General features: G+C 36.0%; 1 long non-coding RNA gene across 1 annotated transcript; it reads left to right on the plus strand.

Annotated features, from left to right (window-relative positions):
• The first annotated feature begins 5,145 nt into the window (after nucleotides 1-5,145).
• On the plus strand, nucleotides 5,146-60,970 carry LOC127494353 (uncharacterized). The gene is made up of 4 exons (XR_007924852.1): nucleotides 5,146-5,458; nucleotides 56,438-56,550; nucleotides 57,009-57,130; nucleotides 60,670-60,970. It is a non-coding gene; the product is annotated as an uncharacterized LOC127494353 (long non-coding RNA).
• Nucleotides 60,971-144,179: the final 83,209 nt, after the last annotated feature.

Raw genomic sequence — 144,179 nt, forward strand, 5'->3', positions numbered from 1 at the left:
ACAGATTCCATTCACAAACAACCAGAGTCCAGTCTGTGAACACGGGAAATCTCGCAAAATCTTTCGCATCAAACATGACTTTAGATTAAACAAACATGGAGGACGACCGGCAAGAAGAAATAGTGCTTATAGTGTATGGACTCCCTTTTCTGGAAAATTTGCGGAGAAAAAAACAAAGGGATAATGTTTAGATTAAGTCATGGAGACTGTGAACATGGACTTTACATGTGCGAGCTGGAGGTGAGTCTTCCATCAGCTCACACCAGGGGCGAGGCCAGAAATGTTCAAGGAGTTGAGTCTTCATAAAACAGGGTCTATTAATTATGTCAGTATAAACATTATAAAATAATGTTTAGATTTTTGTAACTGTAAACACTGAGAAACTGTTTGTACTTACCTTTACATGTCCTTCTGCAATATTAGTCTGAGATGACGAAACTCATCATAATCAAGTGTCTCTGTCAGTTCGCGTTAAAGGAATTGCCTGGTTTCATTACTAGCCTTGGTTTCTTGTAGCAGGACAATTGGGATATCCAATTTAGGCTTTTTAAAGTATTAACTGATTGATATTGGCTTTGCCATTTTCAAATTTAACTCCACAAACCCACTATTACAAGATTTACAACCTTACGTCCTAAAAATAACATTGTGGACGACACTATCGGAAAGTGACTGACCATGGAAACTTGCATTTAATCATTCTTTTAACTAAATAAAAGTTATAGTCTGATAAAATGTTTATTATATTTATTGTTCATTAAATTATGTCATCTATTTGGAAAATTACCAACTTTTGATTGGGTGGGTACACCCATTGCTTTGTCACTGGTTTCCACACAATTGGATCTCACATTTATTTATTTATTTATTTTTTCGTAATTCCATTTTCTCATCTATTTTTTTTTTTTTTTTTTTTGCATCACACTGCCTTCCTTGCTTTTTTCCCTTAAATTACCCTGATGTACTGTAGTTGCTCAAAGCATATTAAGAAACCTGTACAAGATAATGGTTTCCCTGTTTAAAGCATCTTTTTTTATGTGTGGGAAAATGCCTCTCACATCTGTTTTACTGGCTATGTACTGGGCAAAACGTGCAGTTCACTATAGTAACCTCATTCAATGTGTATGTGTACCTTGTGCTACGAGTATACAACTGAGGTGAGAAAGGTCAAAACAATCCTCTTTTCCACAACTCTTTTCAACAAGTTGACTTAGCCCAAGGAATCAGGTTTTACAATATATGTTCCATCTCAATCCTGTTGAGGATCTCTTAGTTTTCAAGTGTTATTTTTGGTCCAAAATTACCAGGTAGTCCTCTAGATGCAATCTAAAATTAATTTACTACCCCTGTGCTTTACATAGTGTCCTCCAGACATGTGCATATTTCAGCAGGGCAAAGTCGAAGGTGACTGGTATGATTTTTACTACCTTGATAAATTTTGCTCATATGGTGCGACATATCTAAAGCACCCACGCAGAGCCTGGCATGACTTTTATGATCATTTGCTGCCCCTGAAGTGATTAATGACATGAGTCATATAAACCTGGCATTGTTTTTAATTGTACATCCATTAAAGTTCTGTTTTAAAGGATTAGTTTAACAAAAAATGAAAACTCTGCAATCATTTACTCTCTGTCATGTCATTCCAAACCTGTATGTCTTTCATTTAAAGGGGGGTATCACACACAGTTTCTGCCAATCTCATGTTAATCTTAAGTACCTATAGAGTAGTATTGCATCCTTCATATCGCCGAAAAGTCTTTAGTTTTATCATATTTATAAAAGATACATACGCTGTACCTAGTCTTTCCGAAAACAGCCGAGTGCCTGGAGGCGTGCCGTGTGAGCGGAGCTAAAGAGTGACGAGCTGTCACAAACACGCGCAGCTTTTGCGTAGAGATCGGCTGCAAGCTATCAATGGTCTGCTAAACAAATATATTTAAACACACGCAATACACCATCGCGCTATCCATGGATAACTTTTGAATCACTATAATGAATATAGCGTATAGTGAATGATGAATAATGAATTTATGAATTCACTACGTTCGTATTGTTTACACTATATGCACTTAGGCGCCTATTGCCAACAAAACAGACATTTGAAGCAGTTTTACTCACCACCTGCGGTTCCGACTCATGACCGGGATCATTACCGCTGTGACCGCTCCATCTTTCAGTTTCAAACGATCTGTAAATCCAGCGTAGAACTGGGCTTTGTTTATGAAACCATAAGCACCGATCCCGAGGGCTTGAACAGCCACGGAAAAACACGAGATATTCTCCATTCATTTTAACCAATAAAAACACGATTGCAACTATCAGTTTCTATGGTTATTTTAATAACAAATGTCGAGAGCGCATCAATGTAATGCGTGAGAACAAAACTCTCAGCTCCACTTAACGTTGGGTTCTTTGGGAAGCAAGGTTATCTTTCCCTCACAACCAAAAACACACTTCTTTGGTGACATTGTTGATTTCGTGAAGTTCTGTGACCTGTGCAGCGCTGCCGACGACTTCCGTAAAGCCGAACGTGCATTGATGGGCGTGTTCTTGCTTCCCCCCTCCCCTTCCTCCCCTCCCCCCCTCCCCTTCCTCCCCTCCCCCCCCTCCCCTTCCTCCCCCTCCTCCCCTCCCCCTTAACACAAATGCTAAACTTTTGAATAGTATCACTATTGTGCATATTATGAAAGCAAGCTTAAATCTTGATTATCCATGCAAGCTGTTCTTGGTGTATTCATGAGAGAAGTAGCAATGTCATATTTGTGAAAGAATTATTCTTTTGAATCAGATCTTTTTTAACAATGGATTGATCCAGCTTACAAAACCAGTCTGAATGATTTGTTTGCGATTCAGACAGATGTGGTTCTTGAGTGGTTCTTGAGTGCATCCAAATGCATCCATCCGTCGTAAAAAAAATAGCTAGTTATTTTAGTTTTTTAAAGTTTTAAATATGGATGGATGCATTTTTTGGGCTTCAAAATCATGCCCCTATCAAAAGATCAAGAGTACATTAAAAGAAAAAATCCTTAAGTTATGTTAAACTAACTAAATAAATGGAGGTGAGTAAATTTTAACAAAATATTAATTCCTGGACAAACTGTTCCTTTAAATGGATGGTTCACCCAAAAATATCTTGAAAATAAAAATCTCTCTTTTTCTTTCTCCATACAATGTCAGTCAAACCAAAACTATTTGGTTATTAACATTCTTTAAAACATCTTCTTTAAATTATAGAATTCAGGAATGAATTTTGAGTGAACTATCTCTTTAAAAAAAAAAAAAAAAAAAAAGGTCTCAAGACAAAAGGTATTTAAGATGCAGTATACACCACTGAAATTCATTTACGGCATGCTGTTCCCTTTCCAAGCCCATAATCAATTCAATTTTCCTGATCCCAAGTCTTTCTTCCTATGTGTCCCTTGTTGGACACCTTAATATTATTCAGATCTTGCTGCAGACACCTCATAGACAATATGAAAGTCAATGATATTTTGGGGAGGAAATGATTACAATTAAAACTCAACAGAAAGAAGGGAAAGATAATGATGGCTGAAATAAAAGTTATCTTTCCCAATTACTCCAGGCTTCCTTATCAAGGATAATATGACCAGCAAGCTCTCTAGAATGCTGATGAGATTGTGGCACTTTTCTTGGCTCCCCTTGCCATGTCCTTTTAGTGTTTGACAAACATGTAAACAAAGCTTGTACAGTGGCTGTCAAGAGTCCTGCAAATGCAAGCTTGATTGTTGGTTTAATCAACACAAACTCAAAAATCTAAAAATGGATGCATCATTATTTGTGTTTTGTATTTCAGTAGCACTACATTGGAGTGTTCCTTCCATGATTGACTGACTCCCATGTAACATGTAAATGACCTGCAACATTTACTTAAATTTGTATAATTCTTCTCATGGTGTGACATATTTGTTTAAAAACATCATTGCTTCTGGAACTCTCATGCAAATATAGTCTGTGTTTATCTTAAAGGGATAGCTCACCCAAAAATAAAATTCTGTTATCATTTACTCATCTTCATGTCTAACAAAACATGTATGTTTTTTTCTTTTTGTGTGGAACATGCACAAAAAGAGTTATTTATAGTAGAAAGTCCACACTGCTGTTTTCCATACAACTTAAATGAAAGGAAACCATGGTTGTCTATTAATTTCAGCAAAAATTGCAAGTAAAGATTTGCAGTTAACTTAATTTCGGATTGTTTCTCACAGAGAACTATTATATGTCTCCATAAAAGAAGGCATACCATAATTTAAAAAAAAAAAAAAAAAAAAACATTTTTAGGGTAGGAGATTTTTTTTTTTCTACATACATCATTAATGCACTCAATTCCAGTGACTTTGGGAGCAACATCTTTAGCACTATTGAGAAGCTGAAGTCAGCAGTGATGTCATGAAAATCCATCCATTTTAGCGGATTTTAGCCATCCATTTTCCATTTTAGTCTCATTTGAGAGACTTAAGTTTTGAATGCTTGTATCTCCTAAATGCGAATTTTGTCATTGTTTTGGAACACACCAGCTTATTCATAACCAATTCATACCAAAAAGCTAAAAAACTTAAATTTTGATTTCAGGGTGACTTTAACTTAGGCAACTTATTTCTAACTGTTAGTGTTTTGATGTCTTTACCTGCAGTCTTCGCTCTCAACCGATAATATCCATTTGCAGGTTTAGTTTCAGTGAATTATCAGGTAAATATCCACTTTATCCATCATTCATTCTTTCTAATGTGTAGGCCTACTACTAGAAAGTAACTGATTTAGCGAGAAACCACTCCACACAATTCGGCTCACGTGAGTGAACTGTAAATGAATCGCAAACCAATTTAACCTTTTTAACAGATTCATTCATTCAGAACTGACTCAAAGCATGAATCAATCACGAAACGACATCGCTGGTCCTGACAGAAAACAGAGCTAGGCCTACACTCTGACATATTCAGTAAATTAACCGAGTGAAGGATTCGTCTGAGTAGTAATTCAAACAGGTTGAGCTCGTGAGATTAAACATTAAAAGATCCGACAGGTGATGTGAATCATTTGTTAATGAAGCGAACTGTGCAGTTTGCGGTGTGTTTATTCACTAAAAAGAATCGTCTCACTCTCATAAGATTCATTCATTCGTGAATTAAACGGCACTGGTGTGCTTTTGAATCCACTTTTGAATCACTGCAGTACACAGTCTTTTTTATCTTTTCACACTAAGTTGTTCACAAAAAGGACTGAACAGCTGCGCAGGAACACAAAGCGCAAAACTGAGTGAACATGAACAACTCGTCCAAAGCGTAGATATTAATGCGCATGTGCAAGATTTTCTAGACGCGTCTGGAAAATTACCTCAGTAAAATGTTATATATCTACCGACGTCGCTATATGGACTATTTTGTTTTATTTTTTTAGAAGTGGAAGTCATACAGTACGGGTTTGGAACAACATAAAGGTAAGCAAGTGATGAAAGTATTTTCATTTTTACCTTAAACGTGCTATGATGGCTGTAATCATAAACATAACCAAAAATAAACCTCTACACTGTAAACACAGACCATCCTTAGGGCATGACTGTAAAAAATGATCTCTACCCTGAAATAGGAGGAGGGTAGACTACATGTATGTAAGAATTACATAAAAATGTTGGTGAGTACACAATTACGCCCCTCTGGCAAACAGGTCTTTTTTGGGCTTGCTGCTGATTATCACATTTATCTAGATGTCTGTGAGCACTGGGGGAAGCTAGTCCAGAAGTTTACTACCTGGCAACAACCTCTCATGGGACATCCCACACCTGCTGGGCCCCAGATGTGCTCCCTCATGTTTTTTAGGGTTCTGGCCTGCAGAGAAATCCCGCAGGGTTTTCCCATTACTGCTGAGAGAGAAAGAGAGCAGCAAAGAATATCTGCCAATATACACCCTGGGTAGTGTGCAGTGTAATGTCCATTGTGAGGTTATCTTAGTTGTTTTATTTATTAGTTGAGAGTAATTCACATCAGTGTTTATTATGGAACTGATTCATTATCGTGCTAGGGGTAATATATGGACTTTGCTTTCCGCACTGGTAAACATCAGTGACTGCCAAAAGGCTGAGTTGTAGTATTGAGCATACGGATTTAAGTAATCATTGAGAAAAAGGTCTCTAAAATGCAGAGATATAAACAGTAACGTACAGTATGCATAAAGGGCAGACCGCAGCTGGTTGTCACACATTTTTATCCCTGTGAATATTTCAAAAGGGTTGGTTAATTTTGGATTGTCAATTGCTGTATAGACACATACTGTATAGGGTCTTGAGTACAAGCATGTTATTGAACATTTCCACTAGGCCTATTTTTATTATTTATTATAATAAATATAAATATAATTTATCGTCCGATAGTGTTCTAATTGAAATAAATTGAGATGGCCACAATAATTGCACAGTTTGAATTTTAATTACATTTTGCCAAAGAGTATATGAAAAAACACTGTTATGAAGTAGTCAAAGGTTTTCCTTCAAATTAAATGTTTTTTAATATTATATTATATTATATTATATTATGTAAGCAATAAGGTATGAGAGGCTGTGCTGTGTCCCCTTCAGCTGTGACTTATTCACGATACAACACTAGCCTCGAGTACCTTATTGCTTTTAAAAAAACGATTACCACACAATCCAAATATTAAAGCCAAAAATATGTATCAATGCAACTTTCATGAAGTAAAGTTTCACTAAAAGCCTTCCTTCTGCCGGAAAAAAATAGTCCCTGACCGTGAACAGCAACAGAAGTTACATTATTACACCATTAGATGGCGGCAAAGACTGTCTTTATGAGTGTGTCAGTCAGTAGCGAAGACTTTTATATTGAAAAGACTGAACTGTTGTGAACACGGAACAAGACACAACTGACAAATGCTTTGACTAGCACTGTCAGTCATGGGAAAACTCCTTAACTGTTAAAAGGACAAGATAATACATCAGACATTTAAACAGATTTTTTTATTATGAACATAGGATTGACCTGAAGGAAAATGCTAAATCTGAATGAAATAAACTCGCTCAATCTATCTCTTTCTCACAATACTCTTCTACATAATATGGTAAGCTTCAATGAACTATATCAATTGAGAACATACAGTTCCTTAGCGGTCATAGCCTGGTTTTATTGTGAATCAGAATTGTGGATCAGAATCAAGGACAGGAACTAACCGTTTTATAAATTATATTATATTATATTATATTATATTATATTATTATAAGTAGCATTAATATGAATAATATGGGCCTATTTTATTATAATTTGCATTATATTCAATTCCAAGTAAAAAAAAAAAAAAAATGTATTAGGCTTAATAAACAACAGAATGAAATTGTTATCACAATTATAATATAACCCAAAAATAACAACCCAATAGCGGGCAACCGGGCATGTTGTCACACTATATGGGGTAAGTTGTCACAATGGAATTGATCCTCCATTAAACAGCATATTATATGCTTTTCAGGGAAATTTAAAAAGAAAAATTCACATCAGAAAATATATATATTTTTGTTTGTGTGTGTGTGTAAGTGTATGCGTGTATAGGGTTTGGTGTATAGGGTTTCATTCTTCATCTCTAACTTCAAATGCAAATTAGATATCATGTGTTAAAAATGACTGCTGTGATAGGCGTATGGATTCGGAGCCACTGCTATGCATCGTTGAATACAGATGGCCATACCACATATATGAAAACATTATGAAAACAAACCATCGAGGAAGCTCTGAATGTCATGTTTCATTTTATAATGGCACACCAGTTTGCAATGTGTTTTTGTGTGTGTCTAACAAGTATGTCATGCAGTGGTAAAAGTGGTAAGAGGTTAGCATCTGGACAGCAATGTGTTTAGGGGCCACTGAAAAAGTTAATGGTACATATTCAAAGGCTCATTAAATTTTGTCCTCTGTCCCTTTATGTATCAGTGACTAACACTCTACATGAACGGCCAAATATATATGCCATATTCTTGTTGTCTTTTTAATTTAAAAGGGAGCTTTCCATTTTTGCGGATCTTAAAACATTACAGTCCCTCCGAGCCATCTGACTCACATCTTGCTCTCTTCTGTTTTCAGTGCATATAATCTTCTATACTTGAATAACACAGACAGGTTCAGATAGACTGAGCCCAAGGTGAAATGATTTCTTAGGAGAATTTGGTGAAAATGGAGCAGTGTACTGATAACGATCAGAGGAATCGAATCGCTCGTCTGCGAAGCTTCCGTCTTGCATCTTCCGCTTGATGGGGACGGGCTCAAGTACGGTGACATGTGTTGGTGTCTGGCCCAATGTTTGCTCTATGGAGTTTCACAAGATGCTCAGAGAAACATCCAGGGCCTGTCATTTGCCGTGAATGTTGCCTACAGCGACCCAGAGGCTCTGCTTGTGTAAGACAGACATTCTGCCCAGAGGCCATTTTGCTTTCCTGGTATCCCCTCTCATTTTATCTCATTGCATGATCTGAAGTCTAATGCGTAATAAGTTGTTCTCTCAAGTTTTCTTAGTGTGAAGCTTTGTGCTTATAAGGGATGGTTTGTTTGATTCAAATTGTATTCTGTGAAGACAAAACAAAGTTCAGTTTCATCTTTGCACCACAGGCAACCCGCTGAAAGCTGCACACCTTTGAACGAACTAAATGTACAGTATAAACATCCACTGGAACAGATCAGTATGATAATATGTGTGTCATTCTTATATCAATGAACGTGATGGTTGCTCTTGCAAAACATGGTATGTGGTTGCTAGGGTGGTCTAAGTGGTTGTTTAACTGCCTAAATCAAAAGAATCCACTCCAAATTCAGCAAAAGTTTGGGTCAAGTCTATGGGATTTTTTCCACCAATTTTTAGTTTATAAAGGTAATAACACACTTCTCAGAAAAGGCAGCAGCTGTGCGCGCATAGTGGTGACAGAAAATAGTGGTAAGAAGTGGAGAAAAATGGGCAAAATCCACAGAATGAGAGAAAAATATCTTGTTGTGCCTTTGGATGTCAGAATCGGAATGCAAAAAAAAGTCTTCATTTTTATAGAATACCGTTATTGAAGATGCCCTTTGAAGCTAAACACAGACGTTTATGTTGCAAGTCACGGACTGGACAGAAGAAGCCTGCAATGATTAGTCTACTAGTAAAGCATGAATTTTGTTGTAAACCATAAGTATAATATTCACATATGCAGTTCATAGGGGACATGCATACATAGCAGTTACAGCATGAAATAACATTTAAACCTATAACATTTTACATAGATAACTTTTAAACATAGCCTATAACATTTTTATCTCACAATTCTGACTTTTTTTCTTGCATTTGCGTGTTTATATCTCCCAGTTCGGACTTTATAACTCGCAATTGTGAGTTTATATCACAATTCTGAGGGGAAAAAAGTCAGAATCGCGGGATATGAAGTTGCAATTCTTAGGAAAAAATACAGAATAACAAATATATCTCTCAATTATATTTTGCCTTCTAGAATTGTGAGATATAAACTTGGATTTGCAAGAAAAAAAGTCAGAATTGTGAACTTTTTTTTTTTTTTTGTTCTTTTATTCCGTGGCTTCCACAGACTGCTACTGCAGCACTGTAATTTTTTGCCACCAAGTCACAAAAAACGTCATCGCTGTTTGCAAACACAAAATAGGTCTATAATATTTGTTATTTCTAAGGAGGAGAAATAGATACAGTCAAGTGTTCATTTTAATGGCACAAACCGGCACAAATGAACGATACAAGTTGTTTTGTGTAAAATGGTGTAGAGAGTGCCTTCACAGCTCTTGAATTATATTTGTTATATCTGCAGAAGGAAAATAGTTACAGTGTTTGTTTTAAAGGCACAACCCGAGTACAAACAAATTGCACCGGTTTGGAGCGATTTGAATGACATGGGGTGGGGAGTGATGTCACACAACCAAAAAATTATGTTCAATATCTCAAACACCAAACCAGCATAAATGTTCATTTTTGCAGCACAAACAAATGGCATAGTTTTGGGGATTATTTCTTTTTATGGGGTGCCAACTTCACAGAGGTAGAGCTGCTTCTCAGACAGCGTACCAGTTGAGTTATCTTTTGCTGCTTCTTATCAAGCTTGAACGGACAATAACATGCAACATTATTTCAAAATGTCAGTTTTTGGTGAGTATCCTCGTAGACACAGTCTTAAATGAATTAAAAAGCCCTAAATGAACAAAGTGTTAAGAGAAAATCTGATGTGTGTCAGATCTACGTAATGTGCATCAGGTCTTACTGTAAGAGCAGCCTAATATACCTGCTGCCGTTTGTGTTATTAATGTTAATCAAAGAACAAAAGAGGAAAAAAGAATAACCCACTGCTCTTGACTAAATACCTGTAGTATATTTCTTACCTGCACTGTTTGACCAACTTGAAAACCTTAACAACCTTATTTATTAAAATATTCTTGGTATTTCAGATACACAAACTGTATCCGGTATGTAAACTTTTATTTCTTCTCCCTGGGCCACCCTGTCATCGGAAGGAAAGACTAAGAACATTAAACATATTCGGCACAATGATCTTTTTATTGCCTTTCTTAAAACACAGTATTATCGCATCAGCAAAATCCAGTATCAATCACCCTCTAATTTATATGTATTGATATATTGGTACATAAACCATTTTCAGTACATATCTATATTGAATAAAATGTCTTGAGTAATTTAAACTTGCATTTATTCTGTTTTGCAGTTGAAGTTGTGTCCCAGCCTATTTAATTAAGTATCTGAGGTCTGTGTTTTATTTTTAGATTGCACAGATTTATTCTGTATGCACATAAGGTATTAATTTTATTTTAGCAGGTCTTTAAAAAGGTCTTTAAAAGATTTAAAAAATGATTTTCAAAACCTCCACAGAAGCCCTGCTTTGGCTAAAATAATTTACTACTAACTCAGGAACTAGGACATCAGTCCACAGTCAGGAAGGCTCTTTATGCATACGGTCTGAAAATGGACTAAACAGTTTATAAATAGAAGAATTTCAGCACTGTTGATATTCAAACAGGAAGTGGATTTACCCTACAAAGAGCAACACAAGGGCACAAAGTTAAAGGAAAAAACTATGACAAAAAGTCTTTGGTGGCTGTTATGAATCTGCAGGAACCGCTTGCATGTGATAATGTCTGTGATTATGGCGCTCTGTGTGCACAGCCTTGTGTTGGAAACAAAGAATATAATGCATAGTAACTTCAAAAGCCTATCACGTCTGTGAAGCATGATTGAAGGAGTTGAAGAGTCTGGAGCTGCTGTGCTGGCTGGTTTGCAATTACTGAGTGACCAATGAATTCCAAGTCATGTGTCTGTGAGCTACAGTTCAAAAGAGCTCCTTGTCAAATAGTCAGAAAACCAACAATAGAAGAGTTTCCGCTAATTAACACAAAGTTTCACACAGCTTTGAACTATGAGGAAATTTAAGGAATAATTTACCTGTCATTATTCACTCACCCCATTCCAAACATATGCTGATATTTTCCTAAAGAAAAAACAATTTGAAGAATGTTCATGCTGCTCTTTACCATATAATTTGCATAGTGGGTAGGGCTGAAATGATTAGCCGATAATATTTTTGTTGTCGAATAGTCTTTTGATGACCTATTTGAAGGGCCTGCAATAACGCGGTTTGACCAGTGAGGCGCTGTAGCACAATACTGTAATGCAGTCCTCCTGGACCCAGTCCAATAGAAGAAGACATGGCGCTTCGGAGTGCAAACGAAACCGTAAAATGTGGGAAAGTTTAACATAACTACAAAAAAATAATGCTGTCTTGAAGGGCCACCAACTCTTACTCATTGAAACAAACACAACTGACACTGTTCTCACGCCACACGTCCATTTTCTAACGCAGTGAAAGATATATCGCAGAGCTAAGAGGACAGAGACAGCACACCGACAGATAAGACAGAGCAGGTTACTTAAAGTTTTGATATAAAACAAAGTTTCAGCTTTTAAATTCTGTCAATTCAAACAATACATGTGGTTTTGGCGCTCTTTAATGTGGCGTGACAGATCGCTGTAACACCTCAGGTCAAGTGGCACATTAACCTATTATCTCTTCCTCTTGACTTGAATGAGCATCAAAAAAGTATGTTGAAACATGTTGTATGTTGAAAAAAATACTTTAGAGAGGAAAATTTTTCAAAAAATATGCACAATATTACATATTCATATTTTTACTCTTATTAAAAAGTTATCATTACAATACCCAGACTTAATAAAAACGCAATGCCACTCATAGTTGGACTATTGATGACTTCTAAAAAATAACTGAATTGTATGACTTGTTGCAAATATGTCATTTTTAATCAAAGAAAGTTATTAGTGAATAACAATTTTCTTTTATATGTCTTCAGAAGTCTACAAGTTGTTTGGAATGACATGAGGTGTGGAAACTCTTGTATTGTCATGTTATGACAAGGAGCTCTTTTAAACTTTAGATGCCTTGACATTCCACTTGGTGAGAATAGCGAGTAACTACCTAAAAGTCACAATGTTAGTAACATTTTTTCAAAAGTGTGACATTAGCTCAATTGTACACTTTAAATAATGTACAGATTTTGCCTCTTTGTCGCCATCTCTGTTTGAAACCTGCAATTGCAGTTGTTTGCGGAATTTATAATTTTATAAGACAAAAGGTGACATGCTCGAAATTCCTGTAGAAACCCACCAGTACCACCCGAATTATAAAACATTATTACAAGCTAGGGCTGGACGATTAATCGAAAAGTAATCGAAACCGAAATTCAGAACCTCTAGCCGACGTAATTTTCCCATGTCGGTTATTTCGGTTTTTTAATCCTGTTAATACTTCCCACTTCAAAACATACTGGTGAACGCCGAGTCAACACACAGAGACGGTGCGCGAGCGGTGAGCCTTGTATCTTCACTAAACTTTGTCAGTTGTATGTGTTTTAAGGTTTGCCAGTTTGGACATTCAAGCGATTTAGACGATCAGATGTGTATTATTATATCAAGCTACAGTGCTCGCGCAGCTCCATTGTGGCACGAACACTCACAAAACGTGAAGATCGCGCGCACTGAGATGAGCAGAAACTAGTTGTCAGCGCCGTCCTGTGATTTATCGCTAAAGTAGCTTAGAAACTCAAAACTTATTATAGCATATATTTTTATACTTTTGAAGTAACTATTTACAACCCACAGCTTCACAATTAATAGAGAGACGTTATGACTAATTCACACACGCAATCGCTCTCTTTACGTACTGGTACTGTACTAATTTATCTTTATCTGATTTACAACGAGCAGAAATCTGTAAGAAATGTTACGAACCATAGATAAAATAACTGCTGAAAGTGAGCTGTTATGTCAGATCACTCTTTCAATAGGAAAAAATATCCCACCTTTAATAGTCAAGCATATTTACAGTACAGACCTTGTAAGTGGATTATGAGGTCAAAAAAAAAAAAAAAAACAACAACCCAGAAACAAAATAATAGTTCATTAATCGTAATCGAGGTAAAATGTTCAATTAATCGAGGTTTTGGTTTTAGGTCATAATCGACCAGCCCTATTACAAGCTTACCATTGTGAATCTGGCTAAGGTAAGGAGATAGTTTTGAACACTGGCTGGTTATGTACATGCTCAAAAATTTATTTTGGATAATTTTTAACCAAAAAAGGTTACGGACAGCAGCTTTAATTGGAATAGTTAAAAAATCATCACTCAGTATTTTCCCTAGAGGAACAATGAAATTGTAGATCATTTCTGACAGTCTTTATTTTTTTGTTTATTTTTAAATTAGTGCTTAATAGCAATACTGCTGTTTATCACCATGTTTTCAGTTCAGTAAATTTAGTTTAATTTTGTGCAAATTAGCTTAAAGTTTAATGCTGTCACCAAAGTTGAGATTTTCATAGCTCCTTTCCCAGTTAAATACTATGTTTGTAAACACATCATATATTCAGATTATACCACTTAACTAGATTCAGTGTAGGTCAAAAGTAGCTTGACTGTATTTGAACTGCTTTAAATTATTGCAGCTTAGAAACTGCTAGTTCCACAGTAGCTTCTGCAACACTCATTTGCTCTGTTATTCCAAAGGGAGGAGCAGCCGAATCAATGTGCAGTCTTTCTGTATCTTGTTAAGAACTTGAAGACCAAGCTTGCATCCGGTGAAGCATAGTCTTGAATGTGAATCACCTAGCTAATGACTCTTTAAGAAATCCATTGTATACACCCCACCTTGTCACACTCACTGCTTTTGCAACCTTTGATGGCTTTCACGTGTTATCTTGAAGAGTACTTGTGATTTTAAAAGCGAAATGTGGTTTTATGTCACCAAAAAAGTTAAAGGAAGCCATGCAGATGCATTGGGAGATGCTTGTACTAGTGTTCCAGTTGTCACTATCATTTCCTGCCTGCCACATACAGCCTTGGTGGTGGTTAAAACTGCCCCATGACCAGTTTTAAAATCACTGATCCCTGACACATTCCAATTCGGAATGAAGAGTCAGTCCCGATAACAGTCCCCCAGTGACATCTAACTAGTGCAGAAGTGAAGTAGTGCCACGAATGAGAAGCAATGAGCTGCTGTGGGCAGAGCTTTTTGCAAATGTCTTTGATGCATAATAATCTTTTCAATACCACAAGCTTCTGTGGAGGAGCATTTTGTAATCTGAATCTGAATACAGAACAGGCAGTTTGGCCTTTTTAATTGTAGTGATATATCTGAATTTAGAAGCACTGGTGCACGCCTTATTCATTTGGTGCCTTGGTACCCTAGAGCCACTTGAGTGTTTCATTAAATAAATCAGCGGAGCGGGATTCCTGTAGCCTCAGTTAATAAAGGAAAAGTCTAACATTGTCAGCTTTAGGATTTCAATGAATATATTTTACATATTGAACAAGCTATACAAAGATACATGTTTATGGCAAGTGCTGTGAAAAAGTTGACATTTTAAGAAAAAAAGATGTGCTTTCTGACGATTTCTACCATGAAAGCTTTTTTTCCTCTCTGTTCTTCTTCATAAATGAGCTCAAAAGGGGGTCGTAATTGTCAGAGCACAGCCCCTTTGGATCGTCTTATGATTTCATGCTTTGTTCAGTGGAAATTTGTTATGGCACTTGACCACCACCGAGGTTTCCAGCACATTCCTTTATACCACCATTTCCCCTCTGGGATTTGGCCTAGAGTGTGAGCCAACACATTTTTTAGTGGTTTAATTAACAAATCATCATGACTTCAATGGTGTTCAAAACATGGATGAATTTTTGCTCTGATGGTATATAAATACTACATGAATTTGATATGTATTCTCCCTGCATATGTGACATTCATCCTATGAAAGATTATAAAAAAAAAAAAACGTTGGGCAGTGAGGAATATCAGATGGTATCATGACAGCTTAAGTCAAGTGGGCTGTGAAAGACTGCCATCTCCAAGAATCTTCTCCCACTGGTAATCTTCCCATCTCGTCAGACTGCTGCTAAAGCCTCTTCATCCTTTTGTCATTCAGCATTACTTAAAACAGAATGAAATTTCCTTTATTTTTACCCAGACTGACACAAAGGCATGGTGCTTTTTTTTCAGTTTCCTGCTATCACATACATTTTGAAAATGGCTGCATTGGGGAAGTGATACTGACATAGTCAAGCTGTGCTAAACTACAGCATATAACCTCCTTAGGAGCCTTCTTAACAAACACTATCACGGCATACTCCCTAGATAGATCATTTTGTCCCACTTATTTAGTCTGGCGTAAAACAATTGGTCAGTGGGGCAGGAAACAGAGATTGATGTGGATACATTAAAGGATTGTAAAGATATTCTTAGGTTTATTTTAAAAATCCAGATTTTTATTTCATATTTTAGTATGTCAGCAGTCGACTCGTTCACTTGCTCACATTGATTTTGTGAAGCGCAGATGGTTTAGGAGACTATGCACCTCTCAAGGGCCTCCAGTGTTTATTATCCTGCATTACGATTGATTCTTAAAGGTGAAGGGTGAATTTTTCCCCAAACGAAATTGCAAAAATAATGACAGGCTTCACTAACACTCTCCTGTTTACCATTGTTTGGACAAACAGTTATATAAAATAAAATTAAAGTTTAGTATTACAAACAATGGATTAAGAATTTGATAGCACTGACAGTATTTATATTCATATGGAGATTGGTATTCAATATTCATGCAAAGCTCTTGGTGAATTTTTGAGAGGGCTTCATACATGTGACCCCTTTCTGGAGGTCTGAATTCTCACAGCATGCATCTAAATAATTGGAATTCTGTTTGTTGGTAAAAAAAAAAAAAAAAAAAGAAGAAGAAGATGATACTTGGTTAATTTCCCAGAAGTCATTGTAGGCTCTGTACAAAATCAGATCGAATTATGTGGGGCTTAAATAAAACATACATATTCTAATTCATTCCTGGTCCACAATAGGCTATCAGCAGCTACTTAATGTGTAGTGTAATTTTATTTTTTTTTCCAGTTTATATTGGTATTTCTTCGATCATTAAAGTTGCAAATGTTTACAATTTAATTTGGAACCGCAATAAAAAAAGTGTGGTTTCACTTTCATCCATCTTTCTACATCAGCATTCCATCTAAAAGTAATGCATTTCAAACATTAAACAGAAAAGTACTTTCTTCAAACGACTCAATGCTTACAGAACTATGCTTCATGCTGCCATTCTAATGGAGAATTTTACTTGAAACTTTTCAAAAAAAAAAAAAAAAAATAGAGGGAAAAAAAAGGCATGAAAGTGAAAGCTGTTTTGCTTCACAGGCTGCTGCTCTCGTGGGTTTACTGAGACATACGCATGCTGCTTTTTTGTCCGCTGAAATCTTGCGTGGGCCTCCATCATTATAGTTGACATGTGATGTGATGTAAAACAAGCAAATAATTTGCACCACTGTCTCTCTAGTTCGCAGAGAATCTGAGATTAAAGCGCATCCAGCTGGTGGATTCAGGAAAGCAACTTTCTTAATTGTTTGATTTTTAGAGAAGTGGGGCTTCTGGCTCAAGCTCAGTGTGTATTCGTGTGTGTGTGCACACGTGTGTGCGTTTGGGGCTGAAGTTGGAGGTGGATGTGGAGGGGGTGCGGAGGAGGTTGTTCTAAGGTGAAGAAACATACTAACAACAGATGGCATGCAAGGTTTGTGCATTTGACTCCCTTGATCTCTTGTCTAAAAGTTTGATTGGCTCATTATTTACTCTTCTTACTGCAGAGATGATCAAATGAGCTTTCTTGAATGTTTTATTGCATTTTGCTCATTATTGTCACATAGCCACAATCTTAAAAAGGGACAAAACAAATCATAGGCAGCCCATAGTCCGTGTTAGGAACATTATCAACAAGATTATGAAAAAAAAAAGATACTGTATGCTAGATGTATAATGTTGTCTGCCATAAACCCCATGAACTGTTTTTTTTGTCCATGTCTGTTATGCTAGTGCATTCCTAACCATTGACATTGAAGTTCACTTTTAGCACGTCTTTGGTCTCCATGAATTTCTCCGTTTTAACTTAGAGTCACTACCTTTTTTATGCCACATGTCCAGGTCCTGGACTTTTACATGGGCAATTCCCTTGGAGCAACCTATATGAGGTGCTTCGCTCAAGGGTACAATGGTGGCTCATGGCTATCCTTGAAGGTATCAGGTCAGGATCTTTCCAGGTAACAAACACTGAGCCTTGTCATACCGCCATGCTTATATGGAAATGTGCTCTCATTATTTGGATGCAATAGTTCCTACATGCATTTGCGTGCATGCATTTGACTAGGTTTTACAGAAAACTAAAAATGTCCACAACCAAAAACAGAAACAGCAAAGTCTACTCCGATCAGTCTGCAAAGATAGCCAAACAATAAAGCATATTGGACACGATTGCCAAACCTGAAAGAGAATGATAACCAGATCCTGGGCCTTTTTAATAATGCCTGGATAAAATGTCAATAGACATTAGGTAATTTCATCATGAATGCTTTTATTAAATTTGTGTAAAAGCCACTGTGGTTTCAATGCCAAGATTTTATATGAACAAAAGTCCTTGGGGAAACAGGATAATCTCATTTCTATCTTCACGTGTTAAAATCTTGCCTTTAGTCTCGCTGTCATTGACGCTGGTGTTTGTTAACTTTAGCTTTTAAAAACGTACATTACTTAATAGCAGTGTCTTTTGTTGGGAATGATGTATGTGTGAATCATACCAGGTATTATAATTTATATAAAATGTACATTTATATATTTTAAATATCACTAAATCTTATAAACTTATATTCATAAGAATGAAACACTCAGATATGATGTTGCTCAAGGTTGTGCTGTAAAAGTTCAACCTGCTTAACTTTAACCAGTGTCTGAATAAAATGCAGTTAAAGTTGAATGTCTTTGCCAATTTGTTCACTTCATTAATTAACTTCCATAATTTCACTTCATTAATTAATATGATTTATAAGATTATTGGAGAAAAAGGAAACTAATTTTTTTAAAAGCATATTTTTCCTGAATTATTACTGTAAAATCAAATAAAAACAAATTCATAGTTGCCATCTTAAAACCATAAAAATGCTAATCTGACACAATAAACAATGCTGTTCATTTTCATTACAGTAAAAATTATGGAATTTAATAAAAACAGGCTACATCTTAGCAATCACTTGAACGGAGGAAGAGTCATATTTGCTTATGCTCAAAACAACATTCATGTGATTATTGATCAACTTTAATTATAGGTTCCTTGGAGTCTTCCAGTGTGTTTACCACAACCACACTTAACCATAATATCAAACGTCACGGGGGAACCTTAAACACTTAAGTGTGATCATTTGTTTTCAGAGAGGAAGCTATTGTGCCTAAATGGCAGTGCCTTGTTTTCATGCCTATGATGGATGTGTGCACATCTGCTTCCACAGGTCCACTTCTCCCTACGTATCTCTAACACTTTTATATAGGCTCCAGTACAGCCATTTACTCTCCTTCTTGCAAGCTTTAAAGTGGATATTAAGCTTAAATATGAACTATTGTAGTACACTCTTAAAAATAAAGGTCCTTTATTGTCATCTATAATTTCATGAAGAACCTTTAAAGGTGCAGTAAGTGATTTCTGAGAAACACTGTTGAAAGTGGATCGGACCGAGCAGCACAACACACTTGTAGCCAATCAGCAGTAGGGGGTGTGTCCACTCATGATGGGGGAGGAGAGAGTGTGAGCAAGAGGGAGATTTGAAGAAAGACTGTAGAAAGAGAGATGGCTGAAAGACATTACAAAAGAGAAAAGGTCAAAGGAATATCACTGGAAAAAGAAGAGTTATGATCAGGCAAGAGCTTTAGGACCCGTCTTAATATTAGAAAAGCTTTCCAGCGCTGGGAAGACTTAAAGGCACAGCATGTTTTTTTCTGCCGCTAGGGGTCGCTAAACTCTTCAAAACAATAACAAAGGCGTAGATTGATGACGCAGTGAATGAGCGTGGAATCATGGAACTTGTCGTCATGCTGATGGATCTAATAATGTTTATGGCGAAGTAATGTTTATGGATGAGTTAATGCATTCATGTTTTTTAACGTGACTGTGGTATAAAGCAGGGCGTGGCCGAGAATCGCGGGTGCGATTGCTAATGAGAGACCGATATCAGTGCCACACACGAGTCCTGGGTGATATAAAGGAATGAGGACATTTCATTCTTCCAAACTGCTCGCAAGTGCTGAAATACTACTCATACAGGTTATTTGATTAATTAAAATTGTGAGGTAATGTTATTCTACGTATTAGTTTGTTGGCTGTATGAGACGAACAGTAAGCTAGATCAACATTAGAATATTATACTGATGATATTCTAATATTTCATCATGTTGAGCATAACACTGATTAGTCTTATGTAGCCTACATTTGCTTACCTTGTCTAATAATGTGCAAGAGCGGCGTCTATGTGAAGTCAAAGTTGTCCCAAAGCTCTCACCATCTTGGAAACGCTACGCCGATATTGATCCTCATTTTATTTTTCCTTTTTTTGCTGTTTCACAGAACCAAGATATGCTGTTGTTGTAATGTTAGCTATAGTAAAAGGACAATTTTGAGTGTTATTGTTTGTCTGGAGCTGGTGTGCTGCTGGAGACTAACAACCAACTCTTTCTTGTATATTCCCTTGTGTACTGTATGTTTATTTATTGTTCTTCCTTTGTCATTTGTTCGCCACCTTCCCTTTTTTTTTTTTCGCAAAGCATTATTTTGCTTCGCTTCAGCTATGATAAAGGGACGTCCACTCTTGCATTGCATGTTCGTGCATTTTGTGGGCGGAGCAATGAAGGGAGGGAGGGGTGTGTTTGTTTGAGAATATCAACAGTGTTTCTCAGAAATTGCTTACTGTGCCTTTAACACCTATGGAAGCTTTCCATTCACAAAAGGTTATTTATAGTAAAAAACAAACAAACAAAAAAGTTCTCTGAATCATTAAAATGTGCTTCACGCTAAGAAAAAAAATGTTCTTTTAAGAACTGTTCACTGAAAGGTTCTTTGGGGAACCCTAAAAAGTTCTTCTATGGACTCAATCCTCCTTTAGGAAAATTTATTTTTTAGAGTGTAAAGTGCACATGGAAAAATCATATAATATTCAGCAAATATAATGTGATTTACTTGCAGAACATTAATTTTACTTGTTTCATTGTTCTTTTATAACCTTTGCCTGTACGTTCATAACAGTAACTCAAAAATCGTATTGGAGGATTTGTTATTGAGATGTTTATGGCCATTCATGGTGTTATTTATTGATTCATTTGAACATCTTTCATGTACTATAAATACGAGCCATACCTGAACCTTGGGGACATCTGGTGCACGCCAGCCCAGTCTCAGTGAAGGAGACATGTGATGCTGGATTTATGGCAGCAATGATAAGGCACAATAAGCATCAGTACACCTCATCAAGCACTGCCAGTACAGCTCTGTGCTTGTGCCCGTCCTCTTGGCCACCCACTAGAAAGATGATGTTCTGGCAACGAGGAGACAGATCCTCCGTCTCAGCTACCAATAAAATGTAGCTTTTAAGCATCAGTTTGAATCCAGATCAAATTAAAGCCGTTGATTTATTTTCTCTACCATCGTTGGTATCCATCGCCTTCTACATATTTTGAGTTCTCAAACCACAAAATAACCTACTTTAATATTCCTACGGAATATAACAACAGCGGCACACCCAAGGAAAAAGTCAACAGGAAGACATGCTCCTGAAAATGGCCCATAACTCTATTAGTATCTAACTGGAACAGGAAATTAAATACATGAAAAATCTGTACCATTCTGCTGTCTTCTTCTTGAGTGCTATTCAATCCGAATATCCTGTCCTAATGCTGTACTGCATGCTCTTCAAGATCAGCTCTCGTCCTATTACAATAAACTTTAGATGAAATGGCTTTATTTTGTTTGTTTCATATAACTTTTTCTTTATCATCATTATTTATTTTTCTTTTTTTTTTCAGTAGGCCAAATTAAGTTCATCAATACCTTTGTTTTTTTGTAGTGCTTAGTGGAATGACAATGAAAGAAGAAAACAAAGATGAACAATGTGAAACAAGAATATAGAGGGCTGTGCAACAATGACAACTAGTTCTCTAGGGCACCCACTCGTTTCTTGAGTGCTTTGTTTGCATGGCATGTTTCTATGGCAACACATTTTATGCTATGATGATCCTTGTCCAAGTGCCTTTAGCCTGAAGTTATATGTGACTGAAAGACTGAAAAAACAATGCTCTTACGTTGTATTTGTATTTCTTAATTATTGTTTGTGCAATGCATTTCAAAACCAAAGTCTCAAAAGAAAGTTTTACAATTCTTGTTTTAACAAAAACAAGAATTCTTTGGCTTTATTTATTTATGATTTACTTTTATTGTTCTTTTATTATTTGTTTTTTTTTTTATATACTACCATTCAAAAGGATTGTTTGAAAGAGACAGAGACTTTTACATTGTTAAAAACTTCTGTTTAAAAAAAAATGCTGTTCTTTTGAACTTTCTATTCATCAAAGAATCCTCAAAGAAACAAAACTGTTTCCAACATTGATAATAATAAAAAAACTACTGTGTACTTACATTTACATTAATCATTTGATACAATGCACTTATTGTGTACATGCATGTTTTTATATAGTACTTTAATTAATTTCTGTAATTACATATATAATTAGACCCTTACACCTTAACCCACCCATAAACCAACCCATATCACCAAACCTGTACTAACCTTACCCGTATCCCACCTCAATAGCAGCAAAAGTGTTTTGCAATACAATATGAACACAATAAGTACATTGTACAAGTACATTTTTTGATGCAAGTACATAGTAGTTAAGGCCACCTAATATAAAGTGGGACCAAAAATGTTTCTTCTTCCAAATGAGCATACTAGAATGATTTCTGAATATCAAATGCATATTAAAATTTCAACTATAAAAATAAATGTGGCCATGGTGAGTATAAGAGACTTTTAGAAACATTAAAGTGCACCTATTATGCCTCCTTTTTCAAGATGTAATTTAAGTGTCCACAGAATGTGTCTGAGAAGTCTCAGCTCAAAATACCCCACAGATCATTTATTATACCATGTAATACCCATTTTTGAGTGTATGCAAAAACATACTGTTTCCGTGCATGCGTCTTTAAATGCAAATGAGCTGCTGCTCCCCACCCTCTTTCCAGGAAAGCAATTCCTTCAACAGATCCTGCATGCATCGCATCGGATACATCTCCTTGGTTTTCATTATCATCTATATCGCAATCATGCTCACGGACATTGCAGTTCTTCTTCATCATGAAACGTTATTATATGCTTGCGTTTTAAAAGGTTAATTCACCCAAAAATGAAATTTCTGTCATTAAGTACTCACCCTTATGTCGTTCCACACCTGTAAGACCTTCATTCAACTTTGGAACACAAATTAAGATATTTTTGATGAAATCCAAAGGGGTATCTGATCCACACATAGTGTCATTGCACCTTTTGACGTCCAGAAAGGTAGTAAAAACATGGTTAAAATAGTCAATGTGACTACAGTGGTTCACAACTTTATTCAACAATTTGAACTGTTGTCATATGTAGTAAACTCAGTGCAGCCTTCCTTGTTTACATCCAAACGCCAACTCCGTATTGGCCAAAGCTGAACATGTGAGCAGCACGATGCATGCATGTGATGCTGACACAGGATCCGGCCAATAATCTGGCCAATAAGCTGGCATTCGGATGTAAACAAGGAAGCCTGCACTGAGTTCACTATGTATGACAACGGTTCAGATTGTTGAATAAAGTCATTATTTTTGTTTTGTTTTTGCGCACAAAAAGTATTCTCGTCGCTTCATAACATTAAGGTTGAACCACTGTAGTCATGTTGACTATTTTAACCATGTTTTTAACTACCTTTCTGGACGTCAAATGGTGCAGTGACGTTGCTGCCTATGTGTGGATCAGATACCCTCGGATTTCATCAAAAATATCTTAATTTGTTATATTCTGTATACATATATAATTATTTGGGTTGTATTGTAAATTATCAGATATATATCTGAGCACAGGTGCAGTCAAACCATAGCACCTCTAGACCAGAGGAGCATTAAGTGCTTTGCCGAAGGGCAAACTAGCAGCGGTCACAGGAAGGGCCTAAAGCGTAATTTAAACCTGAATCTTCCAGGGCACGGTATACAGCTGTTCCCACTGAGCCACCTGCCCCTACAGTACATGAGAACCTGAAAACATATAAAAGTCGATTAACTGTAATGCCACTGACGGATGATTGACAAGGTGAGTTCAGTGTTCAGTGAGGAGGCCATCTTCCTAGATAAAGCTCAGTCCCGGCTCTTGCACTCCTGTGTGCCCTATGTTCACCTGTAAGCCATTGTGGTGCAGGATAGGAAGTCGTGAATTTGTGATGCATAGCCTATAAAGCTTAGTAGAAGAAATGGTGGATTCACCTACTCTCTCCAGTCATCTTTAGCCTGCCTATTGCCAAGCATAGCCAAGAGGAAGAGGTACAAAAAAATACAGCTTGTAATATGTGATGAAAAGCATCTGATGCTTATTGGGCTTAAATTGTGTTTGACCATGAATAAATCCACCTGTTTCTCCTGAAATGGTTTACTAAAAATCAGTATGGCTCTCCATGTAAGCAATGACCACCTGGCCTCATGTCTCTGAACCCACTTCCCTCTCTGACTGACTGATTTGTCCGCCCAGGCACAACATGGACACCACGTTCCCTGGACATTCACACAATCCAACCTGAACATTTCTTCTGCTTTTCACTTTTTATTTCTTTGAGAAGCATCACACTAATCCCAAAGTGTCAGTCTTCTCTCTGTCTCACATATATATATATATATATATATATATATATATATATATATATAATATAGACGATATGTGGTCTAAAGAAAACACACCACATGCATTGTAACATTACATATAACATTTACATATAATATATTATTTTGCTAATAAAATGGATCAAATGCATGAGTAGTATTTTTATTTTGCGGTTAGAACACTATAGGAAACAATGGATGCATTGTTTTTACTTTTGCTCTGGCACTTTTGTCTTTTACATTTTACCCTTCTTCTTAACTGCCATGCAACACGTCTTCACACATCTTAACATGTCAAATTAGAGGTGCCATAAATGTCCGTCATTATCACAATCACCATTTTAGTTCATTTCGAAATTGATATCACACAAAACAATTAACTAAATAGATTCATCTTGCATTCACGCATTTAAAAATACATTGACGGTGTAAAAACTATATATGGAGAACAGATTCAACAACATAAAGCACTTGAGACCATCACATAACATATGTATTTAAATGATATGAAATGATGCAAAGTAAACAAATGTTAAAAAAAAAACAGAATTATTTGTATCTTCTTTTTACTCTGCAATGGAGCCAACATAATTGCATATCTCAGAGCAAAATGAGCCAGTGAATTAGCATTTTTACTTTCACATCTAGCACTGATTTTAGTACATGTACCATATCACAAAATGGCTTTTTTTTCTGGTGTCATCAGGTGGAGTCAGTTTTAAAAAGGCCAATAATGTCTAACGACAGCACTTTAGCATAGCAGGATTTTTAATGAGTCTTTTGCTTGCGGATATCTCTCGATTTGTCATGGCGCTTTCAAGAATTTCAGACTGTATTATAATCTTTCATATAAGAGCTTTAAAATCAATGGTGCATACACTAGCCATTTACTACTGGTCCTCATTAAACCTTTGTATGGCTTGAGCTAGTGTTTCAGTGAAGCATTTACTCTAAAAATCAAGTTCTGAAGAAGTGGAGAGCCAGTTTTTGCAGTACACTCCAATCTCGATCACCTTGGTTATGTCTGAATTATTGCAGCATGCTGATTTATTATAACCATCAGACGTGAGGTGACAAAGCCAAATCTTCATTAATTAAAAACCGAAAGGTGTCTGAGAGGTGTAACAGATGTGTTTTAACAATGGCAACTACGGCAGCACGGAACGGCCAAGTGACAAATAGCCACTCTGTTTGTTGAGTCCGTATCTATGTGTGTCCCCTAGGTGACAGCTTTATGTGTCTGGGTGATCTGTTTCGCTTTGGAGAATGTGAATCTGTTATTTTTATTCGAGACAAAACCAAGCCATGGTTACTATTTACATGGAAAGCAGTAATGGTAATGCTAGAGACAAAGGGTTCTTTGTTTGAGCCTGTAAATCACTGCATTGCTTTTAATGTTATGAATATTTATGACTATAATTTTTACCAATTAATATGCTAGTGGTGAACATGATTTCAGCAGGTACATGTTCCTGTACAACATCTTAGTTGATCCTGGATCAACATTCCAATCACCCAATCAGATTTGAGTTTACAGTTTATGTCAAGTTCAGGCTTACATGCAGGGTTAGGTGCTTCTACATCAGTGTTATTCACCTATCATTACCTTCTGATTTTAGGGATAACGTATGGGTAGTGATAGGGATAGGACTACATTTTCAGACAGATATGTTGTTCCAGGATCAAAAAAAATATGTCTTACTTGGCAACATCAGGGTGACCATATGCCAGTGTTCTTTTATGTGCTATTAGAACTTGCATTTTATTCTCTCTTTCGCAGTTCAGATACAAGATAATTAAGCGCACAGTAACGTTACCTGTGGCACCCATTAACAGACGGTGTCGATTTTCCTTGATGATCACCTTTACCTCAGAGCCCACAGAAAGCATCTCACACCAAATAATAGTTCTTTAATGACACTAGTGACTGTATGGACTGCTGTAATTAGAGGTGGCACATTCTCTGAAAATGAAATTAGACATTATCACATCATAGCTGAAAAACCTGCTCATCAATTACCCTAAAGACCTGCGTGTATGTACTATATACTTGAAAATACCAGTACATGTTTCAATGATTGTTTTATAATTAATTTCTGTGCAGTTAAATTGTTCCTAACATGATAAAAATTAGATTTTCCATTTCATTCATATGGCTTTAAAGGGGGTAGTTCACCCAAAAATGAAAATTCAGTCATTAATTACTCACCCTCATGTCGTTCCAAACCTGTAAGACTTTCGTTCATCTTCAGAACACAAATTAAGATATTTTTGATAAAATCTGATGGCTGCATTGACAGCAAGATAATTAACACTTTTAATGCCCAGAAAGGTACTAAAAACATATTTAAAACAGTTCATGTCATGTGACTACAGTGGTTCAACCTTAATGTTATGAAGTGACGAGAATACTTTTTGTGCGCCAAAAAAACAAAATAATGACTTTATTCAACAATATCTAGTGATGGGTGATTTCAAAACACTGCTTCACGAAGCTTTACGAATCTTTTGTTTCGAATCAGTGGTTCGGAGCGCGTATCAAACTGCCAAAGTCACGTGATTTCAGTAAACGAGGCTTTGTTACGTCATAAGTGTTTCAAAACGTTTCAAAATTTCGATGGTTCACGTGACTTTGGCAGTTTGATACGTGCTCCGAACCACTGATTCAAAACAAAAGATTTGTAAAGCTTCGAAGCTTCATGAAGCAGTGTTTTGAAATCGCCCATCACTAGATATTGTTGAATAAAGTCGTTATTTTGTTTTTTGGAGCACAAAAAGTATTCTCGTCACTTCATAACATTAAGGTTGAACCACTGTAGTCACATAAACTGTTTTAAATACATCTTTAGTAGCTTTCTGGGCATTGAAAGTGTTAATTATCTCGCTATTAATGCAGGCCTCACTGAGCCATCGGATTTTATCAAAAAATATCTTAATTTGTGTTCCGAAGATGAACGAAGGTCTTACGGGTGTGGAACGACATGAGGGTGAGTAATTAATGACAGAATTTTCATTTTTGGGTGAACTAACCCTTTAATTTTTAAGATTATTTTATGTTGTGGGTAAGAGCACTAATTTTTGATATGTGTCGTGCTACAGACTGATCTTTGGTGTACCTGCTGTTCCATCATTAAATGGCAATATATCTCTGCTCAAGTGGAGCAGAAGTAGTCAATATCACCTTGTGCACCATGTAGAGTTTAAGCTCAGATTTGCTGGTAGCCATCAGCAGATGAACTGGCCCTCCAAGGACTAGCTCATCATCCACAGCTCAGGCACTGAGGCAGAGAGACAACAAGATTTCTGATTGCTTTCAAAATAGCTGTTGTGTCATTATATATTTTGAGAATCAGGCTTCTGAAACGAGTGGGCTAATTGTACACAGACCAAGTGTTAGGACTTGATGATTTAGTGTTCTGTTTAAACATTTTTAAAATATTATGTGCTATGTTGGGCATAATTAAGAAGTGCACAATTCAAGTTCACTTGGTTATGATGAACTTTCACTGTTGTTTTGTTTTGGTGTTTTTGTAAAATATACAACACTTAAATATAGGAATTAGTTTTCAACCAGCATTTTTTTGACCCACACATACTAAGATATATATATATATATATATATATATATATATATATATATACTACTTTATTCTTATATTTTAGGTTTTTTTTTTTTTTTTTGCCCCTGTAAAGTCATTACATAATTCATAGACTGCACAACAACAAAAGTCAAAACTAGCCAAATATATTTGTCTGAGCAAACATTTTCATATTGGAGAGTGTTGCTGGTTTGTTTGCAAGCTTCCAGTGTGCATCATAGCATGAATAAATGATGTGGATACTGCTATTTACTGTCAGTTACACATTTAGTAATGTTGTGTGGTGATGTTAAGAGTTCATCTACTCTTAATGATGTTTGTCACTAGTTTGAGGTTTGTATTTTAAGAGTTGAGTTTGTGCATCTATATAAAACTGATGAACAGAACATCTTTGCTTTGCACAATATTTTTTCTTCAGAGGTTAAAAAGTAGTGGCTTTAAGTTTTTAAGTTCTGCTTTAAAGAGATAGTTCACTGAAAAATGAAAATTCTGTGATTAATTACTCACCCTTAAGTCATTCCGCACGTCAAGCAAACATGCTTGGGCTTCCGTTTACCACAACTGATGTGTGAGTTGATGAATACTTATATGCGAATATAAGCCTAAATTAAATCTGTTCATCATATAAAGCGATGGTTTATCATATAAAGTCTCTTCAGAAAATTTGGACTAAACCGCTGAATTCATATGGATTAGTTTTACAATCTCTTTATTTCTTTTCGAAGCGTCAAAGTCGTAGTTGCGTAGACTGTCAACGGAGGGCCAGAAAGCTCTCAGATTTCATCAAAAAGATCTTCTTTTGTGTTCTGAAGATGAACGAAAGTCTTGCGGGTTTGGAACGACATGAGGGTGACAGAATTTTATTTTTTTGGTGAACTATCCCTTTAAGAGTCACATAAAACGTGTAAAGTAATGACAACAAAATGAAATATTATTGCGTTAATGCTAATTTATCAGTAATTTTTTGGCCTGGTTTCACAGACAGGGTTTAAATGAAAAGTTGCTTTCAGTTAAGATGGCTCAAACATGCATTTTAGTCTGGGACTTGGCTTAAGCCTCTTCTGTGAAACCGGGCATTTATTATTTATGTCAGTAACTGAGAGCTGACTTTACAATGAGACTCAAAAATCACAGTGAGGAGAAATCCTTGTGGGCTATATTTTCACACCATTTCTCAAATGCTTGACATAATTAAGAATTCACATTCATATGACATAGTCTGGACTGGTTAAGATGTCCTCAATCAAAGCTTGATTTAATTAGCATGTGGCTTTATCTAGGGTTAAACAGAAATGCATTATATGCATATTCAATTAGACGGATAAAAGTCAAAGCCGCACAATGGGGTTGCTGGTGGTAACTGTGCCGCAGGGCTCCGCTGGTCCTGCTTACATGTCAGGGATGATTCCCAGCAATGAACATCATGGTGAATTTTTGTCTCCTAAATCTCAAGACGTCTCCTCCAGGACATATTAATATAATAGGCCATATTCGTTTAGCTAATCAGAGCATGCACGGACATTCACTTGGAAAGGCAAATGGTGCTATTCAACGAAGACTTGCATTCAGTATGAAATAAATCAAGGATGAATTTTTCCTCTTTTTGGCTTATTGCACTGCTCGCTCATGAGACACACAGTCTCTTTTTTTACTTTGATAAACTGCTGATAATGGCAGTTTTATGGTCAATTAAATTTTCAACAAACACATTGCCTGAAGTAATGTTTAAGGTGACTAAAATGCAGACACAGTACATACATCTTTTTTTGCTTACTCAAATAAAAGAAATTAGTTTGGATGTTGTGCATTAATTTTTCATTACTGATGCAGATAATTCCACAAGATCGTATTATATTTCTGTACAGTTTTCTTTGCTGGTATTGACCGAAAGTGAAAACAATCTCTGTACTGCATTGATCAAACCGTGAGGTCTGGAACCGCCTCAGGACCCTCGGATCTCCTCCTCACTCTGTGGAGATGACATTAGTGCTGACATCCCCCTTACATCATGCCAGCTTTTATGAGGTAGAACAGATTGATCCTCAAAGATGAAACCACACCAAATAAACTCTTCTTTGGCGTATTTGCAGTATAAAATGGATTTGTACTGTAGTATTTTAGGCACTAGGCATTTTACTTAAAGGCACAATGCATTTATGCACACAATGTATGATTTTTGGATTAAACTATCCAAAATCCACTAGAAAAATGTTGACTTGTGTACTTACATTATCCCAAATGTTTCCAAGAGTGTTTAAATCCAGAGAAATAAGCAATTTTAACCAGGACATGGACCATGTCCGTGCGTCGCCTATCAATGACATCACATCCTCGATTTCCGGTTTTATTTTGTAGAAACCATGGAAACACCAAATATGCTTTAATATATCATGTGTTCTTATTAGACAGGTGAGCAACTGTTTTGATGAATTCAACGAAAGAAAACTAATCCTTGTTATATAGCTCAACACAGTAAGTCTATTGTTTAAATCTCGTTTTCTTTATTTACCGCGAGTACTATGTTTTACCATAACCATGACTAATATCGATCTAGCTTACTGCAGTGCACAACAGTCACAACCAGTGCTGCGTTGCCCTTACATACACATGACCGGAAGAACTCCACTGCACTCGAGCAGTATCGTGTCGTGTGTTTGGCTCGTCTCTCATTAGCAATCGCTCCAGTGGCCTCGTTCCGCTCCAATGGTTTTCAGCCACACCCTGCTTCATACAGTAATGTTAATACATTTTTAATACATTAGCTCAGCCATGAATATGATTTCTGCCCGAGTCCCATCGTATGCTTTTCCACCGGCTGTAGATGTGAAGACAACACCTTCCATGATTCTGCAAAATCAAGGCATCATCAAGCACGCCTTTGTTTTTGAATAAGCGACCTCTAGTGGTGAAAAACGACATATTGTGCCTTTAAAGGGGTATTTCAATGCTGGCAAAATTGTCTTTCAAAGAATCTTGGCTGCCTATACAGGCAAAAACATTTTTGAAATCGGTGCTACCTGACAAGAAAAACAGAGAAAGAAAAGGCTGTTGTCTTCCCTTTTGCCAAACAGTTAGGAAAACTTCAAAACCCATAATGCACTGGGCACGCTGCCTTTCAAGGCCACTCCCACCAGTCTGCTAAGGATACGCCTATGAGGCAAATACTGCCTTGCTTTAGTAGGAAATACTTCTTTGCAAACTTTTAGTTACATTGATGTCGACTTGTATTGTTCCCATATGCAAGAATCCAAAGAGTAAACGTTTAGCGGGACTGAGTTACATCCGGTTTCCAGTGAAGGATCCAGCGTGTTGTAGGCAGTGGCTAAAGGCTGCAAAAAAAATCGTAAATACGGAGAGAACGCTGTGACAGAAAATCTGAAAAACCTCTCTTTTAGTCAACATTTCAAACTGGATGACCATGAACACAGTATTTTAACCAAAACGGAGAGGAAAACTGAAAGAAACTGTTGTTTTCACAAAAGCCCTGAAGCTGTCAAAAGACTTGCTGAAAAATGATCAAAAACGTGAATTTCTCGGTCCAGGTAACACGGAGAACTAGTAAACATTGATAATTTACATATACTACCAACCTTGTAACAATACAAAGTGGTTGAAAATTGGCAAAGTTACACTTTAAGGGACGTTATTCAAGTTTTACATTATGGCCCAAAATGAAATGAATATACAAAGTGTGCTTTTGTGAGAGCAGAGTATAGATATTATGAGATTTTCCACTTCATTGTGAGGTTGTCTGATGGGGACCTCAAAACACTTCTATCTTTTCTTACAAAGTGTTACCACACATAATTTCACAACAATGCCAAGACAAACATGGAGTTTGACAAGCAAGAAAGACAGGCTCTACTTGCTTTGTGTGATATATTTCACACTCAAAAGCGTAACAGGAAGAGAAAGGTGAGATACACAGCTTCAATGAGAAGGCTGCAGTGACATGAGCAGCATGGGTTATGTTTTCTGAGTACACATTCATATTGGTTGCTCTATAATGTGTCGTTTATTATATTTCTTGTGTACATCTCACCCACTAAAGGTTAGTAAGTACAGTGCCTTTGACCTTAATATTATCTGTGCGTGGTGACACTTTACAGTGTCCATGTTACACGTATGGCATGCAAATATAATTTAATGCAATAATAACAGTACTGGAAGAATGTGTAGTACCTAATATTTAGTGTGTACAGTAGAAATTCATTCATATTACTTAATATAATTAGACTGTAACATAATTAACATTGATAAGTGAAACTATTATTATTTTCGATAATTTAAATAAATCTGAAATAGAATAAAATATAAATAATGAAGTACTTAAATTACTAAAACTAAAATAAATATATATTAAAGCTAAATAGAAATATCCTTTAAAAAGCACCTAACAAAATGACTAAAACTGAAACTAAATTTAAAATAAAAACTGAATATAAGAATAAAAGCTACAATATACATACTACACATATACTACATATATATTCATGTAAATAATACTAAAGTAACACTGAAAAGTCTGTCAATCATTTACAATATTTAATCGCAGGTAATCTCATAATTTTTTGTAATTAACACAGTCGATTATTTTGTAAGGAAAGAAAACAAAATAGTACTGTATGTGTATTTGTTTGGATTCATCAGTTTGCCTAAATGACATTTGTAGTGGGATTGTTGGTACATAATATGTATGTAAAAGACATTATATGTAGAGGATTATATGTAGAGACTTCAGCAGCACACTTTACTAGACTCATTAATGATGCAACAGTGCCAAACATTTAATTAACCACATATTTTAGGATGTTGATTTGATAGTGCTAAAAATAACTACTGGAAAACCTTCTCTAGTCTTTTAGCTATAGATGGAATGTCCTTAAATGCACATTGTTAATATTTTGTTCAGTAGCAGCATATTTCATAGTGACTTTCAATCTCCTCTTGAGAATATTTACCTGCTATGCTGAACAATGATTTCACATCCCACAGTGCACTGCATCCTATCAGTCCAGTTCTGTCATCATTGATTTACCAATGTTAGTTTTTGATAAGTGTTTGATAAGTATGTAACTTTATTACTTTGAGTGTGATTAACTTAAAACATTTAAGGCAAGTGGTTTCCTTAAACCATTTAAGTAGCTTTGTTAGGTCGGGTAGAATCTGCAATCTCTGACCCAGTTTGTTCGCTGGCTTCCATGGCTGCAATTCGCTGCATGTGTTTTCTGGCAACCCGGGGTGGCGAAATACTGTTGGGTAAATTGGCAAAGTGCGGTCTTGCACAGACGAAAAAACGCACATTTCAAAGTAAAATAACTGGCTATAGCATTGGTTTTCAGAGAAATGAGTATGTAAACTCAGCATTTTTCCTAAATATCTGCAAACATAAGATGGTATTTTTATGCTTTAGTACAGTCAAAAACTTACATACAGCACCTTTAACCCTCTGGTCCTCTTTGTTTAGGGGTCACACATGGCTTCTTCACGTCTTAAAATGTAACTCCCCCACAGAGGAAGAATCAATGAAACATTTTTTGTTCAATAATATTTTTTGATTATTATTTAGAATTTTGAGGGTATTTTATGATACTATGCAATATTTATATACTTTTTATTAGCTATTTTTCCCCATTGAAAATTATACACAATTTTTTTCTAATATATATATATATTTAATTACTTTTCAATTAAAGCAGTATTCCATGTTAAAATAGAGACAAGGCATTTAAAATCCAATTTTTTGAAGGTAGATTAGTGCCATCTGGTGGGAGTAAAAAAAAAAGAAAAACTTATGTAATGCCATGTTGTAACTACTAGATTCCTATATAGTTCTATATAAAGTGGCTTATAAATTCTCTAGACATAAATACTTAGTTTTAGACATTAATACTTATTTTTATGTAGCTGTGGATTTGGATTTATACTTAGACATTCTCAAAGACTGGTCAAGGTTTAGTTTTTTTTTTTTTTTTTTAAATGTTGATTTGAAGTATCAGCTTTTGCATTAATTTTACTACAGTCAAACCTGAACACAGAGGAGGACATTTTGTTACACATAACATCAAAATTCAATAAAAATGTAACAAAAATGAACAGGTGTGTTTTATCACAGCTTAATAAATCTGGGTCTGGTCTGATTTCAACCTTTTATTTGAGTCTTTTGGCTCAATTTTACCATATTATTACAGCCACACCAGATCATTTGTGTGTGTATAATAGTGTGTTGTGTGTGTAAGGGAGTGTGTGTGTCTGTTTTGTACTCTCAATGTTTTAGAGTGTAACCTCTTCCTTGCTGTTTGCACTTTTTTCTGCACAGTGGCTGATTTGTAGTTTGTACCACCAAAAGTTTCTCTGAGTTTTGGTATTTTTTCGTATTTCCCATTAATTTCCTATGGCGGTCATTGTTGACCGCGAAGGACCCAATTGTGACTATTTTTTTACGACCTTTTAACATATCCGAATCGTCCATTTTTTACGTGTGTGTGTGTGTGTTCACATAGCTAATGCGACAAAAGTCACCAAATTTCATCCCATTCCGACGAAGCAAAAAATGTAAAAATTTCAAAACGAAGAGGACCAGAGGGTTAAGACTTAGTTCGATTTGTTACCTGAATTCAAACTGAATGAGTGGAATTATCTTAAAATCTTTAAGTTGAGTTTACTCTAATGATGGACTAAACCAACACTAAAATATAAGTAAATTTAACTTAAGGTATATGAGTTTACAGTACTCATACTTATTGGTTTTAAAGCTTAAATGGTTTAAGGCAATTGGTTTCCTCAAATGGTTTGAGTTACTGTAACTTATTGGGTTTAACAGTGTAGAAAATAATTTATGCACTGTTATTAAAAATTATTCAGAAAGACAGTTTAATAACAATAACAAATTCACCAAGTGGAGGTTGAACTGGTGCCATGTACTGTAAAAGAAAATGGAATAGTTTACGCCAGACTACTACTGATAGCCAATGCAATTTAAACTACAATTTGCAGGTTTCGGATACAAACACCGTGGGTTGGTTAGTATCAGTAAAGCAATTAGGAATTTAATGCTCTGATGTGAAATATAAAATACTTTACATCCATTATGAAAACTCGCCGCACAAGTTTAGGAGAATACATGGCAATATGACAACGAGTGTCAGCGAAAGCTCTCAAAACTAGAGCTAAGTGTGCTGTTGGCCAGTGTCATGTCAAAACGGTATGTTCAATTTGCTTAAAAACTGCAATAATAAGACAGACAATGTGAGGGTCATGTGTCAAATGGTTTCAATGAATACGCTGGGCATGACAGAGTCAGGTGTAGAATATAAATGCTGTTACTGTTTATATAGGCCTCTGCAGGTGAATGAACCGGTGAAACCTCAGCTTGACCTGAAACAACAAAAGAAAGCATCGCATTGCCCTCGGGCTAGTCTATACTCGGATAATTAAAATTCAGTAAATACAGAAGTTTGGCTTAAAGTCTCAACAAGACGGTCGACCTCTAAATCATCATTTTAGCATTTAACTTGACATTCGGTACAGCGATACTGCATGAAGAAAGAGTTAAGATTATGTGACTTTCCTCACAGTGATTTAATGCTTTGAGGCCACTCGAAAGTGCACTGAATAATTACACTGTCAAGTACCATTTTCACTCTTCTGCAATCTTTCTGTCTGTGACATTTCTGTGATAGACTCGTGTGATAATTACCATTAAGACTATCAGGAAATGTGTGTTGCGTGTTATTAATTAGTATCATTGTTAGAAGGTTAATGTTATTGTTGAATACTAAATGTCTCGTTCATTGCATCAAACCAAGCGGATAATGCATTTGTGCATCTGTCTGCTTGTGTTGACTATCACTTCAACTCAACTCATTTCATTGCTTTCCTACTAAAGAATTTCGTCTTTTGTTCTTCCAGCAAGCCAGGTAACAATGGAGCCGAACATGAGTGAAGGAAAGGTGAATGAATCTCCTACTTGCATCTCTGAGAACAAGAAGAGACATATCAGTGTGAGGTTGGGTTTGAGTACAGTCACATGGCTGACTTGTTTTGTTTGACAGTCTAATTTCTCCTCAGTCTACAGAAGCATACACGTCTTGTCAGGAACCAGCAGGAATAAAAGGTAGATTGAATTCTGGTGTTAAACTGCACCTCTCGAACAGAAACAAACAACAAAAAGATCTCTTTTTTTTCCCATTTATATCCTCCATCGTTAAGCGATCGCTGTCTAACAATCACCTGTTGTCTGTGGGCTTTACCTCTGCAGAGTCTTTCAAAGTCGCCGTAATCTGTTTTTAATTGCAGAGGTGGGTGCCGTTATCCTCTTTGTAGTTCTTCTTAGCTTAATACGGCTCAGTCTTTATGTGAATCAAATGAATGCTAAAGGCATCAGAGTCTTTTGGTAAGAGGATATTACTGCGTACATGATAACAAGATTGAGTCGTGTTTACTATAATCTACTTGCAAGTACAGTTATCTGGAGTGTCATCAACAAATATGATCTGAGCTGCAGCTGCTGATTCCTACAAATGACTCAAAATAAGAATCAATTATGGTTACCCATATGGCTCCACTGCTTTTCCATGCACAAAGAGCTTAATTGCATGTGGATTTGTTAATAAACAAATACACAAGGTCCCTCTGGGTGACAACCCCTGTTTTATCAGCATACAGCAGCACATCTTCGACTCAACACTGGAGGAGCTAAAAGCAAACATATTGTAAATTGTCATTTTTTAATACAAAAGAGAACATACCTGTGTTTAACACAAAAATATTATGGACTCGTTTGACTCCTGATATGTAAAATATTACAATCCTGAGAATCGAACCCATGATCTTGCTGCTGCTAGAGTCATGTTCTGTAACACTTTCGATAGTCCACTTTAGACATTCAACTATAAGTAACTCTGCAGCTACATGTCAACCAGTTATTAATGTATTAAGACTGTCTGCTTGATATCTGCCAATACTTTATTTCGATACTCCCCCCAAAACTTTATTTTAATGCAGTTTGATACACACTCCGAACCACTGATTCGAAACAAAAGATTCGTAAAGCTTCGAAGCTTCAGTGTTTTGAAATCGCCCATCACTAGATATTGTTGAATAAAGTCGTTATTTTGGGTTTTTTTTGGCACACAAAAGTATTTTCGTCACTTCATAACATTATGGTTGAACCACTGTAGTCACATGAACTGTTTTAAATATATCTTTAGTAGCTTTCTGGGCATCTGGAAGTATTAATTATCTTGCTGTCATTGGAGGCCTCACTGAGCCATCGGATTTTATCAAAAATATTAAAGCTGCACGATTGATCGTAAAAAGATCGCGATCTCGATTCAAGCACCCACGCGATCCTACTTTATTAATGACAACGATTCTCCCGCGTCTATTAAACCTTTGACAAAATCATACCGGAACGTTCAAATCTGTGTTCGTTCTGCCAGAGCCAGATAGAGCCGTTTTGAATCACACATTAGTTATTTCTGTGTTACAAATATCAACATTATCACAGAAGTACTGAGATATAAGTTTTAAGTTAGTATTTAAACACCGATGTCTACGATAGCGATCAAAATAGAGCCAACTACCTTTTGAAATGAACTTGGCACGTCAAATAACGGTTGTATCAATTACATCTAATTCCACTAGGTGGCGTTAAAAAATGTATTTGTCATTGAATCGTTCATTCAAAAGATTCGTTCAAAAACACTGATTCATCCAGCAATGAAACAAGTATTTATTAACGAGTCATTGAATTTATTCAAAACCATTTTTTTTTAAATAATTCATTCAAACATTTTCCAGCAATTAGAGTCAGCAATTTATATTTTGTCAGAACCTCTAGTAAATTACATGTTATTTTGTTTGGTTGTATATTCAGAATCGTGGGAGAATCGTGATCTCTATTTGAAACCAAAAAATCGTGATTCTCATTTTATCCACAATCGTGCAGCTCTAAAAAATATATTAATTTGTGTTCTGATGATGAACGAAGGTCTTACAGGTTTGGAACGTCAATAGGGTGAATAATTAATGACAGAATTTTCATTTTTGGGTGAACTAACCCTTTAAAATGTGCCTGCCTTTTCTGTAAATTTAGCAGCATTTTTAAATCCAAAGTATACTTTTTTTTTATGCGTACGCTAGTGTATGTGTACAGTCGAACCTGTAGCCTTTCAAAGTACAGTATACTCCATTAGATAGCGTGCTGCGTGCACAAAGGCAGGCGGTCAACACATGTGCTCTAGAAAGTTTAATCTTTGTCCAGTGTCTGCGCTATTTTTCTCCAGAAGTTATGACCAATAAAAATGTCTTTGTATTCTTGTTGTTCCATCTCTTTAGTTTCGTTTTCTACTGTGAAATAACAGCCCAGGCCAGTGTTGCCACCTTGTGGAACAACTGACTAGTGCAAAACAAATTCAAAGCGCATGTGCGACCCGACCTGCGCATACAAAGTACACGTGGTTACAAAAATCAGGTGACGCGTGAACAGTGGGCACATACTATTCTGGTGACGAATTTTGCATCACATGCACTGTATGCGGACCCTTGTGTATGAACCTTACATTTTTTTGAAAAGTCTGCATATCAGATCCAGAAATATTCCATCTTGCTATTTGTGAACAAAGCCATAAGATTAACAGTTTGAAGTTAGTACGTCCTAGCCTAAATAGTTTTTCTCAACACCCTGTCTACATCGGACATGAGTGGCACATCATGTCGAAACTTCATCACTCTTATTTTAATAAAGATAAAGCTGTGGCATGTCATGTCACAATGTGCCTTCAGTTGAAAGATGCCCTTTTTTCTTTTTCTAATGTGCTGCATAGCAATTATTTATTATTTTATTCATCAAATTCACTAAAAAAGCATCTGATTGTATTTATGTCACATGACATCACGGTTTTAACGCATAGCTACTGCATACAGATGTGGTACATTTAGTGGAACAGGAAATTTTACTGCAATTGAAAGTTTCATATGTGAACGTGGCTAGCATCTATACACACTACACCAATCAGAGTAAACTTTAAACCAGGTAGCACTTTTTTCAATCCATGTTCACACCGAGGGAAATCTGATTTAGTCTGCGAGTGAGATTGATCCTATATTTGAGCTTGCCCTCCAACACACAGAGAAGAGATGTCTGATAGGTTTTCACTTCAAGGATACTTCCACTTCTTCAGGCCCAGGAATCTTGTTATTTCCAAAGCTCTCATGCTGCCCTAATTGGCCCCAGTCATTGTCTTGTTAGATAGACATGGTCCAGCCTGATATTTTGGCTCTTCTGAGGGCCACTCATTTTTGCAATACCTCCTTGTTCTTCACAAGATGTCCACTTTGCAGGGAAAGGTTCGTGATACTCTTGAGTATCATTGACAGAAACCCTTGTCCGTGGTATCAAGGAATCCTTTGAGTGTATCCAAGGATCAAAGAACAAGGCATTTCAGCCGATTTTTTAGAATCAGAGCTTGACAATATGACAATACAATTTAATATATTCTTGTTTTTTTTGATTGAAACTCCTCTAATTTGAATTTAAATATCACACATTTGTCATTAAAAAAGAAAAAAGAAAAAAAAAAGTAAGCCAGAGCCTGGCGGCACTGCTCTCAAATGACATCTCTTTCTACAGTAGAGACATTATGCAGCTAGTGAGTAATAATAGAAGCCACACCTTCATCTTATCTCTTGCAATATCCTGTTGAGCAAATATGATTGCATAATTGCCATTCTAAAATGCAATATCAGGAGGTTATTGAAATGAGCAACTTGGCTAACATTTAATTGGTTTCATTTAGTTATCCAATTCTGATACTTAGCATGTCTTTATAGACAGTTCTGTGTGTGCGTGTGTTTGTGTGCAAGCAAAGACAAAAACTTCTGAACACAAAGATCTTAGAGCAATCAAATGGCCACAGGGTTGAAAAGGGAACTATCACTGTGGGAAAAGGGAAACATTAGCAGCTTTCTCTGCATGTTACCGAACTATGTCATCCTTTCTGTATTCTGTGCTTAAGGGTCGATAACTCTTTCAGCTGTGCCTTATTCTCCTACCTGTAACTCATGTGGTTTTTGTTTTGTTGTGTGTTGCCATGGTGTCGCGGCATATAGGCTTGAATGCCTTTTTTTGGTGTTAGCACTGATACTAGTGGCCTAAACAATTAGCACAATTCCAAACTGATTAGCTGTGAGAAAAAAAGTAATTAAATAAATAAATGGATAAGTGGAAAAGGTTATGGAAATGATTTACTTACCTTCCTGTTTTTTCCCCCAAAATTTTATGGTAATATAATGAACAAGCCTGGGTGTAACAGTCGAAAAATAGTATATTCATAAATTATATTTCAACTATACAGTTTCATTGATCTACACTCTAAAAGTAATTCAGGGGACCTGTTACCACAGCTTAAAGGTGCCGTATGTAGGATTTCTGTCCGCTAGAGGTCGCTAGAGGCCTATTCAAAACAAAGGCGTAGCTTGAGGATGGCAAGTTTGAGCACGGAATCTTGGGACATGTGGTCCTCACCTCAATGGGACGGTGCAAAAGAATAGGGATAGGACTCGGTAAGAAATCATGTTCATGGATGCGATTATTAACATTATTGTAGTATGAAGCAGAGCAGGACCGAGTGTTGTGGGAGCTGAACGAGGCCGCTGGAGCGATTGCGCAACACACGCCTCACAAGCAGCGAAACTTTTATTATGCCACAGTCGCCGGCGCTGCTTCCGCTTTTCCGGTCACGAGTATGAGGCAACGCAGATCTGTTTATCATATTAGATACATTTGTGTGTGTTGAAAATGATGTTATAACGTTACTCTGTGCGTTCGCTCGGTGGCTGCTGTGAGACTCTTGTTGCACACTGCAGTAAGATAGATTGATTTTAGAAAATCATATTAAATGCTGGATGGCTTGTGTTGATAAATGCAATTAATTTTAAAACGTATTGTATGATGGAGAAAATGCTGTATTACTGTTACTAAAAATAAAGCTGCATCTGATTATGCTATGTTAGCTACTTGACAAAATAGTGTTTTTCTCTGAGGCATGGTAAAGCAAATTAGATTTAAGCAATAAGACTAAACGTGTTGAGCTATATAACAATAATTAGTTTTCTGTCTATAAATATATCAAAACAGTTGTTCCCTTGTCTATTATAACATGTAATATATTAAAGTGTCTTTGGTGTTTCCATGGTTTCTACAAAATAAAACCGGAAACCAAGGGTAACGCGGGTATGACACAATTGACAGGCGACTCCTCAGACGTCCTGGAGCCTTGGTTAAAATTGCAATTTTCTCACGATTTACAAATAGTTGGAAACATTTGGGATATTGTAAGTACTCAAGTGAACAAAATATATAGCACTGGCCTAGTGGTTTTTGGATATTTTACTGCAAAAGTCTTACATATTGCACCTTTAAATAAATGGTTGCAAGTTAGAAAGTTAAAAAAAAATCGAATTTATTGTTAAACTTTTTAAGTTGCAAACATTATTTTATATCTGTTGACATAATAATGTTGATCATTACATCAACTTAATATTGTGTATTGATACCTATTGTGTCTTGATACCTTCGGAAATTAGGCAGTGGAGTTCTAGTTCTCAGCATGCTTTGCATAGTATGTTTTTTTGTGTGTATGTGAAAAAAAAGAGACCTGTTTATGTTAAATGCTGTTATGTTTGACATTTAAAATAGTTTCTGTAAAGTTGACGTTTTTGTGGTTAGCATTGTGTTGAAGAGTAGATACAGGAAACACTACATTGATTAAAGGCTATGCAATGATGGCGCTAATGCTAGTGACAAGTAATATCTTACTTGTTTATTAAAAATACAAATAAGTTACATTAAGCATGTGCTATAACAGCTGTGGTTTGGAACTGAAATAGATAAGATTAGTTGGTTTCAGGCCTACAACTCAAGTAGTTGGAGCAACTTAAACATTTGTGTTTATGCTGAAAATTAAGTTCCTCTAACTCAGTGTAGCTTGTTGGTTGAACGTAATTTCATTTGGAGTTGTCATAAATGTAAATAAAATTTATGCAAACTGTTTTTGTTTTTTATTAAAACATGAATTGAACCCTGTTGTACAGTCGTACTGTTTTTGTATCTTACTGTAAATACATCCTATCTTTTGCCCTTGGTAAGAGGTTCATTCTAGGTAGGAAATATCATACTTCCAATATGCAAAAATGGCTCTGTGATGAGAGCTTCCTCTTTCTCAGGCTCAGCTATTTTTCTTGACTGCTCTTTCCTTGTCAGGTTAGAGAGTCCGCAGGAGAGAAATTAAGGGGCATGGAGCACCTGTAATAACCTGCAAAGCCCTGGAAAGCATGTACCTACCTATTTGTAGTGGGTCTGAAAAAAGACTTGACCGCTTCCACCTTCTTCTTGCAGCTTTATTATGCTACATCTTATCTGAAAGCCAGGGTAACATGTTCCTTATAACCTCAGATGTCGCTTCTTCAAGCAATTCTTCATGCACTTTCTGAACTCATATCAGATGCTCTCATAATGGATGATTACATCATCCTGCTAGGCTGTTGCAAAGTCTTGATGTGGACAGACAATTACATCCATCAACCACCAGAACTGGTGGTTAGGGGTCTCCAAACTGATCTCTTGTCATCTCTCTGAGTTTTCTTCTAATTGTTCCTCAATGTCAACCATGACCAGGCACTCAGCTGAGAAGGCAAAGTCAAACGGAGTGAGAGCAGATTTTCTTGAAAATAATTTGGCAATGCTTGCACCATCAAATGGTCATGGATCCCACATCTTTTGGTCCCTGCCAAGATGCAAGAAATTTGTAGTTAGTAGGGAACCAGTTTCAACACTGAAGATCAAGAGCATTGGTTCGTTATTAGCAGGTGGCTATATGTGGCTCATGGCTCATTTCTCATGGCTTGTGCCAATTTATCTATAGTTGTAAAGCAAGTAAAATTCCAAGACTCCAAGTAGGAAAACTAATATAAATTTGTACAAGTCAGTCAACAACCATGATGGACATGGTGTTCTGGGGTTTTCAAACTGTGGTCCAGGCTAGAGACCGTAGCAGATTCGAGGGAAAAAATGTAACGTGCACTTTACAAAATATAAATAACATAGTTATTCTGGTTTCTAAAGACAGGTCAGAAATTGCAAATGAGATTAATTACAAGTATTTTATAGCAAAAGTTTTTAACAGTAAGAAAGAAAACAAAGCTGCATATTTTGTGGGGAAAAAATCTAAGTGTTAACACACTGTTAATAAGATAATATTCCAGATAATATTTTAACAGTTTGCTACTGTATAATGACAATGTAAAAGTTGATTATTTAATTTTACACTTTTATATTTTAAAAAGGGATGCCCTCACAAAGGGATCATCATATTTAGAGAAACTTAGTATCCAAAAAGTTCGAAACCCATCTTTTTTTTTTTTTTTTTTTTTTGGATGTAGATGGCTTCTTGATACTGTTTTGCAAAGTCCCTCCACAACCAATATATATTCATGACCCCTTGTGGGCTATAGTGGCCCTATAAGATTTGCCCCAATTGATTCCAAGTAGACATCAGTGGCTCTGGAGGGATGGATGGGAATGGTCCAGTATGGTTGCTGCCTTGTTTATTCCAAAAACCTTAGAAATGGCTTTGAAACCAAACTGGTGTTTCTGAACAACTTCTTTTTCTCAGCTGTTTTGGAGTTTCCTTTATAGCAACACTTTATGTTTGGATCTTTGAGGTGACTACATATAGGTGAAATATTACCTCAACAGGTCTGCTTGCAGTAAAGTCTACAAGAAGTTTTAGCAAGTCAGTTCCAACTAAAATTTTTGATTTCTTTTTTCAAGGGAGCGTGATTACTTTTTCACAGAGGAAATATGGGTAATTGTTTTTTTTTTTTTCTATAAATAAATAAAATAATGATTTCAAATATCAGTTCTGTGTTTTCAGGGATGAATTTAAACATTGCATGCCACAGAATGCATGGTTGGTGCCTTGTTTAGGCCTGCGGCTTTAAGATCTCTGAGAATTCTCAGTTGGTCAGGCGAGGCTGTTGACGGGTTCCAGGGTGGTCTGGGTCAATCAGTCTGTGTGGGAAGGAAGAGAAACATTAGCAGTCTTCTTACTTTTTACTCACAAACCTGTAGTGCTGGTATCCTTTTTTGTTTTTTACAATATCAGGTGCACTAGCATGCATGAACTAATACACAGATACACAGTTTATACAGCAGAGCTTGTGCTGAAGACAGTGTAATCAGACTTTAACCATTAACATATTATAAGTAACTCAAATATGCACAAATGTCAGGGAATGTCAAAACATCTCCAGGGCCCAAAAGCACCCTTGTACCCCAGAGGGTTAATGTATGACTCATGAAGAACTAACACAACAAAAGACAGAACCTATTATAAGCAGCGATGCTGTCTACACTGGATGCAGCGCGACAAAACTTTGACAGTAAACTGATGCCCCGTTCTATTTCTGACATATTCCAAGCACTAGCAATACTTCTGATACGAAGAATTGGTTGCTTTGCTTGCGTCCAGTAGTCAGCTGTTGCAGCGTGACATGACAATGCACCTTGATCAGATTCTTTTTGGTTGCTGATGTGACAATCATTAATGAATAGCTTAGTTCTTTGTGAGTCATACATCAACTCACGATTATCTGTGTATTAGTTAAGTATGAATTAAAGGAACACTCCACTTTTTTTGAAAATAGGCTCATTTTCCAACTCCCCTAGAGTTAAACAGTTGAGTTTTACCGTTTTCAAATCCATTCAGCCGATCTCCGGGTCTGGCGGTACCACTTTTAGCATAGCTTAGCATAGTTCATTGAATCTGATTAGACCGTTAGCATCTCGCTCAAAAAAATGACCAAAGAGTTTCGATATTTTTCCTATTTAAAACTTGACTCTTCTGTAGTTACATCGTGTACTAAGACCGACGGAAAATGAAAAGTTGCGATTTTCTAGGCCGATATGGCTAGGACCTATACTCTCATTCCGGTGTAATAATCAAGGAACTTTGCTGCTGTACCATGGCTGCAGCAGGCGCAATGATATTACGCAGCGCATGTGACCCCCTGCTTACACAGGGAGCGTGTCTTGCAACCATGGAGACATTTGTGAGAGATGCTGCGTAATATCATTGCGCCTGCTGCGCCCATGGTACGGCAGCAAAGTTCCTTGATTATTACGCCAGAATGAGAGTATAGTTCTTATTGGCCTAGAAAATCGCAATTTTTAATTTTCCGTCGGTCTTAGTACACGATGTAACTACAGAAGAGTCAAGTTTTAAATAGGAAAAATATCAAAACTCTTTGGTCATTTTTGAGCGAGATGCTAACGGTCTAATCAGATTCAAAGAACTATGCTAAGCTATGCTAAAAGTGGTACCGCCAGACCCGGAGATCGGCTGAATGGATTCGAAAACGGTAAAACTCAACTGTTTAACTCTAGGGGAGTTGGAAAATGAGCCTATTTTCAAAAAAAGTGGAGTGTTCCTTTAATGCACATTTGTGCACCTGTATTGTGTCAGTGTTACCATTTTGTTTGTTTGTTTTTGGCTGAAACCACTTTTGACATTGTGTTATTTCCTCTCTTGTCTACATAGCTTTTTGATGTGGTCTTGTTATTTTTTTTACTGTTTTTGTGCATTTCCTTTGAGATACCGGAGCTGCTCCAGCTTGCATACACAGAACCATCCTTCACAATAGGTCATGTCAAATTCATTTCGCAGGAACTTCGGTGATGTTTTCTTATGTTGCAACAAAATTCACTTGCTTCTGAAGACATGAAGGCCACAGAATTGTATGTTGTCTATTGTATCACTCTTAGGTCATGCAGTTCAATCTTCAGTTCGCTTATGAATGCACATGGTGTTTCATAACGTATTTCATTGAGATATTTTCTGTGAAACGTATGCATTTTCTTCCTTGATGTTATAGACTGAATGGTCAAGGGTTGTTGTTTGTTCAATTGTATGTGTCGACCTTGGAGTTAGAACAGAGAGACAACCACTGTGTCTCTGTGGTTTCAAAAGAAGAGATGATATTCTGCTAATGTGTGGATTTCAGCAATCCTTGAGACTGTATTCAGTGAAAACACGATTCGAAAACCTTTGTCACGATGTGTGTCACGTTGAGTGGCATCTCAAACAACTTTTGATATTTTTACACTTTTCATATTGCAGAAATAAACCATCTATACATGCATATTCTTTTATTGTCTACGTTTTAAGCTTTTGTTATATAACAAAACACTTTGATATGCTTTAGCACACTTGGAGCAGAATAAAATGGTTTAACTTCCTGTAATGGTTCATAGAACAGTTATTTCTCTTTTTTTTTCCCCCTACCATCATCTTTTGTTATTTTGGAGAACAAAATGACAGTCAGAGTCTCATCTTTGTTGATAAGACTCATCTTTGATGATGCTGAGAGTTATATTTGTTATACCGCATCCCAAGTGGATTGTTAAAAAAAAAAAATAGGACACATGAACAACACACTACAGTATAATGACTCTTAGTCCATTTTATAATGCCCAAACTTTTCAGAAAGTGAACACTTTGCTTGGACAACATGAAGTTACGTGATGTTGTTTATCGCAGTTAAGTCATTTCTGACTGACTCCTGTTGTCTGGATGGGGTTATCATGTATTGACCAGGTAAAAAATAGCCTGAAACATTGCGATTGCTTGGAAATACAGGCACAATCAGTGAGAACTCTTTTTCAACAGAATGGACTTACATGTAATGCAACTTTTTTTTCTTTTTTTTTTTTACATAGATATAATATACATAGATAACAAATAGATTTCTGTTGGACATCACTGTGTGACTTCCATCTGTCAGTGCTTGTACTTGATGGAGATGCATAATCGACAATGCTTCCCCATCATCCATTGCTGTGTATGCCAGTCTTTTAGTTATGATAATTTGGAGGACACATTTGAAAGAACACACAGCATGTAGTGTAAATGTGTTCACAATAACAGTAATCTGCCTTTATAATTCAAATGCATCTAAACAAAGAGATTCTTTAATCTTTCAGAAGGGGTTATTTATCATAAAAAGGCATATTGTCCATGGCTCGTAATGCCCCTTGTACAATATCTGGCACGCGCACAGTTTTTGTGGTGCACTTAGTAGGAGGTGGTGATCGTTGTTGTGCACTACTTGTTTTTTAACCGCATGACACCTCATAGGGCGAGTGCGCTTTGGCAGTTTGCCTTGCCCCAAGAGCTACACTAGGATAGTAATAGCTGGAAGTCGACCGAAGCTTGTTTTTAAATGTGCATATTTATTCTTTTACCCAGTAGCCTGTGGGTTAGCTGTGGCAATATGTGATACTCGTTTGCTGGCAGACATTTCATAGCTGACGTGATACAGAAAATTAGCTCTATTATACTGTACAGTCCATGATTTGCTAAATTGTTGAATACATACATACAGTTCAAGTTCAGTGCTTAATCTTATAAATGCTGTCACACAAACATTATATTATGACTTGCAACTGAATATACGCTCATATTGTTCACTGCCAGAGCCTGAATAATGAAATATGGCTCTTAAGGCTGCCAGCTGCATTGCCCTTATAAACAATTAATTGTATGACTGGTTATTGAGTATTACTTTTAATGCAATTGTGAGAAATTATGTATTAAGCCAATCTTGCTCTGACAGAAAGATGAGAGAGTGCATGGGCTTTTGAAGAGAGAGGGAGAAAAAAACCATGAGACTTTAAAAGCTATAAATAAAGTCCATTTCCAAAATGGACCATCACAGATATGATTTATTCTCTTAGTGTCATGCAAGGCAAGATGCATTTGAGTCCATATGAATATGCATATTTATAAAAATGGATACTGTCCACCACTTTATCAGAAGGGCTCTTCTTTAAACACAATTTATGTAATGTTATTAGCCTGTGTAGAGGCTTTGTTTGCAGAAATGATATATATGAGAACTTTAAGTCAATTTGACAAGATCTTGTCAATGGCGCTGGCATCAGGAATAGGTTTAAAAGGCAGCCTGCTTTCACGATTAAAGGTAATAGCATTGGACAAATGGTTACCTTGACCTTAAAGTCTCTAGCTTTACCTTAATAAATTAAAAATGCATTTGTGTGTTTTGTTCAATGAGCAGAGTATTGCAGACTTGAATTGCAGTCTTTACTCCGCTTGCTCTGTCAATTTGAACAGTCCGTCTGACATTGAACACCTTAAAAGTTTGACCTCCATGACAGTAATTAAGCTCCTGGCCTTCTTGTAATTGGATGAGCTTTCACGAGTCCAAGTAAACATTGCTTTTAACCCATTAGTTTGGTTTTCATAGTTGCAAGAACTGGGAATTTTGCATATTGACTTAAATCCAAGTGAATGAAAGTGAAGGTTATTTTTTGAGGTCTCAGAATATTCTTGTCAGCGATCGAATCTTTTCAGAAAATTTGGACTAAACCACTCAATTCATATGGATTCGTTTTACCATTCATATGGTTTTAGTTTATTAGTTTTATCTCTTTATGAACTTTTTGAAGCATCAAAGTGGGAGTTGTGTAGCTGTCTATGGAGGGACAGAAATCTCTCAGATTTCATCAAAAAGATCTTCATTTGGAACGACATAAGGATGAGTAATTAAAGGATTAGTTCACTTTAAAGTGAAAATTTTACTGAAGCTTTACTCACCCTCAAGCCATCCTATATGACTTTCTTCTTTCTGATGAACACAATCTGAGTTATATTAATAAATATCCCTGACGCGTCCAAGTTTTATAATGGCAGTGAACGGGACCAACGAGTATGAAGCTGAAGAAATCCACATTTAACAAGTTATAAAGTAAAATATCTAGCTTCCGCCAGACAACCTTCCATATTCAACTTAGGACGATGCATCAGTAACGCTTGTTTCGTAACTTGAATACGGAAGGCGGTCTGGCGGAAGCTAGATATTTTACTTTATAACTTGTTAAATATGGATATTTTTCTTACACAAACACATCGCTTCGCTTGAGAAGGCCTTTATTAACCCCTGGAGCAGTGTGGAGTACATTTATGATGGATGGATGCACTTTCTTGAGCTTCAAACTCGTTGGTTCCGTTCACCGCCATTATAAAGCTTAGATGCGTCAGGATATTTATTAATATTTCTCCGATTGTGTTCATCAGAAAGAAGAAAGTCATATACACCTAGGATGGCTTGAGGGTGAGTAAAGCTTGGGGTGATTTTCATTTTAAAGTGAACTAATCCTTTAATGACAGAATTTTCATTTTTGCATGAACTCAACTAAACCTTTCCTAACTGTTCTCGTGACCATGACAAAACTAGGTGAACCGAACATGTCCCCTCCCGGTCACCATATCATATCATTCATCTCTGTTTTCAGTGAATCAAACAGCATGTTCACACTCAAAAGCATCAACACCAAATTACCTTTGGGCACAGTCTTTTCTGGTGTCGTTGACTGGAAATGAGGGCCGTTTAGCACTTTGTGTCTCCAAGGCCACTGGAAGAAGTATAATTGAGAAATCAGCAGGCCCCTTCACTTCCCACAAAGTCATTCGCTTACATACTGCGTTCCCACCCCAATCACCAGCTTAACAGCTTAGCTGTATTTGTACTTGAAGATTGTATGTCTGGTGGCACCCTCTTCTTATCCTGGCAGGGGCTGCTTGGGAAAGTGGCAAACTTTCAGTCTGGCAGGAAGAGAGTATTGATTTATTTGTGCTATTATTTTGTCTTTGAAGTCGAATGAATACAGATGTTATGCTAGAGGACTATTTTGGAGTGTAATCTTGGAGAGGACAGTCAGCCTGTATTTCTCTGTTCACATACTGTTAGACACAAGACGAGTGATTTCTGAGTCTCAAATCTTGTCAAATTTTCTCCTCCATGTCATTTTTTTTTATCCACTTCTTTCAGGGGATGTATTTGGAATAAATGATAGACATGAAAGGGGATTGATTTTACACGTTCCCATCTCTGTCGAGAGCATCTTAGAGATGATTACAAACAAGAGTAGGACAGCAAATTAAGGATGTCCATTTGTTACTGCACCGCAGGTTTGTGGAACATTCGGGTCACAAATTATACAATGACATTCAAGGAGGTCAATGTTTAGAAAGAAATTTCTATAAGAACATAAAGTGTTCAAGAAGCATACTGTTGCTATGGTTACCTGCTCAGGTGAACAATTTATCTTATTTACTACAAGGTGAAAATACAAGACCTGGCTAACTTTGTTGTCCAACTTCTGGGGTTACATAAACATTTAAAATTCCTGTTGAAGTATATACTCGTATATGAAAAAGGTGTATTTAGAAACCATTTGTAAAAGTAGATCCGATTCAAAACGAAAAAAGAAAGATAAAACTGTTGTACGTGATGGTCTCTTGGTGAAGTATCTGGGCCAACAGGTTCAGTTTCTAATAGTGGTGACCTAGGAAGTAGTGAGATTTGGAGATCGCAATCCCGCTCTCTCATCACCATTGTGCCCTTGAGCGAGGCACTTAACCCCATGTTGCTCCAGGGGGACTGTCCGTGCAATTACAGGACAGTAAATCACTTTGAATGAAAAAGCGTGTGATAAAATGCCAAGTGCTGACTGACTGATTTGGATTAATTTACCTAATGAAAAACAAGACCATCAACATGATATTTATTGCACAAACAAGGTTTTTACATGAGTCAGCAGGTATCAATATATATCTCGGATCTCGCGTTCTGCTTGTGAAGACATTTACAATATTGCTGGATACTTGAAATAACAGGTGTAAATGAAGATCAAATAAAAGTCATTTCAATGACACAAGCCTCACATAAGCAAATGGATCTGGCAGGCTTCCATGATGTGTTTCTGTAGCTTCAGTCTGGCCTCAGTCCCCTCGCAGGTGATCCCAGTTAATCAAACTCAGCTGGGGGTGCTTCATTAGTGACTTCAATGGCATGCCTTCAAACTTGTAAATTACTGTGTTTTCAAAGTTAACACCCTTTCGGTTGTGCTGAAAGATTTGGGCGGTTGCCGTAGACCCACATCTGATCTTCACTGAGTGCTTTTAGTTTTAATACTGATCATATAAAATATCTGTATAGCTATACATGGAGGACACCAGGTCTATTCTTGCCTATTTATTGGGAAAATCTTATTAAAACCAAAATGATATCTAGATAGTCAGCTTGCTGACAATTCTGGAATTTCTGTCAAATACAGGCTATTTTCGTATTTTTCATATATGTAATAGCAGTCAAAGCAGCAACCGTTCTCCCCTCCACCATGCTTAAAGGATTAGTTCACTTTAGAATTACAATTTCCTGATAATTTACTGACCCCCATGTCATCCAAGATGTTTATGTCTTACTCTCTACAGTCGAAAAGAAATGAAGGTTTTTGAGGAAAACATTCCAGGATTTTTCTCCATATAGTGGACTTCAACAGTTACCAACAGGATAAGTTCCAAATAGCAGTTTCAGTGCAGCTTCAAAGGGCTCTACACGATCCCAGATGAGGAATAAGGGTCTTATCTAGCTAAACGATCTGTCATTTTCAATGTTGGATCACGTGTGACCTTTCCAACGTGATTACGTAATGTGTGGCGCATCGCAGAGCTAGAGCAAGATGAGCATCTGTGGTTAAAAATTCGCTAGATAAGACCCTTATTTCTCATCTGGGATCGTGTAGAGCCCTTTGAAGCTGCATTGAAACTGACATTTGGACGTTTAACCCGTTGGTAACTGCTGAAGTCCACTATATGGAGAAAAATCCTGGAATGTTTTTCTCAAAAACCTTAATTTCTTTTCGACTGAAGAAAGAAAGACATAAACATCTTGGATGACATGAGGGTGAGTAAATTATCAGGAAATTTTAATTCTGAAGTAAACTAATCCTTTATAGTTTATGGCATGCCCATCTCAGGAACTTGGGTATCAAAATTATCTCTGAGCTTCCCAGTGGTAAATACGACTTGAGAGGGCATTCATGTCCAATTTTTGGTAACACTTCATTTTAATGTGTCCTTGTTACACAAGTTTCATGTATTTACTATATTAATAACTATAAATTAGGCATAATTACATGCAACTGACCCTAAACCAACCCCTAATCCTAACCCTATAGTAAGTACATGTAGTTAATTAATATTACTTAAATGTATAATTACACTGTAACAGGGCCACATTAAAATAAAATGTAACCCAATTTTTAACTAAGAAACTCATATTTATGATATTTCCAATAGCATGTGAAGGCAGCAAACAGATCTGAACATATGGCTAAAAACAAAAAGGGTAAATCTCAGAGACCCTGTATTATTTCTCACATTATGCTTTTTAAAACAGATACATTATCCTGCCTCAAATTTGCAGCAAATGCCCTACTTTTCCAGTGTAAAAAGAAGGGGGAAAAAAAAAAGTGGTTCATAGAACTTTTAAATAAATGGCTTGGCTGAACTTAAAATGTCAAGTTGCCTTGATTTAAAATCTGTAGATGAATGATACCTATTTAGATTAAGTAAGGTTTCTAAGTGATATTTTTCAGAGTAAGTAAAGTTATTAAATGTGACAACAATGTAAACAAAATTGGCTAAACATTGCAACCATATTAATCATGTTCCAGGGCGTTCTGGGAAGAGGATGAATAGGACTGAATCACAAAACCTTTTCCCCCCTCTTTATTTATATTTAGAATATTTTTTAATGTCTATTAAATTATATTGAGTGTGTTATATTATTTTATTATAGTATATTTTGAATGTACTTGCTTTTCTATAGGAAAAACACGTTAAATGTTTGAATAAAAGGGAAGGTTACATAACATTGTCTGCATGTCTCATATTAATAATAAAATATGGATCCATATTTTTAACAAATCATCCATATCTGTGTAATAAGAATACTAAGGGCACCACGAATTACATGATGGTCACATTTATGTTCGGCACATAAATACATGTGCTCGCAGTAACTATACTTCAGATTTAGCACTATTTCAATGTCTATGTTCAGAATGTTCACTGCAGAGAAAAAAAAAACAAAAAAAAACAAGAGAAAGTCTCAAGAGAATGTCTCAGAAAGTCTCAAAAGAAACAAGTGATTCTAAATATTAAAATCCTTGTTTTAAATCATTTCAAACACCAATTCAAAGACATATACCCATTTGGAAAGAGGTTATTTTGCTGTTGCATTTGGACACTGTATGTCAACCATTAGTACAATCTAGCTGGATTTTTACTATGGGTTTTTAAAATAATAATAATAATAATAATAATTTCAAAACAGTAAATAATCTGCACAGATGCACATTTCATTTTCTGAAGGCAAGTGAATTATTTAGTGTAATCTGGCAAAAAGCGTGGCTGTGCATCATATTTTAATGTGATACATCAGGGAGCTATTCTCCCTATGCATTTCTGCTTTCCGCATAAGGGCACATCCACAGTCAATCATAGGATTTATGAGTGCTGGGGAAGAAAAGAAGGGCTGTAAAATTATGGTAGGCTTTGCACTATATGGTCATGAAATGTGCATGTAATCAGATTTTGGATATGCTAAAATATGCAATGCATAACAATCGCTGGTCTACAATGCTGGTTTTTTAAACAAAATGCAAAGGATTGAATAATATTACACACTTTCCTCCATTGCACTGCCTTTTTTTGTCTTGCGGAACACCTGGAAAAGGTGAGAATTAGAAAGTTGGGACAGGACACCCACAGTTTTGAGTTGTAGACTAAATGGTGACTCAACAGTGAGATATTGCCTTTAGGCTCATTTGAATGAACAGCTGGTGGGTTAATGAACAGAAAACAACATGTCAAGGGGTTCCCATAACTCCCCCAGAGATGTATATGAAGATTTTTAGACAGAAAGGAAAAATAATGGCAATGCTTCATTAGCTTTATTTTACGCCTGTGTGACTTTTGAACATTAATATATGTGTATAAACATCTTATGAAGTGCAATTGTTGTGTTTAATGTGTTGCCTGCAGACTGCAGTTCGATTTGTGTACAAATGATGTACTACTGTGCATGCTTTGATAAGATTAATGCTTTTAAATATTGAATATGTTGCCCACATTTTACTCAAAGCACATTAAAACTCCAGTTGAAAGAATTAAATGGTGCTAAACTTATTTTTTAAATCATTCCTGATCCATCTACAGGGATATTCATATACAGACTCAAAAATAAACCAGAGAGACTGATGTTACTCCTATGAGGAAGGATATGCTAGAGATCCTTAGTGCCATTTGGCAAGATGATGAAAAATCCTTCCCTGTACTCCACAGCACTTTCCAATTACTCTTCTTCACACACTAGAAATCTTGGCTGTCACTCAGGGTGACTTGGTTCTGACTGTAATCCCTCTGTCCAGCCCTTACTGGGGCCTTTTTGATTAGCCAATTAAACTGTGGTCTCCCTGACATTTTAAGACCAATGGTATTTATTTCTATTTTAAACATAGCCAGGCTCCCAATCAACCACTTACTGAAACAGCACAATCTTATTGATGTTTTAAAGATGAAACCAGGAACAACATTTTGTTTGACAACAAACAATATAAAATAATTTTAAGTTAAATCTTTAAATCAAGTCGTAATCATTTTTTTTAAAAGGAATTGCAATTAACACAATCTAAAACTGTTAATAAAAACATATACAACTAATCTGTGTTTGCGAGTACCAGACAGACTGTCAGTCTGTGTTTTTTAGTGAGAGCCAGTAGATTGTGACAAGTGACTTTCTAGGGTGAATCGCTGAACAATTCATTCATCTGATTCATTCAAAAGTGCTGAGTCATTCAAAACAAGTGACTGTAGTCATCAGTGAGTCATTGAATAATACACTCAACTGATTGATTCAAAACCGCTGATTAATCAGGAAGGAAACGTGACTGTTTTCATCAGTGAGTCATTGAATAATACACTCAGCTGATTGATTCAAAACCACTGATTAATCAGGAACGAAACGTGACTGTTTTCATCAGTGAGTCATTTTATAATACACTCAACTGATTCATTCAAAACCGCTGATTAATCAGGAACGAAACGTGACTGTTTTCATCAGTGAGTCATTGAATAAAACACTCAACTGATTCATTCAAAAGTGCTGAATAATTCAGGAATGAAACATGCGACTGTATTCATCAGTGAGTCATTGAATCATTTCGTCACGTTTTTTTCTTTTTCTTCAAAAGCTCTGATACATTCAGGAACAATACAAACACCATTATGTTTGTTTGGAACTATTATTTGTGCTGTCAACTGGTAATATTGTAAGTTACTCAAGATCATCTTCATTTATATTTAAACTGTTGAATAAAGGTGTGGTCGGGGGGGGGGGGGGGGGTATTTTTGCAGGTGAAATGCAGTCATTTCAATGGGAATCCACATGATCTGGATTTTCATGTGAGGATGAAAGCTGCTTCTTTTGAAAGTGACTTCTGTATGAGTGGTGCATCATACATCAGTACACCATTGACAATAGACAACTGTTTTTTTGTTTGTTTGTTTGTTTGTTTTGCCTGCGAGTGTGACCGCACCTTAAAAGCAATATCACAATCAAAATTATATCAAATTACCAAATTACCAATTACAATATCAAATTACCTTGCCTTTCTGATATTGCTGAAGTAATCCAAATTGTTCCTATTTGTTACAGAGCTTTCCATTAAATGACCTATGAATTGATTCAGCAGAATGTGCAAAAGTCTGCTTCCAAAACTTGGATGTCTATCAAGTCACAGCTGAATAACTCTTGAGATGAGGAAAAAGTTGGGTATGCTTCCATAATATACTAAATTGAACAGCACTGCACATTTGGTCCCTTAATTTGACAGCCAACTCCCCTCTGCAGGGTACTTTGATAGTTTTTGCCAATGGTTTAAGTTGCGAGATTGGATCAAATGTATCACTTGACTTCAAGAACATGCTATCAAACGCAGACTGACTGACATAGCATGACACAACACTGTTAGGAAACATAAAGACAATACCTCTGCACCATAGCAGAGTCAAAAGAACATCCAATTCAATCCTCCTGGTCTAGAGTTGTTTGCTTTAACATGCTTTAAAGCTGCATGAATCACAGGTCTTTCCAAAACCGCACACCGTCAGTGTCCAAGTGCTTCCCATTTTAGCCATCCGTGACACGTGGCTGACTCTAAACTGCTCGGCCCTGCTTCAGTGGGCACCAGTGGAGTGGGTATGCAGGAACAGCTCGAACACTCAGCCAAATCCTCAATCTCACCTGGGAAAAGGTCAGTTTGAATCATAGAGGAGATGCCCTCCCCCAACAAACAAACAAATAGGAAACAGTTCCACAATTTCATTTCATCTACATTTTGCTGATGGAATAGCCTATGGTCTGGAGCTAGTGACCATGATGCCACTGAGGTGAGCGTAATGCAGATGAGCTCTGTTACAGACAGAAATGAATGAGTGGCTCTCACAGACTGTTAAATCATTTTCAAGTTTGCTGAGTGTGTTTGTCATTCTTATCACTTGCAGGGTTCAGGAAGAGGTACCGGGGGCAAATGAAGGGCAGATGAGCATGTATGCGGCGGAGACTTGTCATGTTTTCATTACCTTGACAGATGATCCGTTGTCTCCTGAATTGTTTGGTAATACAAAGCAAATCACCTGTATTATTAGATTACCGGACACATTCTCTTTCAGATATTGAAGTTGTATAAAACATCTGTGTCACTGAGACGCAGATGTGATTCCTGCTTGGTTTGAATTTAAAGGGATACTTATAAAAAATAAAATGTACAAGTGACGAGGGAGCTTCAGTAGATCAACAGTAAACAGCAAACAGTAGAAAATTGTAAAGGAATAATTACAACATGATTAAATATGGAGGCAATTAAAGCATGCAGCGTCAAAACCAGAGGTGGACAGTAACAAAGCACATTTACTTTAGTGCTGAACTTAAGTACACTTTTTGAGTATCTATACTTGAGTATTATTTTTTTCTGGAAACTTATGACTTTAACTTCACTATATTTGAAAGAGAATATATTGTACTTTTCACTCCACTGCATTTCTATAAAGGTCCTTGAATGTCGTTACTATATAGCAGCTTTGAAAGCCAGTCGCTGATTTTTTTGAACACTGATCAGCTGATGACAAAATGGAAGAAGATCGTTCCTCAGCGAAGTGCGCAAAAACTCGCCGTCCAACCTGCGGAAGGATATTGAGGTATGTAAACTTTTAATTTCTGGTTAATGCTTGAAATGGAAATTGAATGTGCTTTTTTAGAGCTAAAGTTTTCATATGAAGTATAGTCGGTGAAAAGTTTTTTTTTTTATGGATTTGCCCGCCAAATTCCCATAGCCTTGTGAATACACCGCTAATAGGTAAAGTTCAACAATGACTTTAGCATGCACAAACGCAGTTGGGCTAATAATGTTAACTGAAGTCCTGTCAGAAATATGTTTCTGCATAATCTCGTCAAATAAACATAATGTAAAAACCTTTCTTTTCTAGTATGATTTCGACTTTGAAAAGAGCTTTGTAACTTTTAAACAAGTATTTAAACGAGTTCAAGGTAGTCGTATGCTAGCATGTCGGATGAGCATCACTGACTGGCTAAACCACCATGATGGCACAGCGTGCCAGCTTGAGCATTTTGCCAGTTATGTGCACTTTACAACTTTAACTTAACGGAGTAATATTTGACCAGTAGTAACTATACTTTCACTCAAGTAATGGAGTTATACTTTGTCCACCTCTGGTCAAAACTATGCATATATGTTACTGTATATTCGTCACATTTAAGAACATTTCTTCAAAGGTAGTATGGGCATATGCTGCCTTCACGCGCTATCGGAAATGTGATAATTCCCACTTCTGAAGTCGTGATTACAAGCTCATTGCATCACATGAAATGGGAGGGCGTTCATGTGCAATTTTTACGATAATTACGATAATTCCGAGAGCACGTGAATGCAGCATAAAATACAGCCTACTGCTGTGTGAGATCACAGTTTATGGCACAAATTGATGTGTAATTTTTTTATCTGTAATTTAATGCACAATAAACGGGAACACTGTGCATTTGTACTAGCAAAAAGGTGTTACTTTGTAAGAAATTACAAATGAAAATGACATTTAAGTGCATAAAACAACTAATTTTACATTCTGGCAGTTATGTGCTGCCGGCTTCCACCCTTGTCATAATCACATTCTTGCACATGGGGATTCAAAAGAGAACACATTTTTTTTTTTCAATTTCATTTTAGGTATAAGCTATGGAACTACTCTATTTTGACGACTAATAGAATGTTAAACATTCGTTGTTTACTTTTTCAGTGCAAGTTTTTGAAACAAGTAAAACTTGGTGTTTGTGCATGCTAAAGTCATTGTTGAACTTTACCTATTAGCGATGTATTCACAAGGCTATGGCAATTTGGCGGGCAAATCCATAAAAAAAACTTTTCACTGACTATACTTCATATGGAAACCTTAGCTCTAAAAAAGCAACAGGTGTAAATGATAATCAAACAATGAGTAACCAAGGAATCTAAGGGCGTTTACACAACACTTTTTTCAACAAAAAACGGAAAACTTTTTATGTGTTTTGGCCATTCATTTACACGACAACGGTTTTCAAAGTGCAAGTTTTTGAAAGTGGTCTGTGACAACGCGAATCTGTGACAACGATGGCGTCATGCACATGTGCATTACGTTCAGTATATAGTGTTTCATCGCCATCTAATGGCCTGCCAGCAGAATACAGCGTTTTTAGTCATTTTCACGGATTCGTATGAATGGGGATCGTTTTGACAATGGTGTCGTCTGTATGCGGAAAACTAACCATAAAAATTAAAACTAACCAGTTTTAACCATATCGTTGTTGTGTAAACGTACCCTAACACAGGAAACTAAATAAAACGCGCAAAACCCACCCATACATACAAAGAACACAGACTATCCATACATATAGTCAAACTCATTTTTATGTTGAAATAATGAAGATTTCTGTGCCACCCCTATGAAAATATCCTGGCTCTGCCACTGATCTACAGAAGATAATAGTGTCATTATTCAGCTCAATTAATTTCAATAACTGTCAATTCTGCAAAGTTCATGCATTACTATAAAGATTTGGGATGGAAGATATCATTACCATACCAGTTACTGGCTGATATTAGACATTATACATAAATATACATCTTAAAAACACTACTAGTCTATTAACGCTCTTAAATGTAACCTTTATTGAATCTGAAAATAATAATACATTTCTTTTCATACTGTGTGTTATGCCTCATTTTACTTTGTTATATTTTCATTTATTTTGGCAACGTTTTTTAATAGATAATCATTTTTAATAGAGTAACTATTTTAATAAAGTTTATAACTGGCTATTTATCAATTTTCAGTGTCAAGTTATTGGTGTCAGAATTTTAATATTGGTGTTTCCTTACTAAATAATGACAAAATAATGCCATTTTGGCTGAGCTATTTCTTTAGCGCCACAAAAATAGTGGATCTGAATAATTTAAAACAAATAACATTAATAGTAATAATTATTGATTTCAGGATGAACAGTGCAATTTGCTTGTCTGTGTGTTCCTAAATACAGACAAAACCAGTGTATAAGATTAGTGACTTTCAGCCCATGAGAAAAACTCAAAAATCAGCATGTGTGTGGCAGGGATATAATGGATGATATGATTGTTTGCCTGACATGGGCCAAGGTTTACTGAGCTCTTGTCTCGTCTGCCAGCACTGAGGCAACCACTGAATTTATAATTAACTTGTGAAAAAATGTGGTCATTTTTCTATTAGAAGAGACATCTTGTCAATTACAATCCTCAGAAAGATAGTCGCAGCACTTCCTGTTGGAGGAAAGGTCAATAGCTGAGCATAATGAAAAATTGACTTAAAGCGGGAGAGAGCTGACTTTTTTCCTGATGGAGAACCAAATGTGATTTTTTTCCATATCATTTTCGCTCCCTTTTCAAAGTGTTATACAATCAGCTCTTAATAAAGTACTGTTGTGGAGGGCAGTCTATCAAGACTAAGAAGTGCAAAAATTGAGTTTTAATGGAGAAATGACAGAAGCGGTGGCCTTATGAGTGACATTTATAAGTAAAGACAGCCGCAGGACTAATGGCCTCTGAAATTTTCAGGACAGAGAAAAATCGGCTCCCTGCTCTATAACAGAGCAGATGCAGCCCTTACAACATTATAAATGAAATGTGCTGTGAATGGGCTCTTATCTATGAAGACATTCAGGGTTATATCTTGAACTGGCCTAATTGATGGTAAAATGTGTGCTGCTGTTGTTGAAAGGACCCCATTTTTGATTAACACCCCACTAGGCCAGCCAAAGCATAAATCAAATGGTTTATAATTAAAAAAATAAAAATAAATAACTGAGAAAAATATGGCTTCTTTAGCACCAATTAACTGTCTTGATGGACAAAGTGTGAGAAAATTAAATAACAATTTCAGTATCATAACAATACCATATGAAATTGTGAAATGTTTGCCGTTGAGACATATTTACTAAAAATTAGAAAAAAAGACACAACCTTGATAGAAATATGAATAAAAAGGATTGGTGCAAAATGAAGTGACTCTCATTTTTATGTCCCATTTTTAAATTGCATTCATTTACGATTCATTCGTTATGTTTTAAAATGTACTCATTGTGATAAATTCTAAATGAACTGGTTTTATTCACAACAAAAATGTTATTTAATGAAATGTTACTTAATTTTTTTTAGTGAACGTGCATAAAACAGGAAATGACATCAGAGGCCCCCTGCAGACCCTCATGTAACAAGGTCAGTAAGTCTTTTAACATTTCAGAAAATATGAGAAGGTAGGGTTCGTTCTGTTGTAAAATGTCATGTGGTGTGACTCTTCAAAAATGTAATAATTATGAATTAATAATTCACAATTTTATAAAAAAAAATACCTTTTACCTAGAAAAAAAATAATTAAAAACATTTTTGAAAATGATTAAGTACATTCACAAAAAATTATACTTGTAATAAAAATGCAATAATTATGAATGAATAATTCATATTTTATATAAAAATACGTTTTACCTTGAAAAATATGTGCACTTTCAAAAAGGAAAATGTGTTATTACTTTTTACACATGGCATTTTTAGAGTTTTTTTTTTTTTTTTTTTTCTCAGAACTATCAGTAATACAAAGAACATATTTCTAAAAACTTGACATTTTAAAGTAAATTTTTTTTTTTTTTTTTTGTTGACCTTCATTGGCTGAGAAACAAAGCAATCAAACATCAAGCACTCAAAAAATTGCTAGTTTGTTTCAACCCATGTTTGGGACAAATATGGACAAACCCAACCGCTGGTTTAAATTTTTTAATCACATTTTTAAACCCAACGGTTGGGTTTGTCCATATTTTACCTAAACATGGGCTGAAACAACCTAGCGTTTTTTAGTGTGTGCTTTAAAGTGCACTCATGTCACAGGCTAATTATTAAATGTGCCGAATGTAATTAACAGTATACCGCTCAGCATCGAGGCTTGTCTTTTCAATTATATTTTGATTTTATTTTATTATTTTTCTGAAAGGTAGAAATTGTCCTTACCCTTTAATAGTTACTTAGCAACCTGTTCTCCCTCCATCTGACAAAATCAGAGATGCACAAATGAGCAAAAGGAGCTATTGTATAACCAGCCATAGTCGCAACACCCAGCATGGAGCCAGGATAAGCTGGGCGCTCTCCAAAATGCTCACATCGTTGCTGTCGTTGTGTCGGACACAATTCTGAGCAGGCCAGAGTAGATTGAATATCATTTTCAGCAATATTGTGTGCTGACTCCATCTCTCTTTTGACTGCTTTGCATTTCTTTTAATGTTCACCAGCACCTGCTAATGTGCAGGCTTACGTGCAGGCTTTTGTATCACCACTGGGTCAGCAAATGCATGCCACGGTGTTCTGTTATCAGTATAAACAGGAAAAAATATAAAAAAATAAAAAGAATTGGGACCTCGCAGTCGTGCACAGTGCTTGAAAGGTGCTAACGGCAAAGCAAGCACACTGCATAGCATTAGTGTCTACAAATGTTAGACAAGGTTGTTCGACTTTGGTACGTTTCCGCCGTATTATGTGTGGAATACCACATGTATAATGCTCTGTGAAGTGTACAGCATAGTCGTCTAAGTGCTTTTGACAGGTCCCGGCAGGTGAAAGTTTAGAGAGCTGCGGGTATATAGGCTTTAGCTGAAGGTTTTAATGACGGCAGCATGTTTCTGATTCAAATGTTTGCATCCTGCATACATTTCGCTGCTGTTTGGAGATTTATTTTGATGTTGAATCATCATGGAAAATAAAATCCGTGACTGAGATTTCAGTTCTGCCATAAGGCCTTTGTTGTCAAAGCTGAGGTATAGTAGGCTACATCGCTAACTGAACTAGCATGGGCGATCGCGCTTGTATGTACTGTCATGTAAAGCTGTATCATATATCAAGCTGAAAATGATAACTGCTATGACAAATGAATGGGCTGTCATGCTAGACAGTATGAGTCTCACGTCACTGTTTTGTAATGTCAAAGACATAATAAGCTCACAACTGAAGTCACTGAGATGGAAACATTTACAACATTTTTAGTTCTATCACCTACTGTATTAACAACATTGTTCTACAATCTCTTCCGTTTTTTTGTTTGTTAGTAAAAATTTACCTAGTCCACACAATTTATGAGTTATAGACAATATTCCCAGCTGAATTATGAGGGCACTAATGTTGTGCTAATTGAACTCTGCATTGCTCTGAATTCAATTGCATAATTGGTTTCTTAGTAGTTCAATGATTTTTGTTACTTTTGATAAAATGTGCGTGTCAGTTTTGTCTGACTTTAACTTTTTTTTTTTTTTTTTTTTTTACGAAGTGTTACTATTTGTGGCCACAATTAGGCCGCAGTTGTTCATAGTATATATGTTCGTAAGAAATCTTTTGTCATTTTTATTCTCTCATTATGTTAGTCAGCTTGCTATACATAAGAATGATCCTTTATATTAGTGATTCTTAACCAAGGGGCCGGGGGGCACAGCAAGCTTCAAAATATGTTATACCTTGTAAATATTTTATTTAAAATGAAAATTGAGGCTGTGAATTAAAATAATACACATTCTATCATGAACGTGATTTTGTGTGAGAGCAAGATAAGATTCAAATTCCCATAATACTATATAACATGTAACTATATATGTATAATATATATATATATATATATATATATATATATATATATATATATATATCATATATAACAGGATTTTTTGCAAGCAGGCACTGTGTACCAACTTTTTTAAAGTTGGCAGGTGTGGGAAGAAACTCGCTGAAGCAGGGTGGAAAATTAGTCCATGCAGACCTCGACACAGCAGTGGAAAAAAAGTCCAAGTGAAAGTTCAGCAGTGCATTTCCACCAGAGAAATAACGTCCATTTACATGTTATTGGCTCACATCATGAATTTCAGCTTTTTTTTTTTTTTTTTTTTTTTTAAACTTTATTTCAAACTAATCTTGTGGCCTCTTGAGGCTCTTTAGTGGACCCCAGTCCATGCTGGAGAACCTCTACTGTAGAAGAAGTGGTCATGAACCACTGTTCCTATTATTATAGTAGGTTGCTGATGATTTCATGTACTTCCTTTGTTATTTTGGATTCCACATTACATCAGACCCTTGATATAAGGCAGTATAAGGCCCCCATTGTCCACAACAATATTTGATAGCCCCTCTAAAGATCGTTTTTAAAATATATTTTACTCACAATTTCTTTAGAACTTGTCACTATTTGGAACTGTTTGGATCCTTGTAAAGGGGTCATATGATGCTATTTAAAAGATCATTGTTTTGTTTACTGGGTGTAATAGAATGGGTTAACATGCACCGATGTATCGGCCAACAATCGGTATCGGCCGATAAAAGCTATTATTATCACTATCGGCCATCGGCCAATTGTTTAAAAACGGCCGATGATCAGGGCCGATTATATCCTGTCAATCAAAAGGGTCTGCATTTTTTTTTTTTTTTTTTGCTACATCAGATATTATTTTTAGTGCCTCCCGTCCAATAATCGCAAAAGGCTTTGTGTTACTTCTGATAAGAATTAAAGTTTCAGTTTTCAAATTCTGTCCATTTTATCATAAAATTCAAACAATAAATGGCGTTTTGACGCTCTTAAATGTGACGTGTCAGATCGCTGTAATGCCTCAGTTCAGGCGGCAGCTCGGAGTGCGAGTCTTTTCTTCCTCTTCAATACTCGAAAAACATGCATGAATATCAAAGGTATGTTGAAAGATATAGCCTAGTACAACTTACCAGAATGTATCACGTCTCATGTAATCACTTTATTTGTGCTTCAACCGCGGAAAGACGTTAATAAAACAGCTTGTGAACAATATGTCACATCTTGTCAAATTTACCTCAGGAATGTTTTCCAATGTTCACAGTTCCTTAGCTATCTATCTATCTATCTATCTATATATATATATATATATATAACACTAGAGGAGAGCTTATTTACTGTTAATTATGTTTGTGTAAATATGCCATGAAGACAAATGCTTATGAAAACTACCTAATGTGATACTATTATATCTATAATTATTATATCTGAAAATAAACAGCAGCTGAATATAAAACTTCTGTTGTTAATTGTAACCTGTAATATTGTAGTGTACCAAATGAGAGGGTTCCCTGTATAGTTTGCAACATTATTTGGGAGAGATTTTTTTTTTTTTCTTTAAGAAAAACGAAACTATCGGTATCGGCATCGGCCGATATCATTCTGAATAATCGGCTATCGGTATCGGCAGAGAAATTTAGTGTCGGTGCACCTCTATTTAATATTCAAAAAACATTATTTTTCACATACTGTACATTACTGCAGTACCTTATTCCTAGTCTGTCTGAAAATCTCCAATGGAATTTCCGGGGTTCTCAGGAGCAGAAGTCATCTAGTTGGGTTAACTTCTATAGTGGTGAATGGAAGACAAAAAAAAAAAAATCTGTAATAGCATTTCCACGACTTTCCAAAAGAGGGGAACAAATATAGAGAGATTGGTTACAACAGCCAGAAGAGAGAAAGATGTCAGATTTACCATCACTCTTTAACATGTTTAGTCAAATTTGCCATCACTCCACAACGTGTATAGTCAGTTTTGGGTTTGTTTTCTTTGTTTTCTGTTCCTGTTTGCCTGTGTTCCCTTTGCTAGTTTGTCTCCATGGTTTTTGATTGAGTTTGCATGTGTTCCTGGTTATGTTAATTATCCCTGTATGTATTTAAACACTCTGTTCATTCAGTTTCTTTGTCCGGTACTGTCAGTATTAATGTGGTTGCATTGTATATTCTTCTGCGATCTCCTGAGTATTCATGAAGTTTCTTTTGTCCCCGCTGGTTCCACCCAGCTTGAAGTTGTAATGTTACATGTATAGTCAGTCTTGGTTTCGTTTTCTCTGTGTTCTGTTCTTGTTTGCCTGTGTTCCATTTGCTAGTTTGTCTTCATGGTTTTTGATTGAGTTTGCATTTCCCTTACCATAATCACGAGCTTCTGCTTCCAAGAATTCTAAAGCAACTGTAATCAAACAGTTAATAATGTTGTCGGTTTTACCGAATCAGTTCGAGAGAGTCCGAGTCAGATTCTGAAAATGCTGATGACCAAGCAGATAGACCTGAACCAACTTCCCAAGCACGACTTGAGCCAAACGATTCACAGTTAGCTCTTACCTTTCAGATACAATGAATGAAAATGCACTATACACAAGCGAACTTTTGGGTTGTACTGCTCAGAAACAGTGTTATAAATAAATCTTCACCACTGATTCCTAATTTCACCCATTTTCAGAAGCCAAACAAAGGGTTTTGCTTTCTCATCGAAACTCAGTGTCTCCATGACATGGTGTCAGATCTACAATTCACTGAATCCTCGCCTTCCTTTTTTGCATATGCCTTTGAGTGGGCATTATGCTGATATTTCACATTGTGACGTAGACATTCCCAGAATTATTATCTGGGCTTCGATTTAGGCAGGTCTGGATCAGAGTTCTAAACCCCTTTGTGGGAGATATTATACATGCACAAACAGATACATTACATACTAAAGGAAAAGGAAAACATTAAAAAGCATAATATGACCCCTTTAAGACACCTCTTTGGTTTTCACCTCTGGCCACTGCAAAAGACGCTGGGGTCACTAGTAGTAACCATACAGATGTTTTTATGCATGCTTCTACCATTGACATGCTGTTCATGCACTGAAATCTGCACAGTGGCCATTGCACATGGATTTTCTGCCAACCGGTTATACACTTTCATATTTGTTCAGTCTACATGCCTCCAGACATTTATCGAGAGTATAAGAATCCACATTAATTCTTGCTCTGAATCAAAAACGAAAAGACAGACTGACCGAGAATACATCACAGACTTCTTGAGTCTCCTCTTGACATTTTGCTAGTCGTTGTTGCTCTTTTTCCTGATCAGTTCTGCTGCCAATCATCTTCCTCTGTACGAAACAGAACCCTGCTGTTGGTCAGCCAGCGTTCCGTATGTAAATCCTCGCCACTTAGAAAGTCATTAACTTTTACAAAGGTGACAAGGTTCAATTTATATGGTGGCTGAAAATTTCAGTCGAGTGGGCCACAGTGTGTGGGTCTGTCCTCAAAGCTTCTTCAAATGAAAAGAGCAGGCGGCTCGCTAAATTATTCAAAATGAAATAAGAGGCTCTGCCACAGTACAGTGCGGATCAGACAGGAGAGAAAAGGAGATACTTTTCAACAAGAGGGAGTGCATCCATTTTATGCATATTTCAGTTGGTTGCCAGATCTATGAAACATGCAGAATGCTGGAATATAATGTTCTGTACTCTAATGCGCATGGATATTCCAGTTGCACCATGGCAGTTCCATGTTGTGAAATGTGTAGTAGTTGATTTGAATTTTTTGAAAGAAGAAAAGGTTGTGTAGAACTAGTTAAATTAAAGGAATAAGGGAAATTAATACTTTTAATGCTTTCAAGCTGAATAAAAGTAAAAAAATGATAAAAAGTGACAGTAAAAAAAAAAAAGTAAACTTCCTTTAAAGGGGTGGTTCAGTGGTTTTTTTCTAGGCTTCATTGTGTTTTTGGGGCGCAATTTAACATGTCTTAATGCTTCGTTTTTTTTTTTTTTGAAAACGCTGTATTTTTCATATATTTTACCTTTATTCTACACCTCATTGTCATTCGAATGGCTCGTTTGACTTTCTGGATCTATGAAGCCACTCCCTCCGAAATACGCAATGTGTTCAGATTGGTTAGCTGGCCCAGTGTATCATGATTCGCTGAAGCGTCCGGAAACGCCCCTTACCATTCGTTGTTACGCGCTTCAGTGGAAATGTAAATAACGGCGTCTATATTGCTGTATCAAATTGAGTCGAATCAGACCCAGATGAAGAGGGTCAAGCAGAACCTCTGCAATCGGGGCTTTTAAAGGACGTTTATGAATGGTATTTTTTTTTATTTGTTTCAAAGTGTTTAGATGCTGTCACTGCTGTTTGTTAGCTTTCAATATAACGTTACAGTTTTATCCTGATTAAAGCTTTAATGTAGCCGAATACATGACTGAGTAGTAGCATTTTTGTAAAGGTAGCGTCTAATTTATAGCATGAACAACTGTTTGTCTATGAACAAGTTTGTTGGAGAAGTATGCAATAGAATTTAGCTAACTGGCTAGTGAAGCAAAAATGAGTTGCTCTTTGTATATGTCCTTGATGCAACCAAAAAATAGCAACAGAACTATACATTTAAAAGACATACAAACAATAAAACCTACTTACAGTTTGAAGCCAATAAACAGCAGCTTCTGCTTTTAAAGTGGGAACTGCTTCATCTTTCATAAATAGCCTTTGTGCAAATCCAGCATTGAACTCGTGTAGATTCTGGAAGCTGTCTTCTGTGCCACATTCAGTGTAGAAAATATCACTGATTATTATTATAATGGGTTCTATTATCTTTTGACGCGTCGCTCGTGTCCGGTGTACACAACTCTTCCGCTTCCATTTTGCTGCGCGACATGGCCTCGCCCACTTTGTTGCGTGTTATCCCGGGGGCATGTTTGCAGGGTTTATGATGTCACCAACCCGGGAAGAAGCTCGTTGTAGTCCAAACCGGTCGTTTTTGTAGGCATTAAACTGCCATAACTTTAAAAGACAATATCTCAGTTTGCATTAAACTTTCAGCTCTGTAACTTTGCAGATACTGTTTATGCTCAAACAGCAACATTACACACTAACTAAAGTTAAAAAGTGGAATCGCATTGAGCCACCCCTTTAAACTTTCTATTAATCAAAGAAATCTGAAAAAAATGTATAATATATATGTGATCCTGGACCACAAAACCAGTCATAAGGGTCAATTTTTTTAAACTAAGATTTATACATCATCTGAAACCTGAATAAATAAGCTTTCCATTGATGTATGGTTTGTTGGGATAGGACAATATTTGGCTGAAATACAACTATTTGAAAATCTGGAATCTGAGGGTGCAAAAAAAAATCTAAATATTGAGAAAATTAAGTCCTTAGCAACGCATATTACTTACAAAAATAAATTTTTGATATATTTATGGAAGGAAATTTACAAAATATCTTAAAGGAACATGATCTTTACTTAATATCCTAATGATTTTTTGACATAAAAGAAAAATCGATAATTTTGACCCATACAATATGTTGTTGGCTATTGCTACAAATATACCCATGCGACTTATGACTGGTTTTGTGGTCCAGGGTCCTTTTGAATGGTAGTGTATGAGGAGACTTGTGTTACCAAAATCGGCCTCCTTTTTCAATGACTCTCTGTGACTGCATGAGGATAATAAAGTACATATAGATAAAACATCAATTACTCACATAATGTGCATCTTCTTACAGTAACCCTCAATGCTTCAATTACCGGAACCTCACACTAAATTTTCCTCTGCATTAATTAAAAAAAAAAAAAGAAAAAAGACAGACACATGATTAGGAGGGGGGGACAATTCACTCCCTTGCAGAGGGGACACATCCCCTCAAATCTGTGCCTGTGTCCTAATCCAATCTCAGTTGTGCATTTCCTCATGGAGTATTTTGCTATGTGGGCTCATGTTTTTGTTGTACACAGTTTGAGTGAAAGTGTGATTTCCGAGGGACAATGGAACAAATACCAGCTAAACAATGAGGCAGTTTATTGATTTTCTTGTCATTTGCTCGGTTTTTTATGATCTTGATCACCATTAACAAGTACAATGGGAGTGCCATCTGCATCTGGTCTGATTGTGAGACAGCTGCAGAGAGAGAGAGAGAGAGTGTGAGACTGAAAGAGTGGAGTGACTGTTGTATAGAACAATGAGAATGGTAATCCTTCACAATCTATACTGAGCAGTTACCTGGCCAAGAATGGGATATTGGTTCTCTTGTAAAAGCACTCTCTGTTGGGAGCAACATTTCTGTGTCAATATCAGGGCTGTTGTTTTAGCTTAATTAAGACATCTTGTACAAAAGAACACTTTCCATTTGCAAATAATGAGGAATTTTGGCAAGCTATTGATCTAAAGTCTGTTTGTGCACATACTAGTGTGGAGTGTTTGTATGCATGTTTCAATCTATTGGCAGTTAATAACTACTTTCATCCATTTTATGTTTTAAAAATGAACTGGCATAAAAACAAATACATACAGACAAGTTGTTGCAGCAGTTGTCTTGCTTGGAAATTGTTCAGCTAGCTAAAGACATCATTAGGAATGCTTTAGGGATGATTTTTTTGTGACATTACCCAAAAAACTTGAGTTTGAAAAATAACATCTAACAAAATTGTTTAGTCAGTTGCTTGTTTTGTGTGTGTGTGTGTGTGTGTGTGTGTGTGTGTGTGTAGTTTAGCTCTGCCCACTTTGATTTCATTGCTACTGAACGCCACTCCACACAGCAAATACTGTTTTGTCATTTCGTGACAGTAAAGACATTTATAATTTTGCAAAAGATTTCTATCCAAATAAATGCTGCACTGTAAACCCAGATAAATTCTACTAACTCAACAAATTTGAGGCAACTGATTGCCTCTACTTTTGTAAGTTTGCAAACTTAAATATCAGTTAAGCATAGCTAGTTTTTTTTTTTTTTTGAATAACTGTAAATCACAAATAAACATTAATTTAAATCAAAATATATATTTATATTTATATATATATATATATATATATATATATATATATATATATATATATATATATATTTGTGTTTTGTTCATCTTAATTTAATGCAACTCAAAGTTTTAAGTACATTGTAAACCCAAATAAGTTGGCAAAACTCAAATTTTAGGCAATCAGTTGCCTCAATTTTTAAATTCAAAGTTTAAGTAACTGGCAAATTTTTATTTTGCACTACTCATACATGTTAAGAACAATTAAAATTTAACTTAAAATTATCATGTAACCTCAATGTAAACATCTTTATTAGTGTAAAATTAGCTAGCTATAAAAGCTAATTCAAAAAATGCTAACATGCTAATTTGTTAACATGTTAACAATGGCATGGTATAGCACTTGCTCAATGAGTACAGCAATATAAAGCATTTAACATGCTTGCTCTCAAACCAAGCCGCATGCACCACTTGTCACCATGATGGTAACTCTCCAAAAACCCACATTAACAGAAACTCTTCTAAATTAGCATAACAAAACATTAATCACTACTAAATCTCCCACTTAACATTAATCTTGCTCAAAAAACATTATATAACACTTAATTTTAGCATTTACTCTCCCTTTTGAGTGCCATAGGCAAGGCATGCTGGGAAATAGAAATCCTAGCCCAGTTTCAGTTAAACTTAAGTTTGTCTAAATTAAAAGAAATAAGTTCATAAAACTCTAAACAATTAAACAGTTCAGTTTACTTAAAATATATCAGTTCTGTGAACTTGAAAGAAAAAGAGAGTTCTAAATACTCATAAAAGTTAATTTGACTGAACTAATTTGTTTAATTTAAGTTTGTCCTACTCAAACCAATTAATTAGTTTGAGCATTAGGGTTTACAGTGCTTTTTTTTTTTTTTGCTTTGCTTTGTATTCATCAAATAATCTTGGGGGAAAAAGTATCACGGTTTGTCTCTTTTTCGCTCCATCTTCTTTGATGGACACAAACCTGTGCATTTGACTGTTCATAACAAATCAGTGATACATTTGAAATTAAAAACATCTTCATATTATGAAGAAACATAATACACTATAAATTTAATTGGATGAGTCGCATTTGAATCTGTTGTAGAGCACAATATATGCACACCTGTCACTGCACGTCAGTTGAATTCTCAATTAATGTGGCAAGTTGCAACAGCAGACATCAGCAACCTACAGTTATACTGGACACAAGCAGTGTGAAAACACACCCATTAAAAACAAATTAAGATGGCTACGTTGGAAATGCTGTCTGTGGTACAGTTTGGAGAATAGCTTTTTGAATTAGGTACAGCATAATCTACTTTTTGACACATTGCTACTTGACAATTGAAACAGGTTGGGTTGTGTATTGTTGTCAGGACACAGTGTAAAGATATTGCTGCTGTTAGCACTTACCTTTGGTTGAGTGGGCTAAAATTGGAGGGGCTGCAGACCCCCAGGGCCCCACTAGTTCTAGCATCTCTGAACAGTTTTACAGACATGTTTTTACATACAGCATATCTGAAGACCAAATGACACGATCTGTACGCCTCCTCAAGACTTTGTGTTCTCACTCTACCTACATTCGGTTGGTTAATGTCAGTTTGCTTTGATAAATACTGTATTTATTCAACAGATAAAATTCTTCTCATAAAAGATCACATATGAATGTGGGGCTTTTCTGAAATGGTTCCTACAATCATTTATGTTCTTTTTCTTTCAATTTCTATTCATTTTCAATATTTCCAGACATTTAAACAAAAAAACAAAAAACAAAAAAACAAAAAAAAAAATCAGGTAAGATGAGGCAATGTAACAGATAATTAGCACAAATTAAAGGTAATATCTAGTATGATAAAAGTTTATTTGTTCATATAGGCTTTCAGATTTCACTGTACCCCATTGGAATATTAAACAGTGCAAGGCTGTGACTTTGCACCGATATGCCCTGTTTGTTTTACTATTATTTATACACTCGCATGAATGTGGGTGTCTACGGAAGTCACCCATTTCGCCTCTTTTGAGACAAAGAAGTATTTGTAAAATCAGAAGCAATCATCTTGAACATGCCCCTGATTGCATCCCTGTCAATTGCACTGAATGTACCATACAGATAAAAGACTTTCAGCTGATGCCACAGGGGCCTTACCTAGCAGTCATCAGCCTCTCAGCAAGTCAGGGACAAATGTAGACGTGACAGCCATCATAAACAAAATGTGACTAGACAACAGAGTTTCGATAAAGGCCAAAGTCTTTTACAGTTAAACATGAATTTGAACCTCACATTTTAAACAGAAATTGACCCACTGACTAAAATACTTATCATTTGAGTCTTTAAGTCAACCGTTTGCAACCCATTTTACTTCAGGAATTCGAGTTATTTCAGAAATGGAATATTAAACAAAAATTCAGGATGGGACATGATGGACTGGGGTTCATATTTCCAGGGTTTTCAGAAGCGGAAGTCGTTATAGTTTATAGCTTATAGTTTATAGTGGTGAACGGAAACTACAACAAATATAATTTTTCATTCCCATTTGCTCCAATAGCAAAAGAAACATGGGCATGTGGTGGGTAATCATCTTGCGGGTGTCAGAATTTTGTCAATTACTTTGCTTATACTACGGTTACCATGCCTTAAGACATTGAACAGATGTTTCATTTCAAGACATTTGACTGTTTTTGTCCTTAAGATGCTTTTGCATGTAGGCCTAATTTCTTATTTTAGAGCTAGTAACAGAGGCTTGAGACATTGATATGCAGATTAATGGAGTTATTGGAGAGACATTGATAGATTGCTTAAGAGTATGTGAATTACCCGAGTCTGTGCATCTCTCAACACTGTTTTCAGCAGCACTAAAAGCAAAGCTGTAAGTTTAACTGCTTCAAAAACAGCAAAGTTCTACCTTGTTTCTAAAAAAGTTTTGCAGATGCAAAACTATTTTATTGATAGACACAGGGCAGCGCTGACAATATATGAAGCGTCCATTTGCAAAAACAGGTAACTCTGTTTTTATTAATTCTCATAAATCATGTTTTTTTTATTGAGCATTCCAAGTAATATCAATCAGACTGCAGTTGGGTTGCTTTGATCAAGTAATAATAACTAAAATGTGTACAAGGATTTGCAGACGTCAAAATTATAAGTCCTTGATCACTTTTAGTCAGCTTTGACAAAACTCCCCTCAGCTAGCACGTTTTTTTAAGTGACTAGCAGCCTTTACACCTGACCTGAATTTGTGTACACAAGCAACATGGGTGCTTGTCAGTTTCTGCTGTAAAAAGTCAATTTGCGATGCCTTGACAGTGGACAATACCGGCTTTTTTGACAAAACATATTTAGGGTTCAGAACATGCTATATGTGGAGAATAACGCACAGCAGTTAGTTCACTTTTTTTAAACGGGGCGTTTATCGGTTTTTGCAAATCAACTCTTCATATATTACGACGTTAATAACTGTGGAAACGCGTCAGTCTATGAAAAGGGTCCATTTTATCCTTCAGCAATTTATGGGATCATGAAAAGTGTCTGGAATTATTGTGATTAGAACAGTATTTGGCTACTGGTTAACATTGTCTAAGAGTTCAGTGGGAAAAGACGTTGTATCAGATTTTGAGGATTAAAAAGTTTACAAAGGCACTTTGATGTTAGCGAATAGGATCAATTTTGATTTCATGTTGACTTTAAGAGGATTTTCTAACCTAAAAATTCTCCCAATATTGTCAAAATAACACATGTAACTTCAGAACTATTCTGGCAAGTGGCCTTAGCGTGGACTCAACTTTCCACCCTAAAAGCTGTATCTGCTATCCTACAGAGTTTTCCTTTTTGCTAAGGCAGCTCTGGCTTAGTGCAGCACAAATACGAGTGGGCCGCTGATGGAGAAAAGAGCAGCGAAATCAATAAATTAAAGTGCTCTAAGAGCTTTGAAGGTGGAGACATTTCCACTCTCCGAAGTAACATGCAAATACACTTTGAAGACCACAATACTGGCATAACAATGGTGATGCGTGGTGTGAAAGCGGATTATCTGTGGAATCTTTGTGTCATACAGCTGAGGGACGATGAATGCAGAGTTCACTCCTGACATCCTGAAAGCCCCGCCATCCGTGGTGCCATCAGAGTTCGTATCAGTAAAGGCTCATTAAAGCTGCAATCCAACTGGAGAAAGGGATTTTTGCAACATTAATTTTAACTCTGCCAATCCAGTAAATAATATTCTATTTACAGCCTTGGCTGCCTGCAAAAAAGGGTCATTTAGTGTAAATGGCGTCTTGCTCTGAGGCTGGCTTTGGAAATTGTGCTCTAAATGAGCAGAAATATAAAATGCACCATTGGTGGATTGGAACGCAGAGGTATTATCACCCACCTTTATATATGCTTATGATTTATTAGCATGCAATTTTTTATTATTATTATTACGTGGTGAAGTGTGCGAACTTTAGGGTTTATCTGATTATTTCCTGTAAGGAGTGCAATAAAAATTATAAAAAGAGTGAAGAAAATAACACCATTCGTCCCGGCCAACATGTACCAATCTGCTCTGAATTAATGCTGATTTGGCAGCTGTTTTCAGTCTTCAAATAGTCTGAAATATCTATCACTTCTAATTTTTCTTGCATGGCTTGTCCTGCCAATTGATGCGGCTGACTGACTCAATGGATACATTCTCAGTGTTGACAATTATTGTCATTGATTTGCCAAGGTGATGCATTTGGAAAAAGAGCATTTGTGAGGACATGTAAACAACTGGCAAGCTCCGTTTTAATCAGATTTTTCCCTCCCTGAGTAAATCAATACAACAATTAATGTATTTCAAATAGCAACAGCGAGTGTCCTAAGCTTCAAATTAAAGCAAGGTCAACTCTATACTTAACGACTTTCTGTTTCAGCAATCCACAAATTCTCATTTCATCCTCTGCATTATTTTGTTCCTGTCCAAATCGATAGAAAAAAACACAATTGTATATATTATTTATATAGAACTCATGATGAAATTGGCGGCTACTGGCGTCTAATGAAAAACTAATGAAATTTTGAAAGACGTAAGCACGTGCACGGTGCAGGGCCTTGAAATAAATGTGAAAAAGTTTCAAAGATGCTCATGCTATCTCTCACGAACTCCCACTTTCTGCTGCGTTTGCATGGGAAGAGTTAAGCAGGATGAGTGGGCCACACAGGACCAAAACAGTTCAATGAGAAAAGACACTGCAGATGTTAATGATTATAGATTTACAGGGATGGACTTGCATATGTAATTAGCTGCTCCAAATCATACGATGCCACCCTTAACATTTCTGTCTCTTTAGGCAGACTGTATTCATGAATAGTCATAAGTGGACTTGAGATGCCACTTTTACCACATTTCCAAAGCAGCCACAAAGTATTTGCAGTGCGGTAATGGATGCAAGAAGAAATAAATCTGTTTATCAACACGAAGAAAGTTAACATGCCTCATTACATTAACATAACTCATCCAGTTAATTTGAGACTGTTTACCTCTGAAATTGCACCAAAATGTGTAGTTTACCTGAACAACTGAGTGTGGGCTGGATATCTAAATACTCGCTTGACTTAAGAAAAAATGACCACCATCTGGCAGGCAAAAGCTACTCGCTGGCGTAAGCTTCAGCAATTCATTCATCTTGGATAGACTGTCTTAACAGTCAACAGACAGATGTAGATCAGTCGACTATCTCATTAATATGATGAAAAACAGCAGTGAGGAACATAGAAAATGCCTGTTTGACTAACACACACAAACACCATATGCACTCAATTGTGTTAGGATGCATACTTGTCATCCCATTTTCATTGTCACTTTTATATGATTGTGGATTGTATATATTGCTATCTGACCCAGTAGCTTTGACCTCCAAAAACATTTGATTCCAGTCACAGCATAGGTCCAATTATTTTAGCTTTTTCATTTAAGAAAAGGAAGGAAAGAAATAAAAACAGTCCAATCTATTCTAATCTATACGTGTCTGATTGCTGAATTAGGTGGTGTGTGCAGACATGTAAATTATCTCCACAAGAACAGAAATCACTCTCTCATTAAGTACAAAAGATGCTTGCTGAGTCAATTGGAGAGCCAGTTTGACGTCAAAACATGTCAGTATGTGCTGTCTTGGATTTTTATCTTTGTTTTCCAAAGCTTGGGTCAGAAGGCACTTTGTGGTGTCTTGTGTGGATGCAGTTGTTTCTCTTAGGTGAGGCATTATGCTGTGATTTTGTTATTTATTGATGGTATATATGGTTTGAGTCTGTATTTGGAATAAGAACAGATTTAGAGAGTTCTGGTTGTGTTTGTGCTGCATCTTCAATAACAGCACTGCAGCAAAACCAAACTGTTAATAGGCAAGATAGCAATTGCAAACTCATTTTTTTCCCTTTTTTTTTTCTGTTCTCACACCAGCAACTCATTAAGTAACAAAACAGGTCATTGATTTTACAGCTTTTCTCAAGGTTTTTATGAGATATAAGTGACCCCTCACAGGATCTGAACATGCTCCATTAAATCAGAGCAGTTCAAATGATCCCACAAACATTTCAGCCTGATCATCAGGAGGCCTTATAAACCACAAGCAAGGAAGTGTGTAATTTACCTGGGATAATGTGACATGAACTCCAATGTGTAAATAAGGCTTTTAGTACTGCTGAAATGACTTCTGCTCATGGTCTGCTCTTAAATATAAGACCAAAACTCCAGCTAAATACATCATGAAATCACTTGACAGGTGCAGTTTTTCTTTCTGTGTGTATTTTCTGCTGAAACAGGTTTTGGTGGGACATATAAAAGGTGTCAACCATTTTATTATTATTATCATTATTATTTAGGAGTCGAACAGTAGTCTAAGCACGCTTGAGTCCATTATATGTATGTGCGCTCTCGATGCGCTGATCGCACATTGTATTTATGCACATTTCAGTACATTCATGATGTTTCCACACAGATTCATGATAATGTTTTGATTTGTCATGTGTATGTTGCTGTGTTTAGTAATTCTGAATGGATCCGTGTGCTGTAGTAGGTAAATGCATTCAGGTCAAGGCGGTTGGTTTAGGGGTTTTGGCATCTCTATGTGGTCCTGGGTAGCGTTTCCCAAAAGCATTGTAAGCTTAAGTTGATCGTAGCTCCATTGCCACCAATTGAGATACGATCAACTTAGGCTTACGATGCTTTTGGGAAACGCTGCCCTGTTCGGTATCGCTACTTGTCTGAAATGTAAACAGGCTCTTTGCTGTTGCACTGCACATATATGCGTCATTGATGACTATTTACAACGTTTTTGAAGCATTGATAACTGTAGCCTATCACAGACATATCTGATGAGCGCGTGAACACAATGGCCAATCTGAGGTGTTTACGAATCCGCTCAACAGCGCTCAAAGCATCATTTTTAAAATTTAAGTACCATGAAAAAGGCTTGCAGAAAATAGTTTTGTGAGAATTGCCCTTCAATCTGATAGTTTACTTTGCTTAATATAGCAAATTATTATGACAAAATAAACGCATTAAACAAGATAAATGGTGTATGCTTAATTTCACGATAAGTGTATGATTAATCACGATTAAAAATTTTAATCTATTGACAGCCCTATTGTTATTATTATTATTTAAGTAGCCATGATCTTTGGTTGATTTTATACATGATTTGCTACATGATAGGGATGGGGCATTCTCATTCCAGAGAGCATCTAAAATTGGTTTCATGTAAGAGTAATCAACAATATTTCTGTCTGAAAGTGAGTCATTTGATATTACCTTTTTTTGTTTGTTTGTTTCTTTGTTTGTTTGTATAATTATTGTATAAATTGTTGTGTCTTTGTTAGAAAATTAACTTCCTGCCTGTCATGGCTTTTGCTGCATAGATAGTCTGACATGTAGGACATTTTCATTCCTATTTCATCCCTGATTTAAATGAAAACAGCTTGCTTAGGCAGATGCATATGGAATAATTATAGCTTTTTCACCTTCCATGAGTGTGTAGCTTTACCCAGAAGAATATGCAGCAGTCACTGTTCAGCCAGTATTTCTGCTTCATCAGTATGCTGCATTTGCCTCTCCATGACTACCAGTACAGTTTCCGCTGTGCCTATTAGAAAGAAAAAAAAAAGAAAACATTTGTTTCATTATTAAACATAATCTACAGGGGAAAACACTTGCGTGTGTGTGTGAATTGCATTTAACATGTTCCTTAAACAGGTCTACTCACCTATTTTTCTTATGTTTTCTTGCTGAATAGCCAAATGTATACAAGTTTTCCAGATAAATACTACTAATTTTGCTACCTCCGTTCATGCGGCCTAATAGTTGGCCATTCGACATTAGCCTACAGTATATATACACAAACACTCACCAGCCACTTTATTAGGTATACATGTTCAACTTCTCTTTAACTCAAATATCTAATCAGCCAATCACATGGCAGCAACTCATTGCATTTAGGAATAGACATGGTCCAGACAATCTGCTAAAGTTTAAACTGAGCATCAGAATAAGGAAAAAATAATGCCCCCTTTTCAAGATGTAATATAAGTCTGGTGTCCCTAGAATGTGTCTGTGAAGTTTCAGCTCAAAATATCCCACAGATCATATTATTATTTATCATAGCTTGTCAAATTTGTCCCTATTTGGATGTTAGCAAAAACACGCCATTTTTGTGTGGCCCTTTAAATCCACTTTCCAAAAGAGGAGCATTAACAGCTTGTGCTTTGGTTGCTCAACAACAACAAAGCTGGAGAATCTCACACAGACAAAATGAGGATTGTCAGTAATGGTGTTCAGCCTTACATTATTCAAACCGGAGTCGGACACTGATGGAGAGACTCAGGAAGAAGTTACAACTTTTAGAATGCAACTGGACGTTTCTGAATGGTTAGCGGATAAATGTATGTAGTTGCTGTGGAATTGATTCAACTCATCGACTAGCATGTGCCGTCATGTTAATCTTTTGTGCAAATCTAGTGTTGAATTGACCGTCGTTTGTGAAGCAGTCTGGTGTAAAATGGCGGCATGGTAACAACACTCTACTACAACAACTCTTCCTCTTCTCTAAAGCAGCCCAACATGGCCTCACTCCCTTTGCGTGTTGTCGGGGGCAGGGTTTATGTAAATTTTAAGGTTAGTGATGTCACTAACCCGGGATGAAGCTAGTCCCTAACAGCTGTTTGTTATAATCCTTAAACAGAGAATTGTTTAAAAGAAAATATCTCCCTTTGCATTGAACTTCGAGCGTTGTAACTTTGCAGATGTTGTTTATGCTCAAACAGCAACATTACACACTAACTAAAATTAAAAAAGTGAAATCATAATCAACCACCCCTTTAAGTGACTTTGAACGTGGCATGGTTGATGGTGCCAGATGGGCTGTTCTGGGTATTTCAGAAACTGCTGATCTACTGGGATTTTTACACACAACCATCTCTAAGGTTTACAGAGTATGGTCTGAAAAGGAGAAAATATCCAGTGAGTGGCAGTTCTGTGGATAAAAATGCCTTGTTTATGCCTGAGGTCAAAGGAGAATGGCCAGACTTGTTCAAGCGGATAGAAAGGCAACAGTAACTCAAATACCTGGGTATCGTTGCTGACCATGTCCATCCCTTTATGACCACAGTGTATGCATCTTCTGATGGCTACTTCCAGCAGGATAACGTGCCATGTCACAAAAAGCACAAATCATCTCAAACTGGTTTCTTGAACATGACAATGAGTTCAAAATGCTTCAACAGTCACCAGATCTCAATTCAATAAAGCACCTTTGGGATGTGGTGGAACGGATGATTCTCATCATGGATGTGCAGTCAACAAATCCGCAGCAACTGTGTGATGCTATCATGTCAACATGGACCAAAATCTCTGAGGAATGTTTCCAGCACCTTGTTGAATCTAGCCATGAAGAGTTCTGAAGGCAAAATGGGGTTCAACTTGGTGCTAGCAAGGTGTACCTAATAAAGTGGCCATTGAGTATATATAGTATTTGTATGATAAAAGTAGTTATTACAACAAGGCATCAATGTGATCGAGTTATTGAACTGAAATGTAAAATGGTTTAGAGTTTCTAGATTTGTAGGGTTAAGGGGGTTTTGAGGGTTTTTTTTTTCTACATGATTCTAAATTGAACATATAGTAACACAAACAACAAGGATTGAGAATACACATTGAATTACTACATGACAGTTAATTGTCTTGAACGTTATTGTCATGACATTTTATAGTTTGAAATTAAATAAAGTTGTACAGCCAGTTCTGGAAATCAGAAGGCTGCCATAGCACTGACTACTGTCTCTCATCTCTCATGTGGGCTGTACTTTCCCCTTTACAATGGCCGTGCTGCCAAGGCACTTAACTGCAGATTAGCGAGTGTAACATTAATGGAGCCCAGAGGAGGAACTTTTGGAATAATTCCCTCTAAATTTCAAACAGAAATTAGCCTTCTGTTTGGAACACTAATTCCCTCTTTTCTAATATTACTCATCTCAGAGAAGAAGCATAATTTTCTCAACAGTATTGATTGGGATGGATTTCTACTGAAACTGGACATCTTTTTTTTTTTTAAATTACATCTTTCTGACCACAATCATTCCACTAACTGTCAATGATTTCAGACTGGCAGTGCTTCACATAAAAAAAAAAAAAAAAATCTTTTAATAAATTTAATAAAAGCTTCCCTGCAAAGAGGTTTTTTTTTTTTATTTGTGTCTGAGGTAACACATTGCACTGATTGAAAGCTATGCGTTTAATTTGTCATCCAGCCAAATGATCAAACTTTTTTCAGTTAGCAAAAAGAACAAAATGAAGAGTTAATGTTCTTCGTGAGAGGGAGAGAGAGCTATATACACAAAAGAACTATTCAAATGCACATTATAATTCTAAACTGCAGTCAAACAGCTGTGATTTTACTCAGCAATGTACCTCATCAACAATCCCATTATACCTCTAAAATTAATTACATTCACATTCACAGGTTGCAGATTGTATGCTATTTAGACATTTCCCTGCTCTATAAACACGATGTGCTACATATAAATAACATGCAAAGAGTAGCAGAGAAACACACTGACAGTAGCGTCGCAGTAGGATGCCTAGTGTCTTCTCTAACTCTTCATTATCTTTTGTCAATTACTTGAATTTGTAGTTATGCTTGATGTGCGCTTCTGCTGTCTACTGGCATTAGGTGCTTGGCTGGTATTGCCAGTGGCCATGCGGGCATGATTTGAGTGGCACAGTAGTTATTCACTGTAACTGGGTAATAACATCTAAATGTTTGTCAGATCTGAGGCCCCTCTTTGTTACCGCCATTATTTTTTTCTGTCAGAAACGTCACGTCAGATCTGAGAGCGTGTCAGCCGGAGTTGTTTCCCTGAGCGGTACGAACGTAGGAGGCCGATCCTTCCGGAACTGTGTCCTAGTCTTTCTGTGTTTCCACTGTTTATTGTGTGGTCACTTTTTGACTTTGTGCTAATAGTGGATTTCATTACAAAAATGAATGTTAAATATATGCAGAAATAAGCTGCAAGCTTCATAGGTCAAGTATAAATTTATTTCGCCTTGGCACTTGAGAACACACACATTAGCTTTGTTGGGAAAATCGTTTTAATTAAATAAAGAAAAGCTAAAACAATTATTTCGGTTATTAATCTGTCATATGGCTGGCGTATTTTTATGCTGTCATTTGGATGCCCTTCATACATCCTTGAATGCATTTTTTTTTAAAGATTGTTTCTAGTGAAATGCTTGAAAACCAATAATTAAAATGGAAATATTTGGCATGTCCTAATTATCCTCTGATGGATGATTATCTCAATCAATAAATGCATATCACTGATCTTATTTTAGTCTGCATTTGCTGAGGGTGAAAATTGTTTCAGCTGTTGTTTCATTATTCTGACAACATTTGCAATTGATGCCAAGGCCCGTACTGTATCTACAATAAATTAAAGATATACTTTCAAACTTTCTCACAGAAACACTTTGTCTTCTTCATATGAAAGTGTTTATTAATAATTCAGTACATTTTAACTATACCAACTTAATTTGTCGTACACTGAGGGGATTCTTCATGCAGAATTCAGTCCAGAATGCATAAGGTGATTGAAAGGTCACACTTTATTCAATTCTCTCTTGAATCCCAGTCTTGATGTTGGCTGGGGTTTGATATCTCATCACAGCAGACTGTCTGAACTGCATTACAGTTCGGTGTGCTTAAGAATGTGCTGTTCATGGTGTTTTCTTCACACAAAAAATGCTTTTAGACAGTTTAATATGCATTCGCTTGTAGATAATTGATTCAACTGGAAACATGCTAATCCCTTTCTCAGTGTTTTCACCTTGGTTAACAAGCTTATAATGAATCGACGACTCATTATACATTGTAGTATGTCATTCCATGGTTTATGTTTCCCAAAGCATTGGGACACAACAATATTCATACAGATTTCTTTCAAAGTAAGTGTTTCTCTTGCTATGTTTGTAATATTTTGCCTTAATGATATACAGCTAAAGACCTTATTAAATAGAATGAACATTGTTGGTATCTGTATTTTTATTGTTAACTAAATCTAAAACCGTAACACTTTACAATAAGGATCCAACTTTAGTTAACATGAACTAATAAAAAAAAAAAATCCTTATAAAGCATTTATTAATCTTAGTTCATGTTAATTTCAAAATTTACTAATACTTTATTAAAATCAAAAGTTGTATCTGTTAATATTGTTTAATGGACCCGAGCTAACATGAAGTAACAATGAACAGTCGCGTTTTTATTAACTGACGTTAACAAAGATGAATAAATACTGTATTAAATGTATTGCGTATTGTTGAATAATGTCAGTAAATGCCTTACGTTAACCAAGTTATTGTTTAGTGTTACCACTAAAACTATATAAAAAATAGGTAATGTTTTACAGTAAGGTCCCATTAGTTAATGTTAATGTATTAATGAACATAACTAAGAATGAGTGTCACAGTTTGTTTTCACCATAGGAAGAGTTGAGGCAGGATCTAAATGCAGCAGTAAGCAATACTTCAAAATAGCCCTACATAGCCCTAAAATAGCCCCCTTAACCCTACATAAGCAATACTTCAAAATAGCAAACACTCAAGATAACACACAGGAGAAACATGAACATTATACACAGACGAGAACGGACAAAAACAACTGAAAATGAGGGCTATTTATACAAAGACTAAAGGGAGGGAGAAAACAAGGTACAGGTGCAATTAATCAAGTAACAAATGAGTAACCATAGAAATAAATCGTAACATACTTAAGGACCGTTTAAATGGCATCGTTTTCAACTAAAAACGGAAAACTTTTTATGCGTTTTGGTTGTTCATTTACATGACAATGCCGTTTTGGGGGCCTGAAAATGCAAACTTTTGGAAATGGGTTTCAAAGTTCTTGAAAACGATACCATTATCATCTCCGTGTAAGCTACAAAAACGTGGATCTGTGAAAACGGTGATGTCATGCTCATGTGTATTATATGTTCAGTCTATAGGCGCGTAGTGTTTCTTTATAAAGTGACATCACCAACTACTGGCCTGGCAGCATGATATAGCATTTTTAGTTTTCAGAGATCCATGTGAATGGGGATCGTTTTGTCAATTTTGTCGTCTGTACACAAAAAACACAAAGGCATCGTTGTTGTGTAAGCAAACTTTTAGAAACCCTGACAACAGAGAAGACAAGATAACACAGGGAAAACTTGAAACCTTGTGACAATGAGCAATTTATTTGTTGAAAAGTTTCTGGTAATTAAAATAAAGTTCAATTGTATAATATAGACTAAATATTAGATGAAAAACTAAATTTTTCATCTAATATAAAAATGAAAATAAAGCTAAATAGAAATACTGAAAAACAAAATCTAATAAACATAATGAAAACACAAAAATACTAAAACTAAAATATAAAAAAGAACGCTTTTTTAAGTAAGCAATAAGGTACTCAAGGCTGTTGCTGTATCGTGAATAAGTCACGGCTGAAGGGCGTTGTTAGGTACGATGCGAAGCGGAGTTATAAAATGGTTACCACACAATACAAATATTAAAGCCAAAAAATATGTATCTATGGAACTTTTATGAAGTAAAATTGCCAAAAGCCTTCCTTCCACTGGAAAAAATAGTCCCTGACCCTGAACAGCAACAGAAGTTACATTATTATGCCATTAGATGGCGGCAAATACTGTCTTTATGAGTGAGTCACTCAGTAGCGAAGACTTTTATATTGAAAAGACTGAATTGTTGTGAACACGGAACAAGACGCAACTGACAAATGCTTTGACTAGCGCTGTCAGTCACGGGAAAAACCTTTAAATGTTAAAAGGACAAGATATTGCAGCGGACATTTAAACAGATGTTTTATTATGAACATAGGACTGACCTGAAGGAAAATGCTAAATCTGAATGCAGGTAATAAACTTGTTCAATCGATCTCTTTATCACAATACTCTTCTACATAATACAGTAAGCTTCAATGAACAATATGAATTGAGAACAAACAGTTGCCAAGAATGGTTGCTAAGGGTGTTGTGCGGTGGTGGTGTGCTGATGAGGGCAATAAGACTGCACCAAATGACTTATCCCGCTTGTGAATCTAAGAATAACTTTTAGGTAAAATGAGCAATAGTTGCTGTACAGTAGGAATGTTGTTCCTGTGTTGTAATTCCCAAGGACAGTGGATCTTTCTCATTGGATATTCTTGTCTATGGTCTCTTCAGTTAAACTGGGATGGTAAGTGTCTTTTCATGAATGAAGTTAATAGTGCTGATATCAAAGTGCGGACAAATGAGGGGCTGGTGGCAGGTCCGGTGTTGGCAGGGGAAGGAATCATAATTAACCCCTGACCTCCTTTCATCTCTAATGGTTGAGCTTCAAACTGATGGGGGGAAATAGGTTAAAGCATTATGGGACATCGTCTATCTCACTATTTCTTTTACTTACAAATCTGAATGACCTGGATTTTTTTTTAACCCTCATTTTCTTACATGCAGTGATATTAGGTTAATATTGTCATTCAATTCAACCACATTGCTCTGTGCATTTGTTTCACAAATTCTTGTTTGGATATTGCATTTCAGCACTAAAAGTCTTAGCAGTGTCCCATTCCTTTCCTCCCGCTCTCTTTGACAGGAGATCATGCGCTCGTGATCAGAGGGAACCTGACCAGTCATTTTCCCGGTAATGGCTTAGGTGTGATGTGTGGTGACATTGCTGCGCAAGGCTGTTGACACAGTAAGCATCTCTTGGGCTCCTGGGGTACAGATGTCCTTAGGCCTGATAATTTACTGCCGCACATGCCAGCGAATGCTCGTGCAGATGTACAGTATGGAGTATTCCCACTGCTAGCATAACCGGTTCAAAGTTATATTTTATTAATGGCCAAGTATAACTAGTTCACTTTACTACATTGTTATTAATGGGCGATAGATCAGCAAATACAATATGTGCATGATATGTTAAATAGAATTTTGAAAGAAAATAATACTTTTATTTATCAAGGATGTATTAAAGTGAAAAGAAAAGTGACAGACATAGAAAAAAAAAAAACTTTCGTATAAATGTTGTTCTTTTGAACTAAAATAGAAATAGAAAACTGTTATTTTAAATTGTAATAATTCACAATATTACTGCGTTTACTGTACTTTTGATCAAATACATGCAGCCTTGATGACCATAAGAGACTTAAATACAATTAAAAAAAAATTTGTGTGTGTATATATATATATATATATATATATATATATATAAATATAAATATATATATAAATATAAATATAAATATATATATATATATATATATATATATATAAATTTAAATCTTTTTTTTTAAACTGAAGGGTGAATGTGTGTGTCTGTGTGTGTGTGTGTACATATTAATATGCATTCATCTTTCATTTTAAAATGAATTTTATTCATTTTAAAAGTAACTAATTTTATAATGTATAATCCATGTCCATTTATCTGTGAAAAAAACATTTATTATCATATACTTCTATACATTTACTATACTTGCAGTGTCTATTATAGCAGATCATATTATTTGTTGATGTTTTCTCACTTCTCTATGAGAGCAGGAAAGGAAAGAGCAGGCTTAAATTATTTATCACACACTGTACAGAGCCCAGACACCCTTTCCACTGTGGCCAGGACTGATAAAAAGACTGCGGATACACTAAAAAAAGAGCTATACTTAGAGCTATAGTTATAACTTCACTAACGGAGGTGAAGGGAAGCGATACCCTCTAATACTATATTTTAAGCTATACATATTGCAGGGTAATCAAAGCTGCTCCGCACATCCAAATGAGACATGACATTTTCTTGACAGGCTTGCTTACTTGTAGCGATTAATTATTTATAATCGGCATACATAAAGTGTGTCGGGCTGGAGTGTAATCGTCAGAGTCTCATTAGTTTGAAGGGCATTTGGTTGTCACTCATCTTTACAAAACGTCCTTATAAATCAGTGATTGTCAGCAGTAGCACAAAGTTTCACAACATGATTCTTGCATGTACTTTCGGGGTACTGTGTTTGTTTTTGTTCGTTTTGTTTTGAGTCAAATTGCCCATCTGTTTAGTGGAAAAGTGAGGAATGAAGATTTAAGCTTTAAATGTCTTCTCACCCAGAACTGTGTAAGTGTAACTATGTTGTTCTTGTCAATCTCAGCACGTGTTTGCGAATTCACCTGCAAGAGAAATACAGTGCTCTCGCAGGAATTTTGATAGAATTTCTCTGAAAACAAACATAAGCTGTGTGTTTATCCAGCACACCATAACCATTTTCTTCAAGGAGGAGTGATTTCCTAAAATGAACCCCAAACTGCTTTCGTATGCAGTGTGTTTGATAGAAAACATCCTCTGAAATGATGTTTGCAGATACACAGCTGGGCTGAAATGCATTAAATGTCATTTATAGACCCAGACAAGAATGACAGCTCCAAGCCATGCACTGTCCCTGTTAATTAAAGTGAGGCCGGCTTCGAGACACTGCCACAGGTTTGTTCCCAATGCCACAGAGGATGATAATAGCACATGTAAATCTATGTAGCTGGAAGGGCTTAAGTAGTCATGATACCAGACTGATCGAAAGAAGAAAAAAGAATTATGGGGTTTCAGTCACTTTTGCACTGATTATTTGCTGCACTGCGAGGTCTGTAAGGCATAAATAATATAGCAACATTGCAGTTCGTACTTAAAAATCAAATATAGACAATGGCATTTTATAGTATTTGGCTTTTTATCAAACAACATTTTTTTATAATTTTTAATATTTCGATATGCAATGCCATTCAAAAGATTGGGGTAAGTAAGATTTTAAAAATAAAAATAAAAATACTAAAAAATGGACACATTTAAGACTTTAACATTGTTACAAAAGACTTCTATTTCAAATAAATTCTGTTCTTTTCAACTTTCTATTTATCAATAAATAAATAAATGAAAATAACTACAAAAATAAAAAAGGGTTATTTCACCAATTACTCACCATCATGTCAATCCAAACCCATAAGACTTTTGCTCGTCTTCAAAACACTTGAAGATATTTTTAATAAAATCTGTCCCTCCATTGACAGTCTACGCAACTACCACTTTGATGCTTCAAAAAGTTCATAAAGAGATCGTAAAACTAATCCATATGAATTGAGCAGTTTAGTCAAAATTTTCTGTAGAAACTCGATCGCTTTATATGATGTACAGATTAAACTTTTATTCACATATAAACATTCATCAACTCACACATCAGTTGTGGTAAACAGAAGCTCAAGCAAGTTTGCTTGACGCATGCGAGAACCAATGATACGCAGCACATTTGAGCTTCAACAAGAACCAATGAATTTCATTCTCATGTTACGCAGCACGTTTGAGCTTCCTCAAGAACCAATGAGGTTCATTCTCGTGAGTCATGATTGCAATGTTTATATGTGATTAAAAGCCTAAATTCAATCTGTTCATCATAAAAAGCAATTGAGTCTCTTCTGAAAATTTGGACTAAACCGCTGAATTCATATGGATTAGTTTTACGATCTCTTTATGAACTTTTTGAAGCGTCAAAGTGGTCGTTGCATAGACTGTCAACGGAGGGACAGAAATCTCTCAGATTTTATTGAAAATATCTTCATTCGTGTTTTGAAGTTTTGGAATTCCATGAGGGTAATTAATGACAGAATTTTCATTTTTGGGTGAACTAACTCTTTAAAGCAGCACAGAAATTTTCAACATTGACAATAATAAGAAACATTTCTTGAGCACCGAATCAGAACATTAGAATGATTTCTAAAGGATCATGTGACACTGAAAATTGACACTTAAAAATTAAACTTTGACATCACAGGAATAAATTACATGAATGAATTAATTGTTATAATATTTCACATTATTACTGTATTTTTGATCAAATAAATGCAGCCTTGGTGAACATTAGAGACTTTCAAAAACATCTTACCAACCCCAAACTTTATGGTAGCGTACATTTCATTCCTACAGTGGCATCTAAAAATCTTCAAATAGAAGCCTAGAGAAGGGATATTTAAAAACAAACCGCTTGCATGAATTATTACCAAAACAGGACCTTGACCACATTTGTTGTGACAGATGTTGGAATCAGAGAGACTAGTATAGTAACATGGTCGGATGACATTTCAGTGATGTCATAACTGGGGATGATTCATGACACAGATGAGCCTGATGATGCCACTTGCCTCTACACTGCTCAGTTGCTGAACATTGCGTATTGACATGAATGAGAGTGACATTTGTACAATCAAAAAATGCTATGCAATGAGAATTGATTTAAGAACAATATGAATTCAATTCATGTATCACCTTTGACAGTCGGACAGTTAGGAAAAGTCAATGCTAACCACAAACAATAAAATTCATATAAGCATATTATCACACATATTTAATATAGTAACTAATCTACACCTCAAACAAAGACACTTACTATAAATCCTATTTATTTATTTATTTTTAAAGTTCTTTCTCTCATTTTTAATGCATTTCACCTCAGCTCTAGCTTGTGTAGTAAACTAGTTTAGACTTTAAATTTAGCATTGTGCATTATGGTTATTGTTAGGTCTTATGACAAATTGCTTGTGACGTTCTTCATTTGTATGTCACTTTGGATAAAAACGTCTGCTAAATGAATAAATGTAAATGTTGTGCAGCTTGAAATTGATACAGTTCCCATATCTTTTGTTGTTGACGACAGAGGTCGTGCTTCCAGATTGGTGTATTGGCACAAATTCATTTGTTAGTGAGTAAAATGGCTAATACTAGTAAAATATTTGGCCCAATGTTTGTTTTATGTGTTAGTCTGGAAAATCACACTTCTGCTGTTTATGCATTTATAAAATTGACAGTTTTTCCTAATCAGCATATGTTGTTTGCTTTTTAACATAGACATAGTTTTGGGTTCAATGTAAAATCTGGCCCTGAAGCAAACGTGTTCAGAACCACTAATTTAAGACAAAGGTCTTTTTTATGGTGTGAAAATATTTTGCTTTAATATTCTGAGAAAACAAACAGATAAAATGAATAATATTTTCATGACCTTGGATAGTAAATGACTGGAATTACACACTGTGGAAATACAAGCAAATAAAAAACAAGTTATCATTGTCAGGAAAGGTACTTCAAACTGAGTGGCTTTAAAAGCATTGTTGAAATCCAACTGGTAAGCAACTGGCCCAGACATTTTTCAGAGCACCCCATTTATTCCGTTATTGCATTTTGTTAGCTCTGTTGGTCTTTTTGTTAAATAGACAAGGGTCCTAATTAAAACAATACGCTGCCACAACATGATTGCCATTTAATTCATCTTGCAGAAGCATTTGGCCATATTCCAGCAGTGCATCTTTAAAAGCATTTACTTCCACCAGCCACTTGGCTGGTGTTCAAAATCACACAACAAGGGAGATGACATCAAATCATAAAAGTGATAAATAGGCTTGTGGGTATATGAAATACGGACAGCTGCTTGTTTTATGAATACAACAACTCTATCTATCTGTCTATCTGTCTATCTGTCTGTCTGTCTGTCTGTCCATCCATCCATCCATCCATCCATCCTTTTGGCTACATGAAAAGAATGATTAAAAACAGACACCTTGTCAGATGTAGAACGCTAACAAATGGCCTGATGCAATAACAAGTTCAAACGTAGTGTTTAACATTCTGCCAATCAAGCCTTTGGCTTTTCAGCATTTGACAGCGTGGCCGTTTGTTCCTCACAGCGACAAGACACACCACCACAGTGCGTTTAAGTCCATCTAAAACAGATGGCCTTTTTTAAAACTGCTTGCAGCTGTTTCCTGAATTTTCTCATAGGTCTATTTAGTCATTACAGGACAAGCTAATTCTGTCTTTTTACTTAATAATGTATGTCCCTTTCACTCTCTCAGTTCAGTTTGCAGTGATTTCATTTCAGGACAGTATAATGAAGAGTGATTGGTGAGAAATTACTATAAACGCAGTGCAGTGTTAAAGGGTTAGTTCATCCAAAAATGAAAATTCTGCCATTAATTACTCACCCTTATGTCGTTCCAAACATGTAAGACTTTCGTTCATCTTCGGAACACAAATGAAGATCTTTTTGATGAAATCTGAGAGCTTTCTTTCCCTCCATTGACAGCTTACGCAACTACCACTTTCAAACCCCAAAAAGGTAGTAAAGGCATCATTAAAGTAATCCATGTGACTCCAGTGGTTTAACCTCAATTTTATGAAGTAATAACAGTGTTTTTTTTGTTTTTTTTCGCACAAAAAAAATTACCACTTTATTTACAAAGTTTTAATCCCCAACACATGCTCACGGAGCGTCTGCTCTCGCGTGAACACAAAACACGTGTTGTGGTGCACTAATGAACACGTTGGAGATTAATATTTTGTAAATAAAGTGGTTAATTATGTTGTTTTTCTGAGCAAACAAAGCATGTTGCTTCATAAAATTGGGGTTAAACCACTGGAGTCACATTACTTTAATGATGTCTTTACTACCTTTCTGGGGCTTGAAAGTGGTAGTTGCGTAGGCTGTCAATGGAGGGACAGAAAGCTCTCAGATTTTATTAAAAAGGGTTTCGTCTGCGTTCTGAAGATGAACGAAAGTCGTTCAGATTTGTAACAACATGTGGGTGAGTAATTACTGACAGAATTTTCATTTTTGGGTGAACTAACCCTTTAAAGCACTGCCTTATTGTTCCTAAAACAACAGAGAATATCCCCTATTCATATTTGCATCTGGGGCTGCCATAATGCAATAACTGAACACATCATCTTTTTTTTTTTTTTCCTGCATGTGAAGCATAATCTTTCTGATCACACCTAAATCCTTAAACCCGTGAAATCCACTTCATTGACAACATCTAGTATCGTAATGCCATTGTTATCATCTTACAGTCTACAGGTTTGATGATTCTGTTGTTTCCTTCACAAATGTTCCTCAACAAATGTTACATCTTCCAGTTTAAAGCTGAAGTATGTTTTGTGCCATTTGCATCACCAATGGATTGCAAAAATGACTGTTGAAAGTTCTCCTCCTCTGCCATTGGTCAAACAAACAGATTAAGCCAGTGTTACACTTGTAATTTGTCAACTAAAAAGTGCTTAATTTCAGGAGTCAATGGCTCACTAGTCTTTTTTCAGATACTTGAGCTTTAACGTTATCTCGAGCGTGATTCTTAATGACCTGACTATATTTGATGATTTTTTTTTCAGTATGTGTTTGTATCCAGTGAGAAATCCTGTTCTCCGTTTAGAAATATTTGGCATTGTTACCCCATTGATTTTTAGCACTGTACTGTATATCATCCCAGTGAATGGAAAATATACAGTGGATCAGGTTTTAGAGGTGACTCTTCCTCAAACAGTCTAGACATGAGGACAGCCATAGTATTCACTGCTGCCATTCATGTTTCAGAGGTGACTGAATTTTTATTTTAGAGTGACTAACTTTGACTTGTCAGATTCCAGCAGCCTGTCATTATTTCAAATGTGTCTGCAGGTCTCCACAGCTACCTGTTAAAACTCAGACTAGAGTCCTGTATAATTTTCCCATCTTCCCTGCTCCCTCTGTGCTAAATTGCATTGGAAGATGGATTTTTGGCATCCGAGGCTGTCAGGTCTCAACCAGGGAAGACTTTATGCACTGGTACACCCACTATGAAAGTGAATTCTGTTGGGATGGAGGGGAATCAAAGTCTTGAGTCAAGTGCTGCCACTCCAGTAGCTCTGGTCATTTTTCTTTGTCAGATTCTTAGACTCTTAACAAGAATGTGGATGCTTTGAGTATTTCTCTGGTGCTGAGTTATGTAAATGCCTTTAGCTTATTCTCTGGTGGGATCGGCGTGATCATTAGATTAGGGGAAGGGAGGAACAAACAGAAAGGAACTCCTTCAGTATGGAAGACAGGCCTTGTAATGCATGCTAAATTCATTTTATTCACGTCAACCAAAAACTCTGCACGTATCAGTCTGTAAAGAAATGTGAGGCTTAAACTTCACTTCTGTTCTGAAAGTCAGTGTTGTGTGAATGTGGTACAGTTGGCAGGTAAGGGTTTAGTAAGCTCATTTGTGTTTGGCATGATTGGAAAATTATATGCTCTGCATTGCTCTGCCTTTCGCACTGGGAAGTGTTTGTTCTAATATTTTGAATCCTAGCCCATTTCATTTATAAGGGCATGCATCACTAAAAATGAGTGGTTTTTCAGTCTGGAAGGCTCTTTCCTTCAAAGCGACACAGGAGTGTTCCTTCGCATGGGTCCGCATTCTGTCTTTCACCATGGGAGAAGATTATTCCTTTGTGCTGAAGTTCACATTCTGTGAACATGTGCTTCCTGTGGATATACCAGCTGACATCAACCAGGAATGTTTGAGCTCAGCTTCCAAACTCATGCATAGACTTTGCTAACAATTCTGCTGGGACCTCAAACCAGTTTTTCATTCATTTGATCCATCTATATCCTTTAACATATTCCCTACATGTAGCTGTGGACGGTTACAGCTGCACAGCAAATTCACTCCAACTCTGGTACATTTCCTTGAGTGCTTCCTACAGTGGTTCTTACTGTTTTCTGCTGCAGTACTTTCAAGCAGTTCTATTACTACTTGTGCTGTGTGTTCACAAATATGTTACATTTTAGAATTTTGGCTTTGCGGTTTGTATGTATATATATTTCAATCATAAGAACTCGCTGAATAGTTTTAGCATGTTATTGAATATAGCAATGTTAATGTATTTTGTCTTGTAGATCTGCTGGGCTACCACTGCTGTTAATTATTGCTGCTGTTGCTGCAGAGCAAGTATGGATTGTGATGTGAATTTTGGTGTCATGTTATGGCCTCATAGGAAATTTTAGCAATACATATTTTTAAAATAATTTTATTATATATTTAAAATTTTATTTTAATAAAATTTGAATTAATAAAATGTTATTTTAATTTTTTACATTTTTAAAAAAAAAATTCAATTTTTTTTTTTTTAATTAAAATATTTTTCTAAATGCCGAGGCTAACCAGTCAAACCCCATTTTATGGGGCCAAAAAATGATCGATAATCGATTAATCTAACAATTATTGGAATGATTAATCGACTAACCGTCGATTGTTTCAATGATTAATCAGTAGGTTTGATCCATTATTCCACTTTGGCAATTAGATAAAATATTGAGTTATACCTATTTTAAGTAATAAAGAAATTACTTCAGCTTTTGAAAATGTATTTTTAATGAATTTCGAGCCAACTGAATAGAATCTCCTTCAGGTTTCCTCCTCAGAAGTCATCAATAGTCCAACTATTACAATGAGTGGCACTGTGTTTTTATTAAGTGTGGGAATTGTAATAATAACTTTTTAATAAGAGTAAAAATATGAATATGTAATATTGTTCCTCTCTAAAGTTCTTTTTTTAACTATCGAGTTTATGGTCATTGAATGGCTTTCCTAAGGTAAATACAATGTTTTGTGACTTTATTTGCAAGCTGTTTTATTGACATCTTTCTGCGGTTGAAACTCTGATTAAGTGTTTACATTAGAGATTGATTAATTTCAGTAAGTTGTACTGTATGTTTCAACATACTTTTTTGATGTTCATTCATGTTTATTTCATGCTGTTAAAGTAGAAAAGAGGAAGAGATAATAGCTTCACATGCTGCTTGACCTGAGGTGTTACAGCGATCTGTCACGCCACATTAAAGAGCGCCAAAACCACATGTATTGTTTGAATTCCACAGTAAAATTAACAGAATTTAAAAGCTGAAACTTTGTTTTATATCAAAAGTAACCTGCTCTGTCTTATCTGTCAGCACGTCTCTGTCCTCTTTGATCTGCAATGTATCTTTCACTGTGTGAGAAAATGGACGTGTGGCGTGAGAGTCAGTGTCAGTTGCGTGAGTTTGAATGAGTGAGAGTTGGTGGCCCTTCAAGATAGCATTATTTTTTTATAGTTATGTTAAATTTCCCACATTTCACGGTTTCGTTTGGACTCTGAAGCACCATAGTATTCACTGCTGCCATTCATGGCAAATGGGGGTGTCATTTTATGACCCTGTTCTTCCCATAATTTCATATGATCTCTCATCTATTAACTCTAGCAGTAAAAGTGGCCAAAATAAAATAAAACTGGTACAATCGCAAGAGTAAACTATGTATCATGTTGTGGTTCTGTTATATATTGTTGTGTCCTCAGGCTTAACCACAGTCCCCGAAGGTCATAAATTGGGCAAAGCTCCCACCTCAAATCCACATCCAGAGGCTCTACCTGCTGCAAAACAGCTTCAACAGCTGCCAGCATGTCAGATGGACACGGCTCGAGGAGGAGCTCAACGGAGGGAAAAGATGGAGCAATCGATCTCTTTGCTTTCAGATGCACATGATTGCCTCTCCAGCCTCCCTAAGTGGGGCATGTGACGTGATTGAACAATCAGCTGCATTACCCGAGAGAAATATGAACCTCTCTCTCACACACTTATGCCACAAACCTCTGGGATTCGGCTTTGCTTACCTCTGTCACCACCTGAAAAAGCCACACAGATCACTGGAAGCATCTGTTGCAAAACTAACCATGACTGATGTGTCGCGTTTCTCGGCTGCAGGCGTATGTTCACACCTATATGAGATGTGCAGAGGAAAACTTTTTTTGCCTTCTAGAGAATATTGGTCATCTTATCGCAGATTTAAACCACAAAACTTCTACGGTACTCAGCAGGAATCTGCGTATATGGAGATGTTTGTTTCCAGTTTGTTCCCTTAACAATTTAAGACAAATATACAACCCATTTTTAATTAATACCACAGGTGTACTCCACCTAGAATTAACCAAGCAGGTCACTTGCCCATGAACATCAACTGCAAAACACAGTACAGACAAATCTCTATGTGTATATAAAAGCACACCGTAATTAATTACTGTAATTGATGATGGAATTCTGGAGTCAGCAGGAATCACACAGGGTTCTTAAATCTAATTAAAGCTTCCTTGATTGTTTATGACGAAGGGGTATTATATAACTTATAATTTCACATTATACAAACGACATTTCTCTATGGCATCTTATTAGGCAATTGGTTTCTAACTTTAGCTATTATTTGATTTTCTACAAGTAACTTTCACTTTGGTCTTGATAACATCTGCGCGTAATTAGGCACAAGGTTGCTGTAATTAAGGAAGCCACTGGAGATCGAACTGATAACATTATTTATAGGTCCATCACCGCCGCCGAGCTGGCCACCTCACTGGCTGGTTTAAGCAATCACTCATAATTAAACGTGAAAAAACAAACAGGCTCCAGAATGGGACTATGCCTGTCACTGTTTAGGTATTGTTAAAGGGATAATTCACCCCAAAAAATGAAAATTATCCCATGTTTTACTCACCCTCAAGCCATCCTAGGTGTATATGACTATCTTCTTTCAGACGTACACAATAGGAGATGTATTTAAAAGTATCCTTGCTCCTCAAAGCTTTATAATGGTTGTGAATGGGAGGCCATATTTTGAAGCAAAAAAAAAAAAAAAAAAATCCATCATAAAAGTAATCCATACTGCTCCAATGGTTTAATAAAGGCCTTTTGAAGTGAAACAATGCATTTTTGTAAGAAAAGTATCCATATTTAAAACTTTGTAAATTAAAATAACTAGCTTCCGGCGGACGGCCGTATGCATAATGTTCAAAATGATTTGTGCCAAATGAATAACTTCCTGATGCGATGTATGACGCAGGATGTAGGAGTATCATAAGCTTTGACGCCTCTCGCGGTTCAAACAAATAGAGCTGGGCAACAAACTCAAGCTCCTCTTCTCTTATATCAAAATCCTTTGACATTTCTCTTTACAATTTCTCATTTTAGTCTTCTAATTCATAACCAGTGTTTTGTTTTGCTCTATCCTCTGCGCTTCCACGTTTGTCATTGTGTCTTGCGTCGGGTCAGAGGTTGTTCTTCTGCCCTAAATTAATGCGTACGGCCATCTGTTAAATTTTAAATATGGATATTTTTCTTACAAAAACCCATCGCTTCACTTCAGAAGGCCTTTATTAACCCACTGGAGATGTAAGGATTACTTTTATGATGGATGGATGTATTTCTTTTTGCTTCAAAATGTGGCCCCCCATTCATTACCATTATAAAGTTCAGAGGAGCAAGGATATTTTTAAATATATCTCTGATTGTGTTTGTCTGAAAAAAGATAGTCATATACACTTAGGATGGCTTGAGGGTAAGTAAATCATGGGATAATCTTCATTTTTTGGTGAACTAACCTTTTAAGTTATGATGTAAATGCAAAGAAACGTTACTTTAAAGTTACCAAATATACTATATAGTTGTTCGGGATGAACATTTTCAAATCTTTCTCATTTTCATATATTCCAGGTTCAATATAAGTTAAACACAATCAACAGCATTTGTGGCATAATGTTGATTACACTGTAAAATATCAACCGTTGAGAGAACTTAAAAGTTTAAGGCAACAGACTTATTTTGAATTGTCCTTCGTAGTAGTACACTACCATTCAGAGTTTGGGGTTGGTAAGATTTTTTAATGTTTTTGAAAGAAGTCTCTTCTGCTCACAAAGACTGCATTTATTTGCTCCAAAAATATAATAAAACTCTTATATTTTTAATTATTATTATTATTATTATTATTATTATTATTATTAGTATTATTGAAAATAACTGTTTTTTTTTTTTTGTTTTAATATATTTTAAAGCATAATTTATTCCTGTGATGACAAAGCATCGTTACTTCAGTCTTAAGTGTCACATGATCTTTCAGAAATCATTCTAATATCATGATTTAGAGCTCAAGAAAGATTTCTTCTTATTATCAATGTTGAAAACAGCTGCTTAATATTTTTGTAGAAACCTTGATTTTTTTTCAGGGTTCCTTGATACATACAATGTTCAAAAGCATTTATTTGAAATAGAAAACTTTTGTAACAATAAAAAGTCTTTACTGTCACTTTTTGATCAATTTAATACATCCTTGCTTAATAAAATAATCAATTTCTTTAAAAAAAGTAGATGGTTTAAAAATGCTTATAATTTTTTATAAACACATTAAATCTGTAATTGTTAAAAATGAAAAGCTGTTTAAATTATATTTTTTCAGGACTTAATGGTTTATAGTGACTTTTTTGTAAACAATAAAATCATGTCAACTTGCATATTGTTTATATAATGTGGCTATATTATTGAAAAAAGTGCGCATTTTAACTTGGTGCTCATGTAGGTGATCCAGTTTCAAGTCTGACATGCAAAATCTGCAAAAAAAATGGAAAAATCTGGTCAAAATTCCCAGGACTGCATTTTTAATGCTATGAAGTCTTCATGTAAAATCATCGTTCATGCTCCAAATGTGAACATGTCTTCAAAGGCGAATGACGACAGGAGCACATGTGCCTCTCATAAAGAATTAATTCTGAGAAGCAGGGGATAAACTTACCATTTGTTTTGCCTTCTTTTAGTCATTGTGGTGTTTCTGCCCAAAGGGAAATGCACCTGGAGCCAAGTCTGCCTACCTGGCGGCAAGCCCAGGGCATAAGACAGTGTAAGCAATACCAACGAAAAAATGAGACACACTTTACATCCTGAAAGACAATCAGTGCATATTTTCTCGACCTAAAGTCTTGTACAAAAAGTGCTGAAAAGCTTAACTTTCAGTCCCCATTAGTTGTTGTTTTCTGGGGGACAGTCAACACATTAGTCAGTCCAAGTATATTTGAACAAAATGCAACCTTTTTGACCCATTCTGCATTCTCACATTTACAATTGCTCTAAATGAGACGTAGAAGAGCGTAATAATGTTTGCCTCGTTGTTACACAGGCGGGGTGCAATATCTTTTAATTCTGTGATCCTTGTACAAAAAGACTACATAAATCAGATACACTCGCTCTGCAAATCATCCACTAGCTTTATGAAATTTTTGGATGAAATTTTTGAGAACATGCAGACTTAATTAGTGTGGACGTACAGCAACTTATGCCAGGTTTTAAGCAGAATCCCAGAGGGGATGGGTTTGCTTTAGTGTAACATTGCAGCAATTCTTTCATTCACTGTTTCAAAGAGGATTACATGATGAGAAAGTCATTAAAAAAAATAAGTGAAGTTTAAGCGTTAAGGTGACTTTAAGAAGTTTGTCGTCTCAAGTTTGGCATGTTGTAACTTTGTCTCCCGCTTTTGGGGTCATTAATATACATGTGACAGTGACGACCTCTTCGGGCCTCGCTGAAGGTCCTTAGCTGTTTTTCTTCTCTTGTGAAGGATGGAAGTGAGTGAAGTCCTCTCGGTGATAGGCACAACCCTTATCTTGAGACTCTACAGAGAGGACTTCCCTTTTCTCATTACGTTGACTGGCATTGTGAAATCACACTGGGTGTGCCCTTTCTTTCTGAGCTTATCTATTTGTTTTCACTCATTTTCCTGAAGCGGCGGTAAAAAGAAAGTGACAGCATTAAACGAGTAGTCCTGTCTCTCGATCCCATCACATTCTTCTTTGAGAGTGATGTGTGAAACCAGCATGCCAAGACTCTGACAAGCAAGAAATGATCTTTCACATTCACTTTCACTTACAGTGTCTGTTCACAATTGAACGTGTGTTTTGATACAATTACGATAAACAGAAAGTGTATTGAAAATACAAAACAGGCGAGAACAGAGTAAAATCAATCAAGCGCTTTATTACCATAAACTGTTCTTTTGAATGCCAGTGTCTCTCAAATGTCTGAAAATCTATTGTTTCAGCATGAGAGGCTCTTAAGCTATCCATTGGAGAACTCTTGGCATAAGACCCCTTGGAAGTATACAATTTAAAATCTGCCATCTTTGCTTATAAGGTTGTTCAGTTATGTATTTTTTTTTCCTTTCTTTCTTTGTGACAGCAAAGACTTTTATGTTGTTACAAGAAAATTATATTTCAAATAAATGCAGTTCTTTTGAACTTTCGGTTTCTCTTTATTTCGATGGTCCACTTTATACATTCTACTAACTACTTTGCAACTACATGTCAACTAACTCTCATTAAAGTATTAGTAGACTGTCTGCCAACACTTTATTTTGATGGTGCACCAACAGGCATTCTACTGACTAGAAGTAACTTTGCAACTATATGTCAACTTATTCTACTAACCCGGACCCTAACACCTAATCGTGACCTAACAGTCTACTACAGTCTACTAATAATCCAATGAGAGTTAGTTGACATAAGGGCTTTTCACACTGCTTGTCGTCATTCTAAACACGACTTTTAACCCCAGGTAAAGGAACGTTTCACACTTGTAATTTAGAAGTGGGCTTAGCACCACTTTTTACCCAGGGTTATGAAACCCTGCTACGGAGCAGGGTTAGCACCGTTTTTGTGGCGTTAGCCCCGCATTGCTGTGCCAAACTTGTACAGTGTGAAACGATGCAGTGTTAGAATGTTATAGCTAGACGCTTAGCAACAGACAACCAATTGCGTACTTATATTTGCCTGCTTTGGACAGTCACGGAAACACTGCGCATTGTATATAAATAGTAAATTTAAGTGTTTGAGAGGAAAAATGTCATACTGACAGAAAATGCAACAATTTGAAAGAAGAAGAGACCGTTTCATTCTCACCTTTATAGTCCGAATGTTCATTCAGTATAAACTCGATAGTACAATCGGCAATACGTAAACAGGTCACATGCTGCTTTTATCCAATCAATGTCACTGACACCGCAAATATGCAAATAAGAACGTTAACCCAGTGTGAAACGTCAGCTTATGAATACCCAGGATTAATTGTGAAATGTGAAGCAAGATAACCCAGGATTCTATTTATCCAGGGTTTAGAATGACCCAGGGTTAACTATTTCAAGTGTGAAAAGCCCTATGTAGTTGCAAAGTTACTTAGTAGAATATCGAAAGCAGACAATTAAAATAAAACATAACCAAACTTTCTATTTATCAAAGAAACCTGAAAAACATGTATCATCGTTTTCACAATAATTTTAAGCAGCACTACTGTTTTCAACATAATATTAATAACAGTAAGTAGAAGAAGAAGAAGAAGAAGAAGAAGAAATGTTTCTTGAGCAGCAAAGCAGCATATTAGAATGATTTCTGAAGGATCATGTGACACTGAAGACTGAGGTAATGATGCTGAAAATTCAGCTTTGCCATCACAAAATATATTCATTTTTAATTCATTTCAATTTAAAATAAAAAAAATGAACTTTTTTGCACTATTACTGATTATACTGTATTTTTCATCAAATAAATGCAGCCTTGGTGAGCTTAAGCAACATCCTTCAAAAACATAAAAAAAACCCCCAAAATTATTACTGTCCCCGAACTTTTGAACAGTAGTGTATATGTTTCTTACATATTTCAGAAAACAATGGTATTTTTAATGGACTTCAATGGAGATGCTTTTACCAGATTACTAGAGCTGTGTAAAAAAAAAAAAAAAAAAAAAAGAAATCTAAACTTTTTCTTAGAGAAGTTATTGATAAAAGTTGTTTGGTTTGTATTTCTTGAGAATTCAGACACTGCTGCATCTCCAGCTGTCACTGCTAGTACGGCAACAAACGGACTCAAACAAAAACAGCCCTGCCATAGACTTCTCAAACAAAGCTCATGTTTGTTGATTTCAAACAGGATGCTTTGCTTTGGTCTCAGATGGCACCGTTTCATCAAATATGTACTGTATCTATAAAACAAACATTTTCTGGGTTACAAGAATAACTTACAAATATATTCTTTGGTGATAAACTATTCATGCTTTTTAGTATTTGACACACAAAACTGTGCAATAATTCATGTCCTATTTCTCATTTCAGTTCATCTGTGGGTTTGTTGTTATTATTTGTTGAATTTAGCATCATTATCTAAACTAAAATGAGTGAAACTTGTCAAAAAACCTTTGCCTGTATGTTCACATAATAATAAATGTTAAGTAAACTTCATGAAGTTTTCTGAAACCCACAGCTGAAGAAGGCAACTTATATAAAACCTTCATATTCGCAAGTGCAGTTGTTCTTAAAGTAGATCACCAAAATCCTTTAATCTTTGTTTTCTATGTCAATCAAGTGCTGCTGACTCTTCACTTTTGTTATCTGCTAATTGCAATCATTAAGACTCAATTAAAATGCTGATTACACAACCATTTTTGTTTGAGATCCTACTAGTTTATAATGTCAAATTAATGGATGTCAGTTCTGAATTTCTTTTGTTGCATTACATTTAAAATATTCTTTATTCTAGCCCAGTTTCTAAAGCATCCTACTCAGTTTTTTCCAGGCTTGGACTTTACTTATTTGATAATGTTTCTAACTTTATATTGAAGTATATCCTTTGTTTCCTTTGTGCTACTGTATATTGGACAGACAAGCCACAGTTTGTCAACAGCAATTCTGAGGATCTTTTCATGAACAGAAGATTTAATTACTCACCACTTTCAAAGCTTGTTATACGTTCATTAGCCGAGGATTGTCATTGATTGACAACAGGCAGGGTGGCCGGACTCCCTCAGATCAGCCTGACATTCTTCTATTGCCGGACTGAGCTTCGCTTGACATTGGACTTGCTGACTGATGAGAAATATTACTGCCAGGACGAAAAGCAAAGTGGAAGATAAATGGGTTTAATGCTGCCGCTATCGTCACATCTAAGCACCACATCTATTTATTAATATTTGGTTTGCCTCTGCAACAATCCATCTCTATTTGGGTAATACATATAGGATTGGATCTGTCATTTTGGTTATTTACTAGCATTTGTCTCTCACTTCCCTAGTGGGCTCTCAGTGGCCCCAGCCAGGCAGCTCTGAGGTAACTTCCTCCTCTAGGTGACAGCGCACTGAAAAGCCTATCCTGACAGTTACCCGGAAAAGTCACACAGCGTTATCATAGAAAAAAATTCATCAGACGTTCAATACAGAGGGGTCTAAAAGTCTGAGCCCACAATGAACATCTGAGATTAAAACAATATAAAATACTGGTAAAATTCTTATCAAATAAAAAGAAAGCATTTTGCAAAATGTATGTATTAAGGGTGTAACGGTACACAAAAATGACGGTTCAGTACATACCTCGGTATTGAAGTCACGGTTTTGGTACAGCAGGGGGGACATCTAAACATAAAACTGCTTTTTTTTATTATTATTAATCTGTGTTTTTTGAACAAATGTTCCTCTCTATTGTAATTAAATTCAATTGCAATTATTATTAAAATTTTATTTAATATTTAAATTTTCTTAAGGAAAAAAAAAAATGCTTTTTTTAATGCTGTAAACTATATAGGGAGCCCTTACTTACACAATACTATATTAAAGGTTACAATTGACAAAAAAGTTACTATTTATTTTTAGATGTAATAATCACCACTCAAAAAAAAACAAAAAAAAAACAAACAAACATGTAAATTGCATGTAAGGCAGGTTTTGCATTAACATCTAAATCCAATTATAAAGTAAATTTTCTACTCCACAATTCATTTTTGGAATATAATCAGTTACACAGTTACTGTAATAACTTGTTTTCATGACAAATTTATTTAAACATACATTAAATAATCAAGACATTATGAACAGGTAAAGTAAATATAATTAATATTTAAGCTAATATAGTGCATATAATTAGTAAAAATGCTCCCCTCTAGAGTTCATTTCTCTAGTGAACTAACATGCTGTGGACACTAAATGACTTACCTGAGGTAAATGTTATGCTATGTGAGATATTATTCTCAAGCTGTTTTATTGATATCTTTCTGCAGTTGAAACACTGGTTGAGTGATTACATGTTAACACATTAATAGATTGTCTCTTCTTCTGCACTTTTTACTGTTAGCAAACAGCATTGAATTAGGCCGTGTGTCCACCAAAGGTGGCTAAAAACGCTAAGCGCTCTGCTTAAAACGCTTATCTGTGAGCGCTTGAGAGCGTTTCAGCAGCGCAGTTTTTTTTTTTTTCCAGTTGAGACGCTTTGTTGCTATGATACAGAATATCTGCAGCACTGTTACTTATAACTGATTTTGCAGGTAATTTGTTTCAGACTTAAAATGTCGACACAGTGTAGAGTACTTACTATGTATTTTCGGAGACCAGCAATATTAATTCCTCATCCATCTTGTTCCATTCTCTGCTTGTTGATGTCGTTGTACAGCAAGAATGTTGTGACAGTTGGTCGGTGTTGTATTTGTCCCGCCCCTCCTCCACTCTGATTGGACGGCTGGCTAAAAAGTGACAGTGATGAGCGCAGCGTTTTCCTCAAAGTTGAACATTCTTCAACTCAAGGTGATCGGTAAAAAACACTGAGCGCTCAGCGCTTGAGCGTGAAAAAGATGCTCAGGGCCTCTTTGCACTCCTGCCGTTTAAAAAAGAGTGGCGCTACCATTGAAAACAAAGTAAGCAAGCTGTTGGAAAAAATGCTTTGGTGGACACACGGCCTTACTGTGCGCCCCCTTCTGGATTGGAGCGTGGATCGCTTGTGACTAACTGTATTCGTTGTGTGACTGCATGAACCGAACTGTGACGTCTGTACTGGACGGTTCTGAACTAATACCGTTAAACCCCCAGTATGTATGTATTTACTCACTTTTTATTCTGGCATAATAGGAAACCGGTTGCATGGAGTTTGTAATATTTAAAGGGGGAAAAGGATTTTGCCAAATTTTAAAAGTAAAGTTTATGACAAAATTAATGATAATTGTCAACGCTATCTCACGACCAATTCAAAAGTATTTTACGAGGTGGCTAATTCATACCCCCTCACTCGTACGAATTCATGCAATTTGTCTAAACCCCAGTGAGGGGTAGGTTTAGGGGCGGGGTTAGGGGTAGGTCATTCATACGAATTCATACGAATTTGGCAACTCGTAAAATACGTATGATTTAGCAACAAACGTACAAATTCATACGAGTGAGGTCATACGAATTAGCCACCTAAGATTCTGATTCCTTTTTTTCAGTTCACCTTTTGACTCAAATTTTCACTAGTAGTCTCAGACTTTGTAACGTATGCATGTTAATTCCCTGCCTATTAATCAATTGAATTCAAAGAACAAAAATATGTATGTGTGAAAAAGACCCTAGGTGTCGAACAAGCTTTTAACAACATATTTTGGACCACTAATGTAAATGCAGTCTAATTAGTGCTGATATTTGAAAGAATCTTCAAATCTGTTTTGCTAATTGCCAAGATGCCTGTCCAAAGGTCAAGTGTTGACAAACATGGAATGCTCAAAAAAAAAAAAAAGTTTGCATGAAAAATCCAGCTTTGATTTGCCAGTCAAGGGGGACAGGCAACATCTATGCTAATGTTCAGTCTTAAGTATTTTGGAGTACCTTTCTTCTGATTAAGCTCTCTAGGGCCTCGCAAGCCAGTTAACATGTAAATGCAGCAATTGTATTCCCATTAAAATTCATACAAAGCCTGATAAAACTGCGTGGAGCTTTTCTAGTCACAACATAGTTTTTTATTTTTTTTTATACAATTATGTAGCGCCTGTGTCCCTATGTGGAGTTATGATAATTATAATGTCTGAAAGAAAATAAACGTTTACTAAAACAAAACATGAAACATAACAAAGCCTTTTATAGCAGTTAACATTTAACATAATATAACATAATCTGCCGATTGAGAAGGTTGGATAAAACAAAGGCATCGTTTACAGTGGTGATGATATTTGTCCTCACTCCTATATGAAAGCTTGTGGCAGGGATGTATGTAATACAGAGGAAGCATCTCCCATTATTGAGAAGGAGATTTTTTTCATTACAGTGTTATGCGCAGCTGCCATATGCTATTTTTAATTCTTGTAATATGTGCTATATACTGTGTATGAAATGCAAATAATCGTGGGTTTACTTCATATATACACCCCCTGTTGTACATTAGCGATCAAAAGTTTTGAATAATTAAGGTTTTGAAAGAAATCTTTGAAATGTTATTAAAATATACATTACAAACTGTAATATTGTGAAATGTTCTTACAATTTAAACTACTTGAATATATTGTAATATGTCATATACTTCTGTGAATTTTCAGCATTATTACTCCAGTATTCAGTGTCACATGATCCTTTAGAAATCATTATAATATGCAATATAATATGATTTGTTGTTCATTTATTATAAATTATTATTGGTACATGTTAGCGTAAGAGACTTCGTTCGGAAACAAACAAACAAAAATCTTAGTCACCACAAAATCAAAATCTGTGCACATCATTATTTATTTATTTATTTATTTCATGTGCCCTTGTAATCTTTCATCAAAATAACTTCCCCTCCCTCTTGCAGCGTCTTCTCTTCTCTGATGATGTGTTTACTGGCGTGAGGGCGGGACAACCTGTCACTCACATGACATCACAGCAATAGCAAACCACAACCATCTAATCAGTTCCCAATGGACAAATCTTACAGTTTTTATTTTTTATTTTTGGAGAAGCCATTATATTCGTATATATGTCACAACAGGGAAGAAAAGACTATTGCAACTTCCATTTCATGCCAACTTTAATTACTCCAGTCCACACTTTTTTATTGATAGTGTACAGCTGCAGTTTTGGTTTATTTGAATACAGAGCTCTATTCGTGTTATTTTGTCACATTCATTTACACACTTCAGTACAGTAAAAAGTAAATAAATAATACATGTGTATAACCATAATAATATTTCAACATTTTGTGGCATCACAACCAGCATGTCTGTGAAAACTCCTCTCTTCGAAATGTCCACATGACATTTGTAAAACAAAGATGTCATCACATACTGGTAGAATTCATAGGCTTTCTATACCACTATCTTAAAGACATGCCATGCTGATTAGGAAAAGATTTAACCTTTGCAAAGGTTAAGTGCCTGGGTCAGTGACGGCTTGACCGTATTGACAGGCTAATTTGTAAAAGATTGATTATATGTCTACTTAATAAGACATTAACTTGTGCAGGTGTTAGGTGACCATGAATTGTCATTGTCACTTTTATTCGTAAAATGATCAGCGCACACCATGCACAGTTCCTGAAGAGTCCTATTGAGGATTTCTTATTTGAAACTGAGCTTATTTGACTTATTTGATAGTGAATATTTTACAATATATCATATTAAACTATAAATATTATATAGGTATAATGTACAGTTGACCAAACAGAGGTAATCCATTTTTTTTAAAACTATATTTATAAATACTTAATAATTTCTGGGCTTGGCTATTATAAGTTTGGCTTTGGGTGTGTGTGTGAGAGAGAGTTTCCTGTAGGCACGATAACTTGCCAAACTACCAAATATGTGAAATGAGATTTACCACTCGACTCATGCACTTAGTTGCCCTAGGCATCCTGTTGGCAAGGTCATAACCAACAGGTTACCGTGGTGCCAGATACTGTTGGTCTGGCAACTGTCACAATACAAGGCAAGCACACAAAATACACTTATGTCTAGCTTTTCAATTCATCTTTACCTCATTTTTATGACGACTATAATTTTAAAGGATATTAATTTGACAGCATTATTTTCTTTTTACTTGTTTACTCTATAAATAAACATTTGAGTATTTATTTAAAGCTACTCCAGTGGAAAATGTTCCAAAATAATATCATGACAAATAAGGTTGAAATCTCAAAGATTTTATTCCTTTAGTCACCTGTCATCTGTCGTTTTGCCATTTGTTTCAAAGTAAGTGCATGTTTTCACAAGTGCATGATGTCCTTTATAGTTAAGGACTGTAGACAACGGGAAAACATAACCAGTGACAATCTTTGATATGGCTGGAAGGTGTTTTGAAGCATGTTGGAGTTATATCGTGTGTAAAGTATTGTTTTGCTGATATCAATTTTAATTTCACCAATGTGTGCTTGTTATGTATGTACATCCTAAGGCAGAGGATAGCCATTTACACACAGACTTTTTTTTTTTTTTGCACAAAACTGCTCAAATATTCTCCAAAGTTGAAATAATCTTCAATGGAATGAGCTTCAAATCACTTCTTCACTCAGAGGAATTAAGCTATTAATTAATGACTCATATTAAGAGCTTTTCTGCTCCATGGCTCACTCATTAATACAACTTCAGTCATTTGTCCTAAAATTTTAACCTTTAGCATAATCACAGTACTTACATTCTAATTTAGGACAGACCTGCCATGTATTTCTATTATTGCAATGTATTTTAAATGATTAAATATATATTTTTCCTTTTTTTACTTTTTTAAATACATTGATGTTCCTTCACCTCCCTTTCAACAGCCTAAATTGTGTGCAGAACTCAATCTTTAGAGAAATTAATGAGCTTCACACTTTTTAAAACTTTTTAAGCTTTGATGATAATTAAATTCTGCTATACAACGAGTGCAAATGACTGCACGTGTCCCATCTGGGTTTGATTTATAAATAAATTATCTGTTAAGGTCTTTCTCCATCATTCACTGATAAGTAGGAGGTTTGCTAGAGGACTGAAAATAAGTGAAATAACCTTCTTCGACTGTATTTTAAGTATGCACGGACAGATTTTGAAAATACGCACAGCATTTCTAACAGCTTTACGCCACCGAATGCTTTAAAATGCTGCTTTATTGAATACCTGAAAAAAACTCAGGTCTTTCCTATTTGTCGTCACAGCATGGTCACTCTAGTTTAATCCACAAGAGGGTTGTGGCAAGGTCACAGCTGTGTAAAGCCGATAATAAACTGTTGTAAACACTTAGCCCCTGCTGGCAGATCCCATAACTACACCATTCTGTAGGCAAAAAAAGAAAAAGAAAAAGTGTATTAATTAAAATAACAATTTGGCAACACTTTATTTTAGGGTCTTCTAACTAGTTGCTTATTAGCGTGCATATTACTAGAATATTGGCTGTTTATTAGTAATTATTAAGCACATATTAATGCCTTATTCTACATTCTTAATCCTACCCAACACTTAAACTTTACAGCTAACTTACTTACTATTAATGAGCAGTAAATTAAGAGTTTGTTGAGTGAAAAGTCGTAGTTAATAGTGAATATGTGTTCACTATACTAAAGTGTTACCAACAATTTTGAAGGCAACATATAATAAGCATATATTTTATAAAAAACGAGAAGATGATGTGACCAGTTATAAAACAGAGTGCTCTATGTTGATATAAAAATAAAAATAAAAAATATAAAAGTGTTAATAAAAGAAAATAAAAATGTTATTTTAATATCATTGAGATACTGCTAGTTTTTTTTTTTTTTTTTTTCAATAATATTTTTAATTTGTTTTTATTTTTATATTTTCAGTTTTCATTTTAATTTTACTTGTAGTTTTGGTTATTTTGTGGTTGTAATTTTTATTCTATTTTTTTTATTTATGTATTTTAGTTTTAGTTAAAGGATTAGTTCACTTTCAAATGAAAATACCCCAAGCTTTACTAGGTGTATATGACTTTCTTCTTTCTGATGAACACAATCGGAGTTATATTAATAAATATCCTGGCTCATCCAAGCTTTATAATGGCAGTGAGCGATATCAACAAGTATGAGCTGAAGAAAGTGTCTCCATCCACATCCATCCATCATAAACGTACTCCACACGGCTCCGGGGGGTTAATAAAGACCTTCTGAAGTGATGTGTTTGTGTAAAAAAAAATCCATATTTAACAAGTTATGAAGTAGAATATCTAGCCTCGCCAGACCGCCTTCTGTATTCAACTTACGAAGAAAGTGTAAAACTCTTGCCGTTAAAAAAGCTTACGCTACATCCTTCGCCTTCCGTATTCAACTGACGGAAAAACCTTAACTGACGTGACGCCAGTTTACACTTTCTTTGGTCGAAGGTGGTCTGGCGGAAGCTAGATATTTTACTTGTTAAATATTCAGTCAAGAGCAGTAAGTTATTTTCTCTTTTGTTTGATTCACATAACATTAACGACACTAATGACATTAATGTATATTAGGCTGCTGTCACTTTAAGACCAAATGTATGGATCAGCACGTACCAACACAAAGTAACACTAAGTGCAAATAACCTCTGCCCTATTGTAATGTTTAACAACTAGAAAGGGTAGGACTGAAAAAAATAACTACACATGCTGTATTTAGATTACAGGGTTTAAGGACAATTCACTTCCTTTAAAACAGTAAGGGTCCAAATCTATGCTTTGGGGGTGAGTACTTTCAGAAGACCCTGTATAATGCATTCCTCTTCAGCGTTGTCGCTGATTTACATCTGCATTAGGTCTGTAATATATGTATGGCCGTACTTGAAAGGAGCATGTATAATGTATAAAACATAAGTTAGAATTCCTGACAAATCTCTTGGTCTTTGAATTAAATTTAAAGGAATACAGACAGGCACAACGGATAAACATTAATGTAAATGTAATACTCTCAAAGAGAACCTGAGCAAACCCTTCCTATTGATGTCAGTTGTGACTGTCCTGTAGTGGGAGGCTTTTGGATGGAAAATTATAAAGCACCTCTCACAGTGAAAAGCATACAGCATAATAATAATAATCATCCACATCTGCTTTTTAGTAATTCCTTTGATTTATTATTTCAACTGTTTTATTTCTTACTATGTCTTACTAAATAATGTAATTTCTTCTAGATTATAATCATATATATATATATATATATATACACACACAGTATATGTGTGTGTGTGAGTGAGTGAGTGAGTGTAGCCACACCGGTGTCCTATTATTCATAGTTTTAAGTGTGTTCTCTCTTCAATGTTTAATTAAACAAATTCCTCTAACACATTGAATATTAAGTGCATCTGCCAGCATTAATGGTGTGATTACCTTTTAATGTGGAAACATTCATAATAAAGACCAACTATAATCTAATCTAAAATGAACCTTTTGGCTTGATTGGTGTCTAACATATTCACTATACCGTAGTTGCCTGTGAGCTCTGAATAATAAGCAACATTTATAATTGCCATTTATAAACCATTTGAAACAGATGCAAGAATAAGGAGCCATTTACACGACACTTTTTCAACTAAAAACTCAAAATATTTTATGCATTTTGGCTGTGCATTTACACAGCATTTTGGGGGGCTGAAAATGCTAACTTTTAAAAATGTGTTTCAAAGTGCACGTTTTTGAAAATGATACCATTATCGCCTGTGTAAACTACAAAAAATCAAATTTGTGATGTCATATTACGTGTTCAGTCCATAGGTGTGTAGTGTTTCTTTACAAAATGACATCGCCATCTACTGGCCTGGCATGAATAATACAGCGATTTTTGTGATCCATGTGAACAGGGATCGTTTTGACAATGCCATCTGTAAGTGAAAAACGCAAAGGAAAAAAAAAAAAATTGTGCAGTGAATGCAATGAGGTTGAGAACAGTTTCATTTAATTCTTTTCATCACTAAAAATTAAAAATGTAGTACTATCACACTTCATTATCTGGAAAAAAACCACTGCAATGCTTTATGACTTGGGCATCAGATGAGAGCAAACCATATGTGCTTTTGATAAATGTGTTTACTAGAGGTGAAACGGTTCTCTGTAAAAACTCGAACCGTACTGTTCTGCACACTCGGTTAGGCACGCACTTGACGACGCATACGCATCTATAATATGGTTTGCAGAAAATAAATAAAACAGACAGACAGAGTTAGGCTAATGTATGTTTCTGTCGATGGATACGCATTCTGGCTTCCCCTAAACTTTGTTCAGTGCGAGTGACCAGTCATTTACGCCGCCATCACCCGTGTGCTGACGAGCGCACGAGCGCAGGTGAGACCTGAACAGCACATGTTGCTATCTGCGTTTAAACTAAACTCATTTAAGCCTTGCCGACTTAAACATTCGAGTGCAAGGCGCGAAAGAGAACTTGTGCGAGCTCTGTGAGAAGATTTGTGCACCCATCCGATCCGAAGCGTGCACGCGGAAGCGCGTGTACAGCGTGCAAATATTGAGCTCTCTTTCAAGTCTTGTTCTTGAATGGACAAATTCACACAAAATTATGTCAACATGCCTGTCTTGGCGAGTATCCTAGCAAGCATAGTCGGTTATGTCTAAAGTGAACTTATACACTCGAGAAAGAACGCATGTGTTCAGTATCAGTGTACTGATCCGTGTATTATGTCTTAAAGAGACAGCAGCCCTTGCTTTCCTTCTGTCTGAATGTGTTTTTAATGTTAAAGGGTTAGTTCACCCAAAAATGAAAATTCTGTCATTAATTACTCCCCCTCGTGCCGTTTTACACCTGTAAAACCTTCGTTAATCTTCGGAACGCAAATTGAGATATTTTTGTTTAAATCTGATAGCTCTGTGAGGCCTACATAGGGAGCAATGACATTTCCTCTCTCAAGATCCATAAAGGTACTAAAAACATATTTAAATCAGTTCATGTACAATGGTTCAATATTAATATTATAAAGCGACAAGAATATTTTTGGTGCGGCAAAAAAACCCCAAAATAACGAATTATGTAGTGATGGCCGATTTCAAAACACTGCTTCAGGAAGCTTCGGAGCATAATGAATCAGCGTGTCGAATTCGCAGTTCGAAGCGCCAAAGTCACGTGATTTCAGCAGTTTGGCGGTTTGACACGCGATCCGAATCATGATTCGACACGCTGATTCATTATGCTCGAATCTTCCTGAAGCAGTGTTTTGAAATCGGCCATCACTAAATAAGTCGTTATTTTGTTTTTTTTGGCGCACCAAAAATATTCTCGTCGCTTTATAATATTAATATTGAACCACTGTACTCACATGAACTGATTTAAATATGTTTTTAGTACCTTTATGGATCTTGAGAGAGGAAATGTCATTGCTCCCTATGTAGGCCTCACGGAGGCATCGGATTTAAACAAAAATATCTTAATTTGTGTTCTTACGGGTGTAAAACGGCACGAGGGTGAGTAATAAATGACAGAATTTTCATTTTTGTGTGAACTAACCCTTTAAGCAAACAACAAAAGACAAGGAAATCACTCATTGCTTATGACTGAATAGTAACTTAATAATTAATAATGGTTGATCTTTATTTAATTTATACAGTGAAGATTACATGCAGTGTTGTTTTACATTTTATTAGCTACTTTATTCAATTTCTGTACCTGAAAACTGGATACATGAAAAACCTGAAAAGATTTATTTTTTTGTATCTTTGCTTTACTGTATTTATTTGTGCCGTTTGATTATTTGTTCTTATTTTCTTTATTTTTATTTGACAGTAGTAATTTTTTACCTGAACATAGCACATACCGAACCGTACCGAAACCGTGAGCCTAAAACCGTGATACAAACTGAACCGTGAGTAATCTGAACCGTTGCACCCCTAGTGTTTACTGTAACCATAGAGGTTTTTTTTTTTTGTTTTTTTTCCCACATTTTTTTGCAAAAGAAAAAGAAAAAAATGGGGGTCTTGTCAAAATGATCATAATTTTGAACTCATTCGTACATATACATTTTTTATTAACCATTTACCACAGGCACTTTCTGCAGTTGAGCACATTACAATTATACCACTAACAAGCCAGACTGAAGAGATACTGATGCCCTCCAACCTCTCTGGGCCCTTCAAAGTTCAATGACTACACAAGACAGTCTGATCATTGCCATGTTTGAGGTCTCCCTCTGTTGTCTTTATGATGTGCTGGTTCCTTGAAATCAAATGTTTGAATGGGGTTGTCAATCCATGTTCACAGCTTAAAGAAATCAATAAGACATGGGAAGCATGATGAAACTTGAAGAAATCTCTGGACTGCTCTGACTGTGGTGTACAATGAGAAGATGACGTAGTTTTGACATGTCTACTTTGCCAACAGTGTTCTAAATGCCGTTTCATGACAGTGAAGTGGGCATAAATGTTGCACGCCTCATAAATATTCAATCAAACATGTACAATGCGCTAACAAGCTCTACATTGAAGAACTGTTGAGCCAGCCGCATTATAAACCACAGCTATATTGTTTTTGCAATAATGTTTGGTGATGCTAGTGGTTCAAATATTACATTCTTCAGCTTGGAACCAATAAAACATAAATTCTTTAGTATAATATGAGTTAAGAGGAGCACATTTCTGGATTAATGTTGATGGAGTACTTGAGCCGGAGGGTACTTAAAAAACAATGTTGGAAAACATTGTTGGAAACCCTGATCTAAGTGTTTTTTATCAAGCTGATGTGGTACTTTTGATTCAATTGTCACTATGCAAGTTTCCAAAGATACATACATGATAGAGCTTTTGCATATACATCAACAGTAAAGACAATATTCAAGTTTGAACAACACTAAACTTGACCATTAAACTTTTTTTTTTTTTTGAAAGTATCATGGAGCCCTGTCCTTCCTCCTGCTTTTTTTTTCTGTCTAAGCTATGTAAGTGGAAAATGTGTCACTTCTACTCATGTTCAAATGCTCATTCAAGTGACTACATTCTAACCTCGGGTAAGAATGGCTTAAATGAAACTATAAGACCCTGTCCTATGCACTAGTACGAAAATCATATCTGTCAAAGTGGCAAAAATCAACAAGAAGAGCGTTCCTGCTCTGCCTCAGGGAAGTCCACTCAATGTGTGCACTTCAGCCCTTGTGAGACAATAGCTAATGTTCAGCCACAAACTAGTTTGCGCTCGAAGCGGAAAGAAATCAGTGCATGCCCAGTATAGAAATAATACATCATTTGTTACATGTATAAATAATGTAATTTAGCACAGTAATCATGTTTAATTAGAACTGTTTTGTTTTGTCATTTGATTTTAAATTAGAGAGTATATCAAAAAGCTATAATTAGAGATTAATTTGAACATGTAAAATGAGGTTAATTTATTGACAGCTCTAATGCACTGTGCATGTATACGCCCCCATTTGCTTGCTGAGATTGTGCTATTAAATCTTTTAAAGATTCAAGAGTTTTGTTTACGGCAGATAGTTTGAGCTAAATGAGATGTCCACACATATGTGCCAAACGATCAATTTTAATGCACTATTACCCAACTCAAATGCCACGTAATATCAAGAAACGTGTGATTTGGTGGTTGAACATGTCAGATAGATGACATGTTTGTATCTGAGTGGACGGTTCTGTCCAGATTAAGCTGGAATATGCACCAAACTTAGTGCTAAAAGACAAAACTTTGGCTTGCAAGATTGACAGTGTTTGTCTAGTGAAAATGACAGATTGTCTTGTTGAGCAGGTGTCTGTGTTGAGCCATGCTGTCGTATGCAAGAATAATTTGCGGTAGTGTAAACAGAACAGTGCAGAATTGTTGGTACATATTACCTGAAATTCTGCATTGCTTCAGATGACTTACAAATGAGAAATTTTGAAAATATGGCAATATTGACAGTATGTGCACATAATGGGTGACACAATATGTGATCATTTTTATATTATAGGCTATTATATTTTGTACAACAGTGTTTTCTGGTTCTCGAATCTGATTGGCTGAGAGCCGTGCGATATTCCCCCAGTATCAGCACTGGAACCATTTCACCGTTTGTATCACCCCGCTTCCGGCGACTGTCATGGCGGTTAAACAAATACACCATTTTTTTTTTTTTGCAAATACTACTGTTGTTGTTGAAATGTAGTTTTTAAGATGACAATGTAGTTATTTAAACCTCAAATATGTGACTCATATATAAACATATCACCTATTTTACAATTTGTTTAGACGCTTTTGCAGATGTGAGCTCCAGGCCGTCAGCGGCCATTCAGTGCTCATGTACCCGCAGAGAACAGCTTAATCTCAACCAGTCGTTCGGGAATTTGCCACTGGCTCTTATATAGATAGTGGTTAAACATGAGATGTAATTCATTTGGGGTATATCAAACGGGCAATGTCTTATTAACTTATTACTTGTTCCAGATGCAAATTAATTTGGGTTAAGGGGAAAATTAACTTTCATAACTTTATATTTAGGCTATATTTAACTGCTTTTGTACATTTACTGAATTGTTTGCTTGTATTTATTTCCTATTGTCCAATGGCTATTGTTGTCAATTTAAATGTTATTGTTCAATAAATATATATATTTTTTATAAGTAATATGCCATAATTGGTATTGAAAAAGGGTCCGTTAGTGATTGTGATTTCGACTTCAGTGAAAGTTACATTATTACACCATTAAATGGTGGCAAAGACTGTCGTTATGAGTGAGTCAGTAGCAAATTGAAAAGGACTGGTTGTAAACAAGGAAGTTGTTTTAGCGCTGTCATGGGAAATCTTTTAAAAGGACAGAGACATCGCTTTCCTCAGTGGACATTCAAAGTGATTTTTTTTTTTTATAATGGATAAAATATTATGGGGACATCGACCTGAAGAATGAATGCTATATCAGATGCAGGTAACACACTTGTTTAGTCAATCTCTCTCATAATACCATAATACTCTACATAATACAATAAGCTTCAATGAAGCGACTCAACGTTCCTTTGTTACTAGTTCTAAAGTGATGTTTTAGATTTAGTAACGGAGGCTTGGTCAAAACTGATAAACTGTCAAAATGAGATTTGAGTCCATGGTGGAAGGAAGTAGTTCTGCACAAAAAAATTTACTCACTTGTGCTGTCAAACTGTTGTATAAAGCAATATCACACTCATAGCTGTGCGATATAGCTGTATACATGCCTGTATATTATATTATATTATATTATATTATATTATATTATATTATATTATATTATATTATATATTTTTAATTTTTTATATGTTCTTGATTAACATTTTTATTGCTTATTGGGCCATTATTTATTCAGGTTTGGTATCATTTTCTTATTGTGACACAAGCAAGACCTATAGCATTTCAAAAGTCTTTCATATTCCACAGTCACACTTGTGAACCAGCAGAAGTGTTGCATGTCTGGTAAAAGTATTATTAAATCAGGATGTTGGTGTGTAGAACTGGAGGGGAAAACATCCTCAGTGGATTAGATCGTGAAATAATTTTATATTCCGTTTTAAACAATGGCATGAAAAGATAAGTTAATCAAGGAAGTGTCTACCTGTATCCATAAACGGATTTGTGACATACAGGAGTGTGACGACAGCGCCTCGAGGGATTAACTACTTCCACTGTTTCCCTGGTGATGGAGGAAACGCTACATTTTCTCTGCCACATAAACTTTATTTACAGTCACAGCTGCTCAATTTTTCAACACCTTCTCTTATTTTCCTATTAGCCGTTGCCCTAGGAAGAGGGAGTTGAAAAGATTGTGCAACTATAAAACTTTCCAGCTCGCAGAATAGGGTAACTCTGCATGGATTTGTTCACCAGGAGTCACATGTAGGCATGTGAAAATTGAACTACTCAGGTGTTATACAAAATAACATATATTATATATAGATGTAGCTTGCAAGTCAGTGGTAATATATTCAGTCACCTCTGTCCTCTTGTGCTCTCATTTTCAAGACCGTCACACATTTTCAGTGTATCTGTAAGTGAACCGGAAAGCTGGATGAGAACAGAACAGCAGATGAGTGAAATATATCTGAAAGATTAATGAAGTGCGGTGAATATAAAATGGGAGGAGACACTTTTAAATGGACAAAAACCTGAACGTCGCAGTCATCCAAGCCCCTCTCAGGTTCATCTTAATCTAAGCCTGCAGTGTAAAGCAGTTGTGGGTAATAAGGCAATAGTTTTAGTGCAATGGATACCCTTAAAAATCATTGACCCTTTTTACAAAGGCTCCTTGCCTAATTTTAGACACCCATTAACTGGACATGGAAAAAATAGATGGGGTTGGACAATGCAAGCACACATATCGCATGATAAATGCATGCTCTTTTGGCAAGTAAATATAGAGCTGCCAGTGAAGAGACCATCCGCTGGGATATGTTTTAAAGTGATAGTTTTGTTTGCCCACACAAGAGTTTTGGATAAACATTTTATTCTATCCTGCTTTAAATGTTCAGGCAAGGGAGCTGTGCCAAATGCTGTTGTCGAACATTTTAAAAATTATATTCTCTTTATTCCACAGAAATGTGATGCTATATATTTTCACTTTATACATACAGTATATTAACCTCCCAGTAATAGATATAAAGTAATACATTTATAGTACAATGGATGTATTTTCTATGATTAGGCACTTTTATAACCATCTTTGAAGTATTATAACCAAACTTGATGATATGGATTCCTGGTACAAATTAGGGCTTATTAAAGTAAGGTGCAAAATTTAACAAATAAGTTCAAAAGTCTTCAACTGATACCTTATTAAAACATTGTTTCTGATTATATGTCATTTATCACTGTTAGACAGAATAACTAACTCTGATAAATGACACAGAGAGCTGTAGAATAAGGGATTTTTTCCCCCTCCTAATTCAATCACCAATGTGCAAAGCTTTAAAAGTATTTGTATTGTGTATTATTTATTAAAACAATTAATTAAAAAATAATTAATCTTTTTCTTTTTAGTAACAGCCTTGTAAAATTTAATTTATGGAACTATTCTCTCCTACACTGGAAAAAGAAATAACTAAATTAAAAAAAAAAAAAAAAAAATACTAAATGAATTTATTTTGTTACATTATAACTAAATAAAAAATAAATAAATAAATAATAACTAAATTAACTGGTTTTATTCAAGTCAAAAGAAATATTTAATATTGATAAATCACCCTAAATTCATTAATTTATACCAGTGAAACTAAATTTTATGTTCTAAACAAGGTGGAAATGTAGGTGACAATTGCAGATTACTACATTTTACAGTGTACAGTACATCCAAACCATGTTTAAACGTTTGTATTTATTCAGTCTGTGGCTACACCAAGACCTTTTTATTCAGTCCTGAAAAAATCTGCCTTACGCTGAGGAAAAAAAAAAAAGGTAACCTAAAAATGGTAACATTTAAGTTAACTGGTTTTATTCAAGTCAAAAATATTGCTTAATTTCAATGAATCAACCTAAACACATTAATTTATATAAACAAGACATCTCAGGGTTACATATGTAAACCAGTTCCCTGAGATGAAAACAAGATGCTGCGTCATTGCATTGCACTATGGGAGCATCTTCAGTGTACGTCGGTGTCTGAATCGTGTACACACACGCACATAGCATTGGCCACGTAATACGTGACTACATCTATAAAATGGCGAGTGAGCACAGCGTCACCAGATTCATTTGTCTGAAGAATAAGAAGCCATGCAGGCGTACTTGAAGTATGGCAACGTGACACAGCGTCGCGTTCCCGTCTCAGGGAGCCAGGTTACGTACATAACCATGAGACGTTCACTATCGGGGGAACTTTGCTTCATTGTGTTGGGAACATAAATACCCACGATGCCATACTTAATATCTGCACCACAGGTTGTGAAAACACAAGCACAAAACTGCAATTACAGTAATCAATAAACCAGAAGGGCTTTCGATCCTGGGGTTGAATCCACATCCACACTGTAAATCTAATGAATGTGTGCAGAGAGGACCAGCCTGCTGCAGCCCAAACATCTTGCAAAGACGCAACTCTTGCCAGTGCCTGTGAAGCAGCCACACTCTGAGTAGAATGGGCTCTGATGCCTAGAGGTGAAGAGATATTGTGCGCCTCATAAGCGAAAGAAACCACATCCAAAACCCAATGTGATATAGTCTGTTTGGTGGTGGATGGTATAATAATCTTTCATGGTTTAATATGAAAATAAATGGTATCAACAACTTCGGTCAAGAGACCAAAATCTCTGAGTTGGTACCCGTCAGGGGCCAGACCCACAGTTTTCAAATCTCCAGGCGGGGGTGAAAGATTGTCCCCCGAACCTGGGATGGAAGGTCCCTCCTCATTGGAATCTCCCAAGGAGAGCCTTTCCAGGGCCTACTAGTAGCAGGCGGCAGAACTCCCCGGAGCAGAGCGATCAGGGGAAAATGCGTACAGACACAGCCTCGGCCATGTCTGCACCATGCCATCCGGCTCCAGGGAAGCTGGAGGATTGAGGGCGAACCAGAGGGGACAGTCTGTAGACTCCTCAGAGGCAAACAGATACACTTCCACCTGGCCGTATCTCTGCAATATGGACTACACAACTTGAAGATGGAGTTGCCATTCCACAGCCATCAGCCCCTGCCACAACAGGATGTCTCCTCCAGAATTCAGGTGTCCAGGGATGTAAACTGCACTCAGGGAGAGCAGTTTGCCATCCACCCAGAGCAGGATCTGCTGCACCAGCCTGAACAGGGGATGCAAATGCTTGTGAATTATATAGGAGACCACTGCGTGTTGTCCGTACCAACACATGGTAGCCCCTGAGGTCTGGGAGGAAGTGCTGCACAGCCCTCATTTCCAGGCAGTTTTGTGCCACAGGAGATGAGGACCTTACCAGTGTCCATGAGTCCCCCCAGACGTGAGGCATCCATCGTGATGGTCTTGCGATGGCAACATGAGAGAGGGACCCATGGTGAGAAACTGGGGACTCCTCCAAATAGAAAGGGTACAAAGTCCTTGGCACATAACCCTCATCATACGCAGGGGACTGCATAAAGGGTGGAACCCATTGTTCTTGAGCCTCCACTGGAAAGTTCTCAGCAAGCTCAATAGTATTACATTGGCACTTATGGCCGTAAGGCCCAACACTGTCTGGCATTGATAGACGGAAATCTCCTGACCTAGCCTCAAGCTGCCCACCATGGCAAGAATAGACTTTACCCGAGTCTGAGACATCTGTGCCCACATTGTAGTTGAGTCTGAAACTACGTAGAGAAAAGTGGTCCTCTGACTCAGAGACAACACACTTTTCTTGTGGTTTAATCTTAAACCCAAGTACCATAGATGAGTGAGGATGATATCGGGATGCTGAACCGCCAACTCCTCCGACTGAGCCAAAATAAGTCAGTCGCCAATCGTCTATGTAATTTAGTACACAAATGCCCTGGAGTCGCAACGAAGCCAGAGCTGCATCCATGCACTTGGTGAAGGTGTGAGGAGCCAGGACTAAAAGGAAGAACACAATATTGGTAAACTTGGCAATATCTCTATATGAAAGTATGCGTCCTTCAGGTCTATTGTGACAAACCAATCCTTGGATTGAATGTGAGACACAATAAGCTTCAATGTCAACATTTTGAACCTGTAAATCCACAGAAAACAGTTCAGAAGACATAGATCAAGAATAGGATGCAACAACATCCTTCTTGGGGACCAGAAAATAGCAGCTGTAAAAACCTGAATCTCTCTTTGGAAGGGGAACATGTTCTCTGGCCTCTTTCTCCAAGAGAGACTGTAACTCTGCTCTTATAGGCTAACAATTGCAGGTCACCACTTTTTACAGTGTATGGACAATGGATTTTTTTTTTTTTTTGTGCCATATGGTCGATTGATCTGACCCTGCCCATGTGTTCATGCTGAATTGTGCTCTTTGTCTTCTCGGCAAGTACAGCTATAGTGATGTTAATAGTATGTTGGACAACTGTATGATATCAGCCACAGTCATTCATCTCAGTTATCTTAGCATGTGATTCTCTCTTCATGGTCATGGAGGGGGTGACATTGCCATTGTTAAACAGAATAAAAAAGTGCAGAATAACCTTTCAGACCAAATAGATAACTTACTGTATGGTGAGAAAATATTAACAGTCTCCATTTAAATGCAATAAAATTTGCCCCAACTGGGGTCTTTGAAATTGTCATTATCCACATTACAGAGATAGTAAGTGTCCTTAATTTAACTCGAACCTAGGAATATTCAGAAGACCGAATCATGTTTGCTCCCTCAGGTAATTGCTACCTCAACATATAACCATTTTAAGATGCACAGACCTATAAATTCAGCCTAAATTATCATTGCAATACATAGCAAGAGGCCACTGAACTAAGCATTAACACAGCATGCACACAGAATTTCTCCTGTGATTCTGAAAACTCAGCAATGGAAAATCAATGCTAATATGTTTTCATATAATAATACCACCATTGATTTATACTACTACTATTTCCTCCTTAAATGGACTTAACCTCCAAATGTCATTATAAAAGCATTAAGGATCTTTATGCATGCTTGTTACTATTGCCCTATTTGTGCTTAGAAAGTTATTGTGAATAAATAGCATCTGGACTCATTGTACTTGAGCGTCGTGGCTTCACAAACACTGTATTCGGTCGATTTACTTTGTAACTTTTGCGTCACTACATTCTGACAGCGTGACCATAACCTGTTGTTCTCTATCTTACTTCAGTGCATCATTTTTGGGTTACTTTTGATGTTCTATTTTCCTTCCTAAGAAAGTGGAACATCTCTTGCAGAAAATGAAAACAATAACATGGTTTTATCTATACTGGTGCGGCAGTAATGACTGTGAAAGATGGATGTAAAAAGCTTTTTTTCAGAGCCATTATTTATGGATTTGCTGCACAAGGAGGTGGGAAGCAAAATTAGTTGACTTCCCTTATTATATTTTCAAAGCTGTTGTTATTTAGGTAATTGAGCTCAGACAGGTGCGAGCAAACTATGTCAGAACTAATATCAGTCTAAGACTGTTCTCAGCATGGCTCCGTGGAAGAGACTGGCTATGGCAGGTTTCCCTCAGCCTGCACTCAGTCCTGTTAATTGAACTTTTATTAACTCGCAGGTTTTTTTTTTCTTTTTTTTTTTTTTCTTCTAGCCTCAGTGCAGCGGCTTGCTTCAGAGAACATGATGACAAATGCAACACAGTGAGTTCCTTGTGATTAGATGGTATACTAGACTAGTATTACATTTCCAGGGTTGCAGAGAACATGAAGTATTTGAGGATAGATGTGACCCTGTGAAGAGTTGATTTATTTTCAAATGAAACATTCGAAACAAGAAGCCAGTTGAAATGGAAATGTATTATTTATGTGTCATTAGAATTCCCAAAGGAATATAATGATCTAACGATGCTGATTTGTCAAAATACAACAACACTAAATACTAAATCTTGGCAAACCCAGCAAGACTTTATGGTCTCTTTCATATTATTTTAGAAGGTTAAAAAAAAATCTTAATGATTCTCTGTTAACAGCAATACAGGCATATTTGACAGTTATAAGACAGAATTATTTCTAAACATGTCGTTATTCTCAGACAAGACTGTCAAACATGCACTTAAAACGAGATATTTCAGTCCAGAATCCATTATGTCAGAGCAAAATCCTGTTTCCTAACATAGCATCGCTTTTTTATATCCTCTATTTTTGTTTGAAAGATGATCAGGTAGCTTGACCTGTTGACATGTTATTGATCCAGGAGAGAAGGATGTGTGGTCCTGAGATTGGAACACAACAGGAAAAAATATTTTGGTCTGAGAGTAGGCTGCATGAATTTCAACAAACAAAAGAGTGTAAAATATCACAAAAAAACAGCTGCAAGCATAATGTTTAGAAATTTGGAAACCGAGCTCAACTCCTTGACTTTAACCTCAGTATTAGAAATACGCTTGGGAGTAGATTTAAACAGAGAGGATTAGTTAGGAAAGACCTTAGAATCAAGACTCACCGAATGGTCCAAACTATCAATAATTGGTGATGTGGTTGTGGGAACAAAACAACACATTAATGCACATATAGATATAGATAATATTACAGTGCAAGTTACTGAGGACAATTCTATTGTCTAGAGGCTATTGAGAACGAGAGGTACAGGGCATTAATTATCTGTAATTTGAAAGTAATTCAAGTCCTCATATACCTTTCACCTATCATCAAAATAAATCAATTAATTAGTGAACTTTGAAAGGACCCACTGTAATTAGCACTGAATGGCTGCAAACTTTCTATAGATAACAGAAGTTAATGTTCCAGCTATAGTGGCTTTCTTTCAGGTTCTGCTCTTAGAAAAAGAGATGTAGAGGAAATGTCAGTGATAACCAAAGTCTCAGCATCATTTCTGATCTTATATGAGGAATAAAACTAAAAATGTGAATTTAAAAAAAATGTGAGTTCACAAGAATTTTAACACAGGCATTTTAAGAAGCCATGGTACATTTAAGTAATATCACATGAGCAAGAATGATGTGTTTCTGAAAATCTGTGATACCTCGACTGGAACCAACTGTGCTCATATTCGGAAAACAGCACAATTGCAAGTGTGATGTTTCTTTCATACAATCGTCCAATAAACAAGATGTTAATGCCGAGTAACGTACATTTTAGACTGGTTGTTAGAGTGGTTGTTGTCACTTCTTTCTCTGTTTTGCTCCGACAATGAAAGTTCCAAGAGACCTCAACACACAGCAGTGTTTAGTTTCTGAAAGAATCCCTGGTTTGAACAAATCGGTTGAATGATTCAGTGAATCACTCAAAAAAGGGGGTGTTTTTAAGTGAATCGGTTGAATAAATGAACCGCTGACTCACTCATAAAAACAGTCTCTTGTCGCCACCAACTGGTGAATTGGTCTAACCTGTAGAAAGATTCACTAATAATTCCTCATCACTAATACATGCTATTTTAAAAATACTATTAACATTTTTAATTACATTTTCACCAAGTTTTAGTAATTTTGTTATGTACTCTTGTCATGTCTATGTAGTTTTTGTAATCGTAAAGTTTTATCAATTTATACAAATTAAACTTATTTCAGATAGTTGCCAGGGCAACATACCTTTTTAAATCTAAGTTCATCTAAGTTTTATTTAATTTCAGCTTTATTTCAGTTAACGAAAACAATATTTAACAGTTTTAGTTTTAGTTAGCCATAACACTGCCACTAATGGCTGACAGTCCATTATTCATTTTAATAGTGTTTGAGTGACGAAGTTGTTGTTGACCGATGAAATGCAAAGAGCACAAACAGTACTTTCCCCTTTGACTAAAAATGACAATACTCTTCTGTTAAATGTGAAGAGCAAACTCATAAATTCCCTCACAGAAGAACCTCAAAGAGTGGGTTAATGCGTTTTTTTTTTTCTTTCCCAGCAATGATCCACAATTTACACAGAGCAGAATAAACCTGTTTAAAACAACGACTGTGATAAAGTATCAACAGTATTATGTCAGGAAGTTAAGCACCTAGAGACAAAACAATGAGCCATAAAGTGAAGCATGCCATTGTTTCCCATGAGACTAAATTACTAGGTTTACTGATTCCCAGTAATAACCACTTTAACAAAAGCCTACAATCTTATACACCTTTGAAGCTGGTTTGTTTACCAAGCAGGAGCTTTTTCTGCTGGCAAATTCCAACAATAAATTTTAACAGCTGAGTGAAAACCAAGTGAAATCCTTCATCTTATCAAAAGGATTGTACTGTAGTACCTTGTGTATGAGTAGCAGATCAAAGAAATAAGAAACAAGTCTTAGCAAAAATCTATGGTATATGTTTTCTTTCTGTTCTATTCTGAGTATCTTATACATCGGTATTTCTCTACAACTCACTGAGACACTTGACATTCAAATCAGATACATATTTAATGCTTTTCAGCCTTAGTTAAAATGCTAAAAGGTGCTGTTTTATTGTAAATAATTATTAGGTCATACATTTGACATTTTTGCAGGAAACCAGTCTGTTGTTCTCAAAGACATGTAAAAATTCTCTAGAAACAACATTTTCATCATTAAAAAATTACACCTAAAGAAATTAAAAGCGCATTTCAAAAACCTTGAACCTCTAAACAAAAGTGTTTAAGCTTCACCCAAGTTCATTAATTGTGTAACTGACACTATTGTATAAGGTCTTTCAGCTCCATCTGACCAGTGGAGTATTCTGCCAATATTCCACCCACCCTGCCTTTCCACAACAGTCCCTGTGCAAAGCAAGCACTAACTCTATTAGATTTACAGCTCTAAAGTCTACTTAGTCTGCTGCGTCTATCCTTAATGAACATGCTTCTTAATTCAAGTACAGAGCTTCAAGTGCATCAAGACATTTGCTTTCATTATCAGTTAGATTAAGCAATACTTTATACGTGGCCTCTTTCCATTTTCTTCGCAGTCTAAAGACAATGAATGTTTTTAAGGATACTTTGAGGAAAGGTTCCTTTTCACCTGCATTTTACTGTCTTAAAGGGTTAGTTCACCCCAAAATGAAATTTCTGTCATTAATTACTCACCCTCATGTCATGCCAAACCTGTAAGACCTTCGTTCATCTTCGGAACACAAATTAAGATGTTTTTGATAAAATCCGATGGCTCAGTGAGTTCTGCATTGCCAGCAAGACAATTAACACTTTCAAACGCCCAGAAAGCTACTAAAGACATATTTAAAACAGTTCATGTGACTACAGTGGTTCAGCCTTAATGTTATGAAGTGACAAGAATACTTTTTGTGCGCCAAAAAAACAAAATAACGACTTTATTCAAACAATATCTAGTGATGGGCGATTTCAAAAGACTGCTTCATGAAGCTTCGAAGCTTTATGAATCTTTTGTTTCGAATCAGTGGTTTGGAGCATGTATCAAACTGCCAAAGTCACGTGATTTCAGTAAACGAGGCTTCGTTACGTCATAAGTATTTCGAAATTTCAATGGTTCACCACTGGGGGCGTGACTTTAGCAGTTTGATACGCGCTCCGAACCACTGATTTGAAACAAAAGATTCATAAAGCTTTGAAGCTTCATGAAGCAGTGTTTTGAAAATCGCCCATCACTAGATATTGTTGAATAAAGTCGTTATTTTGTTTTTTTTTGGTGCCTTTCTGGGCGTTTGAAAGTGTTAATTATCTTGCTGTCAATGCAGGCCTCACTGAGCTATCGGATTTTATCAAAAATATCTTAATTTGTGTTCTGAAGATGAACAAAGGTCTTACGGGTGTGGAACGACATAAGGGTGAGTAATTAATGACTGAATTTTCATTTTTGGGTGAACTAACCCTTTTAAAGGGACAGTTCACCCAAAAAATGAACATCTTGTCCTAATTAATTTATCTTATATCATTTCAATGTTTTTTTTTTTTTTTTTTTTTTTTTTTCTCTTTAATGTACTACAAAATGAGAAATGATGAAGAATTTGCTGGCCGCTTTTTGGCACAAAATGGAAGTAAACAGAATGTCCAAAATGACAAAAAAAAAAAAAAAGAGAAGCAATCCATAAATGAAAATTCATATACCAAGTGTTCAAAAAAATATTATGGCATTTAACTTGCAATGCACTTGAATAACTTTCATTTTGCAAGTTCTTGATCATCAGAATCACATCAATGACACCATGCCATCCATTAAATATGAAAGTTGCAGCAAAGAGAAAGATTGTAATAAGCGTAAAGGTTTTGTTTAGGTAAACTATTCCTTTAAAGGTTTGAGTAGTTTCTTGCTATTTTGGCATAAAAAAACACAAATCATTATAGGCCGCAGTGAGTTTCTGAGTGTTTATTAAAACACTGGAAAATAAACTCATAAAAGCCCTCCACAATTCAGCAGTAGAATCAAGCGATGATGATTCCAGTGTTTAGTTTTGAAGAGATTCTTCTGGTTTGTAATCCTGAGTGGCTCTCCAATAACTCAATTTCTTTTACGTCTGATTTAAATTCAATAAACTAATCCATTATTTAATTGCCATAATTTGTTCTGAGGGACTGAGTATGCGGAATTGCCACTTATTGCGCTTCTTTTTTCTGTCACTTCAGTGAAGAAGTTTTTAGCAGAATCCAATGACAAAACATGAACATCCTCCAATCTCTGAATGCGGCGGAACTTTTAGTGCTCCATTTTCTTGTTCCTCAAGGGTTGAAGAAATAAATACAAATGAATACATTAGGAACTATCCGTAGTACGAAACCTGACAGCAGCTTATTAATTTTGAATCACCTGTCCGTATCCTGGTGGGTTTTACTGTGATCCATTCCCTTTCACATTACATTTGTTCTGTGGAATAGTTAAACTGAACGATATTATTTATGAAATTCCACCACACACCCACCCATGCAGCTGTGCAGCCCTATCATCAAATTAACACAAGCACAGTGGAGTGAACTAAAAAATGCTGGCTGCCAAAAGCAATCAGGCTCACAAGCTGAGATGTGTCGGCACTGTCATGTAAAGATCTCACTCTGAGAGCATCTGGGTGGGTGTGAGCCATTGGGGCTGTGGGGAGAACTGCACCCCTGTCGGGGCCGTCGGGGCTGTCGGGTCCCTGTGTGTCCTCCACCACCAGAGGACCTGTCACTGGCCCTGTGTGATCGCCGTGAACCGCACTGACAAGGGTGACCCTGGCTTCTGATCCGGCCCCACAACCCTGACGCTCGCAGGCTTAATCTGCGAATGCTATCACAGCAGCGGATTGCTGCCTCCAGAGGCCATGCAGAGAGGACAGGTCATTACCGAGCGTCCTTCAAAGTGCTCCTCGCAGTCACAGCTCGGCTCTTCGTCGTACTCGGTGTGAAGCGAGCTCTGGAGCCCGCTGAGCATTTTTACTGATACTTTAAATATCTGAAGGGGACCGGCGCCTAGCGCGTGGACCGTGACCTGCAGCAGACCTAATACTCGCGTGTCTCGTAAACGAGTCCCTCAAAGTGTCCACTCGCTAATTATGACACTTCAACTTTGCCAATTAGATGTCACGCAGTCATGTTACACTCCAGAAACACTTTGTAATGATGTTTCCTCTGCTCGGTGAAATGAGCTTTACATAATGTAATGTTGCTGGTAATGACGTGCGCTTCCTATAAAAATCTACTTCTATATTGAAGCTGACTCTCTAATGAGAACCGCATAGGATCCATCTTTCATTTTCATACTTTTTAAAAAAAAAAAAGAAAAAAAAAAAGATGGCCGCTTCTCGGTAATGGTTGATGACTAATTTATTGTCATGGTTTTCTTAGAACTAACCCATTTCTTATCTCTTAGTCTTATCGGTTGGCATATAAAGATGTCAGGAGAATATTTCAGCAATATTCAAATTATTTTTAAGCATTAAAAGCACACAATATTGTCACTTTTTTTCTTCTGTGAAACACAAAAGAAGATATTTTGAATATTTCTAGTTTTTGTCCATGCAATATTAATCAATGGGGTCCAAAAGAAAATCTTTGTGTTCTGTATACTTTAGTATACTTTAAAAACAATACTTTTTATGGATATAATACTTAAGAATATACTTAAATGCAAACTGAATGTAATGTTTTCCAAAACTTGCTGTTGTATGTTATTTGCAATTAAATTAAAATGTATTTTAGTTTAAATTTATATTAAATCCAATTAGTTGAACTTAAGAGTGCTTTTTTTGACCCACTTAAGTATGTCTTCATATGTAACTTCATAATAACATCTGTTGACTTTAAAATATGGATAAAGTGTAGTTGAATACTGAAACTAAAATATAATTTAATGTCATTTCTATTGAAATTTGTATAATTTCAATTACACATAATTATTGAATAATAATCATTGAATAATTAATTACACATTTGTAATGAAGAAGTTGCAGTTCGGTACATTTTTAAATGTATTGCCTGTAAATATAATATCAAATAACACATTGCAATTAAAATTGTAATCAAGTTCTTTACATGTGCTTTAGTATGTTAGCATGTTTAGTATGCAACTTTAATATGTTTAGTATGCAACATTTCAAAATAAGTGTACTTTAAAGCATGACAAAAGATTATTAAAACATAAAGTAAAACTTTTAATTTTTCATTATGATAAAGTGCACTTAAAAGTGTACTTAAGTGTCATGAAGGTGTACTCTCTTTAAGTACACTTAAGTGGTCTTTTATTTCATTATTAATATTATATCTGGAAGTACAGTTTTTAAAAAATATACTATAAGGATTTGTAGTAAACTGTAAACCCAAAAAAATTAGGTAATCAGTTACATCAATTTTTGTAAGTTAAGAAATTCAAAGTTTAAGTAAGCAGAACTGGCAGATTTTAATTTTGAACTCATACATTTTAATTATGCCTGACTTGAAATTTCTGCGTATTTTGAGGATTAACACTTAATTTTAGTATTTATTCTCCCTTTTGAGTGTCATGGCAAAGCATGCTGGGAAATAGAAATCCCAGCCCAGTTTCAGGTAAATTTAAGTTTGTCTAAATTAAAAGAAACAAGTTCATAAAACTCAAAACAATGAAACAATTCAGATGACTTAAAATGTGTCAGTTTTGCGAACTCAAAATAAAAAGAAAGCTTTAAATACTCATAAAAGTTCATTTGATTGAACTAATTTGTTTAATTTGAGTTTGCCCTACTCAAACCAATTAATTATTTTGAGTGTTAGGGTTTACAGTGGCTTCAATTGCACATACAATACAGTTGAGCGCACATTTTTTCTTTTAACACAGAATGAATATGACATGGAGTGAATTTTACTTCACTGTGATGTGACTGTTCCTTTAAATCGACCTATTATGTTCTGCTTTATTTTCCTCAGAGGTATAAAGGCAAATGAAATTATGTCTACAGGCAAAAACAGAAAATTCTGGAAGTGCCACAAGCCATTGTGGTTGAGACAAAGCTGCATACATAAAATCAAAGGCATTGTGCATGTGACTGTGCTGACTTGTGATATTCAATTATTAAAGGTTTGCAGCAGGTTGTATGGTGAAGTTGCTCTGTATTGATCCTATGAGGTCTTGGGTATTTAGCTGCACAAAATGCCTACTTAAACGTGCCTTTGAGACTTTAGTGAGGATTGTGAGCTTCTGAAAAGCTGAGTGAGAGGATGAAGGGAGAGAAAATTTCATATTTTCAGGATGATCTTGATGATGTTGATTAAAAAAAACGGCAGACACTGGCAGCCTCGGCACTCCTGCTTCCCGTAGAGAGCTGATTTACTATCTCTAAACCTGATGGGACTTGCCCTGTCAGTTTATGGCAATCAATAAGACAGCACGATTGAGATGAGATGCTGGGATTTAATGTAATAATAGATTTAAAATAGACACTGCAGAAATTAAGTCAGCATGAAAACATCTTTCTGGATGGGGCCAAATCTTATTTTAAGTCTAACTGTTCTGAAATCTTTGAATGTGATGGTATTAAAGATAAAGAAGAATAAACCGCAGGAATCATTGAGCAAAATTCTAAGTGCTCACTCTTCATTCAGCAATGGACTATTGCCCTCTATTGGCAGAAATTTACTCTGCATTTAATCCATGCCTTTGTGTAAAGAACTATTACTGAGATAATGCATAGAGGGAACTAAGATGAGATATTTGCTTTGGCATGTTTCACTGAGTGCTGCCCTGCAACAAACTGTCTAAAACTTGGCAAAACCAATGACAATTTTACAAAGTAATTATTGTGGTTACAGTGCTCATAATCCTTGCAGCCTATTAATATTTCTACTTCATCTTTAAGCTCTTTCACTGTCAGTTATTTTTCAACTGAAAAGTTTTTTCTTCTGTGCAATTCTATATATGTTAATCTAAAAAAGGACTCTTGAACAAAAGATTTATTCTGTATATGTTTAAAAAAAAAAAAATCAAATATTTACTGTCACTTTTAATGGTTTTTGTTTTAATATTTGAACCAAATATTTCAATATTGAATTTTCTATAGTATAGATTGTAAATTAATAAATGTACACATAACACATTTGAAATAATATATATTAAAACGTAATCCATTCCTAGTGCTGGGTAGATTACTTACAAACTGTAATCCATTACTGAATACAAATTACATAATGAATATTGTAGTTCTATTGTATTAGTAATATATTACGTTACACATTTTAGGTAATATCATCTGATTACTTTTTGATTACTTTTGATCTAACTCATTTAGCATATTGATTTGATGATTAGATGAGGCGATGGCAGCCGTATTATGCCAGAACGCCCACCACACACCAGCTTATTGGTGGAGAGGAGACAGAGTCCTATACAGATTATATAGGAAGTGATGAAAGCTAATGATTAATTAAATCTTAAAATGTTAAATTAAAAGGAAAAATATTTTAAAATAAATCAAATCAAAATAAAACACTTACTAAAAAATATTTTACTTTTCTTTATGCTGTGTGGTCTCTCAATTTTCCATGTAATTATAACTTTCTAACTAGTGGCTGTTTTTGTGTGCGTCCACAAAACTGGAAGTCTTTTTGAACATACAATCAAACCAAAATGTATTCTTGAACATTTCATTCATTAATACAGTTTATTCACTATAGTTTAGAAAAAATGGTAATAAAATATCTAATTATGTCAGATAACGCTTAAGCAAAACATGATCAGGTCAAAGTGTCTGAATAATTTTTGGTTCCAAATTTTTTTATCAATTTTACTAGTAAATTTTTGGGTATAATATGTCACAGTTTACTTTTTTTTACTATCCTCACTTACATAAATGAACTATAGTGTCCTGAACCCACTAGTAAAATATATCAAAAATATCAAAAATGTCTGAATAAGTTTTGGTTTGACTGTATATAAGCAACAGGTTTTTTAGAAATAAAAAAACAAAAAATGAGAAGAATTAGGGACAATCAGTGAAATATGAATTATTTACTGCCATTTTGTGAATATTAAGTAATTATATAATCAATAAAAAAGTAAATGTAGTCTGATTAAAAGTATTTTAAATTGTAATACAGTATAATCTAACTACAAGTATTTAATTTTAGGAATCTGATTATGTAATCCATATTACAATTAGTTACTACCCTCTTTATTCCTATGATGCAAAACTGAATTTTCAGCATCATTACTCCAGTCTTCAGTGTCACATGATCCTTCAGAAATCATTCTAATATGCTGATTTGCTGCTTAAGAAACATTTCTAATCATTATCAATGTTAAAAACAGTTGTGCTGCTTAATATTTTTGTGGAAACATTGATTCTTTGATAAATGGAAAGTTCAAAACAACAGCATTTATTTGAAATGAAAATCTTTTGAAACTTTATAAATGTCTTTACTGTCACTTTTGATCAATTTAATGCATCCTTGGTGAAAAAAAAAAAAAAAAAACTTTTTTTTTTTTTTTTATTAATCGTCATGACCCTAAACTTTTGAACGGTAGTGCATATGTACACTGTTAGACTGCATCAATACCTTGTTCAATGTTCCAAGGTCCAGTAGTGCTGTATTGTAAAGTTCGGAGAACTGAGACTATGCTGTCGCTTCTTGCTGTGGCAGAGCCGTGCTTTATCTTAGCACTGCTTGTGTGTTTCTTAGAATTCAATCTCAAATAGTGGTGATGGTCACCAGTGACACAGCAAAAGACAGCAGTTATTAGAGAGGTGCTAGTTTGATTCCCTTGTGGGACCCCAGTTGTTTGCAGGTTCTTATTGTCTAAAAACCTTCCTATCCCCTTTGGTTGTGCCCTTTTGTGCTGGTCCAGAGATGTGGCAACATTACATTTTTGCTTTGCCTCTCATTCAACCTTAAGCAAAGGACATTGCTACAGTATGTGATTGTGTAGCGCACTGCCCATATGATTCAGCTCAAGTGGGATTTACTGTACACTTCAACATCAGTTTCCATTAAATCAAGCTATTTCACACGTGTTGGTGTAAGATGTCTACAGTATACATATATTTTTAATGATGCCTTTGAAAGAGCGGTAGATTAGAATAGCTCATGAGTCACCGGTGAACATATACCTCCATTTCACGGGGATCTCTCTGCTATGGGCCTTTTATAGGAGCAAGGTGGCCTGGTCTCTCCATCCAAAGCTTTACTTAATGTAGTTTGGAGGGGTAATTGGATAACACAGGTTTATCCTCTGCCAGCACTTTGTATGAGCAATCCAATTTCACATCCTCCTGAAAGGAGAGCCATTATTCCTCACCAAAGGGTGATGCTGTAGTCACCCTTGCACAAAAAGCAGCTGGAGATTTTCCACAAATCCTATCAGCACTTAACCTAGTTACCAGGCAATCTGTATTATTGTCCTATAATTTTAAATTTTGCCCACGCTCCTCTGTGCTATTAGTATCCACAGAGATACAGGCCCCACGATCCATATCCAAAGGATCTGTGTTTGTTTGGTTTCCAAAACTCTTCGCCAAAGAATGTTCTTAAAATTAAGCCCTATTCGGACGGGATTAGTTTTACATGGGGAGGTGGAGTAATGTAATTTTACCACAAGACGTCTGTAATATTAATGGCCAATTTGCATGGGATAAGACATCTCAGTAAAACTAGCAGAAGTGGGAGAAGTAACACGATTTACGCACTGCCGTCATCTCCCTGTCGTCATGTGGGTATACGTTGCTTCCTGATACCATGTGCGCAAACACATACAATCTAAATATATAAACTATAACAGTTTGGTCCGGTCAAACGATTTATTAATTAAATTCTGATTGGATTATGATGGTAATAGGCACTTAGCTAAAACTAAAGTTAGTTTTGTGCCCCTGACAAGTGCTTTCGATCTTATTTTTGCTCTGAATGGTATGTGGAAAATACTTGATGTTTGCCACAGACTTGTCCCACCACCTACAACACACAACTGAATGTTTCTTTCAAGTTTCTTCAAAAATGCGCGGAAAACTACTTTTAAACAGTAAATGACGGAATTTTACCGTACATATTTACAGCGGGTCTATTCGAACGGGATTAGTATTACCTGAGGTAATTTTCCTGGACCTTTTTACAGAAGGTAAAAGTCGCTGTAATCTTTACTGACATTGTCCGTAATGATTACTGAGATGGAACATTCGGACGGGATTAAAATTACTGAGAAGCTCTGGTAATAATTACTTTACCCTACCTCCCCATGTAAAACTAATCCTGTCTGAATAGGGCTTTACTGTTGGGGAGTGACTAACTACAAGTAGCAACACTACATTTTTCTTTAGCATCATTAGATCAGCTATTTTATAGCTGTTATCCAGCGAGTAGCGGTATAGCATGGCAATACGCTACATTGTATTATATGTGCTGCTTTATATAGCTGAGGTAAAGGTCTCCCAACATTGTTGTTTTCACATTACTTATGTACTAGGGTTGTCAAATGTACCAGTACCACCTGTACCATTCGGTCCTAAAAAAAAATTCAGTACCCGCTGATAGGCACTGCTTTCAAACATTCTTGTTCGTGTTTGTTTGAGGGCTTTCTGAGCATCAAAGGTTTCTATTTACAGTGTGTTTTTACAAGCGCTCAGCATTGTAGCCCATCACAATCATATCTGTTGAGCATGTGAAAGCAATGGCCTATCAGAGGTGCTAGTCAGTAAGTTACTCAGAATCTGCTTGAGAAAATGAAAATGCATGAGGTTTTGTTTTGTTCAACGCAAGCCACATCTTTTCATTATGACGGGAGTTTTCTGGAGAGGGCAGAATTCAGTGAGCTTGCTCTTTAGAGATTGACAGCCTTAGTGATTATAAAGGGAGGACTCTTCACTTGATTTCTATTTATTACCCATTTATACCCTGAATACAAGTTTAGTTTTTCATGCTGCTATAAGTACATTGCAAAGTTTATGGATTGAGCCTCTGATGTCCCCAGAGTGTATATGTGAAGTTTTAGCTCAAAATACCCCACAGATTACACACAATTTTTTATAGCATGTTAAAATTGCTACTTTTGGGGGGTGAGCAAAAATGCACTGTTTTTGTGTGTCCCCCTTTAAATGCAAATGAGCTAGTGCTCCCTGTCCCCTTTCAAGAAGAGGGTGGACATTGAAGAGCTCATGATCCAGCATACCAGTTTAGAACAGATTGCCAGAACACCGGCAATAACAAAATAGGTCAGTCTCACGCACTGAAAATGTCAAAAACTGTCAGTAGCGATGTTCAGCCTTATATGTTCGAACCAGAGTCATTGAAAAGACCCTTATTTGTGAAGCAGTCCAGCGCAAATTGATTGGCGCAAACATATAAGACTTTACCGATTTTCTTCGGGATATTTCCTTTGAAAATGAAATTTAATCACGATGTCCTCAGTGGCGGGAGTCTATGGAGACTCTTATGTGTGTAATATTATATGTGCACTTGTACATCCCAAAACACCACACTTGTAATGGATACAGAGATGGTGAACTATGTGCTTTTCACTCAGGTTGGCTCTGCTGACGAAAACAGTTTCTAAAAAAAAGCAGCAGAATTAACCAATGCATATTTATGGAATACACAAGTTTCATTCCAGACTGAATCAGTGTTTATGACTGTGTGAAAGATTCAAATGATTCACAAACTGTTGTTATACTTAAAAAAAAAAAAAAAAAAAAAGCATTATAGATTAATATACTTTTAAAAGCTAGTAATGCAGCTAAAACTTTTTCAGATGGGTTACCTGGACTTTATTTTACTTTAAATTATGAGTAGCTCATAGATTGGGAAGCTACAGTTTCTAATAGCTTCCCCAACTCCATTAGAATTCCTTGCAGAGCACATTTATAAGACATTTAGTAAAATATTCTGCTATTACAATCTAGCACTGTGTCAAAGTTGAGTCGTATTCTGTTTTCTCAGTTCAACAGGAAGTTCATGGGGGAGTTGTGATCTGTTCAGGTATTCATGGTTTGAGGAAAATGTGGGCATATATAATTCATGATTTTGTTTGACTGACAGGCAAGACTGTCATAGGCTATCCCAAAGGTTCTGTCGGCAGCAAGATGTGTGTTATGAAGCTAGCATCCAAACAAATTACTTACTGAAATGACCTAATGTGTAAGGTCTCTAATGTATTGGGAATGGCAATTAATGACAAGCCTCATAGCTTCCTAGTTGACAGCATATTATTTGGGTTTATAATTATAAGAGTAACAACAATATTAAAAGTTAAAATGATAAGAATAAAAGAACAAAAAGAAAAGAAACAACAATGTGCAATAGTTTTGAGTTCAGTACATTTTCAAGCTCGTTCTGCACTCAGTATGTCTCTAAGGACGGGACCGACTCCATACAAATGCATGCAAAAATGAGCCAGATTTATTTTCTGACTAATAGATAGGCCAACAGAGGCAGTGTTTTCTTGACACATTATTGCATTGAAATCATCAGCTCTTACAGGGCATAAACGGTTTTTTTTTTTTTTTTTCTTTCTCAAAGCCAAACACATCTCTTCACATCATTCTGTGATAGGTCTACTAGAGCTACTGCTGATTTTATGAGTCACTCCACGCAAGAAATGTGGCAGTCGAGCTTACAATGAAACAGATACATGCCATCTGTTTAATGGTACACCTGAAGTTTTCATCCATTCACTATTTTTCTGTAAATTAAATTACCTTCACTTACAATATTCTTTAAAGAATGACAACAAACATGATAAAAAAGTACTTTATAGTGGATTTCACCATTTCACGACTACAACCTCTAATATTAAGTTCCCTTTCGAAAGGGAACTCTACACTGCGTTGAAACGCATATGGGGAACAGCATCACGTGAACCGGTGTCTGAAAGCAATTGTCAAATCCTACCAATCCTATTGGCCGACGTCATCATAGCGCGACCCGGAAGTATATAAGGGCCGCCTAGAGAACCAGTCAGTGTCTTTTCGTCTTTAGGGACAGTTTTGTCTGTTTGGCGATTGCATCGAATCCGGTAAGAGAGTATTTACTACGTCTGACAAACGTTTCAGAAAGTGTGCTGATCCTTGTCCCAGGTTTTTGACTCCCGGTGACACACACAATCTGTGCATTTTCTGTCTGGGAGAAGAGCACGCACGGACAGTGCTTGAGGGCACTGTCTGTGCGAATTGTGAGCGTCTACCAATGAGAACGCTCCGCTCTCGTCTGGCCCTGTTCTCGAGGGGAGAGGAGCCGGCATCGCTGCCTGCTGGTTCTGGCCCCGCTCGTGCTGAGGCAGAGCGGCAGCTGAAATCATGGGGCTCGCAGATGGAGCTCATGGAGGGATTTGAGAGAGGTGTAAATCTCACTCCTCTTTTGCAGTCACTCTTACTGGATATCTTCTCTGAAGAAATGTGATTGGAGACTGTGATCAGACAGGTTGTTGGCCAAGACTAGGTTTCTGTAAAGTAGACCAGGTCAGGCCTCCCTGGGGGCAATCAGGTTCGAGTACGTTCCCCTGACAAGTGACTGGCTAGGGTTCCCTCGGGCCCCCAGGCCACATTCCCTTAAAGGTACCCTCTTTTCCTAAAAGAAGCTGGTTCCAGAAGCCTTTGAGCGGCCTTGGTAGGCCTTCTGCGGAAGGCCTTCTGCGGAAGGCCTCTTTGAGGCTTTTAGCTTGGGCTGTTGGCCATAGGGAATGTTGTCACTGACAGCCTAATGTGTGACCTGTAGGGGGAGTGGTTCTGGCACTTCAGTTAAAGCTGCTAGTTCTGACGTTTGTCTAGCCATTTGGCATGCACTCCCCTCAGCATGGCGGCATGGGTATATCGTTCCCCATATGCGTTTCAACGCAGTGTAGAGTTCCCTTTCGAAAGGGAACGTCTCAGGTTACGTATGTAACCATGGTTCCCTGAGAACAGGGAACGAGACACTGCGTTTCTCAGCCATGCATCTGGGCTGCCTGCTGAATAGTCCCTTCAGATGATAAGGCACTGACTGGTTCTCTAGGCGCCCCTTATATACTTCCGGGTCGTGCTATGATGACGCCATAGGCTGTCGCCGGCCAATAGGATTGGTAGGATTTGACAATTGCTTTCAGACACCGGTTCACGTGATGGCGTTCCCCATATGCGTTTCAACGCAGTGTCTCGTTCCCTGTTCTCAGGGAACCATGGTTACATACGTAACCTGAGACGTTAGTTGAACAAAAAATTCCATGAAAGTTTCCATAAAATGCTGAGCAATATAAGGATAGAAAAACAATAGTACTGAGTAATGCAATTATTAGTGTCCTTTAATTTGTGAGTCTGTTTGTAAATAAATCTTTATAATATTGATACTATAAGGTAACTATTTTTCTAGAAATATACATAAAATATGGAATGTGTTACCAGTTATTTTAATTTTAAATTTAATTTTAAAATGTAATTTATTCCTGTGATGCAAAGCTGAATTTTCAGCATCATTACTCCAGTCTTCAGTGTCACATGATCCTTCAGAAATCACTCTATTATTCTGATTTTCTGCTCAAGAAACATTTCTTCTTATTATTATCAGTGTTGAAAACAGCTGTTCTGCTTTATATGTTTATGGAAACAGTGATACTTTATATTTATTTGAAATACACATGTTTTGTAACATTACAATTGTCTTTGCTGTCACTTTGATCAATTTAATGGGTCACCTGGCTGAATAAAAATATTCACTTTTAGAGTACCTACCTAATTATGTATCTCTTAACCAACATTAGTCATTTTTAAGGGCCAGAACAGGTGTAAAAGTGTTTAGAAAATACACAAACATACAAAAATAATATAAGAGGTTATGATATGTTAAGATATGATAGGCCTATGCATGTTGTTGCACATTGTCTGTTCTCCTGTGATGCTCTTCTGTGATGGTCTCATGATGGACTTGAAATGATGATGTCTTTTTGGGTCTAGCCTTATAGTCAGCAGGCAGCAAATGATTTGAGTGACTCATGTGTCTAATTCCCATCCACTGTCAGGAAGGCCTAGCCATAAATGAGAGGCACTGTAACAAGCAGCAGTTCTTATATGCTCAGAATTGATAAGAAGCCTGCATCCTGTAATTGGAGTAGGCGTAGAGTAGAATGTCAAGGGATCTCTGATATTGCAGTTGCAGCTCTGTTAACAGCAGAACTTCATGATCTGGACAGTGTTTTTTAAAAGCCCACATGATGATAACTAAATGATTTTCAAAAAAAAAAAAAAAGTAATTCAGTAAACATACATACACCAGTAAAATGAACACAACAAAAGCTTATACTGCTGTTGTATCGCTGTAGTCATTTTAACAACTGACTTCTCATCCTTTGGCGGTATATACAAAGAGAATCTACCTTTGCAACGCAGAAAACAGCATCTTCTCGACATGTACACAACATGAACCGACTACAGTGTTTGAGGGCGGGTCAAAGTAGATGTTTATCGCGGGCAGCCAGTGAAGACCATAAGCTGGCATTATGCGAATTTGTTACATTGTTACATATGAATGTTATGGAAGTACTGGAATTACTGACGAATCGTTTCATGCAATTCCGAATCGGTTCTTTCTTTTAGAAGACAATGTGCGCAATACGGCACCAGGTGTGACGCAAGTGTTTTTTGCTAATTTCAGCCTGACGCAGTTATCATTTTCACATCCTGCGCCACGTTGTTTGTGCACCCATTTGTGCGCTCATGGGCGTGCTGGTCTGAAAAAGAGGTGTGTTCAGGCACATTGTTGGCGCGTTGCTATTTTGAGGCAACTATAAGACTGCACCATTGACTAACTGAAACCTGGTCTAAAGTCAATGGTGCAATATTTTTTTTTATTTTTTATTATTATTTAAAGAGAGTGTTAGTAATATGCACCTATAGACGTGCGTACACTCTGCTTGTTACACACACAGGGATGTGCAGCAGGACACAAACATGCCAAATATTAAAAAGATTATTATTGTGTGCATAAAGATAAAAATGCTTTGGCGGAATCCGGCTTGTCCTGTAGATATTCTAAGTGCACTTTAGACCATGTGCTTAGATTGTTAAAATAGGGCCCAATAACTTTATTTCTCATGCACTTTGATCTTTAAGTCTTTGTAGATCTTTGTTTTTCAACATTTCAACATTTTCCCACTCTTTTTCAGTACAGTATATGTGTTGTTCATTGTATTTTGGTTTGGTTCTGTTTCTCTGACCTAGTTTTCCTGTGGTTGCCTGTTAATCTAATTAATTTCACCTGTTGATCATTGAGTTTCCTTGTTTACCTCTGTGTCTGTTCTACGTCTATATTAGTTGGTTGTTCTGTTCCTGTGTACTAATAATCTCCTGAGTGTTTTTTTTTTTTTTTTTTTTTGTGATTTATTGTTTATTAATGTTTTACTGCTGCAACTAGATCCTGCATCTTTTCATCTTTGCTGCAACCATCTGTGACAGTAGTAAGCCTTTACTTACAGTAACAAAAATGGCCAAGTGTTGTGCATTGTTGGGGTTTTGGTACTGTAGCTTTGCTGTAAAAGATCTGAGCTTTTATTATCCAAAGGTTGGGGTCAAAACCACAAAGGGGGTTGAGTCATGAACTGGAGAATTACTGGGATCCTCTGTCACCGTTGTGCCCTTGAACAATCCATTCAGCCTCAGGTTGCTCCAGGGGAATGATCCCTGTAATGAATTGTAATTTGTTTTTGAAAAGAAAGAGGCAGTTAATGATGAATAACTAAAACCTAACTAAATTGCCAAGTGTTTTGTTAAAATCTTTTAAAGACATTAATGGGTTTGGTGTCTTAAAATTGCAATTATTGTTCAGACCCCAACCCCTGCGAGGACTTCAGATGAAGCAAACTGGATCAACGTTCCCATTTTTTCTATATATCCTAATCATTTGTTAACATCTATTTATTATTTCAATGAGCTCATTGTTTCTGCCTTAAATTAATACATTGTTAACTAACTGCGTGATTTATATATGTACATTTCTGAAATTACATAACTTGGACACAGCCACCTCTGAAAACAGATTACTCTAAATTGTAATGTTGACATGCATTTTCTGTAAAGCTGCTTGGAAACAATATGTATTGTGAAAAGTTTGCAGATGTATTTCACCAGAGCAATAAGTAATTATAATTCTCACTTTAGCTGCCCAATCAGCAAGCTAGCAAGTTGTTAAACATGAAGGATATGGTCTTGTAAATTGTGAGGGTCTCTCTTAGCATTTTGGTGTCAATGTCAATGCAAATCAAAGCTCCTAATCTGATTCACATTGTTCACCAGCTGCTGTTGTTCTGGGTGAAATGCAGACTCTGAGAATGGAGAATACGAAGCTGACATGCATAAATGTGATATGAAGGTATATCTCATGAGCTTTTGGTAAGCAACTGTTTTGTGCAAAATTACATTTAACTGAATTTAATATATTGTTGTCATTCATGTCAACTTAACATACACTGCATATTATAACTCTAATAAAACATTTTACTGACAGTTTATGTTCCCCTGTTTCAATCTTTTGAAACATTGAAAGTTGTTAGATTTCAAATGCAAATTAGTAGGCCTACCGCTTGTTTTGTACTATTGTTTTGGATCTTGGTAATCAAGGCCACAATGTCTTAAATACCTTTGTTCTTTGAAATATCCTGTTTGAAAATTTGTGCACTAGCATTCTTTTTAATGAATTAATATGCAATTTGCAAAACTGGACTAAATCAAGATAAGCCTTCCTGTAGTTTAAACAGAAGAGCATGGCACTTGCAGTCATTTAATCACTCACTGAATCATAAGTCATCACTTTAATATTTGATTTCTACTTCATTTGTTTACTTGAGATATTCCAAAAAGCAGGTAAGATGAGTAAGAAATTTGTTGACTGATGGAGCAAAAAATACGGTTGTGTGTTTAATATATATATATATATATATATATATATATATATATATATATATATATATATATATACGCACATCTCACAGCTCAAGAGGGAATTTGCAAATTTCCCATTCTCCAACAATTGATCATAAATCAACTAACAGTGGATAATTCCCTGCATTATAATGCAATATTGTATGTACACTAAATCAAACCGCCCTCTGATTTTAGAGATAACTAATGTGCTTAGGGGTAGGGATATTAGGATTAAATTTTAGTACAGGAATGTTGTTCTAGGATCAACAAAATATGTTGACCCATGCAGGAACATGCCTAACTTGGCAAAAAAAGCATGTGCGACACTTTAAACCTCAACCTTTGAGAAAAAATAAAAATTCATGCCCTGCTTTAAAAGCATGCTGTTCAGGTTGTTATTGCCATCCCAATTTCATCACCATTTTCAATAATTTGTTTTACAGTGAGCTATAATGTTTTGATTTGATTACAATATATCAGTATGTAGTCATCTAACCAGATGTTTGAAATTAGTCCCACAGTTGCTTAGTAAGTCAAGCATTCTCTGATTAGTGAAAAGAGCGTGTTCTTCAGTCATTTTAAATGATTGTCTCACATGCATCCACAGGTGTTGCATTACCCATTTGTTTGAACTGCGATTGACTAAAGTGTTCCATTTTTTTTCTGTTGATTTTGCTGATTGAATGATTGTTTAAATTGGCTGTTTCCCTTGTGATCATGTAACACCTGCTCGTGATCCATCACAGGAGTTCAGCGTGTGCTGTTATACCTCTCAAACAGGTGACATAACCCAAAGAGAATAGGAAAAAAAGCTGCCACAAATCTATGAAGCTACAGCCAAAATGAGCATATCTGAAACAAGTGCCACTATGAAATGAAATGTATTGCAGAAAATAGAATTAGTCATATTTGTAACAAGTTTTGATGAAACAAGTTCATGTTTCATCAAAGTCAGTGGGTCCAACATTAGACCCCAATGACTTTCAGTGTATTAAAAAATATATTCTGTTGTGTGTGTATATAAATTATGACATAATTTTTGGGTGAACTATACCAAGTAAAAGTCCAATAGTCCATTTTAGACATTCTACTAACTAGAAGTAACTTTGCAACTACATGTCGACTAGAAGTCATTAGATTATTAGTAGACTGTCTGCATAATATCTGCTAACACTTTATTTTGATGCCCCAACATTCTGACTATAAGTAACTTTTCAAGTATGTCAACTTATTCTACTAACCCTAACCCTGATAACTAGACTACTTAGTTAGTCTAGTTATCAAAGTTTTTAACTAATCTGAATTTGTGCGTTAGGTCAACTAGATGAATTTCTTTTAAAATTATGATAAAACAAAAAAAATTAAAAGACAGCTAAATTCAACTTTAAACCACCAAAACAAATACTGTTTTCTACATGTATTTTAAGTTACATTGTATAATTTGCTATGCCATTTATATATATATATATATATATATATATATATATATATATATATATATATATATATATATATATATAATTATTCATATTTTTCTTAATTACCCACATTGGCATAATATGTGAAAGTATATTATTATTAGAATTCATGTTCGGCTTTAGGCAATTTGAAGAACCCTTCAACTGTGTTACACAAGAAGCAGTGCTATCTTCATATCATGTTGTTCTTGCTTTAGGGTCCTTAACATTTTCTGAAAACTTCACTGATCATACAGTAAAAGAGTAGGGACATGCTGCACATTCAATTCAGTATCTCTGGAGTATAAATTATTACAGTAATGAGTGGAAAATGTTGTTCTTAAAAGTATTTGGTGTAAGACAACAGTGGATAAATACATCAATGGATGTATAAAGATGTACAACCAGCAAAAAAGACGTAACAAGACCTGAACATTTCAAGACAGACTGAAGACATCTGTGCTCCCCTGTGGATTTGAATGTGTGTTGTTAGGCCTTTTATTTATAGTGTGTGGTCCCTCTGGGGCTTGTAAGCGTGTAATGCTGTGTTTGTGTGTACCCGCAGCCAAATAACTCACTGTCAGAGTGTGCTACTCACAGCCCACCTTGACTTAAATAATACCAGCACTGTTTTTCATTTGCTTTCAAATGAAAGAAACTTTTTCGCCTGCACAGATGACTTAAAGGAGAGTTCAAGGAGGACGAATGTTAGGTGAATTGTAAAGCAACATTTGATAGGATAGAAAGTTCGTTGTTGTTATTCACAGAAAAGTGTGTAGGCACATTTTCCTTGAAGTCTATTAAATAATGTTAACCTCTGTCTGTAAAATATCTTGGTTCTTAAGGAAAATGGCCAAAAACCAAGTAATAACTTACTTTTCTAATGCATTCTCTAGTGCATTTGGGATCTCTTTGAAAAGTAGCATTTAAATATTAAAATTTAAAACGGCACTTTAACTTGTGTGAGCTGATGTGCATTTTGATTTATCTCAACTCATATATATACTGTGTGTGT

Source organism: Ctenopharyngodon idella, chromosome 14, assembly GCF_019924925.1.
Source record: "Ctenopharyngodon idella isolate HZGC_01 chromosome 14, HZGC01, whole genome shotgun sequence".
NCBI classification, from domain to species: domain Eukaryota; kingdom Metazoa; phylum Chordata; class Actinopteri; order Cypriniformes; family Xenocyprididae; genus Ctenopharyngodon; species Ctenopharyngodon idella.